Source organism: Pseudoliparis swirei, chromosome 13 (genome assembly GCF_029220125.1).
Source record: "Pseudoliparis swirei isolate HS2019 ecotype Mariana Trench chromosome 13, NWPU_hadal_v1, whole genome shotgun sequence".
NCBI classification, from domain to species: domain Eukaryota; kingdom Metazoa; phylum Chordata; class Actinopteri; order Perciformes; family Liparidae; genus Pseudoliparis; species Pseudoliparis swirei.
Window position 1 is genome coordinate 14,001,330 of NC_079400.1, and position 144,179 is coordinate 14,145,508.

The 144,179-nt window shown below is 43.1% G+C and overlaps 6 protein-coding genes and 1 long non-coding RNA gene across 13 annotated transcripts in view; 3 read left to right on the forward strand and 4 right to left on the reverse strand.

Annotated features, from left to right (window-relative positions):
- Positions 1-3,398: 3,398 nt before the first annotated feature.
- On the reverse strand, positions 3,399-7,387 carry LOC130203726 (cytochrome P450 26A1). Its single transcript, XM_056430114.1, has 7 exons — positions 7,061-7,387; positions 6,523-6,747; positions 5,773-6,054; positions 5,326-5,475; positions 5,096-5,230; positions 4,359-4,505; positions 3,399-4,266 (listed from the first exon to the last, which is right to left on the reverse strand). The coding sequence occupies exons 1-7, from the start codon at positions 7,247-7,249 to the stop codon at positions 3,934-3,936; spliced, it is 1,461 nt and encodes a 486-aa protein (XP_056286089.1). The 5' UTR covers positions 7,250-7,387; the 3' UTR covers positions 3,399-3,933.
- A 5,305-nt stretch (positions 7,388-12,692) lies between these two features.
- Positions 12,693-68,419, reverse strand: exoc6 (exocyst complex component 6). 5 transcript variants are annotated; one of them, XM_056430110.1, is made up of 25 exons: positions 68,277-68,419; positions 55,604-55,775; positions 52,480-52,527; positions 52,190-52,280; positions 51,220-51,265; positions 49,139-49,192; positions 48,354-48,504; positions 48,109-48,273; positions 46,850-46,918; positions 46,491-46,574; positions 45,300-45,346; positions 44,902-45,022; positions 41,269-41,340; positions 41,059-41,156; positions 39,011-39,116; positions 38,088-38,197; positions 37,863-37,974; positions 37,648-37,782; positions 36,438-36,617; positions 35,782-35,811; positions 32,724-32,865; positions 31,928-32,001; positions 26,584-26,696; positions 16,048-16,160; positions 12,693-13,964 (listed from the first exon to the last, which is right to left on the reverse strand). In XM_056430110.1, the coding sequence occupies exons 1-25, from the start codon at positions 68,402-68,404 to the stop codon at positions 13,960-13,962; spliced, it is 2,466 nt and encodes an 821-aa protein (XP_056286085.1). In that variant the 5' UTR covers positions 68,405-68,419; the 3' UTR covers positions 12,693-13,959. The 5 variants fall into 5 exon arrangements, with proteins under 5 accessions (XP_056286085.1, XP_056286084.1, XP_056286086.1 ...); XM_056430109.1 differs by having other exon boundaries at positions 12,693-16,160; XM_056430111.1 differs by lacking the exon at positions 68,277-68,419 and adding an exon at positions 66,742-66,859 and having other exon boundaries at positions 12,693-16,160.
- LOC130203727 (uncharacterized) lies at positions 64,931-68,769 on the forward strand. The gene is made up of 2 exons (XR_008833527.1): positions 64,931-66,060; positions 68,504-68,769. It is a non-coding gene; the product is annotated as an uncharacterized LOC130203727 (long non-coding RNA).
- A 32,718-nt stretch (positions 68,770-101,487) lies between these two features.
- On the reverse strand, positions 101,488-107,994 carry hhex (hematopoietically expressed homeobox). Its single transcript, XM_056429610.1, has 4 exons — positions 107,292-107,994; positions 103,959-104,137; positions 102,379-102,429; positions 101,488-102,153 (listed from the first exon to the last, which is right to left on the reverse strand). Exons 1-4 carry the CDS (start codon positions 107,674-107,676, stop codon positions 101,809-101,811), a joined length of 960 nt encoding a protein of 319 aa, XP_056285585.1. The 5' UTR covers positions 107,677-107,994; the 3' UTR covers positions 101,488-101,808.
- Positions 107,995-111,074: 3,080 nt separating this feature from the next.
- trub1 (TruB pseudouridine (psi) synthase family member 1) lies at positions 111,075-119,554 on the reverse strand. Its single transcript, XM_056429694.1, has 8 exons — positions 119,376-119,554; positions 119,200-119,298; positions 118,613-118,668; positions 117,985-118,066; positions 117,834-117,906; positions 112,536-112,675; positions 112,361-112,417; positions 111,075-111,983 (listed from the first exon to the last, which is right to left on the reverse strand). Exons 1-8 carry the CDS (start codon positions 119,521-119,523, stop codon positions 111,715-111,717), a joined length of 924 nt encoding a protein of 307 aa, XP_056285669.1. The 5' UTR covers positions 119,524-119,554; the 3' UTR covers positions 111,075-111,714.
- Positions 119,555-119,847: 293 nt separating this feature from the next.
- lrrc45 (leucine rich repeat containing 45) lies at positions 119,848-135,472 on the forward strand. 2 transcript variants are annotated; one of them, XM_056430281.1, is made up of 18 exons: positions 119,848-119,916; positions 123,095-123,390; positions 124,455-124,516; positions 124,610-124,680; positions 125,650-125,828; positions 126,208-126,341; positions 127,584-127,691; positions 128,199-128,257; positions 128,385-128,462; positions 129,413-129,548; positions 130,913-130,990; positions 131,072-131,183; positions 131,270-131,340; positions 131,458-131,550; positions 132,725-132,817; positions 133,200-133,373; positions 134,157-134,304; positions 134,460-135,472. In XM_056430281.1, exons 2-18 carry the CDS (start codon positions 123,162-123,164, stop codon positions 134,657-134,659), a joined length of 2,025 nt encoding a protein of 674 aa, XP_056286256.1. In that variant the 5' UTR covers positions 119,848-119,916; positions 123,095-123,161; the 3' UTR covers positions 134,660-135,472. The 2 variants fall into 2 exon arrangements, with proteins under 2 accessions (XP_056286256.1, XP_056286255.1); XM_056430280.1 differs by having other exon boundaries at positions 126,208-126,336; positions 127,579-127,691.
- A 6,823-nt stretch (positions 135,473-142,295) lies between these two features.
- rac3b (Rac family small GTPase 3b) overlaps positions 142,296-144,179 on the forward strand; it is a 9,446-nt gene continuing 7,562 nt past the window's right edge. For both annotated transcript variants that reach the window (XR_008833498.1, XM_056429520.1), the window contains exon 1: positions 142,296-142,916. Coding sequence is in view for 1 of the 2 variants with exons in the window: in XM_056429520.1 (XP_056285495.1) it covers positions 142,882-142,916 (35 nt within the window). In the remaining variant the exon portion in view is untranslated. The remainder of the gene's footprint in view (positions 142,917-144,179) is intronic.

Here is a 144,179-nt window from a genome sequence, read left to right on the forward strand (position 1 = left end):
CACAACAAAATGTTACAGCGACAACACTAGAGAGCATTCAGTGTGGAGGCCGTGTACCTCCACCAATGAAGAAAGCAGGTTCCCACTGAGTCTCCATTTCATTACTGTGACTCTGTGATTTATCACCAGTAGATGCGGTCGGACTACGAGGGATGTTTGTGCATGACAAGTGAGCTTCATCAGCCTTTAGGAAATGTAAAGTGCACCAACATTTATTTAGAAACCGCTTTAAGTGGATGGACAGTGTTCATTCAGTGAGTTTATGATGCCTTATCTTCATCGTGTATAATTATAGGGACGTTTTCATGATGATGTTCATGAACCTAAGGAGGAGCCGGCCATTCGAGTCTGAGAATGAGTTTGTGTATTTGAACTGTCCAACTGTCATTAAACTACCCTTTTGCAGGTTTGGGCTAAATGATTGGTTGCTATGACAACAGTTCCAGATGTGTTCTGAACTAGGAAAGTGTGTGTTTCCCTCTCCGTTGCCACATAATGAAGAGTGGAATTTCAGTCTCAAATCATCCCCACTCTGATGTGAGTGACTCTGTTGCTCATGGGCCCAGTCACTGTGGATACGTCTGTTCATGCAGCAGAGCAGTAACACACTCTCGTGATATTTAGTAGTGAAAATCAGGATTTGGGGCTGTACTTATTGCAGGGTTCATACACATGTTGACCAATGGGTGTCCAGGATTTTTCCAGGACTTTAAACCAAATTTCCATGACCAACATTTTTTTTAAATCTCGGTGCATACGTGAAAAAGTGAGAAAATGTCGTATTTAACCCTCCTGTTACCTTCAGGGTCAATTTGACCCCATTCAATGTTTAATGTCGGTGTTCCTTGGGGTCAATTTGACCCCAGGCTGTTTTTCACTGTGTCAAACATATAAGAAATATCAACTTTTTTACATATTTAAAGGGCTATTTAGGTAGTCAACAAACAAACATAATGTACCTCACACTTAAACTTGGGAAACAATATTAAGTCTAATAATTTTCTGGAGGTTTTAATTGCTGGGGTCAAATTGACCCCGAGGGTGTTAGTAAATGTAAAGGTAACAGGAGGGTTAAACTAACAATGAGAAATCCAAAGCATACAGTATATAACCTTAAATGACACAAATGAATGAGACAATAGTTTAGATTAAAAGAATAAACATTCAGTTACGGTGCGTTCACTTGTAGTATGCCGGCTTATATTTATATCTTTTCATATCTTTCTTTTAAAAGCATATGAATTATTTTAAACTCAGCGTACATGATCATTTGAATGTAACATATTTCCATGACTTTTCCAAAACTTTGGGGATTTTTTTTTCTTCCATGACCTTTCCAGGCCTGGAAATAACCATTTTCTATAAATTGCATGACTTTTCCAGGTTTTCCATGACCATACGAACCCTGATATAGTTTCTTTGCATTTTCAATTAACACAATTTAATTCAATTCAATTCAGTTTATTTTGTATAGCCCATTATCACCAATTACAAATTTGCCTCAGAAATGAATCCCACACACCTCATTGGATCCTTATCACCACCCAGATCCTCTTATCAGCAGCCCATCTCGCTGCAGGCTACACACCCTTTCTCTAAACACTCAGATTCACACTTCTTCATTGACACTCTGCAACATCAGCATTCAACCCTTTAACTGTTTGCCGGGTCCTAAATGTGGGAGTGTTATCTGCGAGCCTGCAGTAAACATGTGCCCATGCTACTGGCCTACTTCCACGGCTCAACTGAAGGTCTATACGGGTTCAGTGCCCTGAAACTGAACTGATCGGCGTGAACTCTGTTTCACCCTCTTGTCATCTCATCTGCCAGGGTCATCAGGCCTCTGCTTTGCTTTCCTTCCTTCTATGGATTCCAGATTTCTCTCCTATTTTTCTTTTCTCTGCACAACTTATTGATTCTGTAAGGATAATGGAATGTGGACCACCCACCCTCTTTCTACAGAGGAGCATACATGAACTGTCATCAGCACAGGTTACCTTTTCAAATAAGCCGTAGAGAGCTGCTCTTTACCGCATCACTATGTCCCGGTTATGAATTAGTGTGCTATAATCACGCTGTCACTGCAGGTCCACATGAGCACTTCAGCAAAGCTACTTATACACTTTACTTAAACTCAGAAGTGTCAGGTTTTCAAGAATTAAATAAGACCAGTCCAGCAGCTTTTTTCAATACATATTATCTTAAATAGACATGATTGTGGTCTTTCTACGAGTTAGATGAGAATATTTATACATCACATGTCCGTGTGTTTGGAAGTAGTTAGCTTAGCTTAGCATAACAACTGGGACCGGGTTTAAACTTCGAGACTGACTCTGTCCCAAGTGAAAAAAATACAAAAAAAGACCCCTCCAACACCTGTAATAATCAATAATCAGAATGTTGCACTGTGTTTTAATCCGTGCAGAAGAAGGAATATAGGCAGCAGAGTCCTTTGTGAACAGGTTCCTGGTAACCAGCCACAGCTGTAAATCCGTAAATGTCCCAAATGGGACTAATAAAGGATTATCTTATCTAATCTTATCTGGAACAGAAGTGCTGGTGAGAGGATACACGTTTGAGAAGAACGAGTTCCACATGTCACGTTGACATTTTACAAGAAGGACTCCTCCTATTAGCACCTCCGTGACTCTGAGTCACAATGGACGGTCTAGAAAAGAACATAGATGCAAATTAATGATCTTTTTTCATTTAGTCCATGGATACTTCTTCCTTGTCAACTCGTGGGGCCTAAATCACCCATAATGCAACCCGACCGCCGGTGGTTAGATTTCGGTATGTTACGCCATTATCAGCTAACGGAACCGTGAGAGGAGCGGACCGGAGGTTTAGTGAGCGCTCTGCTTTCTAACCGTGTTCAGTGAGCTTTCCAGATGGACGGCTAGGCTAGCTCTTTCCCACTGCTTCTTTATGCTAAACTAGGCTAGCTCTATCCCACTACTTCCTTATGCTAAACTAGGCTAGCTCTATCCCACTGCTTCTTTATGCTAAACTAGGCTAGCTCTATCCCACTGCTTCCTTATGCTAAGCTAGGCTAGCTCTATCCCACTGCTTCCTTATGCTAAGCTAGCTCTCTCCCACCGCTTCCAGTCTTTATTATTAGCAAGGCTAGCTCTATCCCACTGCTTTCTTATGGTAAGCTAGGCTAGCTCTCTCCCACTGCTTCGTCTTTATGATAAACCAGACTAGCTCTCTCCCACTGCTTCCAGTCTTTATGCTAAAATAGACTAGCTCTCTCCTACTGCTTCATCTTTATGGTAAACTAGGCTAACCTCACTCCAGCTCTGTACCCGATACACAGACAATATTCATTTCCATCTTTTGTCCGCTCACTCACATACACATTAGTTTATTTTAAATTAAATAACAAAAACACAAGATTCTCCGGATAACAGTTTTATTAAATAAAAAGCCCATACAATATAACATAAGTCACTTAAATAAGTAGGGGTAAGATACAAAAGGTATATAAGCAGACTCTACATTACATATGTACATAATCCTATAGATACACCTTTGAGCTGATTAAAGTGTTCTATGTCTGTGAATAGTGCCTCTCATTTAGTTTGTTCAAACAAACATTCATATATATATATATAAATTTATACAAATTCATTGTATTAACATCATAATATAAACTGTAAAATACATTCTTAGGTCATCTACAATATATACAAGTTATGCCAAGTCGAAAAATCCACATTGACCAAGTCCAGAACATCTGAATTATGAACATACTTTCTGTACTGCAGCCTTTGATCGGTTTTAAAGTTCCCAAAACTTCCCATTGACTACATTTTACTGGAGTTCCCTCGTGGAGTTGGAGGCAAAATACAGTTGATTTGAGAAGCTTTGGGAAACCTCACAATTTGACTCTACACTGCTTCTAGGAAACACAGGAGCTCTGTTTCATTTCTATACATAGCTGGTAAACTTGGTTGGCAGATTATCCACAGGATAGACAGTAGGTCCTGTTTTCATGGTGGGGGGCCCGTTTAGAAGAGTCCAGTGACACTTTGTGACCACCTCCACCAGGAAGATCTTCAGCAGGACCTTTGCAAACTCTTTGCCCACACACATCCTGGAGCCCCCTCCGAACGGGATGTATTGGAACCTGGAGGAGTCGGACAGAGGTTTGGTCATGAAGCGCTCCGGCTGGAAGTCTTCCTTGTTAAGGAAGATATCTGCCACATCGTGGGTGTCACAGATGCTGTATATGACGTTCCAGCCTTTGGGAATTTGGTAACCCTGAATAGGTGAGAGGGAAATGATGAGTCAGCACGTACAGCTTTTCAGTTGAGTCTCAATCTGCCGCTTCACGGAGATCTTTGGTGACTTACATTGAGTTCAAAGGTTTTGAGGGCCACTCTGAAGCCTCCGGGGACCGGAGGGTTGATCCTCAGAGTCTCCTTAATCACACAGCCCGTGTATTTCAACTGCTCCAATGCCTCGATGTTCAGATTGTGGAGTTCCATCCCCTGCTCCTCCTAAAAGACATGGTGCATGTGAGGAGAAGCTGAGGACCAGTTCTACAGGGACTCATCAGACCCTGATCAAGGTTTAACATGCCTCGCACTAATGAATGAGAAAGCTTCACTGTGGATTACCATCTCTATGGCAAGCATAGGCTATCCTCACCCTACTGTTTCATTCTAATAGAGGAATTGTATGACAGTGGGGTTGTATGGGCAGGTTCTTTTCCACTAATCATAATCCTCTCTCCAGCTTTCTCCACAGGAGGTTTATATAGCGGCTCATGGTCTTCACCAGCGGCTAAGAGTTTGTTCAGTTCGACAACAGAGAAAACTCCATTTGCTGATGAAGACCATGAGGTGGGGTTGAAACTTCGTGAAAAAAGGTAGACGTTGACCTTTTTCGGGTCAATTCCTCATTGCAAGGTCAAGAATGCCGTGCGGAGCAATGGATATGCTCTTTGCACCTTTAATCAATGTTGCTTCCTATGATATTATCAATAAATGAAATGCACAGTTGCACTAGACTGTCTGTTGCTATGACTATTCACTGCAGCAGCCATTATTAAAAAAAGGTATTGGAACAATTAGCACCGTGTAATTACCTTGTCCATTAGTTCCTTCCTCAGTCGACCCACGACTTCAGGGTTCAGGCCCAGGAACATGATCAGAGAGGTGGCCGTGCTGGCTGTGGTCTCATGGCCCCCGAACAACAGCTCTGTGGCGGACTCCTTCATGGCCTGCAACCAGACATGTAGACACAGAATTAGTTCAGGTCCCAAGTTAAAACAATGGCTTACACAAAGGGTGGAGGATGCTCTTTAGGTGTTTTTACCTGCATGCTGAAGGGTTCCCCGTTCTTCCTGCTGCTGTCGATGAGCTGCTGCAGAGCGTCTCGGTGTTTGGACTCCTTGTCCGGCTCCAGCAACTTCTTCTTGATGTTCTCCTCTATCTTGGAGTGGATGAAGTTCCTCGCCTTCAGACCCTGGAGGAAGCGAAGGCAGGAGGAGAGGAGGAATCAGCCCGCTGCTTCCATTTCCTCGATACTGATTCACTTGCTTTAATTAATTCTCCACAGTGAATATCACGTTAGCTGATGTCAGCATGCCAATAAAAATGGTTGTAAAATTCCTTTAACTTTTCATTAATTACTACAATAAACTACCCCTAACCATACCTAATAGTCTTACATCTATTTCTCATGGATTCTGAAATGTGATCCACGACTTTAAGACTAAAAGAGTCTTTAAAGGAGACTTTATCTGTGTGCGTCGTCTCTTACCCGGTACAGGCCGCTGAAGGGCACGTCGATGGGCAGGGAGAACAGATTCTTGATCATTTCCTCGAACGCCTCCACCAGCTGCTGCTCGTCGGTCTTGATCTGCTCCGGCTCGAAGCCCAGCAGGATCCTCATGGAGATGCGGAACATCAGCCTCTTCATCTCCGGGTAGACCAGGACGCAGGAGTCCTTGGCCACCCACTCCTTCACCGCGGCCGCCACCTCCTCCTGGATGACGGGGATGTAGAGATCCAGAGCCTCGGTGGAGAAAGCGCGCATGATGGCCTGGAGATGGGCGGGAGCGTGAGTCAGATAACGGGACGGGCTTCCTCAAAGCGGACCGGTACCGGACAACAGAACTTATTATGTGGCCTCAGTGTCCTGATAAAAGCCCTGGAAGAGGATTTATCTCGGAGCAAAGGAAAAAGTTTAACCCCTTCAAGTGCAAATCTTCTTATTTAAAGTGTATATTTTTGTAATCAGGTGAGATTTGTCTCGATTTTAGCGCAGTTTTTTATTATTATTAATTATGTTAGAGAAAATCCTTTGCGAAAACGGCACACACCTATTTTGTTTCACTTCAGTAATTTAGAATCAGACCCAGTATTGATCAGACGTGCCTATTTAAACATAAATTAAGCAAGAGGAAGATAATCCAGTCGATGTGCTCCTCAATATGACATCACACTCACACATGAACATTAAAGTAGAAAACCGAAAATCAAAAGGATCCATGAATACAACCCGACTCACCTTCTTCTTGATCTTGTGTTGGGCTCCGTGCACGTTGGACAGCGTGTCCGAGCCCAGGATGGTGCGCACGGACGCGGGCCACTGCACGGACACGAGCCGGTGCTCCCCGAGCAGAATCTGCCGCACGTTGTCCGCTCCGGTGACGCGCACCGTGGGGTTGCCGAAGAGGTGCGTGCGGTAGATGTAGCCGTACTTCTGGCGCTTCATGCGCAGGAACTTCCTCCTCTGCAGAGGGGGAGCGACACCGTGAGCAACACGGACCACCAGGACATCATTTATAGATGTATAACATTAAATAAAATCAACCAAATTAACCAAAATAAAAAAATCTGAATATATAGTAGTTGTAAATAGCACATTGTAATGCTGCAATTAACGCGGTTGGTGCCATAAATGCTGGTTGTTTACCGATATAAAAACAGATATATTTGTTTTTGTTTTTTAAAAGTTAAACACAAGTTGGTTACATTTCCTCAGTGTCCCGGAGCATCCTCGCCCACGTGGGGGGAGCGACAGGCACCGAGTCCCCGCGCGTTACCTGGAGGATGAGCTGCAGCGTCTCTCCGATGAAGGGCAGGCCCATGGAGCCGGGGGGCAGCGGCCGGGGGCAGCTCGGGTCTCGGCCTCGGATCAGGTACACCTCCCACAGCTTGAGCGACACCAGGAACAGCAGCACGGGCAGCACGAGGGTGCACAGGAAGGTGGCCAGCAGCGTGTTCAGGGCCATGGCGCAGCGGCTTTTTATTACGATTATTATTATTATTAGAATATTGTTTTTAAGGGCTGGAGAGTTCGCGCTGCGGCTGTGCTGAGAGGCTTCCGTCGGCCACGGTGACTCCCGGGCTGCTCGGCCGGCTCTTTTATAGGCTGCCGGTTACCTTCTCCTCCCTCAGATAAATTAGTTCACTCAAAGTTCATCTTTAATTGTGGCTCGCCGCGCAGCCCCGCCCCCGGCCGCCACTGGCTCGGCTCGCCATTTGTTCCACGGGGGCCACATCCTTAATCCTACCTCCTGTTGCACGCGGACAATCCGCGCAGGATTTTCAACTGAGAGAGAGAAGAAGAAAAAGAAGAAAAAATAAAAAGGTGACGATTCCCTTCCGAGACAATGGAGCGCGTCCCGAGAGCCTTTGTTGGCCGCGCGGCGGCTCGTTTGCACACAGCCGGCTTAAGCCGCTGCGGGGCCCGCGGGGCCCGCGGGGCGGCGAGCGGCTCCTCATCGGCACGGCTTCTTTTTGTGTTTTTTGGGGGGAAGAAGAATGTCTTAATCCTTCTCCCCGTGAGGCTCACTGCCGCCATTCAACGACAACTGTGTTTTATTTTGTTTAGTTCACTTCGCGCGCGCACACACATACAGGCGCGCGCACACTTTCACTTTGAATTCCTCGTATGAGGGTGCATGCGGACTTCCCCGCGTGGGGGTCATTATTCATACCGCCCGGTTGCCTTCACCGTGCGTCTGTAAAAAAAAAAAAAAACGCGGCTATGTCACTGCGGCTGCTATCGGTGCGCGTGCACGCGAAACCTCTCCCTAGTCTCTACAGGGAGACTTTGACCGGGCTCGCGCTCCTCCCGCGGATGTGTGTTGTCATCAAAATGATATCTCTGCGCGGGTTCAAATTTGGGTCAGTAGAGACGGGCGGCGGCACGCAAGCGCGGGCGCACGCACGCGCGTGCAGGCAAGGTTATCCCCGGGCTACGCCGCATGAAAAGTAGAGAGAGAGAGAGAGACTGTTGTTTGTTTGCTTTACGACCTGCCATAAGGAAAGGACGTGTGTGCGGATGCGCGTGCGTGTTGCAGGGCCGATGGCTCTATCAGAATGACATGTTATTTTTGTTGCACAGTCAGTTCTGGCTGCAGCCTGCAGTCCCCCCCCCCCCCCCCCCCGCCCTGAGGTTCACCCGGCGGGAGGAAGGGGCTGCATCGTCATCATTACAGTCCCACACACAAAAGCCTGGACACATGATCTGATCTCCATTATTATTATAATTATTATGGCCTGGATGTAAACTCCCAGACGTTGGTCTGCAGACACCAGGGACCTGGTCTCTGGGGGGTTCTGGGGTCACACTAGAGTCCAGTTTCTAGACTCTGTAGGCTTTGACTTGTTTTAAAGCAACAATATCAACATTAATTGCAGGATCCATGAGTCATGTCTGTTTATTATGTTTGAGTGTGGCGCATACCTCAGGTTGACCACAGGGGGCAGTTTGGAGCAGGGTGGCAGGTAGTTTATATCTGGGGCGCAGGTGCATCTGACACAGGTAATGTGCCGCGTGGCCGAGCAGGTAGATCAGTCCCTCCATGAATAGATGCACATGTCATCACTCATACCAGAGTGTATTCCTTTTTGGGGAATTCGAAAATATAGAGATGAACCTCCACGGGGCCCAAACTGTCCCCGGATCACTTCCTTTCACTTTGCAATGGCTCCAATTTTCTTGGACATAACCTATCCCCGGTCCTGCATCCACCGTGTCAGACCTTGTGGTCCTTTAGTGGAACGTAATCAAGTAACTCCATTAAATTGGCGCATGGGGGCCCCGGGGCCCGCTCTGCCCAGGTGAGCTATCCACTCTTGTAGACCTTTTGTTTTTATGGTTCTTGATTCCTAGAACGCTTCATGGAAGGAGTTCTGCAGTCTGGAGCCAGATTTGCTCCACAACCATTTGAACGCGACGTGGCCCCCGACATGAAGCCCCCCCCCCCCCCCCCTCAGAGCGACATGTTCAGGGTGAATGGGTTTCCAGCTGGAGCTGTCCACTTGTTCACATCTCAATGTGAACGTGTGAAACAGGATTCTGCTGGTCAGGTGTGATAAAGCAGGGGGGGGGGGGGGAGTCTAAAACCTCAACCGTGACGCTCCAAAAACTGTTTCATGGATCATGGAGGTCTGGATCGTACCAACTATTCATACTCTGTCATATTCATTGAATGTTTATGTAACTCTGTAATGATTCCTTCTGGTCACATGGCATCTATTGTTCATCTGGTCACATGGCATCTATTGTTCTGTCCATCCTGGAGAGGGATCCTCCTCTGTTGCTCTCCTGAAGGGTTCTTCACTTTTGTCCCCTGAAAGGTTTTTTTCTATTTCTTGAGAATTGTTCCTGATCCGATGTGAGGTCAAAGGTCAAAGGTCATGGATGTCGTATTTGGACAGACTGTAAAGGAGTTTGTAATTTTGGGGCTATATGAAATAAACTGAATTGAATGAACTCGGCTGCTCCGCCCTCGATCATAGATCTACACCCTCCTGCGGTCACATGGTTCATACTGAATGAGGCCTAAAGGTCACCAATGTGTCCTCAGGTCTAACACCACACTTACAGTCTCAAAATGAATGATGAACCTTTTTCTGAGGAACTTTCCTCGAACACTATAACTATTATAAATAGTTTACTCATCCTGTTCCCCAGACGATGAACCATCACATTCTAACGGCACCAGCCCAGTCCTCCAGGGAGGGCGTCATGGAGGCTGCTGGTCCTTCATCAGTGTTTCTGTAAATAATGAGGGTTGATGAAAAGTACACGCGTTATATTTCCTTCTATTCTCCATATCATATATTTGTAACTTTGAACTGATATAGTCAGAGTGAGTCGTGGTCTGATGGTCTTCATGAGGTCAGAGGTCAGGCTCACGAGGCTCAGGTGAACTTAAAGAAGTATAAATATCACCATGTGTCAACATAGCAGTATCATGTTGTAGTTTAAACATTAGTCTCCAGAGCACAGTAATTTATATAATGTATAAAAACAGTAACTTATTATTATTATTATTAAATAAAGTACCGAGCAGCTGTAAGTTACTTTCTGCTCTAGAACTCCAGATGATGAATCCACCACGACATCTGTTATTGTGTTTACTGTTATAACACACACACACACTCTCTCTCTCTCTCACACACTCACACACACACACACAGGCTGACCTGCGTGTAACCCTGACATCTCAGTGAACTCTCACACTCAACCAAGTTCACTGTCCATCAAACAGAGAGGGAGCGAGAGGGAGGGAGGGAGGGGGAGAAAGAGTGAGGGAGAAAGAGAGAGAGAGGGAGGGAGAGAGGGAGAGAGAAAGCGAAAAGGAGGGAGGGAGTATAAGAGAGAGAGCGAGAGGGAGGGAGAGGGAGGAAACAGAGATAAAGAGAGGAAGATATGAGAGCAAAAACAACAGGAAGAGAAGAGGGAGAATGCAGAGAGAGGGAGAGAGGAAACAGAGATAAAGAGGGAGAGAGAGAAAACAACAGGAAAAAAAGAGAGCGCAGAGAGCAAGAGAGAAACAGACTTTGATCTTTGACCTGCTTTATTAAAACATGTGTACCAAGCACTAGTTACAGCAGTGACAGTTACAGGTGGTGAGGGGGAGGGGCCAGTGACCCCATAGTTAACCCTCTAACCCCCCCCCCCCTCCAGTGGCAGCTAGAGGGCTCTTCTAGGTGGAGAATGGACCAATCACTGGAGACCAATGTTCTTTAAGAGCGGCGTGAGTTAGATTTCAGAGAACAGAACTGGCCTCGATGTGTTCACCAAGGACCTCACAGCACTCTGAACCAGAGTCTGTCTCACAACGTGCTCCTGACGGTACGGCCAAGACACAAAGAGAGACACTGTGACACGCCAACAAGAACACCACGGAGAGGAGGAGGAGGAGGAGGAGGAGGAGGAGGAGGAAGAGATCGGCACATTGGTGTTTTATAGATGCTCAGTGGCTTTTAGAAGATAAAACAGACGGAGACACTGGCGTTATCATCCTGGTACCTGTGTCAGACCATGTGAAGCTCCTCCTCCTCCTCCTATGTTGGAGTGAATGTGAAGCTGTTTACTGCCTTGTTAAAGTGTTTGATCCCCGTTCTAAAATATTTGTCACTCCTGCTGACTTCAGGAAGGATCTGCTCTTTAAAATCTCCTGAACATGACATCATGGTTTTTAAATCAAGGCTCCTCCTGTGACATCACGTCACACGTTACAATTTGTATTATTAGTGGACAATTCAAAAAGCATAAAATAAATGATTTATACGTGTCGGCTTTATGCGGATATGTAAAAGGTTATACATTTAAATCAGTAGGTCATTGAGTGACGTGTCCTCCAGTTCATCAGCGCTGCATCAACAGCACACACAGATCATGTTTAGTACAATATTAAGTTTGTGGGTTTTCTCTAAAATTTCCGATAATCTGAAACTTTAAACTCTCTATATAATCATATATATCAACATATAAAACTTTCCACACTATTGGCTTGTGACCCTTTGAAACTAAATGTCGTGGTCGCCCCTCATCACCACTTCAACGTTGTTTGGAGAAGTACAAATATTTATTGAAGAGAGAAACATTGTGCAGTCCTAACCTCAGATTATTAAATCCTGATCATTTGAAAACTGACAAATCATTACTAATGCCAAACTGCATGTTCTTCATCTCATGAGCACCGGTTTGCTTCTTAGTTTTAATAACATCTCCACATGACGTCTCCATTTCTATCACATCCTCAGATCAGAAGTTACCTTGAGGCACGTTTCAGGAGAAACTCCTCTCTCCTGGGACCCCGTCAGGGTGGCACCATGGACCGGTTACACTTGGATGCCTCACTCGGAACTTTGTGGTGACTTTGAGAATGAAGAGAGACGAGGAAGAGGATAACAAGGGTCACGATGTTGGAGAAGAAGAGTGACAGGAGACCTGAGAGTAGTAACAGTAACCCTCTGGGGGAACAATCACATGTGTGTGTGTGTGTGTGTTGGCTGCTCTAGCCTCATTACATCGGCTGCGGCGGGGATCTTGGCATCGGAGCGCTGACCCGGGCCACAGTTCACCGTTTCCAGTGAGTGTGTGTGTGCTGGGTGCAAGACGACAAGAACAACCTCCGCAGAACAAGTGACGCTAAACTCATAGTCATAGACATAAACTCATGTTTACAATGTTTACTGAGGGAATACATCAAGAGAGAAGTAGTCATTATAGACTCTATACAACCAGAGGAGTCGCCCCCTGGTGGTCAGGAGAGAGAATGCAGCCTCCACACATGAAGTATAGACTTCGATACAACCAGAGGAGTCGCCCCCTGCTGGTCAGTAGAGAGAATGCACATTTTAAGACACTTTCCCTGCTAGCTTCACGTTTCAGACGAACAGACATCAGTGTTGCTTCAAAATAAACATGCATTATTGTTGAATAAACCTTTATTACAGCACACAAATTAAAAACAACATATTCAGGAAAACACCATCTCAGTCAGGGTGTCTCACAATGACAAAGGTAAAGCAAGGATTCCTTTGGATATCAAAATGTACCCTCTCTCCACTTGTGTGGAAGGCCAGAACATCAACCTCCCGTCTTGAAGTGCATTGAAACAATCATTGGCAGAGCAGCTTGGATGTGTGGCATTACATCAGGAGCCTGTTGCAAAGAGTTCTGTGAGCGCTGTCACAAGGTCATGTGACACATTATATATGAATGAAAATACATTCAAACATTTACTTCAAATGTAGAGAGCCAGGCCTGTATTCAGAATCATAAAGTGTATTGTCCCATATGTGACGTCTATAAACAACTAATCAGCCAAGATGATGGAGTCCATGATGTGGGCTAGGGGCAAAATGTTGATGCGTAAAATATCGACATCTTTTATTTGTTTGCCAACATGTAGCACTGGAAGAGTTCATCATGTCCAGTGACTGAGACGGTATGTGTGGTAAAAGAGAGCGTGGTGATGTGAAAATGTGCATTTTACCATGAGAGGCATCGCAATAACCTCAAGGCTATTGTTTGTGAGGCCTGGCCCAGATATTGTTGGTTGGCTTGTCATTTGAGGATTTAGGGTAAAATGAGATGAACCCCAGACTGGAGGAGTGTGCACAGAGACCCGCTGACTCACACTGAACTGGGATCTTTATTTTTGGATAACCTCCAGCAGCATTTAGTTGAACTCACTTTAAAAAATCACTCTTGTAATATTACACCGGCTCTAAACTAGAACATAATCTGAACCATACGAGTGAGCGGAGAGGAGGTACCAACAAAAAAAAACCCACTGAGCCTCTCACACACCACCATGTTCACCAATCAAGCAACACACTCTTATTAATTACATATTTACCGAGGTGTTCCCGGAGGTGCGTATCACAGTGTCAACCTCCAGTTTGTTGCAGGTAGACTGCTGCAATATTTTCTTTACAAAATATGCAGTATATACATTGGCATTTACAAGCAAACTTCTTAAAAAGGCAACACAAATGAAAACAAATCAAGTTTCAGTGCAAAACTGCCTGCTGAAAAAGGAGCACAGCCCCAAATCATAAACGGAATAGAAACGGTCTCATTATAAAACGTTTGTCATCAATAGTCATGTGCCGGTTTGAGATAACATCAACCTTCAAGCCACCAATCCATTATTGCTGTGCTTTGTGAATATTCATGGGGGTATTCATTTCACCCTGAGGAACAAAAACAAAGAATTTAGAATGCAATGTATTGTAACTGTTAAATATATATATATGAGTATATATCATCACCAATAACATCATTTCCCAAACGGGCCTTGTTTTCTTGTAAGCAGGAAGTAAGTAGTTTGAGTTGTATCAACGTCACATAAATAGTTTCCTCACCCAACAACGGACGTGGTTAACAGAGGGGGGGGGGGGGGGGGGGCGTGCACTGATGTCACCGTCACCGTCCACCAATGATGTGCCGGTTGGTCTGAGGGAGCTTGGACACCATTAACATGAGACCTGGAGGTCGGCATTGCGGCGGGTGTGCGCGTACTGACCGCATGAGCCTGCTAACGTTAGCTAGGTATGTAGCTAATGACGTCGTTAGCAATCTGTTAACTTAAGCCGAATTGATTAAGTTACATTTTTGTAGTTTTTTTTCCCTGTTCCGGCTAACGGTAATGTTAGCTTGCTAACGACATTAGCATAGCGAGCTAACTTTAGCAATTTTACAGCGTTTTTTTTGCTGCTCAACATCACGTTGCCTAACTTGAAATTACAGTTATATCACACTATTAAGGTTGTATTGTTTAACTTCAACATATACAACAATATATTACATATATGCTCATTGGGCTACTATATATATATATTAAAATGTAAGCACCTTAAACTACTAGCAGATACCTGGAGCGTAACAGACTCAGGCGGTGGACGTGGCCTCGTATGCACTACACTTGGTGTCTGCATAGGAAGCTGAAAATGATGCAGCGAGGACAAAAGGAAGATAATTGGGCTTCAATAAGGTAATCAGAGCCTCTGAAGCTAGCTCGAGCTCGTCTAACGGGTCTCATTTCTGACTTAATCCTTTCCAAAAGCCTCTAAGTTGTCGTTTACAGCCGGATGAGACCTCTTTCCCATGACATTGTGTTTTACTTGCATTTACTCCACAGCGTTAGCATCGGGTCAGTTTCCTGTGACCGTGATGACATCACATGCACACCCTCCAATGAGATGGCCTCATGCAGCGGTCACTACGACAAACAAAACCTCCGTAAGCTCCTTGGAGGCCGTGGCTGCCCAACACCCAGCTGTGTCCACCAGTGACCTACAGTCCAGTACCACAGCCTGCATTGACCAATGGCGTGTGCGTTGTGGTGACGCGTTTGGTCAGTTGCCGTGTCGCGTCGCTCAAGACGGACAAAATCATCTAAAAAGCCGTCTTTGACATTCTTGCGTGCAGAGAATATTATTATATACTATTCAGACCACAATCAGGGTGTCAAAGGCCTTAGAGACCCTCCAGGTTCAGCACTGGGAGGGTCCGCCTCACGGGCTCAGTCTGAATGCTGGACGCGAGGCAGAGCTGCCATGAGGTCAGCGCAGCGTCGCTCTGGTTTCATGAACATCAGTCTCCTGAGACGTCATCATTCACTTCTCCACTCCTCCGGGAGCTCGGCTGCACTGAGTGTCAGGAGCAACAGTTAAAGTATTGGGACAATGAGTCTTTGATAATCGATTGCTCCATTATTACTTTGACACATCGATTATTAAATAAAAAAAGAATAAAGCTAAATTGTTCATTTTTTAAATATATATACCATTTGTCTTCTTGTACAACGCTCAACTTCAATTAAAAAAGCTGTGATGGAGCTGTGATGGAGACGTTGACCTTTGACCTCATTGTCCCAGTCTCTTCCTGCGCCGCATGTTCACTCCTCTGCGTCACTCTTCTCTCACTAATGTACAAAACTTAGCTTGTCTCATCATCGCCATTAAAAATACTTTACGCTCGTCACTGTGAAGAGTAACGAGCTCAGCGTATGTGTGTTATTTACATCGTCTTCAGTGTGTGTGTGTTCCCTGCACGCCTTGTACAGTGAGTGTATTGCTGTGCCTTCATGTGCGTGTGTTTGTGTGTGTGTGTAAGCGGCCTGTCTGTCCCTTTTTTGTGTCCATGTGTTTGTGTGTAAATTCCCCGCATGTCATCTTCATGTCATGTGTGTGAACATCTTCTTCCTCTGTGAGCATCTTGGCAGTTCAGTGTGTGTGTGTGTGCGTGTGTGTGTGTGTGTTTAGGAGGACATGCCGTTGACCAGGCTCCTCAGCTGCTTCACCACGGTCTCTATCAGTTTCTGTTTGTCTCGGTCGTTCTTCCTGAACTGAGAGAAGATGTTGTTCTTCTTACTGGTGTCCTTCATCCTGGGGTGGGGGGAGAGAGAGAGGGGGGGGAGGGAGAGAGAGAGAGAGTTCTTAGAGACAGGTGGGATGTATTCTCTCAGTGCTCTCCTCACTGGGTGAAGGAGCAGTTTGCAGTGACACTTCAGTCACAGAGGAACTGTCAAGTCCAGCTCCTGTTCACCGTTTCCAAAGGACATGAAGACAACTCAAATTACTGACTTAATCTTTCTTTTATTTTTCTTTAGTTCGTTGATTGCTCTGCCAGTGAATTAGGTTGTAACCTTTAAGACAGAACATGAATTACATTTTAAATTACACATTTTAATTAAACATTTTATACTTTTCATTTTCCAAACTCAAAATGAAATATTCTTTTAACACAAAATCTGCATTTTTAAACACCATGAAATTAAACAAATCATTTCACCATTGCCGTCTTTGGGTTGAACCGTGGAGTGACCTGAAGCGTCCTCTCTCTGCTGCTTGTCTTTGCAAAATGCATCAGAGCATCCCCACAGGTGCTCCTAATAAGCAACACTGATTGCTGCTGCTGCTCCTGCTGCACTCTGGGAAATGTAGTCTCACACAACTAGGCCATCAGATTCAGCTCAACACCTCCCACTTGAGCTCCTGGTTTTTCAAATCCAGAGAGGTCACACAAACCCTTTAACCCTCTGCTTGTTCTTCAGTTGGAAGCAGAATGACAAGGCGTCTGACATCTCTATGAAGAATCGTGGCTGGGATTTTGGTTTGAAGCCTCTTGGTTCTTTCCTTGCCGTTCGCCTCCCAGGTTTTCTTCCTCATCCGGAGAAGAGTTCCTGCCACTCCCTCGTGGTTTGCTGTGTGGGATTCTTGTGCCAGCAGTGTGGACACCCATGCTTCAAATGGTAAAACTGGCACTGCCGTCTTCTCTTCGGTGAACGTCTGAATTCTGCCCCCACAAACTAGTAGTCCAGAGTTCACACCTTTGTATCCTACCAGTCCGCTTAGAGTTGTGTCTGAAAACTGTACCTTCTTGAGCTGAAAGGAAGAGGTCTTTGAGTGCCTCTTTATGTTCTTCAACAGTCAGAACAGCTTGCTTTGGTGATTCTAACTCCCACTTTGACTGTTTAGGGGCCCGGCACTTCCTCTTCAGCCACTGCTTGGCAGCTAGACAAACCCAGGCCACGACTCACCAGTTTGGACAGGCTCCCGAATCTTTTTACCTCCACAAGATCTTTAACCCAGCCAGTGGGCTTCCTTCTTAGAAGAAGCGTTGGGTTCACTCTTTGGACTTTCCTGAGTGCCTTGTAGGTCTTCTCTCGGCTGTCTCCTTGCTTGAACTCTTGTTAATGCACATGAGAATGCCTTCCTCTGAAGCTTGTTTACACTCTCCCTGGCATGAGCTGCAACCTCTCCAGCTATTTTTATAGGCCACTTCTCCACTGGCCATTTCAGGAACTCTGGTCCATTTTGCCATGTGGAGTTTTCCTTCAAATCTTCAGGAGCGCCCCCTCTTGTTATGATGTCAGCTATGTTTAGATCTCCACAGATCCAATACCAGTCCTGCACTAGTCCAGCCTTCTGGATTTCACCCACTCTATTTGCAAAGAAGGTTTTGTATCCATAACTGACTCTTTGAATGGCTCCCAAGACCGTTTGACTGTCAATTAGATGGAACCATCTCTCGATCTTCATTCGAGCATGCTTTTCCACATACTTCCTGATCCTGGCTGCGAAGACAGCACCACAGATCTCATCTTTTACAGCTTCTCCCTTCTGATCCAGGGGTGTCAGCTTGGCTTTTGATTCAACGAATCGAACTTCAGTGCCTTGACCTGTCTCCCATCTTAAGTACATCACAGCTCTATAGGTTTTGTCACTCCCATCAGAGAATGTGATGCCCCAAGGTCTCCCTTTCCAGCCAGCTGGTGTGAGGCTCCTGTGGAATCTCACCTCTCCAAGCTGCACATATTCTTCAAAAAGCGTTATGGCTTCTTCTCTGAGCCTTCCTGAGAGAGGTTTGTCCCAGGTTTCTTGGGTTAGTCTCCCACCCCCTCCTTCTTGGAATGCTTTCCTAACAAGAATTGCTCCCTTTTGTTTGGCAGGTGTAACTAAGCCGATTGGGTCATAGAGAGCCCTCCTAGTCAGTGGATTAGGTGTCTCAGTTCTCACCTCCTCCTTGAGAAGATCTTTTCCGACTCATCTTCTTCTTCCTTTTGGAAAAGTTAACTGAGGTTAACATGCAGAGCTTGTCTTCATCCATTTGGTAGCCGATACCCAAGGCTGTTGTCTTCGTCCCTCATTTGATTTGGAAGAATTAAGGTTTTACCTCGTGTCTCAGATAGACCCTCTGTCTCCATTCTTTGCTTCCCACTTTGCCCAGACCGGACCCATGGTTTGAGGAAGAAACCTCCCGCTTTCAAGATCTCTTCAACATTTTCTGTGATTTTGTCCAGTGTCTTTAGGTCATTTTGGGAGGTCAAGATGTCATCTACATAACTGTCCTCTTCCATGACTGCGCTCATCCTCCAAGTGAAGAAAGTTGGGCAGGCGTGCTGTTTCCCTCATAGCCAACTGAGCAATGCAACCAGCGGGTCTGTCTCCAATGTTGACTCTGGTAATTGCATATTCTTTTATATCTTCATCTGGGCTGTCCCTCCAGAGGAACCTGTGTAGATGCATCTCACGCTCCTCCAGCCATAAAGAGTTGTACATCTTTTTGATGTCTCCTAGAGATGCATACGTCCCTTCTCTGAACCTTAGCAGGACAGCTCTGATAGGGTTGAGAACGTCTGGTCCCTTCAGAAGAAGATCATTCATACTCATGCCTTTGTATTTCTGGCTACTATTCCACACAATACGAACTGGTGTTGTCACAGAATGAGGGTTTGGCGCCACCAGGTGGCTGACATACCACACTGGTCCGTTCCACTCGTCCATGATCTCGTTGGTGAGTCTTATGGCTGCCCCTCGTTTGACCATGTCATGGATCTGGGTAGCATATGCGATTTTCCTGTCCGGTTCTCTACTTAGTTGCTTTTCCATTCTTAAGAAACAAGCCTTGACTGCACCTTTGTTGTTTGGGAGAGAATATGGATCTACCGTCCAAGGATACTTTGCGTCCCAATGTGGATCTGGTGTGTGAGCATCCCCCTCCTTGTAGGTGAGGCCTCCTTTAATGATTTCCAGCTCCCTCTCCTCTGCAGGGGTCATTTCTTTTCCTCCCGGTGGACAGTTGCCACATCGGCATCCTCCACATCTCGGCTCACATGCAGCTCCAATGCTGTCCCAGTGCCACCACTCAAGGAACTCACGGTTACTGGCACCTGTAAATTTGGTCTGAGCCACATCCTTCTGTAGTAGCTGGACTGTGTCAGTGGTTGGACTTGTGATTTCTTGATATTTGACAGCAGCTGCCCTCATGGAGCGAGTGAAGTGTGTTTTGGACTCATATGCTGCAACCTCCACTTCCTCAAATAAGTCGGGATGTGCTCCACCCACTGTCTTCCCCAATGGACTCTCCCACAAGACGAGGTCTCCGATGATTTTTACCCTCTGGGGAGCGAGTCTTCCCTCTCGGTGGCTAATGAGAAGTTCAACCTCTTCTGGCCTTTCCAATTCATTAAGTTCGACTTCTGGGAAGAATCTTTTCAACTTCTCAGGTTCAATTCCTTGATGCACCTTGGCAATTTCATCCAAGCCATAGCAGACCATTTCATGAGCTCTCTGGGTTCCTTTCGGTGTCTTGACTCTGACTTTGAGGAGATACCTTTGTGTGTTCACTTCCATGGGCATACCACCAACCCCATGCACAACTAAAGTTATCTTTTCATGTCTTAACCTCAGTCTTTTAGCAGCCTTATGGGTAATGTAATTTGTATCCGAAGCAAGGTCAATTAGAGTCCCAATCTTCTGGCCTGCATTTGCAACATCATAATGACCGGAAGTTCAGAGAGCCCATTCATCTGCAGTAGCTCAGACTCGAGTGTCACCGCGGTTTTGTTGGTGTTGTTGAAAGCCTTTCTGCATCGAACTGCCATTTCTGGGGAAAGTTCAGACAAGATCTCCTCTTGTTCCTCCGTGAGTTTGCTCCCACCTTTGCCGTCCTTTCCGCTCTTTCTCTCTTCCCCTCTTTTGACTTCTTTTGGGCAGAGGAAAAAATGGTGGTCTGGGGTGCCACCTTCCCTTCTACAGTCCTTATTTCTGCATAGGAAGGTGTCTCTGCAGTACCCATCTTCATCATGGCATCCAAGACATTTTCTGCAGGCTCCCAGCCTTCTCAATGCAGCTTTCTTTTCAGGTAGAGCAAGTCTTTTGAACTTTCTACAGAAGAAGACTTTGTCTTTGTGCCCACTATCACCACAGACATCACATAGCTCATCAAACTCTTCTTTCTTTGTGGTTCTTGTTGAGGCAATCTTTCTGTCATACCTCTTGTCAAAACGATCTGATTTCTCCACCTTGTCTACAGTTCTGAACTGTTCGAGTCTCTCCAGTATTTCTTCTTGACTTTTCAGGAAATTCAAGGGTATGACAAAGTGGTTGTCTGATGTAACATTGTTTTTGGGTTCAACCATGAATATCACCCAGTCTCTTTTAATAAAGTCAGGCAGCTTGCTTTCAATGGTTTTAATTACCAGTGGGTTCTTTATGGCTCCAGAGTTTCCTACCTCTGTGAGATCTGCTAGGGCCTTCTCCACTGTCTGTATGAGGTCAATGACCTTTCTTGGCTGGCTCCCTCTCACATGTGGCATCTTATCCAGCTCTTCAAGGATCTCCACTATGATGGCTGACTTGTTGCCATATCTGTTCTCCAGGACTCTGAACATGTCATTGGCCGTGGTGTAGGTTGAAAGTCTTAGGTCTTTTGAGATTGTGTCATCTACACTTTACAAGAGTTGAATTTTCCTAACTTCAATCGATCCGGGATGGCTCCCCCTGCTTTTGCAGGCTTTCCCAGTCTTTCCTCCATCTGTGATATTCTCTCTTGCTTCCATTGAAGACAGGTAGAGAGGTTGGCTTGATCCGAATTATTGGTGTGGGTGTTCCCGGTTGGGGTAGTGGTTTCACTCTTGTGCCTTGCTCCTTGATCGTCCGTGCAATGGCAAATTCAGCTTTCCTTAACTCAAGCCTGTAGTAGGATGCTCTTACGTCCTTGACTCTTCCATCTAATTCATCCTTTAATTCTACAGGGATCCATCTCTCCCATGTTGATATTGCTGAGATGGCCTCTTTCATTCTCTTGTCCAAGAGCGCGAGGTGCATGTCATAGCCCTCTAAATTGGCACTTTCCACAGGTACATCAGCCGCTTTCCCATTGGCTCTTTCTGCTTCCAGGATTGCAACAGGAAGTTCACTGCTTCGAAACCTTGACCACAGGTTTGTTTGAACAATGCCTCTCATCTCCGCCAACTTTGTTTCACCTTCATTTACAGATCTATCAATGTCGGCTTCTTGCTGTTCATCAAGACCTGCTTCCTCATCCTCAGTCTTAATGTCAGCCTCCAGTCCAGTCCTGTAGTCATCATTGGCGTCGAGCATCTTTCTGAAACAGTCTGAAAGCTTTGTGAATCCCTCCTCCAACTCCACTTGAAGCATGCTGCTTGCTCCTATTGAAATAAGGTTGGCTTGTCTGGTGAAGCTGCTTTTTGCAGTGGTCCTCTCCTTCAGCTGCTGGACCGACTTCCCCAGGACATCTTCCGCCATCTTGTCTTCCTTTGTGTCAACAGCTTATTTCTGGATCTGAAGCCGTTTATCTTCAGGGCCAGGCCGCTTCGGTGGTTACAACTGTCAAGTTTCCAAAGGACATGAAGACAACTCAAATTACTGACTTAATCTTTCTTTTATTTTTCTTTAGTTCGTTGATTGCTCTGTCAGTGAATTAGGTTGTAACCTTTAAGACAGAACATGAATTACATTTTAAATTACACATTTTTATTAAACATTTTATACTTTTCATTTTCCAAACTCAAAATGAAATATTCTAACACAAAATCAGCATTTTTAAACACCATGAAATTAAACAAATCATTTCACCATTGCCGTCTTTGGGTTGAACCGTGGAGTGACCTGAAGCGTCCTCTCTCTGCTGCTTGTCTTTGCAAAATGCATCAGAGCAACCCCACAGGTGCTCCTAATAAGCAACACTGATTGCTGCTGCTGCTCCTGCTGCTGCTGCACTCTGGGAAATGTAGTCTCACACAACTAGGCCCTCAGATTCAGCTCAACAGGAACCACCCAACTCTTTCTAGATTCATATGTTTAAAACTAACTCTAGGCCCTGTTTCAGAAAGCAGGTTCAACAAACTCTGAGCCTGAACTCTGAGTTGACTAAACCTGAGATCCAAAACGGCTGCAGGTTTTTCCCCCAATTAAGATGCACACATTACTTTGGATAAGCAGGAAATGACTTAAAGCCAAAAACACTCCACCGTGATTCCCAATAGGGAGCAGCTCTATATGAAAGAGATATAGCTCTAAATGAAAGAGATATAGCTCTAAATGAAAGAGATATAGCTCTATATGAAAGAGATATAGCTCTAAATGAAAGAGATATAGCTCTATATGAAAGAGATATAGCTCTATATGAGAGATATAGCTCTAAATGAAAGAGATATAGCTCTAAATGAAAGAGATATAGCTCTATATGAAAGAGATATAGCTCTAAATGAAAGAGATATAGCTCTAAATGAAAGAGATATAGCTCTATATGAAAGAGATATAGCTCTATATGAAAGAGATATAGCTCTAAATGAAAGAGATATAGCTCTAAATGAAAGAGATATAGCTCTATATGAAAGAGATATAGCTCTAAATGAAAGAGATATAGCTCTAAATGAAAGAGATATAGCTCTATATGAAAGAGATATAGCTCGTCTTATCCGGAAATTATTTACAATGCAGGCAAAAACCAGCGGTATGGTATCTAAGCTCTATCAGTTTTTGGTGACACCTATTGAGAGGGTCTGGGAACGTGATTGCCCAGACCTGGTCACTGATTTTGACTGGCATGATGTATGGTCTAACATCTCAGAAGTATCACGCAATCCAGACAATCAGCAAATTCACTACAATTTCATTCATAGGACGTATCTCACCCCTGTGAAAATGCATCACATGAAAATAATTACCAGTCCTTTATGCACTTTCTGCCCACTAAACACTCAAGGTACATATCTTCACATGTTCTGGGATTGCTCCCCTGTTTGTCAGTTTTGGAACAATATTGCATCCAAGTTATCTGTCTTGATTAATGTTACTGTGCCTGTCACTCTCAGTGTTTTGATTCTAAATGTTTTTGATTCAGACTTTCAGCTCTCTAAAATCCAAATGCGTGTTGCATTTGCTGGACTTACAGCTGCTAAGAGAATGATTGCAACCCGTTGGAAACCACCTCATGACTTGTCTGTTCGAACATGGATGCTTTCCTTTTTGGATATTGTATATATGGAGATCTCTACAGCTCGCATAACTGGAGCATCAGAAAATACTTTGGACACTTGGGTCAACATTGCTGACTCTGAAAAATATGCTGTAGATGTGTGCTATCGCCCCGTACTTCTAATTGAACATGTCCTATGTCCTTGGTCCCTATCAATGTTATTTGTCTGTCTGTCTGTCTCTTGTGTTGTGTGTATATTTATGTCCCCCCCCCCCTCTTTCCTCTCTGCTTTATGGTTCTGAGAGACTCCTTTGGTCTCAGCATATTGTTTGTAATTTGAAAGGGCACCATGTGTTGGTGTTCCGCCATCCTGTGTGATTATGCTAAATAAAAACATTTGATCGCAAAAAAAATAAAATAAAGACATAGCTCTACACGATAGAGATATATATAGCTTTACATGACAGATATATAGCTCTACAAGATAGAGATACAGCTCTATATGATAGAGATATAGCTCTATATGATAGAGATATAGCTCTATAAGATAAATATAGCTCTAGATGGTAGAGTTATAGCTCTTATTGATAGAGTTTTAGCTCTATATAATAGAGATATAGCTCTATATTGGATTGGATTCAATCTATTGTCATTGCACAGAGTACAGGTACACAGGCAACGAAATGTATTCTCTGCATTTAACCCATCCTTAGTTATTAAGGAGCAGTGGGCTGCAGTGATGCGCCCGGGAAGAGCAACTGGGGGTTCAGTGCCTTGCTCAAGGACACTTCGACTTGCAACTAATGGGGAGAGCGGGGATCGAACCGACGACCTTGGGGTTGCAGGATGACCCCCTTACCCCACTGAGCTACAGCCACCCCATAAAAGTGATATAGCTCTACATAATAGAGATATAGCTCTACATAATAGAGATATAGCTCTATATGATACAGGAGAACATGCATGGAGAAGACAGACACCTACCCCCGGTAGACTCTGAGCAGCAGCAGCAGGAAGAGAGAGAAGGAGATTACACCAACACACATACAGAGGAATTCATCGGGTTCTCTCAAATGATGAGCAAGAATCAATGTAGTGAAGGCTCGTTAAATTGGAAGACGCTGGTACATGTTCCATCAACGTCATTTCTCTTTGACGCCACACCAAGTGGACGATAGAGTCATGTCAAGCACTCTAAATCTTTCCGTACTAGTGTCTGATGGGTAATAACCTCCCACAGCTTAACATCCATAATAACAACGGCTCCAGGGAAGCTCTTTGGGGAAGTGGATCCAGACACTCGTGTTTTTTTAAAGCATATTTTCAATTTGTACATTAAAATGTGGATATAAAATAAATTGACCAAACATCCCATTCTTAGAGATAATTTCTGGACTTTTCCAAGTCATCTTCAGTGATGATGGATCTGGTATGACGTACACCAGCGTGCTCCTCTCTGTAGAAGTCTGATGTAGAAGGCTCTAACTTATCTATGAAATCATCTTCGCATGTTTAGAATTTAGGAAAGAAAAGAGTAGTTTGCTTAGATCACCGGCCACTAACCCGTATTGGTTTATCCCGCCATACTTTTAGTTTATCCAGTCTTATCCCGCCATACTTCTTTTATCCCGCCATACTTTTAGTTTATCCAGTCTTATCCCGCCATACTTTTAGTTAATCCCGCCTTATCCCGCCATACTTTGCAGCCTTTAGTTATCAAGCTCCTCTTTTATGGAACCAGCTTCCAATTTCAGTCCGGGAGGCAGACACAGTCACCTCATGTCAGAGTAGACTTAAGACCTTCCTCTTTGACAGAGCTTATAGTTAGGGCTGAATCAGGTTCACCTGGTCCAGCCCCTTGATATGCTGCTATAGGCTTATAGCTGCCGGGGGACGTTTAGGATGCACTGAGTACCTATCTCCTCTTGTGTCTCTCCTTATGGATGCATTTTTATCTCTCTATTGCACATTATTAACTCTGCTTCCTCCCCGGAGTCCTTTTGACTTCACGTCTCATGGTGTCATCGGACCCTATGAGACGGCATAGATCCTATCTGCTGATGGATCATCGAGGTCTGGGTCGTGGAATTCCTGCTCCTGACTACGCCACTGCCCTGTTGAGACTCCGCCCACTGTTGAGACTCCGCCCACTCCTCCTCTCTACCGCCATCTGCCTGATGGATCGTGGAGGCCTCCATTGTGGAATATGCCTACTATGAACTATTCATACACTAGTCATATTCATTGAATGTATTTAAACTCTAAATCTGTCCTTCTGTACACATGACATCTATTGTTCTGTCCATCCTGGAGAGGGATCCTCCTCTGTTGCTCTCCTGAAGGTTTCTTCCCTTTTTCCCCCCTGAAGGGTTATTTGGGAGTTTTTCCTGATCCGATGTGAGGTTTTGGGGCAGGGATGTCTATGTGTACAGATTGTAAAGCACTCCGAGACAAATTTGTAATTTGTGAAATTGGGCTATACAAATAAACTGAATTGAATTGAATACTTTTAGTTAATCCCGCCTTATCCCGCCATACTTTTAGTTTATCCAGTCTTATCCCACCATACTTAGTTTATCCCGCCTTTTCCCGCCATACTTTTAGTTCATCCCGCCTCATCCTGCCATACTTTTAGTTCATCCCGCCTCATCCTGCCATACTTTTAGCCCCTTTACTGGTAATATTGAGTGCCTTTAAGGATGGTCATCACACCCAGTGTGAGCTGCCGACATAAATGTACAGTAATAATGCAGCACTGCGTTTAAAGAGATGATGCTAGCAAAGTAAATACATTTTTAAAGCTCCCATTCATGGTTTGACCCATTCTACGACTCCAACAGTTGATTCTCAGGTCTTAAAGCTTCATCGTCATCCAACACATTATCCACGAGATTTGGCTTTTTCCACGACTGGACAATTGTTGTTTTCCCGGTCTTCCCGGACATATGGACTCTGTTGACTTGTTCAGTCCAACATCCCAGCACTAGTACTCAGTTTAAAGACATTTGACCCAGTTTGTCTTCACTTTCTCTGTCTGCTTTTTAAGAAGTGATGTCATGTCCTCATATCAGATGCACTCACTTCTCCAGCAGAGCCAGGGCGGTGGCTGGGTTCACTCTCAGGTACTTGGAGGTGGGCTGGCCGTAGTCGGCCAGGTAAATAGACCAGTCCCACACCATGAACAGGTCCAGGAGCTAGAGGACACACAGAGACATACTCAGATTGAAGAAGGGTTTGCTAAAACAAGATGCTGCATCATTGCACAATCAGTTGCAATCAAAATTATTCAACCCCCATTGCACATTAGGTTTATTGGCAAAATATACAATTTCTCAGCTGTTTGCAATAAACAAATTACACAAGAACAGTTGAAATAGTTCAATAAAACTAATAACTAGTGTCACCTGTACACAAAGGTACAAGCATCTCAACATGTATTAATATATATATATATATATGTATTAATGAACTCGTGTAATTTGTGAAGCTCTCAATAAAGGTTGTTCTGCATTTCCCCCTGAACCCCACCTGTCGTACCACTGCGCCCCACAGTTTGAGAACCATTGGCCTAAACACGGATAAATCTCCTCGCCCTCTTTTCAGGTGCCAGTCGACAGCGTTGCATGTAGGGAGGACGAGAAACCAACATGTGGTTTTGACGAAATGAAAGATCTCAGAGACGGTTTGAGGTTAAGGTTCAACTGTCCTGGCTCAGAGCCTCCGACCGCCACTGGATATTTGAGGAAGAGAAGTTGGAAAATGCCGAGCTGGCGTAAGACCTGAGCCCTCCAGAGGCCGCCTTAAAAAGGTAAAGCTCCACTTGTGAGGGCGACTGGGAGTACTGGAAATGTATTTGCAATACGTCCATGACCGTCTGTCTTTGATTGAGCAGAACACAGCGGCCAGTGACAGGCCTCTCGCAGCCTTCGTCAGGGTAAAAGTCTTCATCATGACCCAGCAGAGCAGAGGCTGTGTGGTCAGATGACGTGAAGGCACTAAACACTGGTGCATTCTGGGTCACTGCGTCCCTCTTAGATGTAGAGAGAAAACAGAAGAGTGAGAGAGGAAGGGGCGAGGGAGAGTAGAGGGGGGGTTCTGCTGCTTAACATGATGAGTGTTAAGTGTGATGGGGAACATTCAAAATGACCCCCCTCCCCATGACCCCAGGTTAACCTGATGGAGCTGACGCCCCCCCCTCCCCCCCACACACAGTGTATGCTAATGTCATAGGGTGAAACAGCTGGGTGTGTGGGTCGTGTTGAAAGAGCAGTGAAAGAACAGCTTAGTGATAATGGCATTATTCAGCTGACAGAGACTCCAACACAGAGAGAGAGAGAGAGAGAGAAAGAGAGAGAGACACTTAGCAACAATGCCATTCTTCTCACCTGGAGCCAAGTGATGCGCAGACATCTCCATCTACAACACAACTAACATGATCTGGTACCAGGAACACTAACTTGGTTTTTATCTTTTTTGATAAAACACGCACGGTTGTTTATCCATGGCGTGTGTGTGTGTGTGTGTGTGTGTGTGTGCTTAAAGGTCCAGACAGGAGCAGCCTGCCTCACACACCTACAGTATGTGTTGAAGGTCCTTTTCTTTGATTCTTTAGCGTGTGAGCTAACATGTTCTGTCCTCCCTGATAACAGTAATAATAATAATAATAATAAGGATAATCATAAATTCATTTTAAATTGCAGTCAGATAAATATGAATTTGGACACAGACAATGCTGATGAAACATAGAATATGGTGTAAAAGTGATTCTGTGCATGTGTGTTTTATTCGAATTGTGCAGTAAATCTTGTGTGATGTTATAAACATGCAGCCCGAGGAGGCTAATCACTTGTTGTGTTCACTTTGAAACCGTTTCTCAAAATGCAACCCCACCCGGGAGAAACCCATCACACTGCAGCCTGTCACGTCTGACGGATGACCCTGACCGCATCGCAGACCACAACAACCAGAGGCATGGAGGAGGACTCTGCTGGCGAGCCGAGTCATATTACCATAAGAGTGGCTTCTGGGAAATATTCAGCTTTTGGCGTGGAGAGATAGGCCGTGCGTGTGTGTGTGTGTGTGTGTGTGAGATAGTCAATGGTCACCCATGCAGGACCCTCTAGCAGCTCTCCACAGGCTGGTTCCTCCCCGGTGTCTGAGGAGAGGAACCACAAGTCCTTCAGCTGCTGTCAGGCTGCACAACACACTGAGTAGATCAGTAACACACTAAACACACTCAGCACTTCATCCTGGACACTTTAACCTGCTGACAACTCACTTTGGTCACTACCTTGTGTATGTATTTAGTTTCCTCTGTATATCTAGTATTTTAGGATTTAGTATTGTTTTTGTGTTTTATTTTTATCTTTTATTCCTGCTCTAATGTACACCCGCTGCTGTGATCCTGACATTTCCCCACTGTGGGACTAATAAAGGAATATCTAATCTAATCTATTGTTTGATATAAAAAGAGTTGGAATGGAGGAGCAGAAGATTCTCTCTAACTTCAGGTGTTCACTCATGAAGAATCAACTCATTACATTTCTTTTCCAACGTGTTCAATGTGCCAGAAAACAGAGTTCAGAACCTACATGAGAGCTGACTGGTGAAGACCGTTTAAATGACTGTTTCTATCTGTGGAGTCGGCTGGCTTTCTTTTCACGTCTAACTCGGTGAATTGAAGGTTCATCTTCACACAACTAGAGTTGGTGATTGTTGGAGGTCCAGAGACTAGCCGCCACGGTGTGAAGGTTTTTCATTGTGTTCCTGTGGCGTTTGAGTGAAGTGAGTTGAGATGACCAGCGAGCTGAAGTGTGTTTGAGCTCGACCGGCCAGGTGGACGTTAGGATGTTCAGAAATATTTATATCTGTTGGCCAATAAGTAAAAAATACCTGCAGTGCAGAAAAAACAGCATCTCCATTATGAAGACTGTTAATAAAAACTAGAAAACAACTAAATAAACTATCGTCTTATTTAAATGAACAAGTTTCAAGTCTTTTCACATGCGTCATTACATGGAGCATTAAACCACTGAGCTGTAGAATATTCTTTCATCTTCCGTGTATAACATCCACATCGTGGCACTAACATATTTTCCAGCCTTTCTGCATCTTGGTGTGTTCACGGCGCCCTAAACATTCGACTCGGCTCCATCACTCTTCACTCTTCATGGTCCCTGGATAACAATCTCAAAAGCAGTCAGAGCTCCACAATCCAAAGCCGAGAGATGGAGAAAGTGAAGCGATGACCTCTGGGTAACCTCGGCCTCCTAAAGCCTTCACCTAGGGCGAGGATTAGCACGTCAACCAGGGAACATGGGCGCATCACGTCTAATGAGATGCATCACAGGAAACTAAGCTCCACTTAAAAACAGGTACACGGAGCTCAGGCCTTTTACATTTTAGAACGGGCACTCGTGGGGGAAGGGGGGAGGGAAAGAGAGAGAGAGAGAGAGAGAGAGCGAGAGAGAGAAGGGGAGGGGGAGAGAGAGAGAGGCAGGGGCAGGGAGAGAGAGGGAGAGGGGGAGTTTTTATATTTTATAATTAAAAACAAAACTGCCATCATTTTCGAATAATTTCCCCTAAAGTTTCCTGAGGAAGAATCATATATATATATATGGTACAATTTAAACAGAAACACAGCCAATGTTCTATTTTTTAAGTACCAGGTTATTCAGTCCCATTAGAACTTGTCGTAAACTTTACATTTAATTAATGCAGGAACGTGTGCGTGCCTGTATTGCCTTTATGACATTTTACTAACTGTGAGGCCATTGAAACATGATTTTTTGACACCTTTCTGTGGAGAAATAAAATGTCTTTTAATAAAAATACAATGACATTAAGCATTTATTCCCCAGAGTAAGAAGATGACATAAATCCCCTTTCACCGTATTAAAAGCTCTTTCTACAGCCGCCTTCTCCATATCTCATCTCTCCAGATCCAGCCTCAGTGGTCTCAGCCCCGGTTTGTAGTTCAAATAAGTTATAACTCGGCTGACCCGCTGAGACTCCTTTACATTAATGCCGTTGCAGATATTCAGAACGGAAAGACAAAGCAAGATGTTTTGGGGAGTTTTATTTAGTTTCTATGTTTTTTTACGACGAGTTAACAAGGCAATTCTGCCTTAAACTTGAATTCAGACGGTGGACGGTCCTATTTTTTTGCTTAGATGTAAGAATGTAAATGTACATTTTGGGAGTTTGCAAGAGGGCTGGTAACAAAGTCGCTGGGAGAAATCAACGTTCTCAATCCATAAATCCTGTAATTCACCATAATAACCATGAAACGTGGCCCGTTTCCCCTTCAGGTGTTCAGTGTCGTCTCAGTGGTGCTGTGACCTGGACGGGATGCAGAGCCCAGCCTCCACCTCAGGCTTAGATTAACAGATCAGGCACAGACACAAGTTAATGAGAGCCGGCAACACTTTACATACCACGGCTGTTCACAACAGAGCGGGAGGCTTTGTGCTCGTGTGTTTGGGAATAGGAATGTCTTCCTGCGCGGGTGAACTCTGGGACAGGTGAAAGTTGAAAAGGTAACACAGAGACAGGAGTATGGAGAAGAAGCAGCCGGGGAATCACAGTGTTGTTGGAGAGCTGAGAGACAGCTGAGAAACTACTACGGACTGAACTACTCCCCTTGAAACTAAATATTCATTATTGGTCTGTTCTGGTTTTCTATATTTCTTGTGTCAACCACTTGGCTCTAAACAGTTTTAGGCAGAATTGAGCGTCTGCTTAGCCCCGCCCCCCTCGAGCTGTCAGAGCTCCCATGGAGCCCACACGGTCACTAGCTGCAGTTTCTGAATAGAGATGTGATTTCAGACGATCGGTGTTTGATGAATAAACACAAGACGTCAAACGTTAGCAGTGAAAACAAGTAAACTAATGAAGATAGAAGCTAAAGCTACAGTCCACAGTGTTAGAGGGAACCGCCACATCACCTGGCGACAGGAACAGAAGACATGAACACACACGGGTCGGTCTGCATTCACTGACAGCTACACAACAAAAGAAGCTAGCTAGAATGCTACATCATGCTAATGAAAACGTATTGCGTTACAGTCCATGAAGCAGAGCCTGGATGACTACTCTGTTATTGGTTAGTTGGTATTTGAGGGGCGGGACTTAGTGAAGTATGCGTCAATGGAGGAAAGCCCCGAAATATGAAATACTATGAATAATCAGTTGAACAACCGGGCATCATTTTAAAGCTATTAGCTCTCTCAACTTCACCGAAGTGGTCTTTAAAACCCCAAAACTAAAATGTTGGAGACGTCCACAGCTGGTCTCAAGAGAGACAACCTTCAGATTGACAGTTCAAAGCTCACCCAGGCACAACGCTTTGGAGCAATACATTAATCTGTGCGTCACGTGTGCTGGTTCAGATTGATTTCTTCTGCAGAGCTCAGTGAGTGTTTACCTGTCGCAGGTCGATGAAGGCCAGCTGGAGGGTGTCTCCTTGGAAGCCGGGGACCGGCTCCGAACTGGCAAACACTGAGAGAGGAAACAGGAACCAAGACAATCAAATACATCATCACAATACAGCCAACATAGAGTAGAGACAAAACTCTACCTCCTTATGCTGCGTTCACACCAAAACTCACGTGAGTTTACTCGCTTGACTATTTGTGGCTTTTCGCTTCATTCGCGCCTTAGAGGGGGCGGGGCTTATCTCTGTGGATTTACTCCATGGAAACAGTTATCTCCTTCATCCACCATGAAGAACTAACCACTAGTTCTGCTTCATACTTGTTGAGGACATCACACAAACGTCTGAACAGCTAACGCTCTCGTGTTTGGGTTCATAACATTAATATCATATATATATGTATACATGACATCACCCGTAGGCTCACACAGCTCGGTGACTTTCACCTCTAGTCTGAATGTCTTTTCCAGCTCCATTAGAGCAGTTAGATTCACCAACGGAGGAGCAGCTCAACGCTGATTGGCTTTTGCACCTTGAGAAGAAAGAGGTGGATTTTTCGCGATGCGCAATTTGCGTCAAATTCGCGTCTATCGCAAACATTTGCGTCTGTGCCTTGACTTTGCTTATTGGGTCTAGTCGCACGGAAGGTTCGCAGCGCTTATGGTGTGATACAGCTTCAGTGCTGGATGTACATTATAAACACAATGGACCCAGCTGATACCTCAGGGCTATTAGAGGTTTACAGCGTGCTTGATCAATACAAATAACCATCGCATGTCTTACTTACATTCACACTGAATGACGTCCAAGTTGAACTGCTGCACGGCCCCCATGCTGATCTGCTTGAGTTCTGTGTCCAGCAGCATCTGCATCAGCGATGTGGACAGATGCTTGCAGGCCGACATACAGGCCGTCTGGGCCACTTTGCCCTGTAGACAGAGGGACAGGGGGAAGGAGGCAGGAGAAGGAAGGAGGAGAGGATGCACAAGGAGGAAAGGTGTAGGAGGGATTAGGATGGGGATGAGAAGGACAGAGGATGAGCACGCCGATCTGGGTAAAGACCACTTGACTTCCAGCGAGCGGTGACGGCGTCATACACGGCCAACGTGTTGCCAACGAGGCGAGTCGGTGTGGAACCACGACCAACACAGGCTGCTGCTCACATACCGAGAGGCCTCTGAGCCTCAGCTAGAGCAGCACCAGACTGAAGGACAGCCTACCTCCTCTGCACCAAGTATCCTCACGATTTACATATCAGTGCAGACAGGAAGGTGCAGGAAGGATTTCTATCGACGTCTTGCGTTACGTCGATACAAATTGACCGAAGCAAGAAACGATGCATGTAAAAACATAAAGGAAAGAATGGAGACGCAGCCAGTAGGCGCTCGTGGGACACATGCTGTAATGGATGCCATGGTGACTTGGTCAGAACTCTGGACCCACTAATGTGTGCCGATGTGGAGGAAGAGAGGAGTTGATGCATCGAACAGAATCAAGACATAGAACGGGCGATTCGGTTTTCCATTTTCGATTTCTAGAACATCTGGTTGGAGTTACCCCAAAGCCCCAGAATAAGTCGTGGTATCGTGGTATCTTTGAATGTGAGATAGTTGACGCTGAAATGTCTGATGCAATGAAGTGAATGGGATTTTGTTAATGGTGCAATGTAAAAAGACATGAAAATCTTTCAGCCGATAGACGTCAACACACGGTTAACGGTGGGAATTCCCACTAAACGACTTTGGTTTGGTTTAGGCAACATGCCTTCAACGGGAAGTCAAATCGTCACTGGGTCAAACAATCCGTCTATGAAAGGAATGAGAACATATACAGCGCTATTGACACAAAAAACTAAAAGCACAGCCCGACACATGCAGGTCAGGCACAACATCAACTCAAGCAACAACTTCACACACTAACACGCCACACACACCTCCACAGCAACATGTGTACAACTCAAAGTTCACAAGAGTCGTCAGTGTTTCCAGAACTTGAGGGTGTCCTTTCTGGATTTCACTCCTTTTGTGAGCGGCCATGTTTAACTCATTATCCCTAAAATGTCTGCCTCCCCTCAAGCGCCTGAAACACTGACAATAACTTTGAATGGATCTTTAAATAACAGGAACACAACAGCTACTCAAGATACCCATGCAAACACTCTCAAACCGATAGGGATGATGTGGGGACCCCAATGTCAAGGGAAACGCACAGCCGACTACCACCCAGATTAGTGATTCCTGTTATTTAAAGATATGAGAGCGGAAAAAACAAATCACTGACGGCAACGTGCAAAATGGTTCTTTGAACCCCCAGAGAGCCACATGGACTCGATATAAGAAATGTAAGTGGTTAGCTTTAGAAAACGGGAGAATAATCTACAGCGTTCCTTTGTTTGAGCTCCACAGCGTCCCTTTGAACGTCCTCCATGCTGACACACAGCGGTGGTACACGGTGTGCTCACTACACTCACATCTCAGCCTACTGACTGGAAGGTGGTTCAAGCTCAACATGGAATGGCCGACAGAGCGTTCACTCACAGACGTGCCCGGAAGAGAAATGCCCTCCAGTTTAGAGAACTCAGTTTTAAGTCACTTGTTTTTTTTGACATCCAAAAACTGAGCCGTTTGAAAATGGTCTTGGGGGTTTTAGAGTAGACGTGGGAAATCGAGCCTCAGGTAAACAATGAAATGAGCTTGGAGGTGGGCCGTGTAGCAGTAAAGGTAGGCAGAGCCAATCACACGGCTGTTACCGTTGAACTTTATACACGCTACTCTGTCTGACGACGATTGAAGATGGGGATTTAATGGACGTGCTGCAACCCAGAAGTTACATTTGATTGGTGGCATTATGGAACGCGGTCCAATCTCTGGTGTTATTTGTTCAGTTGGAGAAAAATCTGGGAATGAGAAAAGCTCAAATTCTTGGTGCCTTGAAATCAGTCGCTTTTTGAATAGTTGCGCCGTGATAAGGTACGAAAGCGAAGCGGCCCGCCTCTTCTCAAAAGGGACCACATTACCCAGAATCACTCAAGTTAGACTCTTTGGCCTGAGGCCATGCATTCTCACACCTCATGAAGAGTACAAACCAAAAGATGGTTGAGTTACAAGCACGCAAATGGGCCAATGCAGACAAACAGAGAAAGGTACGCAATAATGATCACGGACTTTGACGCCCGAGGCTCCTCAGGGCATGGAAGTCGTTCTGGGGATGAAGTGACACCGACAACCTTCTCAGAGAGCATGACAAGCGGTTTAAAGCTCAGAGAAAGACGTGGAGCTTTGAGCTGAGATTACTTTGACACATCTTTCTGTTCTGAAGTCATGAAACCAAATAACCATACGAACAAGACACACTGCAGAAGTCCAATTATCCACTGAATCTATGTCTGAATGTGAAAAAAAAGATTGACTTTGTATTTCAAGAGGCATTGACTTTAAAATAAATCATCTGTCTTGGCTAGGGTTAGGTACCAAAAACCGGTGCCACTATGCCAGCGTTTAGGCACCGGTATCGTTTTAAAAGGACCGGTTTAGCACCAGTATCGGGAAGCAAAAACAAACGATACCATCCCTAGTCTTGGCCAGTAGAATCCAGCAGCCATTAGAGGAGCTTCGCCCGTTGCTTTACTGTCACGTGTGGTGGTTGCTGTGCTTGGGTCCTCTCTCACTCAAAGTCCATCTGGACGACGATACGCAAATGTACAGATTACTCTTCAACGTGAGGGTGAGGAAAGGTGCCAGAAGAACCAACAAGCCTGGAGTGGTCAAACATAAGCATGCTTTTCATCTCCCCTCTGCCCGTAGAACGACAGCACAGTGTTGTAACAGCAAGGCAGTGATACTCACCGACATCGAAGCATGTTCATTGTTGTTATTCTGAGTAGAGACACCCCCAAAGCAACCAAAAATGGCAGAGGGGAAGGGAAAGAGGGAAAGGACAGGAAAAGAAACGTGGCAACAATAAATGGACAGGAGGAGGTCAATTCATCGGCAGATATCTGGCATGCAAGTCAAATGAATCAAGGAATAAGTTACAGTACTGTTATACGAATAAGTGACAGTACTGTTTATCACCAGCGGTGGGGATCAGGGGATGGGATGAAAATAAGCTAGAACTCAGTCAGGACATGATAGGAGAGAAGAGCAAGTGACCCACTGGAAGTGGAACAGAACAAGCTGAGTCAGCTCATCTGGGGCAAAACACCATGACTCATCAAGTCGTGCACACTTTGCGTCTCGTTGGAAACAATGTTAGCACTTGCAAGATCAGGACCAGCGTGGTTACCATGCAGATGGAAAGATCCCCAACGAAACACACACTCACTTCAACTTTAATAGGGATGTGATGAACATGTTGGGGTTTAGGGAAAAGGGAAATAAGTTAGAAAAAAAGTAATTATCACATCCCTATTATCAACAAAAACCAAAGTGTGGAGGAACACGCTGTCCCCCAGCTCCAAGACAAAGGGTGGCGGGTTTAGTGGATGCTGGATCAGACTCACCGGGAGATGAGTGAAGACCTGGAAAGTGGAGCGCAGGAAGTTGATCAGGTCCATGAGGTATCCAGAGGCGCGGCCGTCAGACTCAGCCATGCCCCACTCGTAGTCCGCCAGCTGGATGAACTCATCGATCTTCTGGTTGAGCTTGGTATAGATCTCTCCCTCTGCAGCGTGACGGGCATCCTGGGGAATATAGTTCAATATAGTTAGAAAGACTTCAGAGGACTAAATACCTTTTGAAAGAGTTTTACGCCCTAGTCGTTGAGGAATAGACACCAATGAGCATGTAGCAAATCTAAGGCTAGCAGTAATGTTAGCCGGTAAGTTACTGTTAGCCAATAGCTGAGTAAGCTTGATTTTACTGTTATACTTTTTCACTTCTGCCAGACTAGTTTAAAGTTGATCATAAACTGTTGTGATGTCTTAGCATTTCAATCACTGTATCACTGTCAGTCTCAATGGGAAGGAGAAATAAGGAAATATCTCTCATTAATTTTCGGACCGTGTATTCTTCTTTTAGTACTCGGGGGCCAGATGTATAAATGATGTGCGCACACAAAAACCATGGACACACCATTCTCCACACATTAAAACTGGTATTTAGAAAAGAAGAACGTCCTGTAGTGCGCATACTAGCTGAGAGGACGTGGTGGACATCATGGAAGTTCCTCACGACTAACTTCCCTGACATTTAAACAGAAGGTCAAACTAAGAAATGAGCACAATTTAATATATATATATAATATTATATTTAATATATATATATATATATATATATAAAATTGTGCTCATTTCTTTTCAGGTGGTTGGTCTCATCAGCCGTCACAATTTTTATTTTTTTATTTTGTTTCTTTGCTTCTATATTAGCTCCATTGGAAATCATTAATCACGATTTTTCAATGAAACCAAATTGTTTTGAAATGCTGCTGGAATCAATATTTCCCTGGTGTCCCCTGCAGTTGCCTGGTTGTGAACACCGTCTCATGAACCTGATGTCTGGTCTGATATGTGATGAAATGCCAGCACGGACTATCGTCTTACAAAAGTCATGGTGTGTCATCACACCAGATTAATCTCAACGTGTATGGTTGACTCATCGTGCTAGCTAGCGTTAGCCCTTTTTTATTTTTGGAGCGCTTATAATAAAAATGCAGAAACACGACACATTGCGACAAAGTGTACGATCGACGCAGAGAAGAGCCATCGCATGTACCTTGAAGGTGGACAGGCCGTAGAGCCTGGTGGTGTGCACCATTTCGGGGGAGACGTTGGTGATGTTGGTGATGAACTCCTCCAGATACTTGCAGGCCTGCTCCAGGTGGGTGGTGTTGATGATGATCTGCACCAGCTGCAGGAACAAGGGTGCAAGTTCAGACTACGTGGCTGCTTGGTGTCGGTGGTGGTGAGCAGCAGCGGCGTTGGCCCCACCTCCGTCAGCCCTATGTGGGGCTTCTTGATGAGGTTCTGCAGGCAGCTGCTGAGCGTCCTTGTCAGAAGCAGGTTGGTGGATTTCCGCAACATGTCATCAATCTCTGTAAAACTGGAGACAACAAAGAAGATCTCGAGAGTCCAGCTGGATCAGAGTCACATACACAACACAGAGGCAGACCGTCAGGAGGATCAGGACCGTGGTAAAAGTTCTGTGGGACCAACCTCCGGTGGAGCGACTCGGAGAACTTGAGGCTGGCGTAAATTAACTCTTTGACCTGTGTGTAGATCTGAGGGACCGACTGCGACATGGGCAGCTTCTTCGGAAAGTCCTGCTGCTCACACACACACACACACACACACACACAGACAGACAGACAGACACAAAAAAAACGTATTAATGACTCATATCAAATATAAGAACCCAGATCAAGTCAATTCCGTCCTTTGCGTCCATGGTTTTGGTTCTATGAGCAGACATGTCATGTGTGTAGTTGAAGGAAGAGTTTTGTGTGTTATCATTGGGGATCTTGTAGGTCATATGGGGAAAATGTATTAATTGCCGAGGTTCCAGGCTTTGACCTTTAACGCCAGATGTCTGCGTGTCTGTTTTGGCTCATTTTCGGCAATAAGGAGCAGAGAACCACGACGCCCATCTGGAGAACAGAGCACACACACGAGCAGCGCTTCAAGGTGTGTGGTAAGTGGCGTTCCTCCTTCATCTGACAAGGTTTCATCATTAACGACATCCAGTTTCCTATTGGTCTGCGGGTTAAGTCATAAATAGGCGCTCGTGCCCTCTGACTCTCGTCATGTGATCGGGGAAATGTGCCTTCTGCTACTCTGCTATACAGAGGATACTTTAACTGTATACTTGTAGCATCTGTAGACTGATGACGCACTTAGTATTTAACTAATTCAATTTGTCATTTTTTTACATTTAATGAATGTCGGCGCTGATCCGCAAAAATTAACTAAAGGTGTTTTATTTGTATAAGCAAAACGATGCTGGGGAAGTCATGTGATCATTGCATGGGGTATAACATAGGTAACAGTGAATCTGTGCATCTATGCATGAACAATGGAGTAAACCAGAAGCCTCTCCTTGATGTGCAGGTGTGAGAGTCAGCGGGAGCCGAGCTTCCTACCTTCTCTATCTCGGCGTCGTGGAAGGGGAAGCGGCTGACGACCAGGAGGTACTCCTCCTCCGTCTCCACGGGGATGGGGCTGTAGTTGTCCAACTCAAAGATCTCCCTGTGGGGGAAACAACAGCATTAAGTGTTGAGTGTGAAATCTCTCTTTGTTTCACTATTGGGTACTCAGAGTACTAATGCATTTAATTTATTTTTTTAAATTTTTTATTATAAGACAAAAGACAATACATAGACTTAACACATAGAGGACCACAAAACAGTGCGGACGGAAAAACATCATAAAGTCAGAGTATTGGAGAATGGTGTGTGCGTGTGTGTGTGGGTTTGTGTGTGTGTGTGTGCATGTAGGTGTGTCTGAGCCTTTTTGAAATCAAAGAAACCAAATACATAGATGAGGGCGGATTTCTATGCATGCGTGTGTATGCATGTACATGGAATTTAATTGGTTTTCAGGCAAGGGAAAAATAAATCCACTGTATTTAAAGTACAGTTGTTATACATCATCCAAAGATGAAAATATAATGAACTAATTGCAGTAAATAAACTCTCAAACAGATGTTTATGATACTTACACATGTTGTCCTTCCCAAACGAAGGGTCAGCTCTGTCTGCTGCTGCTAGTGCTGCTTGACTTTCTATCGGGTTATTTTGGTCGATACCTTTAAGGTATCGACCAAAATAACCCGATAAGTACCCAATAAGTACCTATTAGGGCTGCAACTACCGATTATTTTAATAATTGATTAATCTGTCGATTATTTTTTTAGATTAATCGATGAATCGAATAAAAACAACAACATTATTTTCCAACCTTTATTCAAAAACAGAACTTTACTCGCGTGAGTTTACTCATCCAACTATGTGTGAATCATCAAGCCTGAAAGGGGGCGGGGCTTATCTATATCTCGATTTTATCAATTCGTTGTTGCAGCCCTGGTATCTATACACAGCACTAATACTTATTGACACAATTTGTGTTGATGAACATAATGTTATCCTTTTCTTCAGCTTGTTTTTTACCACAGACATTATTTCAGGGATCTCATCAAAAGCCACCGAAGGAACCTCCTCATTCCTCCCTGGACCAGCAGCTACACAACAGCTGAACACTTCACTCCACAGATGGAGAGCTCTTGTACTGATGATTGTTAGATTGTAATAGTTTATTTTTATTCTGTAGTCTTATGCTTTAAATTATTTATTATTTTAAACGATATTATAAAAGGAAATATTAGGGAGAATATTATTATGAATGTATTATGAAGCATAAGGGAAAGACTGTTTTCTCTATGCAAATGTTAAATGTAAATGGCAAGAGGTATGTCGCATGAGGATGAATGTTAGTTAGTATTTCAGAAATGTCGAAGCCGGTTGAAGCCCGTGACATTACTTTAATCCAGAAGGTAATCTACTAGACTTTTATTGTGAAGGAACTGTTTAGTCAGCTGACCGGAAGTGACGCCTCGTCGCAGCGTCGTGACGTTTGACCTCTCCGTGTTGTTGATGTATTAGCTCAGCCAACCGGAATGCCTTGCCGATCTGAATATGAAAGAACTAACCTGTGAGGACAGGGATTGGCTGTTGGCGACTAATATAAGAGTCTGTACAGGTGAGGGTCCGGGCTCTCGTCCGGTCCCTGAGTCACGCAGAAACTGTTCTCCGGTGTTTACAGGGGGAGGAGCCTGTGGGGTATCAGGTCAGACGGACCCGCGATCTCGAGTCTTGATTGTTTGTTAAACTTCTTGCCATTAAATAGTGTTAAACTTAATTCACCGCATCCGGAGCCTGATTTCCATCATCTGCGAAGTGCCCAGTATCTGAACCTTTATATGATGAATGAATGGAAACTACATCCTGATCCTGTCATTGATCTGTTTGAGTGTGACCTCAGCCTGCGGTGACGACTGAGATAATTCAATACTCCTTGTAGCAGAAACAAATTTCATTGGCCAACGCTCAAAGTCACACACACGTCTCTGCTGTGCAGCAGTTAACTTCACAGCAGACCTCAACAAACAGTCGCACGCATAGACGAAGCCCACCTGAACACCAGCGCCCACTTCTTCAGCAGAGTCTCGTTGTACTGGTCTCTGACCTCGAACAGCAGGTCGAACAGCCGGTTGACAGGGAAACCGTAACCCTTGGTACACAGACGTCACACATGCAGGAGATCAAGTGAGTTAATGTCTGTTGTTCTGCACCCTGAAGGGTCCTGAGATGATTTAAAAGATGATCTACAGCTCTGAATCCACCTGCAGGGTATCAGCGAAGATGACGATGAGGTTCTTCAGCTCCAGGACCAGGTCTGGGTCGTCACAGTAAGACTGGGGGAAACAACGACGACATCATAGTTATAAGCAAACAGCTCTCGAACCGTCACTAGGTCCTTCCGAGGGATTTCTAACGCAGCCGCCAGTCACTGCTGCTGTCACCACGAGGCAGTGATGATCACATATGGATCATACCGGTGTTGATGCATCGCATCAAACGCGTTCAAACATATCTCAGTGTATTCTGCTTAGCTAATATTTGTGACCCCGGCTGCCATGTTGAAAAGGATTAAGCCAAAAACAAGCATTTTTTTTACCCCATTTAAAAATATTTGATATTAAAAGAATGATGCTTATTCTTAGCAGAATCAGTGACTTCTCTTAAATCAGTTAAAACACATTTTTATAGAAACAGCTTTTAACCCTTGTGTTGCCTTAGGGTCATTTTGACCCGAATCAATATTACACCCTCCCCCCGCCTTAGGATTAATTTGACCCCATTCAATGTTTAATGTCGGTGTTCTTTCGGTAGTCAACAAACAAACATAAAGTGCCTCACACTTAAACTTGGAAAACAATATTAATTCTAATAATTTTCTGGAGGTTTTAATTGCTGGCGTCAAATTTAACCCAAAGGGTAAAATATGTTAGTAAATATAAAGGTAACAGGAGGGTGAAACATTGAATCGGGTCAAAATGACCCAAAGGTGGGGGGAGGGTGTAATATTGATTCGGGTCAAAATGACCCTAAGGCAACACAAGGGTTAAGTGATTCGTTGGTTCCCCTAATGTAGTTTGTCTGTTGTTCTTTGTAAACTCCGTTTTTAAAGGTGCTATATAAATAAAGTTATTCTTATTATCATTATTCGATGCACTGTTCACGGTGCATACAACACCCATTAAATATTCATTATTATGTAGGGTGAGTCACACCAAAATTGACAGGCGTAGCGGGAGTAACTAAGGGGGAGGGACTTAGCCAAAGGGTCAGTCAGCAGCAACAAGCGCTCTTAAGTTTTTTTCTGGAAGGCCGAGTGATTTATGACTCTGAAGGAAGCACAGTGGATCCCGACAAACACAGGAGTGTGTAAATCAACCGAGCGAATGAACACAGCCTGAGATTTGACGTAAAGCGGCGGCCGCCTACCTCTTTGTTTACTCAGACAGACAGACACACACACACACACATACATACACACACACACACACACACACCAACAAGCAGCTGGAGACGTGGCTACGCAGCAGCAAATCACAGCAGTGTCAGGAATGTAGTCCTATGAGCATGTTCAACGTTCTGATCCATGCTCCATGTCAACATGACACGTCTCAGTCCTTATTATTCGTTGTATTAAAGATAGATAGATAGATAGATATATACTTTATTAATCCCCAAGGGGAAATTTGTCGTGACAGTAGCAGCAACACACAAGAATAAAAACAAAACACAAAATATAAGAAACAGGGATGAAAGATATAGAAGTATACAAGTAAAATAAAAGTAAAATACAAAACAAAATATATATGTAAATATACAACACACATGCATACACAACACACAACAACACTGACAAATCAAATACAAAAATATTAAATATAGACAGAGTGCAAAAAGCAAAGTGTGTGTATGAGTGCAGAGCAAATGAAATGAAATGTGTGTGTATGTGTGTAGTGCAAACAAATGAGATGTGTGAAGTGCAGATCAACATAGTGTAAGTATTCAGTTATTGTTGTAGTTATTGCACTATGATCTGGCAAGAGGTGAACTGTTATAGAGCCTCATAGCCGCCGGCAGGAATGTTCTCCTGTATCTGTCCTTGTGGCAGCGGAGCGTGAGGAGACGTCTGGAGAAAGTACTAATACGTGGTAACCGATGTGTTGGGAGGGATTTGTGTATTGAAATGTGTGAGTACTAACACTATGGAGAGAGGTTGGATTCATCCCCATGAAACCGTGTCCTCTTCTCCCCAATACATGAGAAGAGGTCCGGCTCACAGGCAGACTTTCTCCCTGTGGGCTGGCCTTGCAGCAGAGGACCCCCGGGGGGGGAGGTCGTCTCACCCCACGCTGTGTGGGCCATTCTCCGGCCTGTTAGCATAATCTTCTGGGTCATTTACAAGTGACTGGAGCCCAGCGGTCAGGAATATGCCTTCTTAATCTGCTGTTATTGTTGCAATCTGTCTCTCATTAAGGCCCCAATGACCTCTTCTTTGGCAGCATGCGTATGTGTGTTTTGACCTTTTCTCTTGAGAGTGACATCATTAGGCTGTTTGTGGGCGCACTGACCTTCAGTGTTCTGTGTGTGTGCACGTGTGTGTGTCTATATATACAGGACTGTCTCAGAAAATTAGAATATTGTGATAAAGTTCTTTATTTTCTGTAATGCAATTAAAAAAACAAAAATGTCATGCATTCTGGATTCATTACAAATCAACTGAAATATTGCAAGCCTTTTATTTTTTTAAATATTGCTGATTATGGTTTACAGCTTAAGAAAACTCTAAAATCCTATCTCATAAAATTTTAATATTTCCTCAGACCAAGTAAAAAAAAGATTTATAACAGCTGAGTGTTTGTCAAGGCTCAGGAAACCCTTGCAGGTGTTTCGAGTTAATTAGACAATTCAAGTGATTTGTTTAATACCATACTAGTATACTTTTTCATGATATTCTAATATTTAGAGATAGGATATTTGAGTTTTCTTAAGCTGTAAGCCATAATCAGCAATATTAAAAGAATAAAAGGCTTGCAATATTTCAGTTGATTTGTAATGAATCCAGAATGCATGACATTTTGTTTTTAAATTGCATTACAGAAAATAAAGAACTTTATCACAATATTCTAATTTTCTGAGACAGTCCTGTATATACATACATACACACACACACACACACATATATATATATACAGGACTGTCTCAGAAAATTAGAATATTGTGATGAAGTTCTTTATTTTCTGTAATGCAATTAAAAAAAACACAAATGTCATGCATTCTGGATTCATTACAAATCAACTGAAATATTGCAAGCCTTTTATTCTGATTTATTGCTGATTATGGCTTACAGCTTAAGAAAACTCAAATATCCTATCTCTAAATATTAGAATATCATGAAAAAGTATACTAGTAGGGTATTAAACAAATCACTTGAATTGTCTAATTAACTCGAAACACCTGCAAGGGTTTCCTGAGCCTTGACAAACACTCAGCTGTTATAAATCTTTTTTTTTTACTTGGTCTGAGGAAATATTAAAATTTTATGAGATAGGATTTTAGAGTTTTCTTAAGCTGTAAGCCATAATCAGCAATATTTAAAAAAATAAAAGGCTTGCAATATTTCAGTTGATTTGTAATGAATCCAGAATGCATGACATTTTTGTTTTTTTACTTGCATTACAGAAAATAAAGAACTTTATCACAATATTCTAATTTTCTGAGACAGTCCTGTATATAGGCCAGAGAACGAAGGTTGTTCCAGGATAAATAGATCCACAGCAGGCTCTATTATCTCTAAACAGTCTCTCTTCTCATCCACAGTACGCTCCCTGCTGTGTGTGTGTGTGTGTGTGTGTGTGTGTGTGTGTGTGTGTGTGTGTGTGTGTGTGTGTGTGGCTCACCGAGTGTGTGCGCAGCACAGCGATGATCTTGGACAGGGCCATGTTCCACAGTTCATCAGTGAACGCTCTGGTCACCAGACCCTGTGTGGCGTGGAGGATGTGGTCCTCCACCACAAAGAACCTGACACACACACACACTTCTCAATACATTTATTTAGGGGTTAACAATTCCAGGAATATTCAAAGTGGAAACTTTCCATGAAAATTACCTGGAATAAAATGGAGATATACAAGTTATTTGAAGCTAGGAACTGACCTTTTATATTGAGTTTGCAAGTTAACGAATTAAAAAAGATACTTTGACAATTTGAGCCCACAAGGTGCCGTGTACAAACCTAGGACTTCTGAATAAACAACATTCATGTGACAAAGAAGTGAAACTGGGAGGAACATCTTACCCGACTATCTGATTGAAGTATCTTCTGTAGCCTTCCACCGTCTCGTGCTGCACAGACACAGAAAGACATGTTTGCACATCATATGTGTGTGTGTGTGTGTATATACACACATATATATATATACAAATATAAATACATATACAAACTTATTTATATATATATATATATCATATGTTTGTGTGTGTATATACAGGACTGTCTCAGAAAATTAGAATATTGTGATGAAGTTCTTTATTTTCTGTAATGCAATTAAAAAAACAAAAATGTCATGCATTCTGGATTCATTACAAATCAACTGAAATATTGCAAGCCTTTTATTCTTTTAATATTGCTGATTATGGCTTACAGCTTAAGAAAACTCAAATATCCTATCTCTAAATATTAGAATATCATGAAAAGTATACTAGTAGGGTATTAAACAAATCACTTGAATTGTCTAATTAACTCAAACACCTGCAAGGGTTTCCTGAGCCTTGACAAACACTCAGCTGTTATAAATCTTTTTTTTTACTTGGTCTGAGGAAATATTAAAATTTTATGAGATAGGATTTTAGAGTTTTCTTAAGCTGTAAGCCATAATCAGCAATATTAAAAGAATAAAAGGCTTGCAATATTTCAGTTGATTTGTAATGAATCCAGAATGCATGACATTTTTGTTTTTTTAATTGCATTACAGAAAATAAAGAACTTTATCACAATATTCTAATTTTCTGAGACAGTCCTGTATATATATATATATATAAATAAATATATATTCGCAAATAGATTGCATTTAGTGACAATTTCATATATATATATATTTATATATGTATGAAATTGTCACAAAATGCAGTCTATTGGCGAATTGAAAACAATTTTAACAATGCCCAGACACATATACTTCTTTAGCGGACTCTCTAACTCCCAACTTTAACACTTAACTATATTTCCTTTTTACTTAAAGCCACTATGTGTAGAAACGTGACAACATTTCCTCTCAAATTATTTATAGCGTAGCAAGCAGAGCTCCCACCAGAGCTTTGCAAGCCGAAGAGTCTTTCTTTTCCAAATAAATTGTTTTCTAAATGCTTTTAAACTAAAAAATATGTTAAACTCTTTTCAGGAACAACGAGAGTGCGGTCCAAAGGGGGACGGAGTGTGTGTTAGCTGGGATCCACACATTGAATGAGGTTCTCTGAGCGTGTTGCTCACCATGTTGGCCTGTGGCTGCAGCACCAGCCGGGCCTGTTTCTTCCTCTGCTTCCTGTAGTAGTTCTCAAAGGTCTCTCGGTCTCCCTGCAGACACAGAGAAATAAAACAGGCTACAACAACCTCTTCAAAAGCGGCATCTACATTCACAATACAAATGCGGATCACTTTCCTAAACCTTTATTCTTATGATCAATAAGATGTCCAATTTTTTAAAACTTCTCTCCGGCGGTACCGTAACAGAGAAGTGTAGTATTCAGTGTGACTGGGTCGTGGATCATTATGACCAGGACCTGTGGTGATGTCACATGACAACAGAGCTCCTACACAGTGGTCAGTGAGGGAGACGGAAGGACACCTACCAGCACAGTGTAGATGTGTAAACACCTGTAGACGGGGGAGAAGTCCACCAGGTCCTGGGCTGTGAGAATCTGTCAGACGAGAAGACGTAGTTCTTTAGCATTTCCTTTGAAGACTCTTTGGGACGAGCAGCCAAAACAAATCCCTTTCTCACGAGGACTCCAACACCCATATACAGTATGTATACAGGACTGTCTCAGAAAATTAGAATATTGTGATAAAGTTCTTTATTTTCTGTAATGCAATTAAAAAAACAAAAATGTCATGCATTCTGGATTCATTACAAATCAACTGAAATATTGCAAGCCTTTTATTCTTTTAATATTGCTGATTATGGCTTACAGCTTAAGAAAACTCTAAAATCCTATCTCATAAAATTTTAATATTTCCTCAGACCAAGTAAAAAAAGATTTATAACAGCAAAACAAAATCAAACATTTGAAAATGTGTTTCCAGGTGTTTCGAGTTAATTAGACGATTCAAGTGATTTGTTTAATACCCTACTAGTATACTTTTTCATGATATTCTAATATTTAAGGATATTTGAGTTTTCTTAAGCTGTAAGCCATAATCAGCAATATTAAAAGAATAAAAGGCTTGCAATATTTCAGTTGATTTGTAATGAATCCAGAATGCATGACATTTTTGTTTTTTTAATTGCATTACAGAAAATAAAGAACTTTATCACAATATTCTAATTTTCTGAGACAGTCCTGTATATACACACATATATATATATACACATATATATATATATCACACACACACATATATATACACATCTATATATATATACACACACAAAATTAAATAATATATATATATGAATATGTTTATATATATATATATATACACACACACATAAATAAATAGTATATATATATATATATGTAAATAAATATCATATATAAATAAATACATGTCATGTTTATATATATATAAATAAATATATATACATAAATAAATATCATATTTATATCAAAATTAATATATAAAGATATATAATATATATGAGTACAAATCATATATATATATATAAATGAAAATCATCTATAAATAAATATATATATATAAATAAATATCATATATACATACATACATACATACACACTACATACACACAATAGTGAGAAAGCAATGACATTTAAACACCCAAAAAACTCCCCCATTTACATTTACCAGCCGTCACATAAGAAAGAACCCCGTTTGGGGAAAGATGAGACCACATTCTATCCAACCTGACCACAAAGCGCTTCCTCACCTCTTCGTCAGCTTCCTCCTCGTCTCCCGTCTCGTCGTCCATCAGCAGGCGGCCGTTGTGAGAGTGAGAGTGTGTGCGTCCGTTGAGGGAGTACACGGGCTTGGTGTAGTGGCCCATGTTGGCCTGCTTGGCTACTGCACTGTTAAAGGTCCTGTGCTGCTGTGCCTGGAGACACACACACACCAAGTTGATAAATACACATTCAAATCTATCGTGGGCATGCTCCGCATCACAAGCCCTCGTACCTGTCTCATGGCGGTGTGTCCGACCTTGTCGGAGTGCTTTCGGATGCTCTCCAGGAAGTCCTTGAGGTCGGACATGGAGATGTCCTTGATGTCCTCTCTCAGTCTGGGCAGGTTCTCAGCCATGATCTGACAGAACCGGTACTGGCTTACCCTGCCCGGAGACAGAACCAGCCCAGTGGCGTCCACATTCAAGAGTTCAGTCTCATCCAACCAGCATCGTCTCATTTGACATCAACCAAATCCAACAATGAGACCATCGACCAATCAGTGTCAGTGTTTCCCCCACCATTCTATCAGGTTGGCGGCCCGCCCCCCTGAAATCTCCGCCTGCCACCCTGTAATTTTCTCCGTCTCGCGCGCCGCAGAGCTCCGATGCGCGCACGTGTCTGCGCCCCGATGCGCGCAGACACGTGCGCGCACACAGGTGAGCACACTCCCACTAGCCGGCAGAAAGCGTTGAATATGTCGCGTGAAAAACAAACCGCTATATCTGCAGTCTTTAAACGTGCGAACCCCCCCCCCCACCCCAAATTCTAGCCCCAAATGGACGTGTAGCAGTTCTACTTTATCGGGAGCTGCACTCTCCACGTCCGCTGGTACATCCTGTTATCGGAGAGTTCGGCGTACGTGTTGTCGTACGTGGGAAGTAGAACTTTGACACATTCATGCTCTCGGGGAGCCGAGCTGCACACTCCTCAGAGCCATCTTTGAAGCCTACACGACGGATGTACTGTGAAGGTTCTCAGTGGAGTGTTCCACCGTGAACCCTGGTGGTAGAAACCTACCTGGGGATGAAAACCTTCTCCAGCTGCTCCATGGTTTTCAAAGCAGCGTAGTACCTGTGGAGACAAACGGTGCAGCTTCAGTTCACAGCGATGCCCCGGTACTCAGGACCATTAACGGGGAGGTTCCCTTCCACTCGCTTTCTTTCTGGCCGTCATAAAACAATGTTTTAATGGGGAGATACATTCCTGATGAGCTTGTATGCGATGGGGGACAACATCTACAGTTCAGTGCAACAATATTATATGAACTTTCTCGAAGGCTAATTTCAGAATCAAGTGCGTATCCTCTGAAGCTCAGCAAGGAGACGATGGGAAGCACACAAAGGGAATCTCAACTAAAACGCCTTCAGCTTTGGTCGGCTGAGACTGATGAAGCCTCCGTTCATCTCCACGGAAACGTGATGCTCATCAGGACTACGGAATTTGTTTTGCATGACGTACGTCTGACGCCCAGAGTGTCTACTGGAGAGACTGCTGCACACAAAGTAGTGCCGCGTCTTCAGAGAGCCTCCAGATGGAGTCTGACTGACGCGTGGAGGGAGAAAGAAGTGAGATGAAGTCCTCATCTCCACTGCAGACCAGAGACGAGGTTAGCTACTACTAGCCAACACGCTGACGTCCGCTGCATTGTGGGTAATGTAGGCATGGGTCTCTGGTTCTGCTGCTTTCAATTTGATCTTTTTAACATGACAACGTTCAGAGAAGAACTGAAGGTCATTTCATGTATTGTGACCCGCAAATTAAAATACGGTCCTTTAGATGCTCTGCTGTTCGGCCAACTGCTCACATCTTAGGCCTGGCCTCTGAAATCAGAGGCGCATGTATGTGTAATACAGTGTGACACTTCATTCTTAGAGCCCATTCGGCTACCTGTGCTCTACTGCGCTCCTTCGCCGTGCACACACACATCACCCGGGTTCAGCCCCAGGTCAGTGTGCCGAGCTCCCATCATTAGGCTGATAGGCAGTCGGTGAAGGGATCTAATTGGTCGGCCAGCGAGTGTAAACGGTGTTGTATCCGAGGTGAACAGAAGACAAGCCTCATGAGCCGCACAGCGGAGGGTTTGTCTCCAGGAAGGAGGACACAAAGACAGGAGGCGGGACAGAATGTGACCCGCCACGTACAGCACACACAATAATGTGCATTTTTGGTATATAAAATCAGTTATTTATTGTAAAGTGTATAGGCTATGTCATTAGTGCCCCACACACACACGTCCCACTAGGTGGCTGGCGTTGGTCTAATTGCCTGGGATTGGCTGAGGGCCGTGACCGCGCTGCAGCGAGGGGGCCTCGTCGTGGACGAGGGCCCACTGAGGGTCAATTGTCCTGCCAGTGAATGGCCTCTTCCTTTCGGGACACAGTAATAAACAAGAAAGGGTCATTATTTGGCTGTCCGGCGTGAACTCCCCACCCCTCTACATACGGATCGGCGTGTAAATAAGACCCAACATGAAATGGGGTGGAAATAAAGTTCAGTGAAAGCAACAATTAATAAACAACAGAAACATGGATACACACTCGTCCATGTATGTGTAAACACTTCCATTCATCTGGAAGTGAGTTATGAGACCTGCAGAGGGAAGGACTCCGTGGGTGGAGAGGAGGCGGGCTCTGTGTTCATAACGCTGATGCTCAGATGTCACGGACAGTGTTTTAATGTGAAGGTGTCGGCACTGTCGGCCATGTTGCCCTGAGAAGTGTTCTGCTGCTGCTGTTCCTCCTCAATGCAAGTTCAAAGAACGCACGACAGGGACACACCAATGCTTTTGTTTGGCATGTTGTTCTTGTGTTGCAAATAGTTTAAAACTGAGTTGTTTATTGACAGTAAATTGCTCTAGAATCCTTAAATCCATGAACAAATATTAATATTTACATCATGGAATGAGCCGTTTGAGATTGATTTATGTGTCTGTATAACTCCATGAGGGATGGCTGATGTAAATGGAGGGGGGGGGGGTCAACCCTAGTAGGTGGGGCCAGTCCGATGGTTAGACTTTCAGAATCTGGCCTCCTTGTCAGTTGTTTTCCTGATCCCGGGTGGTACGTCAGTCGCATGGTGATGAGGTGTGAGATCCCTACCTTTTGGACTCCAGCTGCTCCTTTAGCTTGTTGTACATTTCTAGCACTGCAAAAGAAAGAAAGAGAAGATGGGAAAAGGGACCGGGGGGTTTGTAAATAAAACATACAAAACTAAATACTCAACTAAATAATAATAATAATATCCTCAGGCCAAACCACAGAATACGTCAGGTCCCGGTGGACTGGAGCTGCAGGCCACTCAGGCTGTGACCAGGGCTCGTTGCATCCACCCTGCAGCCGATGGCTCCTTCACGGCTCAACTACATTCATAAAGCACCCTCATACTTATGAAGGTTACTTTACCTCATCTTCAATTGGGTGGCAAGAAGTGCCTCTCTGAGTACTTCTATTACCTCTGCATTAAATACATATAACAGGGTTCATACACATGTTGACCAATGGGTGTCCAGGACCTTTCCATGACTTTAAACCAAATGCATATGACCAAACAGTTTGTATAATCTTGGTGTATATTCAATTCAATTTTGTTATTTTGTATAGCCCAATATTACAAATTTGCCTCAGACATCCCTGTCCCAGGACCCTCACATCGGATCAGGAAAAACTCACAAAAAATAGAAAAAAATCTTTCACAGGGTATACAAGAGTATAACCTTAAATAACACAAACTAAAGAGAGACAATAGTTTGATTAAAAGAATAAATATTTATATAAATATGTTTTGTAAATTACATTTTCTTCAAGGACTTTTCCAGGGCTGGAAAGAACCATTTTAACATTCGAGGACTTTCCCAGGTTTTCCATGACCGTACCAACCCTGATACATTACAGACGCTCCGGCTGACCTCAGCGTGGATACGTTTCTAACATGGCCGTTGCCTAGAGGGCAGCGGGTCTAATCTCACTCAAGACACCCAGGAGTAGACGTGTGTTGACCTGATCACATTCAAGTACACGTGTGGCGCCCCCGGTGGCCCGCCGAGGCAGCGCCTCGTCAAACAGCAGCTACCTGGTATGCAGAGATGGAGCTTCTCCACCGTGGTGGCCATGTTCCTCTGCTGGACCCGACAGCGGATCACCTCCTCCGTCTGAGCCGTCACCTGAGGGACGGAGCGGCGCACAATGGGAGAGGAAACAATGAGCCGAGAGGCCACCGCCGTCAAGCCGCTGGGTTAAAGAACGGTCACGCCGCCACACAAAACCGCCTCCGCCCGCTGACGAGCAGGCGTCTGCCCAGAGGACACAATGCAGGGCGGCCCTTTGTGTCCCGTGCACACTCATGCATACGCGTGGACTCACCTCCCTCCCGGCCTCCTGCAGTCTCCGATTAGTGTCCGTCACTTGACCCTTTCAAAACAAACAGACGTCAGTTTGAACTGTACAGCCTCCAGGACGCTCGTGCTGTACTGCGTTTCTCTACTGCACATTTATTATGGTCAACAAACACCACGTTTCTGATTCCTGTGCTCCGCTGTCCAAAAACAACGAGCGACATGCTTCTTCATTCCTCTGAACACACACGAGTATATTCTTGACTCGACCCCGTAGAGCACCACATTTGTATTAATACGCCACTGAAAATAGTCCCCGGCACTACTTTCCCCTGTCTGAGTCACTTGTGCTAACCAATGTGTTACATAAGAAATAGATTATGGATTCAATTTTAAGATTGAGGTGTTAAGGAGGAAACAATGAGCTGAGAGCCACAGACAGAGACGAACCCGCTGTAGATTGGAAATAAAAAGGAAAAACAGCTTTTTTTTAAAGCCGTTTTGGGAACTTTTGCAGGTTGAAGACATAACACACACAAGATTAGATTTTGAGACCTGTAAGATTCTATGTTCTTGGAAGTTTACATCGATAAATGAACGTTTCTGTGACTGAACGATCACTTCTGTTTATGTTTCTGTTTCTCAATAAGTGTTCAAAAGTTTAATCTAGAATTGGTCTAAGATTATTTCTTACCTTTTTTAATTCTATTTTTTAATGTAGGTGATGTATTTTCTGACGTGATGATGAATATGATATATATATATATATATTATATATATATATATAAAATGTATATAAATGACATGTTGGATTTTTGGTGGTCTGGCTTCTGTATTACTGTTTCTGATATGTTCTTTATTCAATTGTTGATGTTTTTGGGGATGAGCATCATAGAGCCTGTTCTCTGATGCTGCTCTTCATGTGTAACTATGGGATGTGATGTTCAAAACATTCAGACCGGACGAAGATTCAGAAAAGATCGAGGTGCAGTTCTTCAGAATGTTTCTTCTTCTAAAACACGCAAACAAAACTGTTCTAAAAAGTTGACGGTGGAAGGCTCTTCCAGAAGGTTTGAATGACGTGTCCTCCCTCTCCCCGGCCGTCTGCTCACCCTCTCTGTGCCCTCTCCTTTCCCTCGCTGCAGCTGCTCAGCCTTGTAACCAGCTCATTGTCCATGAGGGGGCAAGGACAAAGGCAGCCAAATCCAGATTAACCGGGCAGCGAGGACCTGAACCCGTCGCCGGTGCACGGGGCCTTTCACGGCGGGTAATGGCTTGTGACGGGCTCTTTCTCACAGATTCAGTGACAAGCTTCTGGACGAGGATTTTTGAACTCTCGGCTCTTGTCACACGGCTGAGAGCCATGACCCAATTGACCAGTCGGCTCTCGGATGACGGGCATTTCAACAGCGAGGGAGGGAGGGTGCCAGCGGAATGAGGGCCGACTGTGGGTCAGTGGTGAGCTGGTCCGTCTCAATCAGGGGGTTGGCGGTTCAATCCCCGGACTAGTTGCCGTGTCCTTGAGCAAGACACTTAACCTCGAGTTGCTCCCTGCAGCTGTGACTACGGCGTATGGATGTACATGACTGTACGTCACTTTGGATAAAAGCGTCCGCTAAATGACATGTCATGTAATTGCTGCTTCTATTTTCTATTTTGTATGAAGCTACGGTGCATCACCACTAAGAAAAGCAAAAGAGACATATTGAGAAACTTAAACCAGCGCTGTGATCCAAAACAACATCAAGTTGCACTGGGCACCAGCAGGGACTAGGGTCGGGCGCCAATATCCGATTCCTTACGACCTTTGCCGACCGGACCAAAACGCAACGCACATTTTGGTGCCTGAGCTAATTGAAATTCCCCCCCAAAATGTATTAATTATTATCTGGTGTATCCGCCCTGTCATGGTTAGGCATTATAACCATGTTTAAGCTCGCTCGTTGCTCGCGCTCGTAGGCTCGCTCGTTGCTCGCGCTAGCAACGAGCGAGCCTACGAGCGCGACAGTCTGATATCCGTTGTTTGTCAGTGCTCCATGAGAACGGCTTTTACAGTGAATATGGCCGAAGAGGTTTTTAATGTCGTCATTGTTATGTAATGTCAAGTTAGTGATTTTTATTTTATTTTTATTTTTAATCGGTTCAGGCACCGTTTAGGCACCGGTATCGTTTTAAAAGTACCGGTTTAGCACCGGCATCGAAAAGAAAAAAAACGATACCCGTCCCTATAGCAGGGAGTAGAACCTATGACCTTTCCACCGTGGGACAGCTACCATTGCCCAACACTGAGGAGGGCCGATTAAAATGCCAGTAGAGTTAATATCAATTCCTGAAAACTTTATAATTTTACGAAAAGTTGTGAAGGGTCGAGGGCAGAACCTGACGCGCGCTTCATTCACGTAACCATCAAGAACTCTGATCTTCTACGATCCTAAAATGATTCACAACTCCCATAAAAAGAGTTTTAACCTCTTCCGAGCTCTTGCTGCTGATCTCACACACGACGACTCATTTATTGAAGCTTCATTGAGACGTTCACTGAAGAAGCACATGAAAAAATACAATTTTACATTGGTATTTTGTGCGCAATGTAGTTTAGAAATTGGCAAGTTTCTGAGAAATAAAACGGCATAATTTATGCAGCAGGAAGCAAGTTTTATTTAGTTTGCGTCGCTTGGACTCGTTATTCTTGGACTCACTGAGGATTCCAACGTTCTCAAAGCGTTTTAGTAAAAACCTGAATAAATAATCTGCACTCTGCTGTCATTTCATTCCAGTTAGCCTTAAATACATGTTACACTGAATCCAATAAAAGGACGTATTGGATTTATTGATTTGTTTTTACCGTGGTATGGAATTGGGCATCGAGATTTGAGGAATTTCCCCATCGTTGAAATCGACTCCTACATTTCTGATATCGTTTCATATCCCTCGTTCCAACTAATTATAATATATGTATGAAGCAATCATGGACCACTACATATCTCACTCAAAATGTGCCTGAAACATGATTCAATTGAAGTAATAAACATGACGAGCTCTTCAGTGATGCAATGTGTTCTCTCTAAAATGCACCCGATGAAAGAAGCACATATCTCATTTGAATCCTTAACAATCTAGTTCTACTACACTTTGAGATTCACGTCTCTTACCATCAGCTTCTCGGCATCGGCGCGGACTTTGAGGAGCTCCGTGATGGCGTCCACGAAGCCCTGGTGGTGGAAATTGCACATCTTCTCAATCTCGCGGTCGTGGTTCCTGATCCGGGCATCCAGCTTCTCCATGAAGCGCTTGTGGGCGTTGGGCTGGTCATCGTAAATAGACCTGGGGAGGGGCGAGAGGGAGTTGAGAAATGAAACATTCATAGAAGGAGGTCCCTGAACATCCTGCACAAGTATTTACAATATGTTCACGGCTCATTTTGATGAATAATGAGCATTTGTAGAAGCCATTGCACTAATTTGTGCAGTGCCGTATATTATTATATATATTGTTGATCATGCTGACAGGTTGTTGATCTTGATGATGACGATGAAAGTTGCGGCAATGATGTCAGGGGGCGTTGGCTGTATGTGTATGTCACCTGAGTACAGCCAGGTGTGTTTGGGCTAGAGAGCAGAAGGGATTATTATTTTTCAACCGTATTTAAGAGCGTATGTATTGCTGAACAGTATTTAAGAGCATTAGACAAAGCGAGGAATTTATGTTTAGTATGAGTTCATGTTTCTGTTGCTGTTCTGCAAATAAAGGAAAATATAAGTGACACTACGAAAATCAGAATACGCGTTGATTTTAACGAGCGCTCCGACAGCATTCAATACAAAACCCCCAAGATGACTCATCCAATGAAAGTTGCTCATACAAGATAAGCATTAGAAATCAATGGCCACCAATCAATGTGACAGTGACAAACACACGGAGGACCATCCCCATGCAGCTCCCCTCCGCTGAACAGGGCGTCTCCATCTCAGTTCCCAGAACCAATCAGCAGACAGATGAAGTTAGCAACTAGCCGCTGACTCAACGTAGCATTGAGCCGTTAGCAGAGCCAGACGAGAGCGACTTTATTTATTTATTCATTCGGAGCCCCATCGGCCGTTGCCAAGGCCACGTCTACTCCTCCTGGGGTTCACACTGAATGTTGGACTTCTACCACACACACACACACACACACACACACACACACACACACACACACACACACACACACACACACACACACACACACACACACACACACACACACACACACACACACACACACACACACACACACACACACACACACACACACACACACACACACACACACACACACACACCAGGTTTGTAACACGGGAAACTGATTTGGAGTCAAAGTCAAAGCATCCCTACGCCCCTGATTATGATCATTGTTTTAAAGTGCATTTATCACAACTTCATGGTTATTAAAAAATGAATCACACGCCACAAGCGGCTGTCTGGGGCTTTGTCAGAAGTTTGATACCGAGCACAGAAAGAGAAGTCAAGCCTCTCTATGTACGACTCCATATATGGTCGGGGTAATGCATTCGTATGGGGCTCCAAACACGTCACAACACATAAACCATCTCCTGAAGACAATCTTTACTCAACAACCTGAACCCAAGAGGTGTACGGTCAGAACCACATGAATTGGGAAACGGCTTCCTGCATCCCAAATTATACTTTAATAACAGTCCAAACCTTATTTTTCTCTGTATGGTGAGGACCAAAATGTGGAACATGGTATAATTTTGAAGCACACACAGTGAAAGATTCATATCAGTCGATATATTCCTTTTTTAAATGATTGAATTCTTATTTTACATGTATTGTATTATTATGATAGGAATAAATTACACGGTAATAACTGTCTGCTTAAGTTAGGACTTCATCCACAGCGTATTTTGACTTATGTGTGTTCTTATCTTACAGACACAGCTGTTCATTTATTAATTAATCGGTGTATCTCTATGCTCCGTCTGGTATATATTCATAATTCATACCGTAGGGTTGCTGTAGCTTATCTTCCTTTCAGCCCCTAGTTTCAGTCCTCTGTCCTGGCTGAAACTGATTTTGTTCCCCTCCCTAAATCAGGATTTCACACAGAGCAACGTGTGACGGAGAACACATTTATTGTTAATTAAAACAAAGTATCGGTGACGACAGAGAGCAGGAGGCCTGTGAGTTCATCTCCAGTACGATGTTGCTTTGCGGTGCCGTGTGTGACCGGTCGCACTGACGTCCACGACGTCCATATGTGTGTGTGTGTGTGTGTGTGTGTGTGTGTGTATGTGTGTGTGTGCACGTGCTGAACAACAGCACTACAACAACACTGAGAACCAACATCCCCGTGCTAGTGCTGGAGGCCGAGGTGGCCAGTTGTTTGCACATTATTGTAAAAGAACCCTGCAATGAATCACTGCCGGTCATCCGACAACCACACACACACACACACACACACACACACACACACGCACACGCACTCACAGATGGCCGTGTGTACATATGCATCTGAGTCTGTGTGAGAAGCCGAGAGCTGCAGTGTTTACTGATCATGTGTCATTGTGCGTTGGTCGGAATGTGTGTAGTTGTGCAGAAGCAGGTACCAGTGGGATGGACCGGGCCTACAACCACAGACATACACCTATAAACACAGGGGGCTTCAACTCAAAACATAACACGATTATCCCAGTCAAACAGCTTTCAAGTGAAGACGGACTATTTTCTGACGCTTGGTCAAACAAGAAACACACAACGTGTGGTTGTGATATTTTACATGTCCTTTGAAAATGACAATATCGTTCTCAATTTAACCGTGCATGGTTTTTAGCATGTTCCAAAAAAACAAAGAGCTTCACTTCCTGGATGATACCGAACCACTGTGGATTGTCACTGAACAGAATACCTCCATGTGGGTCTCAAAACGAACTGATGGGCCTTAAAGTTGAACCTGCTCCTGATATCCGAAGTGATGGATGAGCCCAGAGCTTCACGACAACCTCCAGCTGGAGTAACGGCTCCATCTAGTGGCGAGGAAGTGACTCGGCTACATTCACAAATAAATGATACATAATACACAGTTTATTCGAATGATTTGGGTTATTTTCTGTGAACATTGCAGACATTAAATCATGGATGAACGGACATTTATTTTCATTCCACCAGGAAAAAACATTGAGAATGATGGATCATTTGTAGAATGAATTCAATGGATTAAGGTAAATGGGATTAATGGGATTAATGTAAATGGGATTAATGGGATTAAGGTAAATGGGATTAATGGGATTACGGTAGAGGCTGTGATTGGCAGATTACAGAGAGAAAGCCGAAGGAAGTTTCAGTTTGGGTTATATTGCTAAAATTAATATATTTCATATTTGTATATTTGGGTGACGCAGCAGAGTGAGCACACAGTGTATAATTTAGCATCTCCTGCTAGCCGTGTCCATGTGGGTTGTGGCTTAACTGAGGAGTTTCCATTGATCCATTCGTTCTGCATCATAAATGATTTATTATATGAATTAGTCGTTTACTTTTAAGTCCTGGCGCTCGGTCCACGTCGGACTCGTCTGCACACAATGGCGCAGTAACTCGCCACGTGGCACAATTCCTATTGCATGCATTTGATCTTTTATCATGGACTCTGATGTGGTCAAATGTGTTTCCGTTGTGTTCCTGTAATTCACCGCACCATTAGTTTCATTCCCAAGGACAGTTCCCACCTTGAATGTAATTGTACTTTAGGCGAGTCAATACCATAAACTGCTTCCACCACATTGCTGTGGCCAGCGGTACGCACACAGACAATAAACGCTGCCGTCTCTGTGGAGCTCTGCAGGCGCCAGTCGGAGACATTTTGTTAAACAAATCAGATGCTTTGCCTCACAAAATGTTCATCCTATACTCCACATTGCAGAAGAGTTTGACGTTGGCTCTATTGCCAGAGCACAAGTCAAACTAAAGTCATTACATCTTTTTAATAGTCCATATTTCTATGTTTTAGAGGAGCGTTCTCTCATTACCTGTTCATAAAAGGGTTTCAACAAATAATTAATTGAATTATTGATTCATCACTTTTTTTTATGACAAAAAAATTGAATTTAATGTATATAATTATTTTTTAATTGCATAAATGTATGTCCCAGTGTTCTAAATAAATGACTCACTACCATAGAACTCCTGAAGAAATTGAATCTAAGAACTTTATGATGTCATGAACAGCAGAGCCCAGTAATCACCAGCCTCCAGACGAGGTTCCTCTTTCCTGTATTCATAATTAAAAACAGGTGTAGATCCCCGTTTCCCCGCTTCCTCTCAGGGCAGGAAGCTGGCCACTGGGTCACGAGCGCTGCGCTTCATGATACCTTTCGACCAATGAAAGAGGAACGATCACACAGTCATTTTCAGACTGTCCCAAATGTTAGTGTAGATTTGTTGGTGTTTTTTTTCTTAGTCTTAAAGTCTTAAACCAGCCTCCAGTCTCGTCATAGTGCCGGTGACCTGCACACACAGATCGATAACGTTTCAAGTCAACTGGTCGGCTTTTCCTTCCACAAGATCTGTGGTCTGTGAATATTACGTTCTCAACTGCATGCATTGAAGTCATGAACATGTAGTTCTTGAAATTGAGAAGGGCGATGGAAGAAGAGCGTGACATCAAAATGTGAGTCTTTCAGGTAAAACTTGAGACACGTGTACAGGTAGGGATGGGCGATCCGGAGAAAATCAAATATAATATTTGATGACTAAATACTTTGATCATGATATTGCAACAATATTCTATAGGGTTGACTATTGTGCTTTCACAAAATATAAAGTGTTGATAATCAGTAATGTGGATATAATAATTAGGAGCGGGGGGGATTCTCTCTTGAACCATTATGACTCGAACCATCAATAATAGGAAATGTAAAACTCAATTCTCAATGTTGTGATCGCCTGTGACTCTGGGCTGTCCGTATATTACCGCTGCCCCTGAACACACGTGACACAGGAGTCCCTTGTTTATGTCCTACGTCTGGCTAAATACTAGCGGTGAGAAGTCTATATTAGGGCTGCAACAACAAATCGATAAAATCGATAAAAACCGATTATTAAAATAGTTGGCAACGAATTTCATTATCGATTCGTTGTGTCGCGCGATTATTACGGCGCTCAATAAGTCACGGAGTATAATAAAAGTTGAGTTGAGCGCAGAGCGGCGCAGGAGAAACCGGAGCGGAGGGAGAGGAGAGACGGAACGCTGCGTTGTGAGAGCCAATCAGCGCTGTTGATGAATCTAATTGGCTGCTGCTGCTCACGTGGCGCTGGATGCGGAAGTCATTCATGTCGTAGGAGACATTCACGGAGCTAAGTGCGCCTACGGGCTATGTTATGAACCCAGACACCAGGGCGCTAGATGTCACGACGTGTGTGGCATTTTCACAAGAAGTATAACGTAGAAAAGTGGTTATTTTTCAGTGGCGGATGGCGGAAAATATTTTTCCACGAAGAAAGGCAACGGAGATAAGCCACGCCCCCTCACCATTTAACCCATAAATAGCCAACTCAGGAGTGTAAACCGCTGTCAGTCTGTTTGTGACAGGGTTCGTCCACATGCTGACCAGTGAACAGGGTTCATACACATGACCAATGAACAGGGTTCATCCACATGCTGACCAGTGGGTCTACAGGACCTTTCCATGACTTTAAACCAAATTTCTATGATTAAATATTCTGTGAAAACTCTGTCTATACGTGACAAAGTGAGAATATGTAGTATTTAAACTAACAATGGGAATTCCAAACCATACCGTATATATACCGTGTAAATTAACATTTGAATAAAACAAATTTGCATTACTTTTCCAAATATTTTGAGATTTTATTTTTTTCAATTACTTCTCTAGGCCTGCTAATAGCCATTTAAAAATTCCATGACTTTTCCAGGTTTTCCATGACCGTACGAACCCTGTTTTGAATAAAGGGTTGAAAATTAAAGTTTTTTCATCCGATTAATCGAAAAAATAATCAACCGATTAATCGATTATCAAAATAATCGTTAGTTGCAGCCCTAGACTAGATATGGAGGGACTAGATATGGAGGGACTAGATATGGAGAGACTAGATGTGTAAAGACTAGATATGGAGGGACTAGATATGGATAGACTAGATGTGTAGAGACTAGATATAGAGAGACTAGATATGTAGAGACTAGATATGGAGAGACTAGATGTGTGAAGACTAGATATGTAAAGACTAGATATGGAGGGACTAGATATGGAGAGACTAGATGTGTAAAGACTAGATATGTAGAGACTAGATATGTAGAGACTAGATGTGTAGAGACTAGATATGTAGAGACTAGATATGGAGAGACTAGATGTGTAGAGACTAGATATGTAGAGACTAGATATGGAGACTAGATATGGAGAGACTAGATATGTAGAGACTCAATATGGAGAGATGTGTAGAGACTAGATATGGAGAGACTAGATATGGAGGGACTAGATATGGAGAGACTAGATGTGTAGAGACTAGATATGGAGAGACTAGATATGTAGAGACTAGATGTGTATTGACTAGATATGTAGAGACTAGATATGGAGACTAGATATGTAGAGACTCAATATGGAGAGATGTGTAGAGACTAGATATGGAGAGACTAGATATGGAGGGACTAGATATGGAGAGACTAGATGTGTAGAGACTAGATATGGAGAGACTAGATATGTAGACTAGATGTGTATTGACTAGATATGTAGAGACTAGATATGGAGACTAGATATGTAGAGACTCAATATGGAGAGATGTGTAGAGACTAGATATGGAGAGACTAGATATGGAGAGACTCAATATGGAGAGACTAGATGTGTAGAGACTAGATATGGAGAGACTAGATGTGGAGAGACTAGATATGTAGAGACTAGATATGGAGAGACTAGATGTGTAGAGACTAGATATGGAGAGACTAGATGTGGAGAGACTAGATGTTTAAAGACTAGATATGGAGAGACTAGATGTGTAGAGACTAGATATGGAGAGACTAGATATGTAGAGACTAGATATGGAGAGACTAGATATGGAGAGACTAGATGTGTAGAGACTAGATATGGAGAGACTAGATATGGAGACTAGATGTGGAGAGACTAGATGTGTAAAGACTAGATATGGAGAGACTAGATATGGAGAGACTAGATATGGAGAGACTAGATGTGTAGAGACTAGATATGGAGAGACTAGATATGGAGAGACTAGATGTGTAGAGACTAGATATGGAGAGACTAGATGTGGAGAGACTAGATGTTTAAAGACTAGATATGGAGAGACTAGATGTGTAGAGACTAGATATGGAGAGACTAGATATGTAGAGACTAGATATGGAGAGACTAGATATGTAGAGACTAGATATGGAGAGACTAGATGTGTAGAGACTAGATATGTAGAGACTAGATATGGAGAGACTAGATGTGGAGAGACTAGATGTTTAAAGACTAGATATGGAGAGACTAGATGTGTAGAGACTAGATATGGAGAGACTAGATATGTAGAGACTAGATATGGAGAGACTAGATATGTAGAGACTAGATATGGAGAGACTAGATGTGTAGAGACTAGATATGGAGAGACTAGATATGGAGAGACTAGATGTGGAGAGACTAGATGTGTAAAGACTAGATATGGAGAGACTAGATATGGAGAGACTAGATATGGAGAGACTAGATGTGTAGAGACTAGATATGGAGAGACTAGATGTGGAGAGACTAGATGTGTAAAGACTAGATATGGAGAGACTAGATATGGAGAGACTAGATGTGGAGAGACTAGATGTGTAAAGACTAGATATGGAGAGACTAGATATGGAGAGACTAGATATGGAGAGACTAGATGCGACGAAGCGATACCATTCTGAAGCCAGGAAACGCCGCCTTCTTTTCCCCGGGTTCAGAGTTCCCACGTGACGGACCCTTCACGGATAAACTTATTCAGAGATCCATAGCGCAGCGGAGACTATTGTTCAACATGGCATCCACCAGCGGACCAGCATCAGAAGATAAGGAAGATTAATATAGTTTTAAATGCAAGTGTTGGGTTTCAAAATACTCGATTAGCCAACGATTCTAATGTAAAACTTTTTTTTTTAATTCCAAAAAACTTTACACATCAGTTTTGTTAAAATGATAATGACGTTAAAACATTATCAAATAAACAGTATGTATATGTACATGTATTTCTGTTAGTATTGCCAATACCACTACTGCTTCTATTATAATTATTATTATATTACATCCACTGTTGCTGCTATTTTTGGTCGCAATCGTTTCATCATGCCTACGACTAATTATTCATACATTCTGTCATATTCATTGAATTTGTTGTAACCAGGGAACGAAATGTACAAATTTTTAGGGGGCAGTTTTTTCCCTCACTGACTGACATCCAGGTGCATTTAAAAAGAAATGATACTTATTTAGGCTTACAGTATATGAGCAATTGTCATAAAAATGGCAATAATAAGAGTATTAGGCAGTAGTCTCTGTCATATTCATTGATTGTGTTGTTACTTTGTTTTAATTTGTGTATAATGATTCATTCTGTACACATAACATCTATTGCACCTGTCCATCCTGGAGAGGGATCCTCCTCTGTTGCTCTCCTGAAGGTTTCTTCCCTTTTTCCCCCTGAAGGGTTATTTGGGAGTTTCTCCTGATCCGATGTGAGGTTTTGGGACAGGGATGTCTATATGTACAGATTGTAAAGCACTCAGACAAATTTGTAATTTGTGAAAATGGGCTATACAAATAAACTGAATTGAATGGAATTGTATAGTCTACAGATTCAAAGTGCTTTCTTAATTTTTTTAAAACGAAAATCAGACAATCATATTCAATTTTATTTGTATTTTTTAGTGGTTATTTATTGTTAATACATTTTTTAAACAACTATTAACAATTATAACTTATCTTATTTTTTTTACAATTCAAAATTATATTTATTGATTTTTGTTGTGTACCAACCTAGTACAGGCAATGCAGATAGGTCACACACAATAAAGAACAAAAGCAAAACGCTATTAAATTATTGAAATTATTAGAGGAAATTATGGGGGCAAATGTATATTTCTAAGGGGCAATTTTGCCCTTTGCCCATGTGTATTTCCGACTGGTTGTAACTCTGTTCATCTGGTCACATGACATCTATTGTTCATCTGGTCACATGACATCTATTGTTCATCTGGTCACATGGCATCTATTGTTCATCTGGTCACATGGCATCTATTGTTCATCTGGTCACATGGCATCTATTGTTCATCTGGTCACATGACATCTATTGTTCATCTGGTCACATGGCATCTATTGTTCATCTGGTCACATGGCATCTATTGTTCATCTAGTCACATGACATCTATTGTTCATCTGGTCACATGGCATCTATTGTTCATCTGGTCACATGGCATCTATTGTTCATCTAGTCACATGGCATCTATTGTTCATCTGGTCACATGACATCTATTGTTCATCTGGTCACATGGCATCTATTGTTCATCTGGTCACATGACATATATTCTTCTGTCCCTCCAGGAGAGGGATCTTCCTCTGATGTACTCCCGAGGGTTTCTTCCTATTTTGACATTGTGCACGATTTTTGGGAGTTTTTCCTGATCCAATGTGACATCACAGGACAAAGGATGTCGTATGTGCAGCCCTCTCAGGCAAATGTGTCATTTATGAATTTGGGCTATACAAAATAAACTGAGTTGACTTAATAGAGCTTGGCTGAGCATTATGAGCATGGTGCTGCCCATGGATGGGGTGCTACAATAAAAAACATAGGGTGTTTTGTCAGTGTTCACAAAAACGTTTTCTTTCCCAGCCTGAAATATACCATGCCCCCACAGCCCTGGCAGCGAAGCATCTTCTCCATTTTAATATACAATAAAAAAATTAACAAGATACCAACTGCACCAACTGACCACAACTGCACAGACTGCGGCTCCAACAAAGCAGCGACTGCATCACTGTGTGCAATGTGTGTGCATCCGTCTTTATAAATTAACCATGGGTGAAGCATGATGTCCACTTGTGCAACACTAAACTAAATGGTTACGGTTGCTTTCATCCAGAGAGCGCTTTATGAATCACCTCTCAGTTTATCCATTCAGTTTAAACGTTACCGAGGCCAAATATAAAGCTTGAGGACGTTAAACTTGCACTCCAGGTGTGTTAATAAAATGGCACAGCTTTAGGAAGATGAATGAACATCAATGATGAGTGGCAGCAATCATTACCATCCGCATGTTAACAGAGGTCGAGCCCCAGACACAGGCGTGTATCAGCTCTTTGGTAATCATGCATTAGTCTGGACCCGGAAGGAGCCATGCACAGCTGGGCCACCCTCACTGTATACAGGAGAGAAGGGGAACGGACACTGGAGCAGACATCATGGATCACAGATCAAATGTGACATTGAGGGAACTCATCAATGTGATAATTAAGCACTAACGTCATGTTGTATCGATCTAGACCTTCTCGGGTCATCCGTTAACAAGGCAGCGGTAATGAGCTCGTACACGGAAACGCGTTGACGTCATGTTACCTCCAGGGCACATATTCACTGCTTCACTCAGGTATGCTGCGCGACAACCATGGCCCGCGGGCACGACGACGAGACAGGTGTGCGCGCGAGCGGTGCAGCCGTTCAGCTCAACGCTAGCTTGTCAAACTAACACCTGTAGTTAATTATTGACTTAGAAGTTAGCTCGGCAGCTAACGTTAGCATCACCAGTGCGGCTGCCGGACGAGTGTGAGACACCCCGCGCCATGTCCCCGCTACCGGGCTCACCGTGAACCACGTCACTACACCGGGTGACTCACCCAACCACCGTACCGTTATATCGGAATGTCACCGGCATACACGTGTCCAATTTATTAACAACGAATTGGGCAACTGAGCTTAACATCGGCTACATATGGATAACATATATGTGGTGTGCCACAGCCACACCCACAGCTGGTGTTTACGTATTGACAGGTCACCAGCCAACCTGGAACACGCGCGCGCGTGCACACGACACGGTTTTGCCATAGCCGTGTTCAAGTGACCGTTTTCCCGTTGGCGAACACGTCAGCGAGACTCTTGCTTCGTTTCAACAGCCTCTGTTGGCTGAACTAGCTCATGTTAGCCGCTGCCAGTGGCTCTGGGCAGCCGAGCTAGCTCCCGAACAAAAGGTCTTAAAACGCACGCGATGCGGCAACGCGCACGGACCGTGTGACCGGGCAGGTGGTGTTAAGAAGCCGCGCGTGCTTACCGGAGAGTCGGACCAACACAAGCCGTGTCAGTGCTCTCAATTTCCTGTAGAATCCGCTCGTGCTCCGTTATACACTCCAGGGTTTCATTCTCCGCCATGATTGTTATGTGTGTATTCGGCTATCGCTGCAGCGGCGGCGCAGTGTGAGGGCTGGCCGCTGGGGGGCGCTCTACAGCAGCGTTGCGTCCACACACGGTTGAGTTGTAGAGTGTATACAAATGTATTTGAGCGTGTATGCAAATAACATGTAGAGTAGGAAGGTCAGAGATGTAACCTTTATTCTACATACACTGTGATACTCTATTTCAGACTGTATATAAAGATACACACTGTAAATAAAGATGTATTTATATACAGCCTTTATATGCAGACTGTATATAAAGATACAGACTGTATATACAGACTATATAAAGATGTACTTATATACAGCCTTTATATATACTGTATATAAAGATACATAGTGTATATACAGACTATATACAGCTATATTTATATTCAGTCTTTCGATACAGACTGTATATGAAGACATTTGTATATGTATAGAAAGATATAAAGAGTCTGTATATAAAGATGTCTTTATAAACAGTTTATATACAGACTGTATACAAAATACATCTTTATATACTGTATATAAAGACTATATAAATATGTCTTTATAAACAGTCTATATACAAACTGTATAAAAATACACATTTATATACTGTATATAAAGACTGTATATAAAGATGTATTTATATACAGCCTTTATATAGTATACATATACAGACTATCTATAAAGATGTCTTGATAAACATCCTTTATATATAGACTATATATAACAAAGTATATACTGTATATAAAGATGTTTATATATAGTAATTCATATACAGTCTTTAAATACAGACAATATAAATACATCTTTTCAACAGACTGTATAAAGATGTATTTATATACAGACTATATAAAGATGTATTTATATACAGACTGTATAAATATGTATTTTGGTTCTTACAGTCCTTACGAATGTATCACAGCTTAGAAAGAAACATTATAATTGAATTGGCTATTATGTTTGCCATAAGAACAAAACAATTTCACGGGATAAAGTCCTTAAAATCACATTTAGTTTAATTGATTGAGAATGGATACCCACTGAAATAATTTTGTAAATTCAGCTTTCGTAAGAAAATAAATAATAATAATGGTAAAAAAGAGCTTTACTGCCTTTTATGGGGTTGACATTCAATTCTAAATGCCCAAAAAATAAAAAAAATATTATTATTAAATAGTCACCTGTAGATTAAAAATCATTGGATGAAATAATACGTAAGTACTTGAGCACTCGTTTTTATTAAGAGCACATTGCACTAAAAGATCAATTACACCTTTGGCAGTATAACACATACACACTATATGTTTCTTGGTTGATGGCTCTTACTGTGAATATTAAGAACAATCAGCATTTTAAATCATTTATCTTGTAGGTTGTACCTCCCTGGTATCTAACAGATGAAATAAAATAAATAAAAAACGTTCTGAATATTGCACATGTTTACCTTAAGGATGTTCCTAAAGGCAGCTCCACCGATTCTAACTCTGCAAAGACATTCCCAAAAGCCGCCTCTTCTTCTTTGTCCTCCTCTTCACTGGGAGGGTCGGCGGCGTGGAGCCCGGCAGCGGCCATCACTGTCTGCAGACCTCAGTGTGATGACTTAATATCTGAATGTGTGAAAAAGAAGGGAACCAAGGACTGTGTGTGTGTGTGTGTGTGTGTGTGTTTCAGAGATTGCGAGGCACCTGTAGTCAGCAGAAAAAGAGGGAGCAACAGGAAGAAGAAACCTTGTGATTCTCTGGACTTTGAAGCCAACAAAGTGACCTCCAGCTGCTCCTCGTGTACATGTTGTCTCGTGACTAAAATGTGAAGGAAGCCAACGAGGAAGTGCTTCCTCCTTCCTCACCCCGCAGACACACAACGCCACGCAGACACACTCCACACCATATGTTGAGTTTTGGATCTATGCGATGAGTAAATAAACTAAAGTGAGTGTGGACGGTGGTATACTGAGATTCTAATGATTGTAAAAAACATAACTAATAATATGTGTATGTCTGGTTCAGCTCAAATAAGTGGAAATTAAACTTTACACACACACTGCAGTGTGTGTGATGTCTGCTTCACATCTCAGCTGTCAGAGTTTTAGCTGAAGCGCATAAATAATAGCATGATGTGCCTTTTCAAAGCGTTGAGTTGCTTATGGATATTGTAACTTTATATATGGAGACAACTCCTCTGATGTATGGCCTCATTCTGCCTCCGGTCTCAGCGATATAGTTTATATACGCTACAGTGGTGGAACATATATACAGTTTAATCTTTAACTCAGTAAAGAGGCCTGCATTCAAACTTTTAATGTTATTCTGAAAGTCCTTGATAAACAAAGATATTGTGTCAATAATACACATATGTTATATTGTGCACAGACTCTCTCTTCTTTATTATCATTGTTATTGAGACTGTGTGTGTGTGTGTGTGTGTGTGTGTGTGTGTGTGTGTGTGTGTGTGTGTGTGTGTGTGTGTGTGTGTGTGTGTGTGTGTGTGTGTGTGTGTGTGTGTGTGTGTGTGTGTGTGTGTGTGTGCATGTGTCGTTATAAACAGGACAATACTTCCTCATGTTCTACTTTCAGGAAGATGAATTAAGAACTGTGTGTCAGTGGGCGTCTTGAGGGGTGTGGAGCATCACAGTGGAACCACATGAGGTTACCACATCGTCGGCTACACTTTCTACTTCCTGACATTCTTCTCCCAACGGAGCGGCTCGCTGTGAGTGTGTGTGTGTGTGTGTGTGTGTGTGTGAGTGTGTGTTCAACAACACACTCCTTATGAGAGCCTGACTATGAGTTTCCTTATTGCTCCAAGAACAAGAAGTGGGTCATACACTCTCACACACACACACACAAGGACACACACTTCACGCACGCACACGCACGTACACAAAAGCACAAAAACACACGCACACACACACATGCACAAAAACACATACACTTCACACACAAATACACTTCACACACGCACACACACTTCACAAACTTCACACACACTTCATACACACACTTCGCACACACACTTCACGCACGCACATGTACACACTCACACACATTCCTCACACACGCACGCACACACATGCATAAACACACAAACTTCACACACACACATACAGACGCACTCCATACACACATGCACGCACACACACACTTCATACACACACACACACAAATAAACCTCACACATGCACGCACACACACACTTCACACACGCACAAACACACACTTCACACACTCATACATTCAGTTTTCAGTTTCAATTCAGTTTATTTGCAAAGCCCATTTTCACAAATTACATATTTGTTTCGGAGTGCTTTACAATCTGTACACATAGACATCCCTGCCCCAAAACCTCACATCAGATCAGGAAAAACTCCCAAATAACCCTTCAGGGGGGAAAAAGGGAAGAAACCTTCAGGAGAGCAACAGAGGAGGATCCCTCTCCAGGATGGACAGGTGTAATAGATGTAATGTGTACAGAAGGAATCATTATACACAAATTAAAACACAGTAACAACACAATCAATGAATATGACAGAGTGTATGAATAGTTCATAGTAGGCATATTCCACGATGGAGACCTCCACGATCCATCAGGCAGATGGAGGTAGAGAGGAGGAGTGGGCGGAGTCTCAACAGTGGGCGGAGTCTCAACAGGGCAATGGCATAGTTGGTAGTAGGCATATTCCACGATCCAGACCTCGATGATCCATCAGGCAGATAGGATCTATGAAGTCAAAGTCAAAAGGACTCCGGGGAGGAAGCAGAGTTAATAATGTGCAATAAAGAGATAAAAATGCATCCATAAGGAGAGACACAAGAGGAGATAGGTGCTCAGTGCATCCTAAACGTCCCCCAGCAGCTATAAGCCTATAGCAGCATATCAAGGGGCTGGACCAGGTGAACCTGATTCAGCCTTAACTATAAGCTCTGTCAAAGAGGAAAGTCTTCAGTCGACTCTTAAACGAGGTGACTGTGTCTGCCTCCCGGACTGAAGGTGGAAGCTGGTTCCATAAAAGAGGACATACATACACACTTCACAAGCACACACACACAAAGACACAGCAGTAAACATGTTAGAGTATTGTGAACAGATGCTACACATCGGGGGAAAGAGGCAGGATTGTGAACATATAAGATGATACATTGAGGGGAAAAAAATACAGAAACGTCCATTACCTCTAATTCACACACACACACACACACACACACACACACACACACACACGTCCCGGCCATGTTATTGACCTCCAGCGCGTGATGATCATGTGTGTGTGTCTTCTGAAATAGGAGACATGGACAACAGCAGCCGGCTCAGCTGTAAATGTCCTCCGCCCATTCTTCTGTCCGAGTCTTCCTCTCCGTGCTCCGCCAGCTTCCTGCCAGCTTCCTGCCAGCTTCCTGTGTCTGTCCGGAGCACGGGCTGCTGCAGGAGCGCTGACCTCCATTGTAAGTTACCCTCCTCACAAACACCGCTGAAGGACATCCTGGATAGTCCACCCCGAAGCCGTGGAAGTGGTCCAGATGTGTTGGGGCCAGAGGCCGTGTGTGAAGCTCCATTTAACATGTTTGATACAAACCACATCCATCTGTCTCCGGTGTGTTTACGCTGAGCAGCAAAGACTAGAAAAGGATAATACCAGAACGATCCTTAGATCGGCTGAATCTGCTGTTGGCTCGACTTTACAGAGTTTTATAGAGCTTATTATAGTTTTATAGAGCTTTATATAGTTTTATAGAGCTTTATATAGCTTTATAAAGCTTTGTATAGCTTTATATAGCTTTTAGAACTGTATGGAGCTTTATAGAGCTTTATATAGTTTTACAGAGCTTTATAGAGCTTAATAGAGCATAAAGCTTTGATTAGCTTTATATTGCTTTATAGAAGTTTATAGAGCTCTATAGAACTTTATGGAGCTTTATAGAACTTTATAGAGCGTTATGTGACTTTATAGAGCTTTATAGAGTTGTATATAGCTTTATAGAACTTTATATTATAGAGATGTATGTGACTTTATAAAGCTTTATAGGACTTTAGAGAGCTATAGCTTTATATAGCTGTATATGACTTTATAGATTTTTATAGAGCTTTATAGAGCTTCACAAATTACAAATGTGCCTTAATGAGCATTACAATCTGTACACATCCCTGACCTTTGACCTCACTTCGGATCAGGAAAAATGTTTCACAGGGAAAAAAGGGAATAACCCTTTCCGGTCCTGGTTCACTCTCACCGCTCTCAATGCGTGGTTTCGGGACACAGCTTGCAGCTGTTCTCTGAGACAGAGCTCCACAAACCCCCGGCAGCGGTAGCTGCAGTGTTATTGTTTGTGAGATATGATGATTTGTGCTCTTACAAACATTCTGACCTAAACTGTGGAAACTGGCAGTGGAGAAAGTAACGTCTGTCGTGTTTCTGTGTCTCTGGAACATTTATCCATCACATCTGCGGTCGTCAGTAAAGATGAACATTTACAAATAACGATTTCAAAATGGTGTAAACATTTGTGGGAATGACACATGGCTGCGTATGCCTTCTAACCCTATTCTACTTTATCTTTACAAAGTAATGCACGGCGCCCTGCTGTATGTTTGGTAATGTTACTGTGTGTGTTGGTGCATCAGCAGCTACTCAGGTCGTAGTAAGACATGGCTCAGGCCTGTCAATGCGTTTTATACTTAGAACTCATTGTTCCACCGGCCTCAGAGGACAGCAGTAACCAATACTGACCAGCAGAGGGAGCCAGAGAGAGCTTTTCTCTCACGAGCCTCATCGGATGTGATTTGCAGATTGGTTCCACCAAACTACAACTTTTAGTTTCCTTTTAAAATACTTTTAATGTCACATTTAAATTGAAATACGTTTGGTAAAAAACTAGTTTTTAAATATCACACATGCTGTTATGCCAAGATCCCATTGATTGCCCACTTGTTATGCTTATTCTTATCAAGAAGAACTATCAGCATTGTTGGTATAAAAATATTTGATTAAAGATTAAAAAAATGTTGCGTGATGAAAGTACAATCCAGGTAATTCATACAACTTTCCAAAACAATCTGCTATATATGGAATAAATAATAGCATTATACTGTAGGGATGAGAATTGATAAGATTTTAACGATTCCGATGCCTTATCGATTCCTGCTTATCGATTCGATTCCTTATTGATTCGATTCCTTATCGATTCTTATTGGGCAAGGGGTGAAAAAAAGAGCACAAACGGGTTTATTTACATTAATGTTCTTTTATATAATTTTCTATAATGCTGCACACACCATATACAGTATGTATACATACACATTTTAAAAAATTTAAATAACCAAAAAGATTTATACATATTCCTCTTGAACTTAAAATAAAACTTACATAACTTAAATAAAATATATTCTGTTTAATTTAAACATGTTCCTAGAAATTACAGTGCTCCTTCCTTTTTTTTAAAGGGTATATGAACTGAGCTGCCAAAAATGAAACTAGCAGTGGCAAATACCAAGTGTGCAACCATCAATTGTATGGATCATCAACAATTCTTGTGCAGAAAAATAAGCATGTCTGCTTTCTCCGGGAGGATACGCGATCTCTCAGGACTTATTGTGTCTCCAGCCATGAAGAACACTCTCTCAGATGGGGTGGAGGATGAACACAAAGATATGAGGAGGTGTACAAGACGTGCTGTAGCCTGTGACCCAGACAGACGACCAGCCTCTGAACCGGTCTGACTCTGAACCTCATCAGATAAATTGGATGGCAATGGAGATTATTTATATAGTGAAAGCTGGTTTACACAATGAAACAAATGGCACTAACAAAATCGCTGAATTTGCTGAGCTGACATAAAGCCACATTAAGAGGGGAGGCAAACACGACCTCTGCCTCAATGTAGGGGGCTGACAATGGAAGATTCTATAGCTAAGCTAGCGTAGCTATATGCTAAATTTAATAATGGATTAAAAATCGATATGCTCAGTTTAATAATGGATTAACACGATAACGCGAACGTTTGCTGATAACACACGCCCTCCGATAATTAACACCGTTACGATCAAACATTTCTCAAAACTGGACTTTCAATCCAAACTACGGCCCGCGGGCCATACGGCCCGCCTCCACATTTGGACCGGCCCCCTGAACAATACCAGAGACGCGTTCCGATTTATTATTTTTTTCACCTGGCCCGCTGCCGTTGAGATTGCAGTGAGACGTGGAGAAAATGTGAAGTGGTGCTCTTCGCAACAAAACATCTTTGATGGGACGTGTCGCGTCTCGGCCAATCAGTGTTCAGATGTCGACAGCGTTTGGGAAGTTAGGTTAGCTTGAATGTTAGTCTGCTACATCTGCTGCTGTCACGCTGCACGGTGTAGCGATACTAACAAAGTACCCGTACGTTAAAAACAATGTGATTTAGCATATTTTTAGTATCGATACTTCATTAAAAGAGCGATCAGAGCTCACGCAATGCTCCGCTCCGTTAAATGCTGTCTGCACGCGCAGCTCACATAGCGAGTGGCGCGCGCAGCGCTCAGCCGTAATGCGCGCACACAGGTGAGCACACTCTCACCTCACACTAGCACTTTTTGTCGTGTGAAATAGAGCCAAACTTTAGAACGCTTCTGCCTAGTTGCCATGTTTGCTGCAGTCTGAAGAAGAAACTAAAAAAGTTCGCGCATGCGCAACGCCACAGAGGACCGTTGGCAGAACCGTTAAAGAATTTGGCTGACGATTCCAAACAATCGGTTCACTGGGAACCGGTTCTAAAACAGAACCGGTTCTCGATTCCCATCCCTATTATACTGTAGACTATATTTAATTGTATTCTTTTTACTCACTGGAGTGTGTGCCTAGTTGTTCATGTCAAACATGTAAAAAAGAACAAATTCATTGATAAAAAAAGAACAATCTGAAAGTGTTTAAGGCCTTAGAAGGTAGTGGTGGAGGTAAATGACGGACTTATAGATCATAAATTGTTGTAATTTACCATACTTACAGATTGTCTGCTACATTGATCATTTCTGATCACAAAAGATCCTCACACATGTTTACATGTCAAAAATTGAAGCCACACAAATGTTTAGGGTATGTACAGTATACGGCAATTTTATGAATAGGCAAAAATATCATATGTATTGGCTACTCCTAAAAAGGGATGATCGTGAAGTGGCCATGTCTGTAAAGGCTTACCAATGGAACCCACTTTCATTCTCATATCTTGAGGTCAGAGGTCAAGGGACCATTGTGAAAGTGGCCATGCCTGTTTTTCCCTAAAGGCAAAATGAAGCCTAACTTGCGAGGGTTCGAGCTCGTGTGGAAGCTCTGCTGTTGGATCAGAGGAACTAATTATAGGTATAGTTCTTCGTAAGAAATAAATGATAATTTGCCGTCGTCGGTTCCCACCACAACTACCTGCATCAAAACAGGAAGTAAGTGGCGTAGCACAGTCCCACGGGGAGCAGCTGGTGTTGAAAAGAGGTGGACATCCTTTTAACAATTGTGACTAGGGCTGTCAATCGATTTTTAAAAAAAAACTAATTAATCGCACATTTTGAAATTCATTAATCGCGATTAATCGCAATTAAAAGTTAAAAGTTCATTCTTTTTAAAGACCAAACTTCACACAGAGCTGTGTTTTCAAAGAGGCTCCTACCTATAAAGTGCCAGCGAGGTATTTAATATTGTGGATGATAAATTGTTTCTTCAGTGAAACATCAGATTCGTAAAAAAAAAGAAGTATATTGAGACCCCATTGGTCCTGTCATCTTTAACACTGAACAACAGCAGAACCAGTGGCCTTGGTAACTGACTGACATTCACATATGTCCCGTTAACCCTCTGGAGGCTGGGCTCATTTTATACATTTTACAAAAAAAATTAAATTCACCTTTTAACCCTTGTGTTGCCTTTAGGTTTTTTTGACCAATCAATATACACCCGCTTTAGGATTAATTTGACCCCCCATAATGTTTAATGTCGTGTTCTTTTCGGTCTAAAACAAACAAACATAAAAGTACCTCACTTAAACTTGGAAAAATAATATTAATAATTTTAATTTTTTTTTTTGTTTTACGCTAAAAATTGAACCCAAGGTAAAAATAAAATATAAATATAAAGGTAACAGGAGGGGAGGGTGAATGAATCGGGTCAAAATGAACCAAAAGGCGCGCTGGCGCGGGCGTGTGCCGCCGAGGTGGCTCCGAGGTAGCTTCTTTAGCTTTTGTTTAGCTTTAGTTTTTTTTTTTTTTTTTTACATTTTTTTTTCACAAACACATCGGCACTAACAGCATACGACCACTAGCAACTTTTTGACATTAAACTTTTTGAAGTTTTTTTTTTTTTCCACTTTTTTTATCCGATCCATGGCGGCAGCCGAGATCGTAATGAGAATCTGGGATCAACAACACGGGAGGAGCGGAAAACGGGAGAACGGAAAAAACAGAGAACAAAACGAGCTCAAGTTCACCGCCTACTGAACCCTCAAGCCAGCCCTTTCCAGCTCTGCCTTCTGTCTCTGGAAAATAAGATGGATGATGTTAGGGCAGATCAGATTCCAACGGACATGAGGGACTGTAATATCTTTGTCTGATTTGAACATGGCTGACCCCGCTGGGTGCGGATCGAAGTCATATGCCCCGAGTCCTTCTCTCTGTTTTGTGCAAGAGACAAAGGAAAGAGTCTGGTAAATCTAGGTGGAGGGGGTGCTTCATGACTAACAAAAGTGGTGCGACCCCCCCAGGACATTAAGACTCTTTCCTCCTGCCTGGAACCTCTGGAAATCTCATGTCTCATCATGTCCCCATTCTACCTTCCCGGGAGTTCATCACGTCATCACCACCGCCTACATATGCAGCGGACACCGGACACCGACGTATCGGACTCGACCTATGTGATGTGTTATGTCGATCATCAGAACAAGTATCCCGCTGGTGGTGGCTGGGACTTTAATAGGGCTAACCTAAAAAAAAGTCATGCACTTTCACCACCAGCACATGTGTAGGTGCTACCAAAGAACGTTGGCCATCCAACTACGCTATATATACTGAAGGCTGGCTCTGGCTCTCTCTCCGTCACTCGAAATCACTCGAAAACCGCCATCATTTTCTGCTCGGGATGCGCAAAAATCGCGCTGGCGGTAGTGACGCGCGTGAAGCGGTGGTCGTGACAATCGCTGAGCTACGGGCTGGGCGCTCGTGTCGTAAATTGAGACATCATCCAATCCAGTCAGTTCCAGTCCAGCGAGTTCTTAAGTGCAATGAGCCCCGAGCCCAAGGAACGCTAAATCCACATTAATCGTTAGGGTCCCCACGGTAAAAGTTAGGGTCTTTCCTAACCAAAAGCCGCTGATTGATCCATCTGCGTGAAGCTGTGCTGTATACGGCTGCATGGTATCCCGGGAGTCGCCAAGACATGTAAGAGAGGAGGCAGGACTGAGGAGGAGGACTGGAGGAGGGCGTGGCGGCAGCCAGGAGGGAGCAGAGCAGAGATGAAGATACTTGGGGACAGGCGACACCAGCGGTGGTACCACGGCAGACCCAGCGCAATGAGAGCACTAGAGCCCAGACCAGCCGAGTGCCTGCAGCGCAACCGACCTGAACTCATTTATTTTTATGCATTTTGCACGGGTTTGAACAACAACACAACAACACACGTGCCTTTCTTACCAAGGTGAGCGTTGAGAGAGGCTCCAGAGCTCACTGACAATGAACACACCTGTGGGCTGTGCCAGCACAGTGGTCCAGATGGCATATCTGGACGAGTACTGAAGACTGTGCAACCTAGCTAGCTGTTGTTCACCCCACAAAATTCAACCTCTCCTGGCTGAGTCTCCCCGCCTGCTTCAAGAGAAGATCCACTATTGTCCCTGTGCCCAAGAATGCTTCTCTCCAGTGTATGAATGACTACCGACCGTGGCCCCTCACCTCGGTGGGTCATGAAATGCTGAAAGCTGATGAAGGACTACTGCCTCCCTGGATTATACTGAAGAGACCTAGTGCCACGCTAGCTCCAGTGTTCACCACAATATTCAACCTCTCCTCTGAGTGTCCGGTGTCCCCGCCTGCTTCAAGATCCACTATTGTCTATTGTCCAAGAAATGCTTCAGCATGTATGAATGACTACCGACGGTGGCCCTCACCTCGGTGGTCATGAAATATGCTTTGAGCTGCTGGCTCCCTTCCTCCATGGACCCGCTGCAGTTTGCTTATCGCCCAAGATCCACAGATGATGCTGTCTCCCAGGTACTGCACACCACACACTCTCATCTGGACAGCCAGAAGGGGGGCTATGTTCAGCTTTCAACATAGTCCCCCTCAGACTGGCGGCAAGCTGAGTGGTCAGGGTGGGGCAGACACCTCTCCATCCCTCATCCCCCAGGGTTGCGTCCTCAGCCCCCCACTGTGCCCCTGCACAGGTTCAGCTCCACACCATCATCAAGTTTGTGGATGACACAGTGGGTGGTGGCTGATCTCCATTTACCCAGGCGAGACCTACCTGGAGGAAGGTGTTGACTGGTCACCTGGTGCCAGGGACAACAGCTCATCATGAATGTCACCAAACTAAGGAGCTGATTGTGGACTTTAGGAGGGTACAAACAACAGAGGACGTACTCACTGGGGGGATGGAGGGGAGGTCTGAGAGGGTGAGAGGGTGAAATAAGTCCACATCACACTCTGGTGAGAAAGGGCAGGCAGCCCTCTACCACAGCAGGCAGCTGAGGAAAAAATTCCCAGGAGGATCCTTCAGTCTTCTGCTGTAGAGAGTGAGAGAGCTCCTGACGCAACTGCTCCGCTCTCACAGGAAGAAGGCTAGAGAGAGTGCGTTCACTGACTGACTTGACTACTCACCTACCCTCCTGCAGGACTTGACTTGTGCAGGTGGAGAACCAGAACGGCACCTCCGTAGTCACGCTGCAAGAACAGAGACTGAGGGAGAGTTCCTTGAACTCCGACCTCACAGGACCCCCATAGACCCCACACAACTGCCCTCTTAGGCACACACACACACACACACACACACACACACTTACTGTAAATATTGTGTTGTTTTTTATTGTAAATAGTGTGTACTTGTTGCCCTTGCACATTCCTGCTGAGCATTGCCACTTTCATTTCACCACACACTGTGTGTATGTAAACATCTTGAATCTTGAATCTTGAATCTTCTTGAGGGTGTAATATTGATTCGGGTCAAAATGACCCTAAGGCAACACAAGGGTTAAAGGCGTTTGCATATGACACATACCCCCATGTGTTCTACATCAAACATTCCAGAACAATCTCAGCTCTATTCAATGAGGCTCAGTTGTCCTGGTGCCGTGTTCTCTGCTCTCTGACTGACAGGCTGCTATAGAGCCTCACCTGTGAGGTGGGAGGTCCTTTGTGATTTACTGAGTGTTCATTGGTTGTTTTTTTCCCAAAATGTTGACAGACAAACGGATTGACCAATCACGGTGAAGGTTTCGTGTGACGAGTTCTTTCCGCGCCGCGTCCCCCGACACGTCGCCCCTCCGTTCCTCTGTGTATCAGAGGGGGAGACGGGAGGAAGGAGGAGCAGGAGGAAACCCGACTGATTCATCCACGAGTTTAACTGATTTCTGCTCCTTATTTTCGCGGAGAAATAATTGTTTTAAAAACGGAAACAGTGTTTAACCGTACTGCCGCGGCTTGACACTTCAACGAACACCGGAAGTAAACAAAGTTGCGTTAATTGCGTTAAAATATTTTAGTGCGTTAACGCGGCCAAATTAATCGCATAGATTAACGCGTTAACGCTGACAGCCCTAATTGTGACTGTTGGAGCAAACCCGACAGATGCTCTTACACTTGGCTGGTGGTTTTAGTTTTGATTAATAATTCCCCAAAACCAAGATAAGAGCTGTGTAAAAGGCACAACACAATGATGATTGTGTTAGCTTACTCTTCATTAGCAATACTATAGCATTAGCATACACACACATCCAGTTATGCTAATGTCCTTAAAACATAGAGTTATTACATTCATTACGATTTAATTGACCTTGTGCCTCTTCGGGGGATTAATAAAACCTTTACCGTCTTTGTTTCGGATTTATTGGCCGTAACCGTAACATTAAACTGCGCACAATGCTACTTCCTTTTTAACTCCACGAGCCGCCTTCAAAATAAGAGCATCTTCTCTCAAAACAGGAAACGAGACACATCTTGGTCAAGGCATGAACCAAAAACAACAGAATATATTTACACAAAGTTTTCTAATTCAAAACACACATGGGGTTACTTACAACTGGACAAACTGTTGTTTGCGTGAGCGTGGCTCGTTGGGAAAGGAGCTGCAGCTCTCCGGCTGTGGGTCGGACCAGCGGCTCTGACAAAGTAGTTCCAGGTGGACGTCCGTCTCGTGAAGAGCCCTTGTCTGCAGGACAAAAGGCTCTGATGGGCCTTGGAGTGTCTCTCACCGTGTTGAGTTTATTCAGCCACGTTCACCACTTACACTGCACAGCGCTGCTCAGCAGACGTTAACCTCTCCGAGGCTCGTCAGCGGTCTCTGCTGTCTCCGTCAAGTGGCCGGGCACCAGGAGGAATGTGAGCGTATGTACACAAATATACTTCATCAATCCCTCTGCTTCTCCTTCACATGCTGCAAAAAAGGAAAACAAGGTCGCCCACCAAAAGGAAGTCTTTTCTTCTTCTTTTTTAAACCTTTATTTAACCAGGTGAAACACAGTGAGATTAAAATCTCTTTTTCCAGGGTGACCTGGACAAGACAGGCAGCAGCATAAGAAACACGAGGTTACAAACAAACAATATAGAACAAAACGAGTTCAAAGAAACTCAAAGTTAAGAGACGGTGACATGACGGAGTTAATTTAACAAATATTGACGTACAAAATTCCCTGAACCCCGAGGTTTCATAGAGCGATGGGGTTCCCAGACTGTGTGAAGTGTTCGTAGGCCATCGCGGAGCAGATCGTGGTTCTGCTGTTTAATGTGTGTCAGGGAATGATGACCATTTGACCTGGTGCAGAAGAAGAACCAGACCAATCCGGGAGCTATCCGTGGTGGTTCAGAGGTCTTCAGGGGGGATCAGAGGGGTTCATGGGGGTTTAGAGGTCTTCAGAGGGGTTCAGAGGTCTTCAGAGGTCTTCTGAGGGGTTCAGAGAGGTTCAGAGGGCTTGAAAAGGGTTCAGAGGGGTCTGGATCACAGTCCCTGGCCGATCTGGGATTATTTGCAGTCTCTCTGTCTGCACCGCGGTGGACTCTTCACCTCTGTTTTTTCTGAATGAAGAGGTCAAGATCATCCTGCCATGCAGATTCATCAAGCACGAAGGAGAGGAAGTCAAACAAAGATAATGGTCCCCCCCCCCCCCCCTTTGGGCTCCAGACCGGGTCTAAAAGATTCTTCATGAGATCCATGTCCAGAGGTTCTTCTTGTCTTAGTGAGCCTGTTCTGAGTGGACAGGTTGAAACTGATAGATGTCACATACATGACGTGTTTTCCACACACTGTAACATGCATGTCACCATTTAGAAGCCCTGCATTGAACATGTGACTCAGGACTATGGAGTATTATTGTGTAAGTATAATTAGCTAAACAAGTTTTCTTTGTTTTTGTAAATGGCTGATGAAACCATTCAATAACCTAACATGTGTTATTATTATGGCATTTGAGTGAATGTGTTTTTAAGACTTGTGGGGACACTGCTAACATAATAAAAGAGAATAATTAAAATCAAAGAAATTTTTTGGAGGAATGCAAAGTCATATCGTGTAGTTTGACATGATGAAAAGTTACCATGTTCCCCCAATAAAGTTTATTAAGACCCAACTATATATGCTTAGGGAAAAGTTACGCCCCTGTAGAGAGCAATCTGTCTCTTCAGAGGGTGTGTTGTCTTCTCTTTCATTTGGAATGGGGAAGTGAAAGAGACGCAGAGATATACAAACAAACACACACACACACATGCAGGGTGTTCAGTTCAGCAGTACGCCCCGACAGACACGTGTGTGTGTGCTCTTAGATAGCTTGTTGTTGTTTTTTAACAAGAGAACATGTGCTGTCACTGATAGGCAAATTCACTGACTTCAGACAAGACTCAACACACACAGATACACATAGACGCACACAGACACACACAGACACACACAGACAGCCTGAGGGAGGGGGAGGGGGTAAATAGAGAGCCTGAGAGAAAATATATATATAACCTGAACCCTCAAAGCGATGCAGAAAAGTTACATCATGTTGTTACTTCGAGACTAGATTACTGCAACTCCTTATTATCAGGCTGCTCTATAAGTCTCTTAACCCTTGTGTTGCCTTAGGGTCATTTTGACCCGAATCAATATTACACCCTCCCCCCGCCTTTGGGTCATTTTGACCCGATTCAATGTTTCACCCTCCTGTTACCTTTATATTTACTAACATATTTTACCCTTTGGGTTCAATTTGACGCCAGCAATTAAAACCTCCAGAAAATTATTAGAATTAATATTGTTTTCCAAGTTTAAGTGTGAGGCACTTTATGTTTGTTTGTTGACTACCGAAAGAACACAGACATTAAACATTGAATGGGGTCAAATTAATCCTAAAGCGGGGGGAGGGTGTAATATTGATTCGGGTCAAAATGACCCTAAGGCAACACAAGGGTTAAGTCAACTCCTTATTATCAGGCTGCTCTATAAGTCTCTTAAATCAACTCCTTATTATCAGGCTGCTCTATAAGTCTCTTAAATCAACTCCTTATTATTAGGCTGCTCTAATAAGTCTCTTAAGTCAACTCCTTATTATCAGCCTGCTCTAATAAGTCTCTTAAATCAACTCCTTATTATCAGGCTGCTCTAATAAGTCTCTTAAGTCAACTCCTTATTATTAGGCTGCTCTAATAAGTCTCTTAAGTCAACTCCTTATTAACAGGCTGCTCTATAAGTCTCTTAAGTCAACTCCTTATTATCAGGCTGCTCTATAAGTCTCTTAAGTCAACTCCTTATTATCAGGCTGCTCTATAAGTCTCTAAAATCAACTCCTTATTATTAGGCTGCTCTAATAAGTCTCTTAAATCAACTCCTTATTATCAGGCTGCTCTAATAAGTCTCTTAAGTCAACTCCTTATTATCAGGCTGCTCTAATAAGTCTCTTAAATCAACTCCTTATTATCAGGCTGCTCTATAAGTCTCTTAAATCAACTCCTTATTATTAGGCTGCTCTAATAAGTCTCTTAAGTCAACTCCTTATTATCAGGCTGCTCTAATAAGTCTCTTAAGTCAACTCCTTATTATCAGGCTGCTCTAATAAGTCTCTTAAGTCAACTCCTTATTAGGCTGCTCTATGAGTCTCTTAAGTCAACTCCTTATTATCAGGCTGCTCTTATAAGTCTCTTAAGTCAACTCCTTATTATCAGGCTGCTCTAATAAGTCTCTTAAGTCAACTCCTTATTATCAGGCTGCTCTAATAAGTCTCTTAGGTCCCTCCAGTTGATCCAGAATGCTGCAGCTCGTGGACTCAATAAAACTAAGAAAAGAGATCACATGACTCCTGTATTACCTGCTCTGCTCTGGCTCCCTGTAAAATCAAGAATCACTTTTAAAATTCTTCTCCTCACCTACAAAGCCTTGATTGGTGATGCTCCATCATATCTTAAGGAGCTTGTAGTACCATATTGCCCCACTAGAGAGCTTGTAGTACCATATTGCCCCACTCGAGAGCGTGTAGTACCATGTTGCCCCACTAGAGTGTTTCTTCCCTTTTTTCCCTGTGAAGGTTTGTTTGGGAATTTTTCCTGATCCGATGTGAGGTTCTGGGACAGGGATGTTTATATTTACAGATTGTAAAGCACTCTGAGACAAATTTGTGATTTGTGAAAATGGGCTATAAAAATAAACTGAATTGAGTTGAATTTAATTTAATAGAGAGCTTGCAGTACCATATTATCCCACTAGAGTGCTTGTAGTACCATGTTGCCCCACTTAGAGAGTTGCCTCACTAAATGCAGGGCTTGGTTCAGCAGCACCTTAAAGTTCTCTGTTGTCTCATTAGAAGATGTCAGATGTGCACATAGAGGTGAGAACATTGACTCTTAGCTCTCCACCTTCACTATATGTATTATATATTTATAACATTGTTGTTAGTGAAAACACTCTTACAATAAAACCCTTACTTTACTATAAGATACGTTGTTATGTTAATGGCTCCATGCTATCCAGAGAAACAGTCCTTTTAAATGAAACACAAGATGTGGATCATTGTTACCTTCCGTGTGCTTTGATCTGAGCCGTCTGGACTCTGATCGGCTCCTGATGTCAAGACAACACAGTCCATGGCTGGATTTTCCATTTAAAATCTACTCTTCAGTCAAAGACAAATGTGTCACCGTACTTCCTCTCTATCCCTTCAGTTCTTTGGTTTCTCTCCACCTCCTTCTCTTTTCCTTCGCTCACTGCCATGCAGTCCTCCACAGAGTGGGACTGGGAGGAAGTGATAAAACAGCATATCCTGTTGGCCTCATTGTCTCAGATAACCCTTTTCAAGGATAACAAGAATGCAACAGGGTCCGTGGGGAGCTTGTTTTTTGACTCACTAGACTGACTGTAAACGCATCAACTTTAGTTCTTTTTTTTTTAAAGAAACAACAAAAAGTGATCAAATAAATGATACCCGCTCTGAAAATCTGGTGACAGTTTGTAAAATGTGAATCTTGTGAATCATCATTTGAAACAAATGAGTAAAGAAATTGTTGAAAGCGTCAGAAACTGTGTAAACTATGACATTAAATTCTAAGTACATTTGTTTTTACCACCGACAAAGACGGATCACTGTTAAACGGGCACATCGAAATATGACGAGAAATATGATATACTTACAGGCTTTTATGGGGTTTCCATGCGGCCGGCCTCTACAACACACATGTAACTTTTATTACAACAACTCTCGACACTCCCTGTCATATTGTTAATTATGTTATATTTTTAATTGTTCATAAAGGCTACTGAAGTGAGCATCGTGATAATTCACCATGTCATGACATCACGAGCATATCTACTGCCTCCACACGGCTCTCACCACGGCAACGGCTGAGCCGGAGGCTACTAGCTAACAATGCTAACAGAGCTAACAGTGCTAACAACTGCAAACGGGCCAACAGAGGCGACAGTGTTCTGGTGTCTGTCGGGATGGGGTCATCAGTCCGTACCCAAAGGAGAGGCTCTGATGACAACTGAACTTTAAAAATAAAGATCATGGTTTGAGTTTGAATAAGTATGCCTGCCACGTAACTTAAGCTACTGACTTTACGTCACGTGACTCGGCGCTGTAGTTTTACGTGACATAACTTCATCAGTAAAATATAACTTCATTTTTGGTTTCACGCCTCCGGTTCCGCCGAGTGGAAGCGAGAAGGAAGATTATTAAATTCTGCATTATCTCTAATGGCCACCAGGGGGCGACTCAAAAATAAGTCTATGAGAAAATGACTTATCTAATGATTTATACCCTATATAAAACTTGTTAATATGGGTTTATGGTCTCAATGTAGTTTGAATACACAAAATACTGAGAACACACGTATCAGTGAGCTAAATGCTAATCATGTATTATCATTGGGTACTAATTATATTGCGTTGCTGCGTATGTTTTGTGTTATAATTCATTAATTCATTGCTATATGCTATCGTTAGCTTTAACCTTCCCTCTCTCCGTCTCACATCCTCCTTCACTGAGGACATTGCCCAGCCCCCCCCCCCCCCCCCCAGCATTCCTTCATCTATTAATGTCCTTTCCTGTCTCTGTGGCCATCACTGTTTTCACAGTCCTTCGCCGGAAACCAAACAAATTAACACCGCATTGTTCTGGCCGGTCACATTATAGCTGGAAACATCAGCGCAACAATAGTTTCCTGAAACCACACATTAATAAGCAAAGGCCAGCGGCGATGCCTGAGTGTGTGCGTGTGTGTGTGTGTGTGTGTGTGTGGAGGCCGGCTACAGAACTTGAAGCGCGATGCTTTGCTTCTTCCTTTGAATTCCACACCCTGTCTTTAGCTTTTCATTCCCTGCGGCTAGTCACACCTCCTTGGAATATGTATTGTTTTTAACTTTGTGCTGCTGAAGGCCAAAGAACAGGCTAGTTAGCCTGGTTCCAAACCCCTAATGAACCTGCAATCTAATAGAGAATCCAGTTTAAACTGGTCTAGTTTAAACCGGATTTGGATCTGGTTGGTTAGTAGTGGAGCAGGAGGATGTTTGTGTATTGGGACTAAGTGTCATGGTTGGTTGCTATATGGCTGGAAGGCTCGGCACAACAGCCAATCAGCAGCCAATCATCAGCCAATCAACAGCCAATCAGCAGCCAATCATCAGCCAATCAACAGCCAATCAACAGCCAATCAACAGCCAATCAACAGCCTCCCCGAATACTGATCCAACCATTGAGAGATGCAACGGGTTGTGGAAGCGAGCCAGTCTCTGCATGTGTTTGTTGACCTAGTTGATAACATTTGGTGCAGAGCCTTTCACGAGAACCTGAATCAATACAGAACGAGGCCCCTCCTCTTCTTAGCTAAGTGTGTTGAGTTGTACGAGAACCCCCAGAATGCCACAGGGTGTTTCGTACATTGGTGGAAAGACCGTGAGGCCAGCGACTGGACATGCAGTCCATATACACGTGTAAAGTCCTGTATAACAAGCATCACTTTATTAATGAGGCAAGCAGTGGAAGAGAGTCTAAAGCAGTGGTCACCAACCTTTTTGAGCCCAAGATCCCTGACCTCCGCCTTCATGACCGGCAAGATCTATTTGAGGCGTTGAGAGAAAACGACTGTCCAGACTGGACTTACAACTTTTTATTTGGCCTAATTGTCATTTTGGTCCAGCGTTCAAATTGATGTGACCAAGAACACAGAATTTAAGTGTAATATAACAAGTAAGATATTTGTTCACCGCACACAATATGAACAAGAATAAACACATTTGCAATGAGCAGCTGGATGAACTACCAATATAAATGTTGTATTTATTTACATGTTGTTGCCTCTGTATCTGTACTCTAGCAATGACAATAAATTGAATCCAATCCAATTACAACACAACACTGACAACATGATCAGTCAGTGCAACTCATGTAAGTTCAGCTCTGTGATCACAATGCCATCAAGTCATGTCAAGTCAAGTCAAGTCAAGTCTTTTATTGTCAGATACACAGAATGACACAGGGTCAGACTGGGCACTGAAATTCTTAGGACAAGGCACCACACAACAACTACCATAGCCTAACATAATATAACATAACATAACATGACATACACACTGTACAAGAACTCTGAACATAGTACTAACATATATACATATAATACACATAATAACTAGACTACAGACAAATGGGAGTAGCAGGAAGTGAAAGCAGGTTGTGCAATATAAAGTGTAAGTGTAAGTACAAGGCTGAAGTGACAGTGTATGTAAAGTGACGAGTGTAAAGTGTCGAGTGCAAAAGTGTCGATCGTGTGTCAGTGTCCATTTAGCAGCCTGATGGCTCTCGGGAAGAAACTGTTCTCCAGTCTCTGTGTGCGAGACCGGATACTACGGTACCGCCTTCCAGAAGGCAGCGGGGTGAACAGGCTGAAGGCTGGATGATGGCAGTCCTTTAGGATCCTGCCAGTCTTCCTGAGGCATCGTGTGCGGTATGTGTCCTGCAGGGCTGGGAGCTCCCTACCGATGATGAACTCCGCAGTCCTGACCACACTGCGTAGGGCCTTGCGGTCCTTGGCTGTGCAGCTCCCATACCACACTGTGATGCACCCAGTCAGGATGCTTTCTATTGTGCATCTGTAGAAATTGGTGAGGATGACTGAATCCATGCCAAACTTCTTCAGTCTCCCCAGGAAGAAGAGTCAGTGTTATGGCTGTGAGCTTGTAGTTTGTTCATAATCACAGACAGTCTGAGGCTGTCTGTGAGCTGTCTGTCAGTAATCCAGCTCCTGGTCTTTGATTTGGTGATTTTCTCAACTCCACTGACGAGTTTTTCGGGGCAAATTTGGTATTCATGAAAGATTTCTTATCTGGGACTGGTTCTGAATTCAGACTGTTGGTGAATACATTCACATAAACTCAACAGACGTCCTCAGATTTAAATAATTATCATAATAATAAATATGAGAACCACCATTTGTGACTCCTGCATCTGTCCCTTTTCAAATAATAGAATAAATGCAATTGCAATCACTTTCAAGTAAACCAGATTGCTCTATCTGTCATGCGCAGTCCAGGTTGTCGCAACGAGAGAGGACCCAAACGCCGACATTATTGCACAAAAACAATCTTTACTCCAAGAAACCAGAACAGGAATCACAGAAGGAAACAATCAGACCACGGGCCGGGAGGGACTGCCATTCTTGGTGGCTCGTTCTGTCATGGCGCAGTCAGGTTGTCCACGAGCGAGAGGACGCCGCCGACATTAACAATCAGGGCCAGGGCAGACAATCACAGGGAGACAGACGACACAAGGACTTCCAAACAAGACACAAAACTAACACAAACTCCAGATCATGACACTATCAGACAAGAACAAAAAGTTCAATGTTGAGCTTTTGTTTTGAAGGACAACAGCAGAAAAGCCGAACTCACCGAGGTAAAACCTGGCAAGTCGCCAAGAATCTCGTCAGTCGCGCATGCGCAGGCGTAACCTGTTAATGCCTTAACCTAAACATTTACACGAAGGAACAGGCATTTCAACATTTATTTATTGATGACTTAGTTTTATGTCTTTGTACTTTGAGCTTTTGTAATATGTGAAGTTATCAATAAAGGTGTTTCTGCATTTCCCCCTGCGCCCCATCTGTAGTGGTACGTTCCCCTCTTTCAGGGAGCACAGCTGAGAACACGGCTGTGTAAGCGAACCCGTTTTCAGGCGTTCATGAATCAGGCGGAGATGTTTTCTGACGTCGATCTTCCAGTCAGGAAGAAAACATTTCAGAAGACACTTCAGAAAATGTTCCAAAACATGGAACAATGTGTTTCTGAATTTATTTTCATTTTATTTTGGAGATCGACAGGGAACGTCTCCGAGATCGACCGGTCGATCGCGATCGATGGGTTGGCGACCAGTGGAAGGGTGCACACTGTCTGTAGACCATCACCATTTAAAAAAAACTATTATTAACTTCAGTACATCCAATCCAATATAAAAGGAACAAACACAATTTGAATAAAATAATTATTCATAAAAATAGACCGTATAATAGTTATATTTCTTATATTTTTCTGCCGCACTTTGAGCTGTTCTTTATTTATATTGTGAGTGATTATCACTAAAGAGTTGTGCATCTCTCTAGGCTATTTAACTTTTTTTGTATTTTAGATTCCGGGCAGATTAATCTTTTGTTAGTAATACTTACAGTTGAGTTTGTGCTATAGAAAAAAATAAAAAAATATTTCACGAAGACACTTTAAAGCTTCGGAATGAAAACACAAATGAAAGCGTTGCTTCTTCCGTTGTTAACAAAATATCCACGTGTCACAACACTTGACTACGTGTTTATCCGTTGCCGTGCACCTCCAACCCTGAAGCACTACGCCGTGTGCAAAACCTTTTCTCTCCTCGTCAAAGCCCAAAAGAATAACAAAGACAGAAGGCAAAAAGGAAGAAGCAGTCATGACAGGCCTGACCCACCAGGCCCATGACATCCAGGTCTCTTGACCAATGGGAGAGCAGAAGGAGGGTCTTCACACAAGAGCAGGAAGAAAAGGAAACGAGCGAAACGTGATTCAGCTGCTTATCAAGGCCCCGATGTCAGTAAGAGGAGTAGCACCCTGAAACATCATCTCCCATTGACCTGGGATTATTACCATATCATTAAAACACACCCACACACACCCACACACCCACACCCACACACACACACACACAGCCTGCCCAACACATTGCTGTGGACTGAGGCCCTTTTACAAGGGGGCCTGCTGTTGACACAGGCAGTAAAAATCAATGGTGTGGGACGGGAACAACAGCCCCAGCATGTCATAAAGGGACCGGCAGCCGATCGATAGAAGCTTATAACTGGATCATTTAGGTCTGTTTGTCTCTACGAGGCGACGATAAGAGCGACATTACAACACTGTAAAAAACTAGCTGCGCTTATACAGCACACATACCGCTGCACACACATGCACATTACCCAGATATACACCCACAATGCACTTCAAACACATGTGAATTGCTCTGTGAACGTATGCGAGTCAAAAAGTGAAAATATTTTGGGCAGATTTTGGACAGACTGTGTGCAGTGTGTGCCACAGGAAGTTAGCATTTTATGTTATGCTAACCTCCTGAGCTAACAACAGATTGATGAATATAACACAGCTGTATTTAGCTAACGTCTGTGGTATGGGGTTTGTATTATTTCATGTAGCCTGTTATCATTACACGGTTAAATAATATGAATTCATATCACAAAAAGTGTAAAGACCTTAATTGCTGATCAAATACGAAACATAGTATACGCTCTACATTTGGTCTGTGCATGTGTTTAACACCAGCCTTTTTAAAGTGTAACTGCTGTAATCAGTGCCGGTCATGGAAGAGTGTCACTGTACAACAATGACGGGCCCGGCTGATAAGACTTCTGATCTATTTCCTCTCACATTCCAAACCTCCACTCAGACTTTACAATACTGGCTCTCTGTGTGCAGAGAGATCGATGCTCCTGTGACTTACTTTGCAAATAACAGCTTATCAAAGCGATGGCAACGGCTATGTCGCACACTATATCGAACTATATGTGCTGAGATTGTTTCACACTGGACACTAACAGCTGTCTCCCAGGTGAAAGCGCTCACTAAATGTGGGGCTACTTGTGGTTCCTAAAGTCCTAGAAAGTAGGATGGAGCCAGAGCCTTCAGGTATCAAGCTCCTCTTTTATGGAAGCAGCTCCACCTTCAGTCCTGGAGGCAGACACAGTCACCTCATGTAGACTGAAGACTTTCCTCTTGATGTCTTATAGTTAGAGCTGAATCAGGTTCACCTGGTCCAGCCCCTAGAGATGCTGCTATAGGCTGATAGGCTGCTGGGGACGTTTAGGATACACTGAGCACCTCTCTCCTCTTTTCTCTCTCCTTATGGATGGATTTTCATCTCTCCATCACACATTATTAACTCTGCTTCCTCCCTGAAGTCTTTGTGACTTCACATCTCATAGGGTCCATTTGACCTGGCTGGGTCTGATGATTAATGTGTTAAAGCTGCATTCTCTCTCCTGACCACCAGGGGGTGACTCGTCTGGTTGTATAAAAGTATATGCTTCATGTGTTAAAGCTGCATTCTCTCTCCTGACCACCAGGGGGCGACTCGTCTGGTTGTATAAAAGTCTATGCTTCATATGTTAAAGCTGTATTCTCTCTCCTGACCACCAGGGGGCGACTCGTCTGGTTGTATAAAAGTCTATGCTTCATGTGTTAAAGCTGCATTCTCTATCCTGACCACCAGGGGGCGACTCGTCTGGTTGTATAGAAGTCAATGCTTCATGTGTTACAGCTGCCCTCTCTGAATATGAAACACATAAAGTATGTAGGGGCTCCTTTAAGCTAATTAAGCCTGACTTTTATTTTATTACCTTATCACAACGGAACATCTCAAAACTATCCCCCCCCCCCCTCTCTCCCCCCGGCCGTCCCTTTAGGAGATATCCTTTTACATTGTCCCTATACAGATGTCTCTTGTGGCCTCATAGCGGCTTAATTCAGTCGGATGTTTGCAACATTTGGCCAGAACTATTTATTATGGCGTGTGTGCTCTGCCCGGCGGCTTGTTTGAGCAGCTAATCGCTCAGATGGACTCTATCTAAATTGGATGGTGAGGCAGAAAATTCGGAACTCTTTTAACTAGCATGTTAATACTTTTAAAACCTCCCTATCTTCCATTTGGATATGGCCTAATTGAAAAGCAAATAGTACACTTGAGTGCACCCATGAATCGGTGAGTGATATCTCCTTAGCTGCCGGAGGAATGAATCTCTCCTGCCGGGCCCCTCGGCCCCCGCTCCTGTTTTCCATTGCTTCAAATGGCCTCCCTCGCACATTATCTATTGGATTATTGTTTTGGGGATTAATGTCTCGATGTGGCTCCTTTTCACTCACACAGTAAGTGGTTTCTGGGACAACTCTGGGCCTCAGTGTTGACTCACCAGATGGGACGCTGAACAAAGAGGCTGATACACTCCGAGGGGAACGAGGAGAGCGGCTCCACCAGAGGAGGATTAGACAGGAAACAGAAAAGCGGAAAATAAGAAGGTCAGAATAATAAAATAATGGGACTTTATGAATTGAGAATGAATGTGTCTTATTACATGAACATTAGCGTTAGGTGCCTGACTTTCTTACTCGCCTTACTTTTTGCAGTATTTTAATAAAATATGTTACATGACATTTCATTGAGCTGAAGCTTTCATCCAAAGGGACTTACAGTCATGTTACATTCATACACCGTAGACGCAGCTACAGGGAGACCCTCAGGGTTAAATGTCTTGCTCAAGGACACATCGACTAGGGCGGGGATTGAACCACCAACCCCCTGTTTGAAAAACAGACCTGCTGACCTCTGACCCACAGTCGACCCCCCCAGGTTGTGACTGAAGTCATGACGTAGCATTTTATCAATGATCTCTTCATGAATCAGTGATGGACACTTATTCCAACCAGCAGAGTGTCCTCTAGTATCTTTGCTCCAGCCTCATGGTGGTCTTGTGAGGCCGGTGCCCCCCCCCCCCCGTGGCCCTCCTTGAAGTGTGTGCACAGGGTATAGCGAGAGCTTCGCCACGGGGCTGCAGCCCTGCTGACGTGCACATTACGGCTTTCTTTGCAGCACACACTGGTTTCACTTCTTGGTTTTGAACTCTGGTGTCTGCAGCGTCTCTCTCCAGTCTGTCCACTCAGCTACCGGAGGACAGCGTCCCTCGTGGAGGGTTCCACCATCGGTACTCAAGACCGTCAGATTACGGCCCCGGGTCTGTCGACTTTGTGCCATCTCCCCACCAAAAAGGCCCTCACGTTTTCATCGAGGGTTATTTTGATATTCGCTGGAGAATTCAATTGAAGATCACATTGTCTTGTCATTGTTAGGAATCCTTCAGCTAGGATCAGTTTGCTATGAATTCAAATGGAAATCATTTGTCAGCTTAACATTCATTCTGTGAATACCTCCAGCAGATTATAACAAAACAAGCTTTCAAGAATAGTAATGCTGTTTGCACTAAATTCCGTAATAAACAATACTGTAATAATAATGATACCGTAATAATAATAATACCGTAATAAAAATAATAATAATACCATAGTAATAATAATAATACCGTAGTAATAATAATAATACTACCGTAATAATCATAATAATAATGATACCGCAATGATAATAATATCATCGTAATAATAATACCGTTGTAATAACACCGTAATAATAATATTAATACCGTAATAATAATAATATCGTAATAATAATACCATAATAATAATAATGTCATAATAATACCGTACATACAGTATATACCATATTTATATTAGTGTAAACATAGTGACTTCAGGAGTGACTTGCATCATGATGAAGACACTTCAGGATGAAGGCTGTACAGGAGGATTTATTTCTCCTTTACAACTATTCTTTCTACTGATCACCAGGGGGTGACTCCTCTGGTTGTATAGAAGTGTATGCTTCATGTCTAAAAATGTGCATTCTCTCTACAGACCATCAGGGGGTGACTCCTCTGGTTGTGTAGAAGTCTATATGACTCTACTCTCTTGATGTATTCCCTAGGGGTTGCGTTAGGGGCGGGGCTTATTTTGATTGACAGGTCACTGCTGCTCCCAGAACTGTATTTTGCATCATACGCATTCCAAGTTTGGTAACTTTTGTTTATTTGTTGCAAAGAACCCAACATGGCGATGGTCATTTCAACTTCAGCCAGTCTACGTTTGCTCTCTTCTAGAAACTCTTCCTCCCGGAGCAGAAGGAGTGCTTGATGAAAGCAGTTGTGATGCACCATGAAGTACCGACGCCTGTTATCCTGAGATAAAGAAACATAATGAGACGTTTAATCTATAGAAAACAATGATTGTTTTCTTGAGATAATATTGAAATTGAACAATCAACTAAGGGTAACTGGCTTTAAAAGAGTAAATATGACTTCTTTTGTCACGTGGAGATAACTCAAAGTGATGATGATGAAGAAGCTGTTATGTGGAGATAATTAGATAATGAAGATGTGGTCTGGGGGAGCGGTGAGGAACACAGGGCAAGACAAACAGTGTAATGAGCTCTCATCAGCACAGGAAGGATTATTTAAGAGATGGATATTTAGAATGATGTACAGGCATGTAATAATACAGATATTTGGGGCAACATAAACTGACATTGTTTAATTAAAGACCAAAGACACATTACACCTCTTACCTAACTGTATGGTGCCATGATGCAAAGATGTGTCCCAAGACTCCCAAGATTATGTTTATATGATATATTTTGACTGTTTATTATTTTACTTCTCTCCTCTTTTTTAATGTATTCTTATAAATCATGAGTTTTTCTATTTTATTTATAAAGCAACTTAAGTTGCATTTTCACATGAAATGTGCTACATTATATTAGAATTAAATTAGAATTATTATTAATATTTAGTATTATAAATCAATGCATATACAGGCATGCATACGTCATACAGACTTGGACACGTGCATCCACATTATGCACACAGCCCGTTTCCTTCATGCCGTTTTAAATCATTGCTCTTATACAGCACATTGGTTAAAAAAGTCAAACCAAGAATATATATTCAAATTATTTATCTATATTCAGAATATGTATCTATATTCAGAACATGTATCTATATTCAGATTATGTATCTATATTCAGAATATTTATCTATATTCAGAATATTTATCTATATTCAACTTTAGTTAGCCTATGAAGAGCAAAACAAATTAAACATTGACGTGAACATTAAAAATATATACTGGGCCAAGAGAAAAATTTAATATAAAGAAGCTTTAATAAAGTACACTTTATAGTTCAGATCAGATCAAGGTCTGATTATTTATTATGACAGTATGATGATACAGAGTACAATATAAGTTCATACAATAGGCCATCAGGTTTGAAAAATCAATCATACTAGAATAACTGCGGAATTAAACTGAATAAGGAAAGTATTATACTCCTGTATTATGTAAATAATCATATTAACCATGTATTTTATGACTTATGTAAATAATCATATTAACCATGTATTTTATGACTTATGTAAATAATCATATTAACCATGTATTTTATGACTGTATTATGTAAATATTCATATTAACCATGAATTTTATTCTGCTATATGATGATAAATCACACTACATAGTGATGTTCATTATAGTAATCATACTCCATATGTACTATACATCATCATTGTTTGTTGTTTTGCCACGTTATACGTCAGATAAACTTATATTATATTTTATTTTATTGTATATTTGTAAACATGTCTGCTGCTGCTTCACGAAGTTTCCCCCAGGGGATGAATGGAGTCAAATCTAATCATGAGGAATCCTGCTGCAGTGAAGCCACATGTCAGAAGTGCTGCGGTGAAGCCACATGTCAGAAGAGCTGCGGTGAAGCCACATGTCAGAAGTGCTGCGGTGAAGTCACATGTCAGAAGTGCTGCGGTGAAGCCACATGTCAGAAGTGCTGCGGTGAAGCCACATGTCAGAAGTGCTGCGGTGAAGCCACATGTCAGAAGTGCTGCGGTGAAGCCACATGTCAGAAGTGCTGCGGTGAAGTCACATGTCAGAAGTGCTGCGGTGAAGCCACATGTCAGAAGTGCTGCAGTGAAGCCACATGTCAGAAGTGCTGCGGTGATGTAAACAAGTAAACTAATGAAGTAAATACTATTAATGATCACAACTAATTCATTGTTTAATTGTTTTCCCCAGAAGAATGGGGACTGCAGATCAGTGTTACATTTCTTCTTCCTACGTAATGCTCATTTATCATTGGAGAGGTGAATTTTTTTTCCAAAAACAGATGAATTCTGATGAAAAGTAGTGAACATGAGACACAGGTGGACCTAAATCCACCCCGGTGCGGCCCGCTGTCCTCGGTGTGTTAATGGGAGAGGAAGCTGCGGCTCTGCCACAAACACACATTAGTCATCATTACAGGTCTTCAAAAGCTGTTTGTGCTCGTGAGCCACGGCAGAGCACATGGGTTCTGTTTGTCCTTTCAACAGCGATCAGAGCACGGACAATTAACTCCTCGTTCCCCGAGAGACACATCGCTACATGAACTGCAGAGCGGTCACAGCTGGAGGTCTTGAAACATGATGGGGATTTGTTTTGCTTTTGGAGACAGAGAACTGGTCCCAACAACCATTCAATTAGTCAGGCGTGGTTTATGCTTAGGACAGTTAAGACCAGTTGAGACCAAATTAAGAATGACATTAAGTTCATGACTCGACACACACTTCTCACTTCTGTTCAGAACACAGAACACGGAACACTGAACACTAAACACTGAACACGGAACACTGAGTGAACACGGAACACTGAACAGAACGTTCTCTGATCCTGATACTTGCGTGTTCTAGATGTTCTTAATTGTGCTTTCTATTAATTGAGTGAAACTCGACAGCAGTGTTCCTTGCACATTACTACACATGTGAGTATGTTCTGTGTATGTTCTGTGTATGTTCTGTGTATGTTCTGTGCATGTTCTGTATATTCTGACGGTGTTCCTCCACCCGTGGCCAACGGCTGCTTCCTTGGTGATGAGATCTTCGACATCATTGCAACTCACTTTCCACTTCCTCCACTAACAGTAAACCTCTTTATTAATCCAGTCTCCACTGCTATTGTAAACTCTGTAAACGTTTCTCCTCACATTTTAATGAGCGTACATCTAAACAACATGGAGTCAACCATATATGTTGTATGTTGCCATTCTGATGTTTGTGTTTCTCAAGGCCTGGCTCTGTTTCCTCCCCTCCCCCTCTTCCTCAGTGTCTCTGTGGCTGCCGGCGACACGAGTATCGATGTAAACAGTGTTTTCTCTCATTAATTTATCAGTTCAGTGGAGGGGGGGGGGGGGGGTGAGGTCTCAGCGTGGGGAGATAATGGCTTCCATTTGGCCAAGGTCAACAGTCAACACATTCCACAGTCGTTCAAATATAACCACACATTAACTTGTTACCACCAGTACCACAAGGGAACACACACACACACACACACATACAGCGCTCATAGATTGTCAGTGGTGATACTGTCCTGCTGGTTTATGATGGTTTCATCCTATTAAAGAGGTGATTCAAAGTCTCTGATCCCGGCTCAGAATCAGAGGGGAACTTATGATAGCAGGATGACACCTGATAGTCCGGACACGTGTTCACAGCTTCAGAGTTTTGATTCGGGATTAGGTTAGGTTCACTTTCACTTCATTTATATAATAATAATAACACCCTGGGAGAGGCAACATGGTTTACGTTTTTTAAACATATTAGTGATTAGAACTTAGTTTTATTTTCATATTTCTCAGAGCAATAAAGCTTCATCTTTTTCTAAAAAATATACAAAATATATCAATGATCCACATTGTTGCCCTGGGTGACATGTTCCTTCACTATGAACACACACACACACACACACTGGATCAATCCACCGAAGAAAATAGTCCCCAACAAATGTTGCACTTCCTCCTGTTGAAGTAAACTACAGTGTTCGGCTGTTTCACATTATTAAACTGTTGTGTCTTTATAAACTGAACTGTATATATTTTGGAAGTGTCTGTAAAGATCTGTTGAGAATCACAGAGCAACACATTGCTGCTGCTTTTGTTTTCACATTTATCTTCCAGTCAGGAAGAGAGGAGGAACGTGAAGTCCACGCAGGTGTTCAGGGTATCGGTCCAGCTCCGAGTTTGTGTTACGAAGACGATGGAGAGTCGATTATGACCCGTATTCAAGGCAGACACACAATTAAACACATCCTATGGTACCGTGACCCGGCCGGGTGGGGTTGTGAGGTGTTGTGGTGGTTTTCCTAAACCTAACGAGGTGGTTTTGTTGTTTGTTTAAACAACGGTTCCACGAAGTGGGATAGATTGGGACAGTTGTGGTTGTGCCAAACAAATGAAATCAAGATAACAAAACTAGGCCTGGCTAACTACCTCTAGGAAAAGAAACAAACAAAATGGATTCACCTGCTTCTATAACAAAGTCCTTGTCAAAACTATACAGAGGGAGCACCAACCAATAGTCTAATGTTTCTACAAAGTACCTACGTGAGTGCACAAATGTACAAGGTACCTCAAACTTACCTACTGTCCTCAACCTCTCACCACAAACCTGCACACCTAGCAGTGTCAGTGTAAACATTACACGATCCAAAACATCCCCCTGGACTCCTCTGGCTTCTTTCTTTTAAAACAGGGCACACTCAGCCGATTGGCCAGCTGGCCTTCTGGAACCCAGGTGCAGTCGGATTGGCCTGTACAGGTGGTAATTGATGGCACCTGAAGGGAAAACAATGATGGAGGGGAGAACACACAACATTGACACGTAACAGGCGTGATGAGTGGCACCAAAAAAAAACCAGAAGATGTGTCACTCAGCACGAACCCACTAGATGGAATGTCCCCAAAAGTGCTGAAAATGTAACGTAATATAGCCTGAAGCGATGTAAACGTGACTGTGTGTGTGTATGCGTGTGTGTGTGTGTGTGTGTGTGTGTGTGTGTGTGTGTGTGTGTGTGTGTGTGTGTGTGTGTGTGTGTGTGTGTGTGTGTGTGTGTGTTAATTGACCAGATCAGAGAGGCCCTTTGGAATCAAACAGCTATCTCCTGAACATTTCACCCACCAACTGTGTGGGCTATTTCCCCAAATGTTGACTTTAGCTGCACAATTTGTGAACCATTACACAATCCAGGCCCAGATCAATGTGCATACTGTTGGTTTTGGAGAAGTCTCGTATGTGTGCGGCCGTTGAACCTCCAACGTGAAAGAACACAAACATACGCACAACACATACACGCAGCTTCCATCCTGAAGGGGAATATCGCAGTGGTATTTATTGGTAATATTCCCATATTCCGGCCTCCCGTCGGGTCCAGCTGTGATCCCGTGATGCATCCAGAGGTCTACGGTGAGCGTATTGTATAAACAATCAGCCGGTATCTCTGTGCGGGCCCTGCTGTCCTGAGGCTTCAATCATTAACCTAATCTACTTACTGAAAAACTCCCACCGTGTTTGCATGAGAACTCCATGATAAGCTATTTGAAGTTGAATGTGCTGATGGGACGACCATTGACATGCACTAAACTGTTTGCTAATCTGTGGCTGCCTTTGATTCCTGGGGGGGGGGGGGGTCCTCCGGCTCACGTCCTTTCACCTACATGGCCGGTCCCACAGGTTCTGTGAAGCTCTTTGTGGTTCTTCCTCAAGAGAACATGTTGTGGTTCCTCTTGTTCCCGGAGGAGTGAAACATGGAGGTGCCATCTGGAACTGAAAATGGTTCTTCAGAGTGATGCCACAGAAGAACTATTCATGGTTCCACAAAGAACCTTCAAAAATGTTTTTTTAAGGCACCATATCTGGTTCCACAAAGAACCTTTCAAACCAGGGTTCTCTAAAGAACCACTTCCTTCAAGAGTTTCTTTAAAGAACCTCAACAAAAAAATGTTTTCTTCATTTAAACAAATTAATACAAATGTTGTCCTTGTCTGATTGTTGGTATAGTTGGTTGTTATGCTGTTATGTTGTTTGTATTTATTCGTCGTTGTTTTTTGTTGTCTGCGGTAGCTTGTAAAAACTTAAAAGAAAATGATTGAAAGAAGAAAAAAATGGTTCTTTAAGGCACCATCTCTGGTTCCACAAAGAACCTTTCAAACCAGGGTTCTCTGAAAAACCATTTCCTTATAGAGTTCTTCAAAAAACCTATAAAGGTGTCTGAAATGAGAACATGGTTCTTCAGGTGATGGTTCTTCCTAGAACCACAAAGCCTTTTAAAGAACCATTTAAGAACCATTAAGTTCTGTGTTGTCCACTAAATGCATGTTAATGCAACAAATGTGTTCAGAAGCATCTCTTCATGGGGGTCAGAGGTCAAATCAAGAACAACGTTGACCTTCTTATGAGCTTCCTGTCCGAGCCCCACAATCCAATCCTCCTTCTCAGGTTATAGATTTGTCCTCAGACTAATTAAAGTAGACATAATGTCCACTGTTAGAGATTATAAAGCTATCCCATATCAGTGGGGCTGATAACTTTCCCTTCAAAAAATAATATCAGTTTAAAAGCTGATTACATGTCAGAAATATGAAGCCATCAGAAACTATAAGTCATAAACTCTGAAAGGGGCACCGTCTGTTATATGATTTTGATTTTCTAAATCCATTTTTTCCGATTTTCATACTTTTTATTTATTTTGCCTGCATGAGACACGTACACACAGATCTATTAAGCATTACACTTATTATCTGTTCATAGTACATATTTATAGTTACAAGCACATACATATTCATCATGCTTCATAACAATAAATATAACACATTAAGGATTTTAAAATTGCATATCAATTAGTACTTTATAATTGCTCATTCTTTTTAAAAGAATCATGATGATTTTCATTGATGTAATATTTTATACTGTTGTGATATAATCAGTTAAAATACATTCAAATGTGATTTCTAAATTACTTTAAGTGATCTTCGTTTGCTTTAAATGAATAAAAACTTTAACAAGAAGATGAAACGTAGACTTTATTTTAACTTTACTCAAAGCAAACAATGATCAGAGTATTTATCACATTATATTAATATAAGTGATTAGAGTGAATTATAGAAAATATGATCATGTTTACAACCAGTGATCAACTATTATGAAGCTTATCTTATAAAATACTTTATAATGTGTTGTGATTATTGTTATCAAGAATTGTGACTATTTGAGTGCTGACGACTATTATTATATGATAATGTGCTCTAGATATGGACGTCATATTATTACCTTCGCATTGAAAATGCGGAAGGTTATGTTTTGATCGCCGTGTATTTATTTACTTATTTATTTATTTATTTGTATGTGTGTTACTCGCATAACTAAAAAAGTATTTAACCGAATCGCATGAAATTTGGTGGGATGATTGGTTATTATCCGGGGACCATTTGATTAGATTTTGGGATCAATCGGGTCAAAGGTCAAGGTCATGAAAAGGTCAAAATCTTCTTTTACCATTGCGCAGTCAATTTTTATCCAATTGGCATGCAACTAATGCCAACATGTTCATAATTCAATGCCCAATCTTGTGATATGCAAAGGTATGCGCTCTACCGAGTGCCCGTTCTAGTTATTATTATTATGATTATGAATCATAGTAGCCTATAGCTTGTCATATTACGGTGTTAGGTCACTTTTTTTACAACTTCTCCCTCTTCCTCTTATTATTTAAATTTGAATTGTTATCAATTCAGGTCTATACACATTTATTATTGTTATGCTATAATGACTCAGGTTGTAGATGGTTACAGACATGACGTCATTAATTATTTTCCTTCTTGTTTTCCCCCTGTGCCGCTTTAAGAAATAATAAATAACAAATCACAGCCAATGACATCTCCATCCGACAGTGACACAAATTATTCATATATCACAAAAAAATTGTTTATTATAAGTCATCACCCGACAAAAAAATTCTTGCGATACTTTGATTATTTATTTGAATATCACATTTTTAAGGCAACGACTTATAGAACATACGAGAGCTCATCATCACACACACACACACACACACACGCACGCACGCACACACACACGTTTACAGTGACCGACATAACACACACATACAGCAGAGTGCTATTAATACATGTTCAGTGAGTCCCACTGAAATATTTCACCTGAATATTACAGGATGTAGTCTCTCCATCTGTCTGACGTCATGGCGTAACCCAAATTAAAAAAGGTGAGTGTCAAAGTGATCTCCATCATGGCGGGCCCGGTGTCACTGTGGACCCACGTGGCTCCTATGGGTGCCGCGTGAAGTCCTCGTCGTCGTCCTCGATGTCCAGCTCCTGGTCCGTGTCGTCCGACACCTCAGAGTCCAGCTCCGTGTGGGGGGGCTGCGGCTGCGTTTGCATTTGCGTTTGCGGCTGCGTCTGCGGCTGTGTCTGCATCTGCTGCTGCTGCGGGGACCCGGAGCGCATCACGCCGCGGCCCGCGACCTGCACCGGCTCGGAGGCCGGGAGTGTGTGTCTGTGCTCCGGGCTCCGGGTCCCGGAGGACTCGGTGGTCTCGCCTCCTTTGCTGCTCCTGCCGCCGGCGGCGCAGACCTCCTCCTCCGCCTCCCTCTTGCCCCCCGGGAGAGTTTCCTGATGGACGGAAAGGTTTTATGAATCATGGAGGCCGCTGGTTCTTCACCGCGGAGCAGAGGGAACTCGAGTAAAGGAACATAATAATAATAATAATAATAATAATAATAATAATAATAATAATAATAATAATCATCATCATCATCATCATCATCATAATAATAATCATCATCATAATCATCATAATCATCATCATAATAATAATCATGTGACTGAGAGCCTTACCTGTTTTAGTCGGCGCCACTTCGCCCGTCGGTTTTGAAACCAGGTTTTTACCTGAAAGACGAAATGGAAATATACCTTTACTTATATATATATGTATATATATATATATATATGTATATTAATATTTTAGACTTCAAGTCGTTAGTCGAAAACGATATGAAGCTGTTCAGATAGGGGATGGGAATATTTTTTCAATGTTTCCTAAATGTTATATTTTGTAATACTTAGATGTATTACAAAAGTAGAATGCACGCGCATCACCACCAGAACTATAGCCTTACAGGAAGTGCACCAGAAAGTGGTAATCAGAACCAGAATATATATATATATACAATAATATATACAATTTACAATAATAGTATATATGTATACATATATATATATATATATCAAACATATTCAGAAAATAATATACAGGACTGTCTCAGAAAATTAGAATATTGTGATGAAGTTCTTTATTTTCTGTAATGCAATTAAAAAAACAAAAATGTCATGCATTCTGGATTCATTACAAATCAACTGAAATATTGCAAGCCTTTTATTCTGATTTATTGCTGATTATGGCTTACAGCTTAAGAAAACTCAAATATCCTATCTCTAAATATTAGAATATCATGAAAAAGTATACTAGTAGGGTATTAAACAAATCACTTGAATTGTCTAATTAACTCGAAACACCTGCAAGGGTTTCCTGAGCCTTGACAAACACTCAGCTGTTATAAATCTTTTTTTTTACTTGGTCTGAGGAAATATTAAAATTTTATGAGATAGGATTTTAGAGTTTTCTTAAGCTGTAAGCCATAATCAGCAATATTAAAAGAATAAAAGGCTTGCAATATTTCAGTTGATTTGTAATGAATCCAGAATGCATGACATTTTTGTTTTTTTAATTGCATTACAGAAAATAAAGAACTTTATCACAATATTCTAATTTTCTGAGACAGTCCTGTATATATTTCAAAGCACTATAGATACAATAAATATATAATAAAATAAAAATACGATATGAATATGAAAAAACACGATACAAATAGGTTCAAGAAATAGAAATATATAGAAGAAATAATGCAGTAAGAATTATGAAAATGAGAAACACAATAAAAATACGAAACGTAATATAAACACATTTAGAAACAAATATAGAAGCAAATACAATACAAATATAAAGAATAAAATAAATACTACGAAAATATGCACAGTGTATCTGAAATTTTAAAAAAGAGCTGTAGTATTTTATAAATGGTTTTGTTTTATATAAATGTGCAATGTCCTTTAATTCATGCATATTTATTTCAAGTCACCAAAGTATCTAATTGAAAAATGTCTGATATAAATATAATATAAATATAATGTATTAATTATAATATTAATATTAATATAATAATATTAATATTAATAATATTAATAATTGAATTTCTTTCCAACTGTATGACGCTCTGTCTTCTCACGTTCTCCTGGGCCCAATACACCGAACCCCTAATTGGTTTCAGGATCTGTATTTCGGGTATCCCCCTCCCCCCACCCCCTCACAGGCCGCTGCATGGTGAAACGGGCTCGGAACCGGACTCGGGCGGGCTCACCTGTCTCTCGCTGAGCTGCAGCATCTTGGCTAGTCGCTTCCTCTCCGGGGGCGAGAGGTACTTCTGGGTCTCGAACTTCTTCTCCAGCTCGATGGTCTGGTCGTTGGAGAACCGGACCTGACCCCCTTTCCGCTTGTGCAGGGGCCGCTGCATGAAGGGGGTCCACAGCAGAGGTTTTCCTGTTGAAGGAGGAGGAGAGGCGGTTCATTCAGGTCCACATGTCACACGAGCGTCATCGCATCCTCCATGTTTGTTTATTCATGGCACAACATGGAACAGACTACCGTTTAATAACTTATATTAGCCCAAGTACATAAGAGCTATTATGATTATAATGATTATTATTATTGTCATTTCATCATGATCATTATTATTATTATTATTATTAATTTTATTAGTATATGTTGTCAATTATCACGCCAACCAAAATATTTAAAGATAAATTTATTTAAGCTGCAGTCGAAAGATAATGAGTCATTATGTATCGCTCTCTATTGATCAGACTCATGTGTGCGCCGTGTAATCAGTGTGTGTGTTTGTGTGTGTGTGTGTGTGTGTGTGTTTGTGTGTGTGTGTGTGTGTGTGTGTGTGTGTGTGCGTGTGTCTAGTCGGGTTTCCTCTCCTCTTAATGGCCTGGAACAAACAATAGTGCTGCGGCCGCCACGCTGCTGTGTTTCTGTTGTTTTGAGGAAGGTCGTGACAGAGTGAAAACTATGGCCAAATATCCGCTTCATGTGCTTCCTGCTCTGCGGCCGATGAGAGAGGCGCAGCCGGCAGCGGCGCATAAATCTGTTGCGGTCGAAACGTCTCGAGCTGCTCTTTCCTCCATAAGGAAGTTAGCTAATCAGTCCCCACGAGACCTGCTCCCGAAAGACCAACAAATACATGCATATATATATATACATTTATTTTATATATATACATTTATTGTTGTGTATACTTTTATTGCATTTATTATTTTTGTATATATATATATATACATTAATGTTATATATATTTACTTTTATTTTATTAATAACTTTTACTTATTTTATTTTATTGTATTTATATTTTTTTTATACGTATACATTTATTTTAGATATATATATAGTTGTATTTTATTTATTACTTTTACTTATATATAGTTTTATTTTATTTAGTACTTTGTTATACTTATATATGTATACTTTAATTGTATGTATTACTTTTACTTATATATAGTTATATTTTATTTATTTCTTTGTTATACTTATATATGTATACTTTAATTGTATTTATTACTCGTTTATACTTATATATACACTTGTATACATATATTTATATACTTTAATTTCATGTATTACTTTTCTATACTTGTATGTATATATATATACATATATATATAAATATGTATACATATATATATACATACACTTGTATTTAGTACTTTTGTTATACTTTTATATATAAAGGAAACATTTTATAGAATAAAAGCTGGTCACGGGGTTTCATAAACTGCAGTCCTTTATTAGTTGTAAGTGTATTCAGGGTAAAGAATGGTTCTACACGTTAGACTTCTACAGCTCTCTCCTGCTAATTGCTGCATTTCAATCCGTTGCCTAATGTAAGGAAACATGTACGGCATGCAGTCAAACTATTGAGTGAGACGAAAATGAAAAAGAAAATTAGACTTAATATATGTTCAAATAAAAACGCGTTGTCTTTTTAATTCATATCTTTTTAATCTGAAAAACAACCAACACACGTGCGGCCTACTGAACGACAGCACATCTTGTTGTAAATCTTTTCATGGGGTCAAACTGAAAACAAAACTGTAATAGATATATTTAGCGCATTTCCAGCTCTTGTAAAAGTCGCAGGAAAAAAACAAGAACTTTTATTCTTATTCCCTATTTAAAATGTCCCCTCCGTGCCACTGGATCTCCTTCTCTCCCGTAGTTCCCGCCCGCTCGGCCTCCCTATAGTTCCCGCCCGCTCGGCCTCCCCTCGCCGCCGCAAGGCAACCAGAAAGAAAGTCCGCCACATCCTCCCGGGGCCGCGCAGAGGAAGTGCCACAATACGCGCAGAGCGGATCCCGGGCTATCAGAGGCCGAGTGTTTCCTGAATGCGTCTGTATTGAGGATGTCGATAAAATAATCAGCAGCGCGCAGCGAGCTCCCGAGGAAGCGGCCGGCCGGCTGAGCCGGGGAACCATTCAACAGCTTCTGAGAGCAGATTTACTCTGATGGGCTTCCGCCAGGGGCGGAAAACAGGGGCCCGCTGCGCGCCTCTGAAGAGGAACCGAGGTCTACCCAACCGGTCTGATGCGGACTCAGAACCCCCCATCACCTCTCAAACAGTCCAACGTAAACACGTGAACACACCTCCGGCCTGCACGAGCCCTGATCCCCCGGTGGAGGGGTCACATGGTGCACCTTCACCCCGCAGGACATCTTCAGTTTATTTAGAATCAGTGTGAGAAGCAAGAACGAAACAATGTAATGGCCTTCTCCTTCTCCTCCTTCTCCTTCTCCTCCTTCTCCTCCTTCTCCTTCTCCTTGTTCTTGTTCTTGTTCTTCTTCTTGTTCTTGTTCTTCTTGTTCTTCTTGTTCTTCTTCTTCTTCTTCTTCTTCTTCTTCTTCTTCTTCTTCGAGGGGGGCTTTTGGTGCTCACGCGTACACGTGCACGCGCTCACAAAAGCCCGTGAAATAACAAAGTGATTTAGTGTTTTCTGTCAGCGGCCGGTTTGCTCCTCTTGAAGTTTCAGAACAATGGGAGTCAGGAAAAAGAGTCAAGGTTGCCCCCCCCCCCCCCTGACCGAATGGATAAGCCTGCTGCTATTGTTGCCCCCCCCCCCCTCCTCCTCAAAATACGTCTGTCACAATAACAACGTGACTCAACTGAACACAAACGTTTCTTTTTAGGACCGAAGACATGCGCACGCGTCCCGCGCGCCTCTCCCCCTCCCGCTGTGTGCAGGCGTCACGGACCCATGCAGGCTGTGTTCGTTCGCACAACCAAACGTGATACTTATGCAAAAAAAGAAAAGAAAAATGGTTTCGTTGGCACTGAAACAAAGCTTGTGAACACACACACACGCACATACACGCGTTGGCTTGCAGAAGGATAAAAACAAAAAGCTCCACGCGGTGCTACATCAGCCAAGTTCGACTTCTTTTATGAATAAACTAATTTCCTTCCTCACAGAATGAAGCAAACAACCCTCTCGTGTACAATAAGACATGACACATGCGCACTAAATATAAACTATTGTGTTCATGTCGCCTAAAGGAATACAGACAGACCCAAAGGGACAACTCCAAACAAACATGCGCGCTGCGTAAATGACTCCCATGAAGAAGACGTCCAACTCACCGAGAGGGTCGTGCCTCAGCAGCGCGTGCGCGTACTCCCCCATGGAGCGGTGGTGCTGGTGGTGGAACGGGTAGATGGAGCCGGCAAAAGCTCCCGCGGACGCGTAGGTGGCGGTGAGCGCGGCGGCGGCGTGGTGGTGGTGGGACAGCGCCGGGTGGATCGGCGTGGGCTCGTAGATCGGTGTCCGGTACGGCGAGATGAGGCTCGTGAAGGAGGAGTTGGCCGACGGGAGGGTCGGCGTGGGAACGACTGGCGTGGAGCAGCAGGAGGACGAAGAGGAAGAGGGCGAGGAGGTGGTGGCGGTCCTCCCCAGGATGTCCTCGATGTAGAAGGGCGTCGGGTGAGCCGCCTGGATGGGGGTCGGTGCGTAAAGCGGGACGCTCATGGTGCCGTTATAGCCGCCGTCGCGCGCGCTTGGAGCTGAGTTAACGGAAAGCTGCGGCCGTGTCTCCCCCCTCGGCGTCTCCCCCCTCGGTGTCTCCCCTCAGCCTTCCTCTTTATCCACGGTGTCTCCGATTAACTTCTTCACACTTTACCGGACATCCAGTTACGGTCAGCGCGCAGTGGAGAAGAGCTGCTGTCCTTCGGGGGGTCGCGGCGGTGGACTGCAGCTCGGCTCCGGGTCCAACTGTTGGGGCTGTTATCTGGCTGCAGGCGGAGAAGGGAGGAGATAAGCGGACGGCCGACTTCCTGCAGGTGGCTGGAGGTCCTTTCTGATTGGCTCTCTCGCGGCTCCGATGGAGCGCTCAGTGGTCAGATGACGGGAGTGAATAGAGATAAACGTCTCAGGAGAATCTGATCAGGCCAGCCGGTCAGCGACCCGCAGATTACGGTCGCTTGTGGGTTAGTATGAGACCAACTGATACTTTAATCTCTCTCATAGAGGTCATGAATAATCATATTTAGGAAAAACATGGAATTATGTCAGTATATATTCCCTGGAAGAATAAAACACATTAAAAACTATAAAGTAAGTTATGATGGATCGGTGAGAAAGGAAAAGAAAGGGATGAAAGAACGAGATGTGATCTCTCCATTTTAATCTTTAACGGTGAGACATGAAGATGGAGGAGATCGATCAGTTATTTCTTGTTTCCGATCGATTTCTGCATATTGTATGAGTGTTTTTGGTAGCATTGTTTCGCAGTGTGCATGCAGGACGCATGTCCGCCCCTCCTGCACGTAGAGCACCATCGAGACCCCCTGCGGCTCACTTTACAAGTGCAGGAGGATCACAAGTGATAGTGTTATTATTATCATTATGCTTATAGGAGCAGCAGCAGCTGGGGGGGGGGGGGGGGGGCAGTTTATTCTGTAACAATGCATCGTAGTCACGTGGTGCATCTAGATGCTCACTATTAGCCGTCAGATGAAGAAGAGGAAAGCGTGAAGTATCCCAACATGTATACACGTCAATCCAAATATTCTATAATAGAAAAGTATTCTAAATACATTATATTACTCATTATGTTGATGTTAATTTGATGTTTATTGTTTATTTGATCAATTAGAATAAAAGTTCCCCTGTAGCAACACAGACGTATAGTCTCTTTTTAGGAGCTGCATGCCCCAAGGACACGGACCAGCACCAGACTCTTCACTCTTCATTGGGCTGGTGATGAAGAAGAGAAGCGGAGCAGTCAGTACACATTAATGTCACATCATCCATAAATACAAAGATCAGGAACATCTGATATTTAGACTGTTCATCTTTACACTTTATTTTTAATTAAAGTCACTTCACGCAGAGACATTTACGTTCTCCCTATTCTTATGAGATTGACTCTTACTATTAACCCTAACCCTAACCCATTACTCAATAAAGACACACCTCAAACATGCACTTATAAATATATTTGTATATATATATATATATATTAGCGCCTATTTATTTCCAATATGTTACGCTGCATGTCTTCATTAGTGACACGGCTTGTTGGGCCACACGTTGGTGGGCAACAAGTTGCTTGTTGGGCCACACGTTGATCGGCAACACGTTGCTTGTTGTGCCACAAGTTGATGGGCAACAAGTTGCTTGTTGGGCAACACATTGATGGGCAACAAGTTACTTGTTGGGCCACATATTGCTTGTTGGGCCACACGTTGATGGGCGACATGTTGCTTGTTGTGCCACACATTGTTGGGCCACACATGGGCAACACATTGCTGGTTGGGCCACACATTGCTTGTTAGGCCACACGTTGATGGGCAACACTTTGCTTGTTATCGGCCACAGGTTGTTGGGCCACATATTGCTTGTTGGGCCACACATTGATGAGCAACACGTTGCTTGTTGGGCCACACGTTGATGAGCAACACGTTGTTGGGCCACACGTTGGTACAGCTCGGAGGGATATCTCTGCCGACGCACTCCAGGTGCGCTGCTCTCCTCGTCCCCTGATTCACTCACCAGTAGAATGTTTGGTACTTCCGGTGAAGTCACGTGACGCACTCAGCGCCAACGAGCGCGAAGGCGACTCGTTTTAACGGCTCTCAAAGTGCCCCGCTCACCCCCTCTCACACACGCACGCGCGCGCGTTTCCTGCCGTGTTAAACGAGGCTAAACGAACTTCTCCGTCTCGCGGTTACACCGCTGGGACCGAACCTCTCCTCGCGGGCTCCGGCTGCCGCGCGCGTGCTCTGCTCGTGTTGACTTTACTTTTATGATGATTATTTTATTGCCTGGTGATTTCATTAACGATACGGTCGCGAGTGTCGCTCCGCCGGGAGGAAGCCGCTTTGCTCCTGGTCGATACCTCCGCGCTGCTCTCCAAAGCGCGCGCTGCTAACTGCCAACTTTCTAACGGCTGTAATTTAGATAAAAGTGGAGCCCGGAGGGCAAACAGGGCCGCGGGCAGCCTTGAAGACATGAAAGGAGGCGGCCATCGGCTAATATTTGGACTGAGACAATCATTGCAGCGCATTGATCTGGAGCGGCTTAGCGCGGCGTCGGGCTCCTGTCCAGGGACAACGATTGATAACTCCTCGGCGCGGCCGGCCCGCTGCTGCTGCTGGGGGGGCGGGGGGGGGCAGCTGGCGCCATGGAGGGTCCCCCCCGACAGAGACCCCCCCACCCCCCCGGGTCACAGCCAAACATTAGCCAAGGAGGCATGGACGCCAGGAGACGTTGAGCGAACACCTTTGACTGTTTGGAGATATAACAAATAATCTAATATGACAAATATCTTTGTATATATATATATATATATACACTAAATCCGAATGATAGAGATGACTTGGTATCTAATGTTGACTTGATAACAGGACATACATGTTAAACTAATAAGATCACATACATCTACATTTTGACAAAGTATCACATACTTAATGTTCCAGTAACTCAAACTTCTCCAATTCAGACGTTTTAGATGCTTTGAGACCTGTGAGAAAATACGTGGACTTTATTTACGATTTGAGATACTCGGTCCACAGTAAATCACAACGAGTCTTCATTTGGGTCCATCATGTGCAGTATGGACCACAGCTGTATCAGTCAATTGGTTGCAATATCCAGCCTCGCCTCTAGAGGCCGCCAAAGCCCTTTACACTTTGCCCACTTTTTGTGCAGATATAACTTATTTTGGTCTGCTTAAAGTACAGAAAAAAATCCCAAACAAGAAATTAAAGCAAAATATGAAACAACGTAGTTAGAAAATCTCTCAACGCACCGACCAATCCATCGGCGTGGCAACGGGCGGAAAAAGAAAAAACATAATTTCTTCGTCACTAGAAACCACTCGGTTTGATGAGAGTGATGTTAGAAATTAAAGTATTGAACAAAGAGCTGTTTCACCTAAATGTTTATTTAATCTGCGAAAGCAGGACAGATTCAAACCAGACATGCTATACAAACACACCATGATGCAAGTACGCCAATCTTTAAGAAACAGCTCTCCATTTGCACTGGAAGAACAGCACCAACAGCACGGCGCTCACAGAGGAGCCTCCAGGAGAACTGAGGAGTACCTTCCACCTGCTTTGGGAGAGTGTCGTCCAGCAGGGCTACAGAAGGTGGACCAGGAAGTTGATGTTATCACAATGCTCCTTTTCACATTGGTCTATATAGATTTACTATTATGTCACTGGATACATTGAGTTTGTGTCTCTGCTGATCTCAAAGATCCACCACCAGCAAAACCTCTTCTACCGAGGTGGGCATCATCCAGCGATCCTCTCCAACTGTACAATAGTTGTGGTTTTTACATTTGGTGGAGATGATTTTTAAATTGTGAAAAGTATATAGCTCTACGTTACAAGGAGGCCCCTGTTGACAGCATGACCTGAACATCATCTTCCAGCACGGTGTCGTGTATCCTCGCTGCTCCGTCCAGGTCCTTCCCTCTTCCGGCGATCTCGTCGCTGGGGGAGCCCGAGCGAGGCGAGTCGTGGCGAACCAGGAAACGGACAGCACCCCCCCAGCTCTTCACTCCTTGGTCCCGTCAGGAGGCCCCTCCGCTGGGCCCCTCTGCACTGGGGCCCCCTCTGCTGGGCCCCCGTCCGCTGGTTCCCCCTCCGCTGGTTCCCCCTCCGCTGGGCCCCCCTCCGCTGGGCCCCCCTGCTCCGGGCAGGGCTGCAGGGAGCGCAGCACGTGCTCCAGGGTCCACTGCTCCTCGTGCAGGGTGTGCTCCTCCAGGGTGAACTGGCCCTGCTTGGTGCGGCTCAGCTCCTTCACGTGGGCGCAGGACGACAGCGCTGCGGCACACAGGTGAACACGTTACCTGGTTCACGCTCATGCTGACCAATAGATTTACAGGACTTTTCCATGACCTAACACTTTGGGAAATCTTGGGATTTTTTTGTTGAAATATTAGTATTTAAACTAACAATTAGGATTCCAAAGCATACAGTAAATTAACATATGAAAACAACAAATTTACATGACTTTTCCAAAACTTTGGGGATTTTATTTTTATGAATGACTGTTCCAGGCCTGGAAATAACCATTAAAAAAATGCCATCACTTTTCCAGGTTTTCCATGACCGTACGAACCCTGCATTACTCTTTTGGGAGGGGGAGGGGCATTAACCGCTCCGTCTCTGCGAGGAAATGAACGTAAAAGTCTCCTCACCTTTTCCCAGGTCATCCACCAAGCTCCGGATGTAAAACCCGCCGCCACACTCGACGTCTGTTATAGAAACAAAAAACAAACAAATAAAAACCCATTTATCCTGTGAAATAGAAACAGCAGGAAGTGACGCACAGTTTCAAACAAGCAGCGACGTGGATGTGCAGTGCGCGCTCACCCAAGGTGAAGAGAGGAGGCGTGAACTCCTGCAGGGTCAGGTTGTACACAGTGACTGGTCTGGCGGGTTTGGCCTCGACCTTGTGACCTTTCATCAACATGACGGACAGGCGCTGGCCGTCCTTCTTTAGCGCAGAGTAGCTGAAATGACACAGAGGCAATAAATCACACCGCGGCTGAAGATGGCCGGCTTCTCTCGTGGGGACAGAACGTCTCAAACCCAGAGACGCTGAGACGCAGGAGCGTTTAACTTCAGGCTGTTAGCCAGAGGCAGGAGAGCATCTTCACAAGGGAAGTGGCAGTTGAGCCATGCAGGTCTGAAGCAGCTGCTCTCAAGCACTGGGCCTTAGAGCGCCATCTAGTGGGGGTCCACAGGGTTATATATACAGGACTGTCTCAGAAAATTAGAATATTGTGATAAAGTTCTTTATTTTCTGTAATGCAATTAAAAAACAAAAATTCATTCTAAATCTTCTCATTACAAATCAACTGAAATATTGCAAGCCCTTTTTTCTTTTAATATTGCTGATTAAATATATATACAGGACTGTCTCAGAAAATTAGAATATTGTGATAAGTTCTTTTTTTTTCTGTAATAATTAAAAAAAAAAAAAATGTCATGCATCTGGATTTTTTACAAAATAACTGAAAATATATTGCATTTTTTTTATTCTTTTAATATTGCTGATTATGGCTTGAAAAAAAAAAAAACTCAAAATCCTATCTAATATTTCCTCAGACCAAGTAAAAAAAAAGATTTATAACAGCTGAGTGTTTGTCAAGGCTCAGGAAACCCTTGCAGGTGTTTCGAGTTAATTAGACAATTCAAGTGATTTGTTTAATACCCTACTAGTATACTTTTTCATGATATTCTAATATTTAGATATAGGATATTTGAGTTTTCTTGGCTGTAAGCATAATCAGCAATAATTAAAGAATAAAAACTTTTTCTATTGTTCAGATGTAATGAATGAATCCAGATGCGTTGACATTTTTGTTTATTTAATTGCATTACAAAAACTTAGAACTTCATCACAATAATATAATATTCTGATATACTAAAGCTGTAAGCCATAATCAGCAATATTAAAAAGAAAAAGGCTTGCAATATTTCAGTTGATGTGTATAATATCCAGAATGTATGATTTGTTTTTTTGTTGCATTAATTGCATTACAAAAAATAAAGAACTTCATACAATTATTCTTATTTCTGAGTCATATATATATATATATATATACATTTATATACTAAATATAAATATATATTTATTTATATTAGGGCTGTGAAACGATTAAAATTTCTAATCGGGTTAATCACAGGTTTTTGTGGATTAATCATGATTAATCACATATTACCGATACTCTCGATATATTTTGTGAGAACATAGAGATTTATGACAAAAGACGAATATATACATTTATACATTCTTCTATACAATGGTGCTGCAACTCAGCAGTTATTTAGCAGTTTTCTTCCATATGGAACATTAATACATCTTCATCCTAAACAGAATGTTTAACCCTCCTGTTACCTTTCGGGTCAATTTGACCCCATTCAATGTTTAATGTCGGTGTTCTTTGGGGTCAATTTTACCCCAGGCTGTTTTTCACTGTGTCAAACATATAAGAAATATCAACTTTTTTATTTATTTAAAGGGCTATTTAGGTAGTCAACAAACAAACATAAAGTACCTCACACTTAAACTTGGGAAGCAATATTAATTCTAATAATTTTCTGGAGGTTTTAATTGCTGGGGTCAAATTGACCCGCTGAGGTAAAATATGTTAGTAAATGTAAAGGTAACAGGAGGGTTAAACAGAACATTTTCTCTTGTTTGTCAACCATTAACTCCACCATGATACAATCTAAAGGCCTCTAGTCTTCCTTTAGCAGCTGCTGAGGCAAACTGACTGTGTGGGTTTTCTTCATGAACTGGGCCGTGATGAAAGGAACGGCGGGGACACCGGGGACTGCTAACAGCTGAAACCTCACCGGCCCGGACACGGACAGGTGGACAGATTGACAAGTGACTTTTTTTTTGGGGTCCCGCGGCGGCTTGGAGAGTCTGTGGCGCGAGCGAGAGAGGATATCGATAATGTTAAACGCACGTTAAGAGACAGAAATGACATGCTGCTGTGGAGATACGATCAACAACAGACGTTTAGTTTAATAAAGAACAAAGACATGCTATAGAGAACATGTCAGGGGCGGGCCGATCTTTTTAATGTCATGCGATCTACCCACACTACGCCGCAATCGACTGGCAGGTCGCGGTCGACGTGTTGAGACCCTGATCTACAGGAAGTAAAAGTCGTAACAAGGTTTCCGTGGGTGAACCTGCGGAAGGATCATTACCGATGAGCGGCACGACCGTCTGCATGAGGCGAACGCGACATAGTTCAGATTGAAGTGGTGTATTGGAAGCTCATTTTGCAAGTGACTTTTTTTTTCCGACACACCAACAACACAGACGGATTGCAAGCTTTTTTATGTTAAAAATGCGTTTAAAAAAAACAACTAGTTAAACCTGTAATTGAATTAACGCGTTATTTTTCACAGCACTAATTTATATATAAATATATATTCATTTCTAAATATATATTTATATCAAAAAATGGATTTTGTATATATATATATACATATTTATATATATATACACAAAATCGGAATGATGGATGACTTTGTATCTAATGTTGACACATATTTCCTCCTCACTTTCAATACTCAAGTTACGCCAGATAATCATTTCCTGCAGGTTTAAACCCTTCTGGCTACACCCAATTTAGCACTGAACATGGTGTTGAGTGTTTCATAATTAGTGACGTGAACCTGTAAAAGAATAAGCGGATGTTTAATTGTTGCGTCAGGAAGCTCACGTTGCCTGAGAGGAAGTGGCTGGAGGGCTTCGCTGTCTTGCGATGCTAACGCTTCCAGTACGTGTGCTATAGGGAGACACATGGACGCTGTTGGAAACACCAATAAGGGTCACCGTTACCAGAATGACTCCCGTTAAAAACAATACTGAGGTGTGGAGTACTTTCTACTTGAATATCTTCAGCAGCGACTAGGAAGAGAGAGCTCAGAGTTCAGTCCCACTCGATTGTCCTCCGGTGGGTCACCACGTACCGGGCGTGGAAACAAAACCTGCAGCTGGTTAGAGTCTTCATTCAATGACGGAATAAAAACAGTCAAAACTAGAATGGGCACTCGGTAGAGTGCATACCTTCGCATATCACAAGATTGGGCATTGAATTATGAACATTTTGGCATTAGTTGCATGCCAATTGGACAAAATGTATCATGCTATGGTAAAAAAAAGAGTTTGACCTTTCCATGACCTTGACCTTTGACCCGATTGATCCCAAAATCTAATCAAATGGTCCCCGGATAATAACCAATCATCCCACCAAATTTCATGTGATTCAAGAAAATTTTGACCTGTTCATGACCTTTGTCCTTGACCTTTGTCCCGATCGATCCCAAATCTAGTCAACTGGTCCCCGGATAATAAACAATCATCCCACCAAATTTCATGCGATTCGGTTCAATACTTTTGAGTTCTGCGAAGATTTTGACCTGTTCATGACCTTTGACCCGATCGATCCCAAAATCTAATCAACTGGTCCCCGGATAATAAACAATCATCCCACCAAATTTCATGCGATTCGGTTAAATACTTTTGAGTTCTTTGAGAAGATTTTGACCTGTTCATGACTTTTGACCTTTGACCCGATCGATCCCAAAATCTAATCAAATGGTCCCCGGATAATAACCAATCATCCCACCAAATTTCATGTGATTCAAGAACATTTTGACCTGTTCATGACCTTTGACCTTGACCTTTGACCCGATCGATCCCAAAATCTAGTCAACTCCCCGGATAATAAACAATCATCCCACCAAATTTCGATTCGGTTCAATACTTTTGAGTTCTGCGAAAGATATTGGCCTGTTCATGACCTTTGACCTTTGACGTATGACCCGATCGATCCCAAAATCTAATCAACTGGTCCCGGATAATAAACAATCATCCCACCAAATTTCATGCGATTCGTTAAATACTTTTTAGATTTATTTATAAATAACATACAAATAAATAAATAAATAAATACAAAACATCAAACATAATCTTCCGGCATTTTCAATGCGATAGCACTAGAATGGGCACTGGTAGAGCGCATATCATCACAAGATTGGGCATTGAATTATGAACATTTTGGCATTAGTTGCATGCCATGGACAAAAATGTATGTGCTAAAAAACAAGAGTTTGACCTTTCCATAACCTTGACCTTGACCTTTGACCCGATTGATCCCAAAATCTAATCAAATGGTCCCCGGATAATAACCAATCATCCCACCAAATTTCATGCGATTCAAGAACATTTTGACCTGTTCATGACCCTTGACCTTGACCCGATCGATCCCAAAATCTAGTCAATCAACTGCTCCCCGGATAATAAACAATCATCCCACCAAATTTCATGGGGTTCGTTTCAATACTTTTTGAGTTCTGCGAAAGATTTTGGCCTGATCATGATCTTTGACCTTGACCCGATCGATCCCAAAATCGAATCAACTGGTCCCCGGATAATAATCATCCCAATCATCCAAATTTCATGCGGTTCAATACTTTTGAGTTCTGCGAAAGATTTTGACCTGTTCATGACCTTTGACCTGTGACCCGATCGATCCCAAATCTAATCAACTGGTCCCCGGATAATAAACAATCATCCCACCAAATTTCATGCGATTCGGTTCAATACTTTGAGTTCTGCGAAAGATTTTGACCTGTTCATGACCTTTGACCTTTGACCCGATCGATCCCAAAATCTAATCAACTGGTCCCGGGATAATAAATAATAAACAATCATCCCAAATTTCATGCGATTCGGTTCAATACTTTTGAGTTCCCTGTTCATGACCTTTGACCTTTGACCCGATCGATCCCAAAATCTAATCAACTGGTCCCCGGATAATAAACAATCATCCCACCAAATTTCATGCGATTCGGTTCAATACTTTTGAGTTTCTAAATAACAACACAAATAAAAATATAAATAAATAAATGGCGATCAAAACATAACCTTCCGGCATTTTCAATGCGAAGGTAACAACAGTTTGTTCTACTTTTCTAAACCTGTGAATCACTGCAGCCAAGAAAGCACCGAGAGCACACACACACACACATGTATGTCGACATGTCATACATGAGCACATATCAGGCTGATGGTGCTGTGATATGAGAAGGTAGCACACGGCACCGTGACGACATCATCAGAGCGGAGGCTTCACTTACAGAGGGGGAACCTGCATGATGTCACCAGTGAACGCCTTCAGCTTCTCCTCCATGTCCAGCCGGGTGACGTGTCCTGAGGGCGGAGGATGAAGACATGAATCTCAGAGCAGAGCGCTGAACGAGCTGTGACCTCTGTGACCTCTGTGCTTACCGAAGTCTTCCTCCAGGACCACTTTGCCGCTGGCGTCCAGGGTGTCTGTTGCTTTCCCCAGTTCCCCCACGGCCACGTATTTCTGGAAACCAGACGGCGCCAATCACCTCGTTATGACCGCTGATCTGAACTGTTAATACTGATACGGCTCACTTCAAAACACCTCCATACGACTATAACGGGAGCGGGTGTCATTGGGTCCTCAGAGAAATACTCCCAAAACAAAATATTAATTGAGCACATACCCGTTACAAATATAGGGGAAAAAAACCATAAATCTGATCGATGGTCGACAGCATTTGGCCACATGTGGTCAAAATCACGTCAGACGGCGTCTCTCGCTCGGCACCTTATGCTGCATTGTTACTTTAAGCATTATTATTTCTGGCATACGATGTTCGAGCGTTTGTAAATTAGGCAAGAAAGATTCTTAAGTTTGGACCTGGCGAAGCTTGTAAGTGGAGATAATTTTAAAGACAAGACATTCTCACCAGGTGCCACTGTGATATAGTGGATCCCAATGAAGTTGTCTCCTTTTGTTTCAGAAGAAGTCTTTGACAATTTAGAAAATAAAGCTCTTTTAGCTTCATTTGTTTTTTACTGGTTACACAAGTGCCATTGAACTCACCTTGGAACCAGCCAACATGGTGCTGAGCATCTTTGTGCCATTCCCAACACCAACCACTGAAAGAGATGGAGACAGCGTGAGCAAAGGCCTGCTCGCTCCCCCTAGAGGTGGCCACGTTCATTACACCAAACACAGGCCTAACATCAGGGGGCGGGGCTAACCATTCTTCTTTTCGTTATTTATTGATCGACCGCTTTATGGTTCATTTAGTAAGCATGTCAGCATGTAGTGAAAAAAGACCATGACAGAGCAAGGCTCCACATGAAGAGTTGCCAGGTTCCACATTAAGGGTTGCCAGGTTGAGAAACGACAACAGTTAACATACAACTTTTTAGTATAAAAAAATAAGGACAACAAGCAGCCAAACGTGCACCGGAAATAAAAACATGTGTTACATTGTTTATGTTACAGCCAGAAGACAACTGCACATCTGGAGAGTCTCTCGCTCTCTCTCTCTCGCTTTCTTACCCACTCTCACCACTCTCTCTCTATCGCTCTCTCTCACTCACTCTACCCCCACTGTCTCACTCTCTTTTACCCCCCCCCCCCCCTCACTCTTCCCCACTATCCCCGCCCCTCTCTTTTACCCAGCACCCCACTGGCAGAACTGTCCAGCGTCCCTCCGTGCCCCATCTTCAGGCTCTGCTTCTTCCTCTTTCGCGGGTTGGGGTTTTTCACACCAGCTTCTGCACAACAACATTTCACTGTTAGCTTCAACAGATGACACGAGACCCATTTCCTGATCCGACCCCTGTCGCATTACCCTTGAGCAACACTTCCTTCAGTGTATTTAACACGTCTGCAGATGTCGGTCCTTTTTTTTTATATATCGCAAACAATCCATTTAACGACTGTAGTTTAGACACAGAACTGACTATCGGAGCCGCGGTGTTGTGGATGTTCCCGGCCATGCTTGTTTCATTCTTCTTCGGCCAAATTCAAAGTTCCTTCTTCTTCTTCTTCTGCTAGTGTTCTGTCACCAACTGCGTCTGCGCGAACCGTTTCGCCGTCTGCTGGTTCAATATGTTCATAACTATTTGAGCTCGAAACCAAAATAACACATTGTTGATGTCATATGACACGATAATAAATAATCATATACAAACCGTTAATTATTTTCACTGGTTAAAGTAAATTAAGAACTATTTTTGTTCGAGAAAATGGCTCACGTTTTTGGAACTGCGTTGACCATGATGCTTTGCGCCGACGTACACTTCCTGGTTACTTTGTCGCTGGGCTTCCTTTGCCTGTCAGCCGGGGCTGTCTACACCAACAAGAACCACCGTGGGCCACTGAGCTCTGAGGTAGGTTCTGTCTGAAGATATCATCGTTTTTATTTCAGGAAAAGTTCCGAAATTTCGTCGGTTAGCCGTTTGACGGCCCTGCGCGAGACTTCAACGCGCGTGAAGATACTCGGCAACAAGAGGCGAGACTCATTCAAAATGTGGCAAATCACAATCTAGTTAGCTTATCGCCAAGACGCACATCATGAAAATAATAATAACCTTACACACTTCTAAACTAATAGAAGCCGTGTTCTGATTCGGCTCACGTACTGTTCCAGGCAGCATTTATTTAATAGTTTTTCCTTTTCTTTTCTTTTCTTCCGCGCTAAGTAGCTAACATAACTAAGCTAAGGTAAAGTTCAAATGTCTCATTATATAATCTTGTTTTTAGTTTTAATGTTGCCGAAGAAGTGGTTGTTGTGGTGTCCTCGTGGAGGACAGAGCAGCTCCTTTCAGCTGCAGCAAATTTATATGTTTGTAATTTGCCAGATTTTTCCAATTGACGCCAACTGATGCTAGTGAAAGGGTGTGTGCACATCTATCAATTATTATAATTTTCTTTTTATTGTGTTTTTTACTGCACCATCTTTTACAGTGTCTTGTACTCTGCTCTTTTAACTGTTGACATGTTTTGGCCCCTGTTATTTCCAATTTGTTTTAATTGACTATTGTACTGCACTGTGTGACGCTTTGTGCAATATAAATAAACTTTACTTACTTACTAACCCGTCACCGTAACTGGGACACAGTCAGATCAGTCTTTACATGATCAAGCATCCTTGATCCTTGCATTGCATTCTTAATCAGAACCGGTCCTGTTGAACCCAGATATCAGGAAGCACCGTCTCTGCTACACACACGCCTTTCATGCAACGTGGCCTACTAAAGGGAGCCGAGTACTGACCTTTGACCCCTGGTCCTTCTGCAGTGCTCCTGCATCCACTTCCACTAAGGAGCGGCTCGTAGATCTCTGTTCGTGGTTGAAACACAAGTCTATCACAGAGATCCCCTGAAGTTCAGTTTTATTGTTGACAGGACCATTTGAATGGTATCATCAGTCTCCTGAAATATCTATTTGCATTTATATAACCACATTTATAATAAACGCTGTGTTAATAATAGGGCTACGACTACTAATTCATTCCTTATTATTAAATTAACTGTTGATTTAACAAATTCACCTATAAACCGTTGGTCTGGTTGAGGTCATTAAATGTCTTGTTAAACCCAAAGATATACAACCACATCAATTTTAAAAAGCCCCAGATCCTCATAATTCTCAAGCTGGCATTCTTTGCATGGCTGAAAATTAGAGATGCACCGATCAGGTTTTTGGTGCCGATCACCGAAATCAGTATCTGCCGATCCGATAATACCGATCACGGTGTCGATTGAAGCATTCTATTTATTGTGTAGCATTATTGCCTAGGTCTATGAGGAAATACATATATAAAGCAACTCAAACATTAAAGAAATTACAGATTTCTTTAAACATTTAGGACTTTTACTTTGAAAAATGTCCGAATTGATACATTAAAATTGTTTGATTGCTATTGTAGGGGATTTCAGATATGTATGGAACATATCTGCATCATTCATTTCCTGGAACTCTTGGGGAAATCTATTTACAGGACTTTTCTTAACATACAAAAGTCAGACTTATTTTTATAAACTCTTCCTTGGTACAGTAAAAATGTTTTAATGTTAGCATAATTTAAGCTAAATCTCAGAAACGATCTATAAAGATACAAAATAAGTTAATTGTTTACTTTTATATGTTAGTGTATGATTGGTCGACATCTTATTTTGAAAAACGGATGTTTCACGTGGTTCTTAACCGCTAACTTTGCAAAACCGGATGTTGTCACTTAAATCCTTCCGCTAACTTTTTCAAAACCCTCGCGCGCTCCCGTTCGAATGCGTTTACTGTCAACATCAGTCTATAGGGGCAGACATGTGAGCAGGGGCGGCCCTAGCACATTTGGCGCCCTAGGCGAGCTTCACTCGTGGCCCCCCCCCCCCCCCACCAAAAAAAAAGAAGAAAGATTTTGCACGGAAACGGAATTTCAACTTTCAAACGCTATTTTGCCCTGCAAGACTGAATTTCTTTCAAATAAACAGAACAACGATCGCAACAATGAACAAACATTAAATAAAGAACAAAATCCCTGAGAAAATGTCACGTCTGTGCTGAACTACGCTCCGGCTACGCCCCCCTGATCAACGGTGCACATTCACTCCCTCGTCGTGCCCAAAATAATGTGACCGCCTACGGCTGCCTGTAATCCAGCTAGATCTATAGCTCAGCATGATGAGTGTTTGACTGGACACCCGGAGATGCGTGATCGATTCCAAGACAAGACAGCTTTTTTTCATCACTTTTTTTTTTTACATTGAATTTACATGACGTGGTCTACACTTCACGTAGGGACACACAATGCATGAATATGTTCACAGACTCAAAGCGCCACCTACTGGCTCAACTGGACTTTGTCGAATCTTCCCCAAACTTCTCGTGCTCGTTACAAGTCACGGCCCGAGTCAAGTCCGACCGGCGTGCCTGCGTCCTCGGTCCTCGCTCATCTGCGCCGGTCGGGGGCGCCGGCGTCTCCCCGACCGGCGCAGATGAGCGAGGACCCGTTCGACGCTGCTTGCAGCTTTAATGTTTTTTTTGTTTTCTGTTCTGTTAATGGCTGGCATTGCCGTCAAAATATTGGTTGGAGATATAGATGGGGGCGCAAAAAAAAACTGCCCAACATTTTTTTGCGCCCCCCTCTGAATGGCGCCCTAGGCGGCCGCCTATACCGCCTGTAGGAAAAACCGCCCCTGCATGTGAGAGTCGGCTGAGTTGACCCAGAGATTCAACTCTGGGGACAGGGACGCCGCTCGGTGCGTGAGGATCCCCTCGTGGTCCTCTGCACTCTGCGGCCCTCGCCGGGCGCATCGTCTCCGTTACGGTGCGCGGCGATTGAAAGGTCTCTGATAGTTCTCGCAGATGTTACGTCATCTGATCGGCCGTTTTGAGAACGCCGATCAAAACCGATAATGGGAATATCGGCCGATATGGATCGGCGCCGATCAGATCGGTGCATCCCTACTGAAAATATTAATAAATATAATGAGAATAGCACATTTGCGGTCCATCAATAAATCCTCCAACCATTCCCATCTGCATATTGACCCTTTTGTTCTCCAGTCAACGCGGCAAGTCCCAGAGGAAAGAAGGACCGCGCTGTGCTTCTCTGATGCCAAGGTGACTCAGGATGGAGGACTTCAGGCGGACGTACCTGCGCCTGTGTAAGGAGGGGGGGGCGGAGCCTCAGGAGAGTGTCGTGGCTCAGCTCCAGGAGAACAGGGCCGGCCCGGCCTCCAGACTGGACCTGAGTGGACAGAATCTGTCTGCTGATACCTGCTCTGTGCTGGCCAGGGCCTTCCAAAAGGACACCGTCTTCACGGAGGTGTTGCTCAGTGACTGCATGCTCAGCGAGGAAGGTGTGTAGTAGATCGGAACAGCCTCCATACGACCTGTTGTGTTGTAAATTGCTCAGTAGGTCTCAATTAGCATGCAAATACATGCTTGATCAGGGTCGGAAATACACAAGGGCAAAGGGCAAAACTGCCCCTATGAAATATAATGTTGCCCCTGATATCACTCGGAGAGGTGCAACAAATGCCCCATAATTTATATAATTTACAAGCATTTTTTGTTCTTTGTTGTGTGAGTCCCATCTGTACTTCCTGTACTAGGTATGTACACACAAAAATCAATAAATATAATTTTTTATGATAAAAATAAAGAAGATTTAATTGTTAATAGTTGTTTAAAAAATGTTTTCAAACAATAAATAACCACAAAGAAATAAGAATAAATTAGAATATGATTGTCTGATTTATGCTTGAATCTGTAGACTACTGCCTAATAGTCTTATTATTGCCTAATAATCTTATTGCCATTTTTATGACAATTGCTATTCTCCTGTAAGCCTAAATAAATATTTTTATTATTTTTGAACAAAGGTTACATATTATTTCACAAGTTTCAAAAAGTGCCTCCAATTTATTTTTAAATGCTCGTGGATTTCAGTCAGTGGGGGCAAATATTGCCCCCTAAAAAATATGTTAATGTCCTCCCCTGTGCTTAATGCATCTTTAGATTTTTCCATATGCATATGGTAGTAGAATCCCCAATTAATTAATTGATAAGTCATAGTCCATTGGCTCCTACTGAAGACGGAACTCTTTAAATTATAACGTTTTTTTAAAGCCTCAGTTATATTTCTGTAGTTTTAACAAACACTACTCAAACGGGAGGCAACAATCCTTTTGCTGGGGACTATATTCCGCGGCGGATTTATCCACAAAACTGTAGGTGCACGACGGATTGAGTCAGAATAATATTCAATGTGTTCGTGGTAATGAAGGAACACGTCACCCAGGGCAACAGCGAGGCTCATTGATGTGTTTTTGGGGCAGTGGAGCTCTGTGACTGACGGGGTAATCCCCGTTGCTCTGGTGGCGTCGTGTAAAGCGGCGTTTACTTTGTGTCTGACTCTCAGGAGCCAAAGTGCTGCTGAGTGGACTGTTTGGCAACACCACCGTGAAAGTCCTGGATCTGAAGGTAACACCCGCAAGACTAGGCCGTCTGTTGTCTTCGACCCGGACGGTTTAATCTCATGAGAATAGGTGGTTGATGCATAAACACTGTTTCCAGGGGAACAACCTGCGGTCGACGGGGGCCGAGGTGTTGGGAAAGCTGTTGGCACGAAACAAGACTCTGCGGAGGTGAGAACAACGCTCTTCATTCAGAGCGCGATGTCGGCTGAAGGCTGCTGTGGGGTTATTTCACTGTGTTTCATAGAATATCAAATGATAGGATTTCGTTAAAAAATATTCCTAATTCGAGGTCCACCTCAGAGCTGTTGGCAGTGCTTTCATTCACGCATTGGTGTGCTGGGTTGTCATCACATCACCTCAGGATGGAGCATCTCCAAAGCCGGAGATTAAACTACGTCCAAGGTCAAGAAAGAACGTTCAGAACGTAACGAATGAAGTAAAAATTACAGATGTTTTCTTTTTGAATGATTTACTCATATTTCTTTTGGAAGATATTTGATCAAATGAAAAAAGAAAATAATACTAATTATTGTAATTATTATAATAATTATTATTATTATTATTCAGATTCAGATTCAACTTTATTGTCATTTCACCGAGCAAAGGCACTGGTGCAACGAAATGTAGATTTACATCTGACCAGAGAGTGCAAAGAAGCAGTATACCAAAAATAAAAAATGCAGTGCAGATATGGTCAACAGTGGAAATATACAAATATATATAAAGAGCATGTACAAATAGCATGTGCAATAATTAATAATAATAATAATAATTAATATTACTACCATTCGCAGTGGATCTACTTCAGCCAATCACATTTTAAGACGTGATCTGAAGTAACTTTTGGTGGAGTTTTCTGTTGAAGCCGTTGGCCATGTGCTTCAGAGACACCATGTCTTTTCATATAATATACTATCAAGCCATTATGAATTATGCTTAAAAACTCAAGAATGTCCGTTCTGCTTGTCACCAGTCCTAACATAACCATGTCTGGCCTTTGTTCAAGTAATACATGCGTTTGATGTCTTTTAATCAAAGTGGACTACAACAGAACCCTCTTCCTAGAAAGGCTTGTCGAACACACACACACACACACACACACGCACACTGCCTTCAACACACACTCGCTGTCTGCAGGCTGGTGCTGGAGTGGAACGCTCTGGGCGTGTGGGACGAAGCCTTCTCGCTCTTCTGTGAGGGTTTGTCCTCCAACGGCGCGCTGATGCACCTGGACCTGCGCAACAATCAGATCAACCACCATGGAGCGGCCGAGCTCGCTCTGGCACTCAAACGCAACACGGCGGTTCAGGCGCTGGGTGAGTCACGTGACCCCTCCCACTCGGTACGGGTCTATTGAACGTGTCTTAATTGACAGTGGCCCTACGCCCCGAGTGGTGGGAGGTCCAACAAAAACAAAATGACTCCTACACCAAGTTCCCGCTTGAAGTTTTTCTTCTCTTTTCTTTGTCACTTATGTTTCACTGTCAAATCATACTTAGTTATAGATATGATAGTACGGGGCATCATCTGTGATTGTTTCTGCATGCGATCAAACGGGTCATTAGTTGCCTCTAGTTCAGATGTTCTTTTATAAAAAATAAAAAAAGCATCGTTTGGATCGTATTCTGGTTTAGATTCACGGGTCAGATGGATCCCGTGTGTGTTCTGGACTGACCTGGCGGGCTGTGTTTACAGACCTCAGGTGGAACAACATCGGCCTGTTGGGCGGCCGGACTCTGCTGGATGCTCTGCAGAAGAACAGCAGCATCATGCAGCTGGAGATGGCCGGGAACAACATCCCCAGTGACACACTCAAAGCTCTTGGTAAGGTGTGTATGTGTGTATTTAAAAAAACAATCCCCAACGTTTTGGAAAAGTCATGTGTTATATTCATATGTTCATTTACGCTGAGTTATAAATGATTAATATGCTTCTAAAAGAATGATAATAAGCAGCCATACTCTCTTTCATACTCGCTCATTTTTCGCGCCGCAAGTGAACGCACCGTAACTGAAAACACATAAATGTTTTATTCTTTTAATCAAACTATTGTTTCTCATTCATTTGTGTCATTTTAGGTTATTTACTGTATGCTTTGGATTTCTCATTGTTTGTTTGAATACAAAATGTTCTCAATTTTTCATGTATGCGCCGAGATTTAAAAACATTTTTGGTCATGGAAATTTGGTTTAAAGTCCTAGAGACCATTGGTCACCATGTGGATGAACCCTGTTCATTGGTCATGTGGATGAACCTGTTCATTGGTCATGTGGATGAACCTGTTCATTGGTCATGTGGATGAACCTGTTCACTGGATGAACCCTGTTCATTGGTCATGTGGATGAACCCTGTTCATTGGTCATGTGGATGAACCTGTTCATTGGTCATGTGGATGAACCTGTTCATTGGTCATGTGGATGAACCCTGTTCATTGGTCATGTGGATGAACCTGTTCATTGGTCATGTGGATGAACCCTGTTCATTGGTCATGTGGATGAACCTGTTCATTGGTCATGTGGATGAACCTGTTCACTGGTCATGTGGATGAACCTGTTCACTGGTCATGTGGATGAACCTGTTCATTGGTCATGTGGATGAACCTGTTCATTGGTCATGTGGATGAACCCTGTTCATTGGTCATGTGGATGAACCTGTTAATTGGTCATTTGGATGAACCCTGTTCATTGGTCATGTGGATGAACCCTGTTCATTGGTCATGTGGATGAACCTGTTCATTGGTCATGTGGATGAACCCTGTTCATTGGTCATGTGGATGAACCCTGTTCATTGGTCATGTGGATGAAACTGTTAATTGGTCATTTGGATGAAATCTGTTCATTGGTCATGTGGATGAACCCTGTTCATTGGTCATGTGGATGAACCCTGTGCATAGTTACTGTGTTTGTTTTCTGCTCTGCAGTAGAACTCACACCTCAATACGTGCCCTCTGTGCTGGTTAATGTAACGCTCTGTTTTCCATTTGAAAGTGTCTACACCATCCTGATGTGTGCTGACTGGATGTGGGTCAGACGTTACCCCGTGGTAACCTGTTCTCTGCCCTTTCAGAGCAGACCACGGGGCACAACTCCGACCGGCAGTCCACCCTGAGAGGCAGCCGCAGCAGGACCCTGGTCCTCAGCAAGGAGATCCAGAACCTGAAGGAGGAGAAGGGCAGACAGGTAATCCTCACACTGGGGAACGACACACTTCTGAGGCAGAACAAGACACTGGAAGGTTGTTTGAAGGCTTTATACGAATCACAGAAAGACAGCCGTGAGAATCCAATAGATACAGAGGTGTGTAGGCCTCCTCTTTGCTCCAGATGAAAATATCTGAAACAGCGATTTAGATGTGTTCAGACATGGTCCTCCCAGGGAGAATTAATCTGACTTTGAGGATCCCTTAAGTCACCACATGAATGACATTTAAGATTTTAGGTGAAATATCTCGACAATAAAGGGCAGGGATTGCCATAAATTTGGTACGGATGTTCGTGGTCCCAAGAAGATTAATCCAAACTACTTTGAGGAACCCGCATGTTTTCAGTTTATCCATCACACGTTCATGGTCACCGGATGATAAACCCTCTGACTGATGATCACATCTCATCAAACGGCAGCTCTAAGTGTGACCGATTGAGGATGAAGTATGTGATGGAAGCTGTGGTTGTTCCTCCTCTCTTTTAGTTCCTCAGCCTGATGGAAACCATCGACCGGCAAAGGGAGGAGATGGGACGCTCCAACGGGTGAGTGGGGGCGTGGCGGTGTTCATCCATTGTCTTTTGTTAATGCACATAACAATGTCTTTGCACCGCACTCAAATATTCCCATTGTGCCGCCGTGACCTCGTTACCTCTTCCCCCGTCCGACCAGGTCCACCTCCAGTCAGATAGGACAACTCCAGGAAGCTCTGAATGAGAGGAAGTCCGCTGTCAACTCGCTCACCGCCAAGTAGGCTTTTCTTTTTCCTTTGTTCGATATTCCCAGCTCTGAAGAACAGCTCAGTCTGTTGTGTGAAATACAAGATGTTTCATTTCAGTGTATGGTTATGTGAACTATGAACTGTGAAGGCCTCCAGTAAGAACTACAGCCTCCTGAAGCCACGTGTTTAACCAGGCAGCAGCTGTTATGAGTCACAAGAGGTTCTATTCAATTCAGTTTATTTTGTATAGCCCATTCTCACAAATTACAAATTTGCCTCAGAGGGCTTTACAATCTGTACACATACGACATCCCTGACCTTTGACCTCACATCGGATCAGGAACAACTCCCAAACAACCTTTCACAGGGAAAAAAGGGAAGAACCCTTCAGGAGAGCAACAGAGGAGGATCCCTCTCCCCGGTTCTCTGCTCATTCGTTATGATGATTATGCAATGAGCTCCTAATCCAGTATATATACCCCACAAAACAATTAGCGGTGACTGGATGATGAGTTATTGAGTGCTGTCTGTCTTTCTTAATAATACTTATGGATCCAACATTTTTTAATGGCCTCGATGTACGCTAATAAAAATTTAAAAAAGGAGACAATCAGACTCGATGTTACTCTGAAGGATATAATCACGTTCATATAAATGACTGACGACACACTGTAAGAATATTCATTTATAGAGAAATGTCTGAAACAACTTTATATGCGATAAAGCACCTTCTTTTTTTTTAAATACAGATTTAAAATATTTACTATCAGCGCAAAATCTGATTCCATTTCAATGTTGTGTTCAATCACTTGCCTCAATGTCAAGGGCACAATGTCTCAATGTTTCCGATGCAGCTTATGAATGAGTAACGACCCCCCTGTTGGGGAGGTTCTAGTCCAGTGAAGATGAAGTAATGCGGCACAAATGCAGGAGTCCATGTTCATCTTCTCCTGCTCAACACGGCGTGACGTTGTGCCAGACTACAGATGATGGAGGCGGCGCTCGCGCTCTCCGAGCAGAAGAGCCACGACGTGGGAGAGCTGCTGACGCGAGTGAAGGTGGAGAAAGAGGAACAGAGGGAGCGACAGAGCAGGGAGAGGAGAAAAGAGCAAGAGGTAGGGCCGGGTGGGAGGAGAGAAAACGCTGCACCTCCATCCTCTAGAGCAGGGGAGCTCAATCCGTCGATCGCGATCTACCGGTCGATTGCGGCGTAGTATTGGTAGATCGCATGACATTAAAAAAAATTGGCCCGCCCCCCCTGAAATCTCCGCCCGCCACCCTGTAATTTTCTCAATAGCGTCAGATTACAGCAGGAGTAATGTAAGGTCCCTTTTCTTAAAGAACACGTCTTTGTTCTTTTATTAAACAAACTAAACAGCCGCCATTTCTGTCTCTACGTGTCGCGTTAACACTTCTCGGCTCTGCGTCTCCCCCTAGGTAGATCTTTTGGACTTGGTCATTTTATAAGTAGCTCGCATGCTGAAAAAGTGTGAGCACCCCTGCTCTAGAGTGTGACGGGGTCCAGGAAACAAGATTCAAACACATTGTTCACACGCCGTCATGAGAGTTCACGTAGTGAGGATCATGTGTGTGAATATAGGTCACATGGTCATCAGAGGAGACACATAGGGACACGCCCACTCATGATGATGGCCAATATTCGCTGTACATCACAGGTGTCAAACAACTTAAAAGACATATGATCACCTTTTCTTAAAGAAATGTAAGAAACATATCCTGTGCTTTTATTTTGAAGGTTTCAAATTAAATGGATTTGTGTTATAATATTAGAGAACATTTCTTATGTACAATATTTTTACACCCCAATAAACAATAATCAAATTCAAAGAGTTATTTAACACTATGTTGGGGAGTAGTTTATACGTTTACATGTTTCAGTCACGACCCTTTGAGGGCGGCCATGATGCTGATGTGTCTCACGGTGAAAATGAGTTTGACAGCCCTGCTTTACATCATAACTCAGCTGTTTATTAAGAGTCATATTTATCCTTCATGGTTTCCTCTATATATTCCAATGTTACAGCACAAGGAATAATCCGTCATGATGTAACCCGTGATGTGACATGTCTGATCTGTTTGGGAAACACAGGAGGATGGAATAAGACTGCTAGATGTTTGTGTTGATACCTTTTTGATATTTATGGTAAAATATTTAATTGATTTGAACTCTTCTTAGTAAATAATAAGCAAAACTAGAGATGGCAATTTACCAACAACCCGGAAACATCCATGTGAAAAACAGCATCATGTGTCCCCTCTAAGAGGAAACTGGCAGGAGATTGGATGAAAGGTCAGTGAGGGAGTATCGGTGACATCTCATTCTGAAAAACAAAGGATGGAAATAATGTTTCAATACGTCCTTTTCTCAAAATGTCATTGATTTAATATCTGTAATTAATTGAATGTGTTAGTTGTTCACGTATAGACTTGACATCCAGGATGTGTGTGTGTCCTGTAGGACGGGGCGCTGAGAGAAGGTAAGCTCCTCCGAGAGATCCAAAACCTGACGGGAACCAACGGCCAGCTCACGAACAAAGTCAGTCTGGCACTCATCATTGTTGATACACACACACACACACACAGGTTGACGTGAGCCTCACTGCTGTATGTGTTTAAGGTGGAGGAGATGGAGCGCAGGTGTAAGTCTCAGCAGCAGCAGATCTTTGAGCTGAAGCAGGAGCTGACCAACAGCACGGCGGAGCTCAAGCTGCAACTAGCGCAGGCAGAAGGTAACACACACACACACACACACACACACACACAGAGAACACACAAAGTCTTTTCCTCCATGAAACCCAACGTCACCCTCTAACAGACCGTCTGGAGATGGAGAAGCGGAGGTCTAAGCAAGCTCTGCAAGACATGGACAGTCTCCGCCAGAAGGAGGTGACCTTTTATACTTATACTCCATATATTCATGTTTATTGTTTATTTCTATTGGTTTAGGAATCACGAACACTACATTTAGACAAAAGAAGATAACATGTTGATGTTTCTCTCCAGGTGGAGCATGTGAATCGACATCTAGAAGAGAGCGAGAGGGCTCTGCAGGAGCGCGTCTTCAAACTGGAGGGCCAGCGGATACAACTGGAGGAGGTCAGAGTCGAGAGTCGAAAAGACAGAAACACCTATAAAGGTTCAGATACTGGGCAGATGATGGAAATCAGTCTCCGGATGCGGTGAATTAAGTTGAACAATATTTAATGGCAAGAAGTTAACAAACAATCAAGGCTCGCGATCGCGGGTCCGTCTGACCTGATACCCCACAGGCTCCTCCCCCTGCAAACACCGGAGAACAGTTTCTCCGTGACTCAGGGACCGGACGAGAGCCCGGACCCTCACCTGTACAGACTCTTATATTAGTCGCCAACAGCCAATCCCTGTCCTCACAGGTTAGTTCTTTCATATTCAGATCGGCAAGGCATTCCGGTTGGCTGAGCTAATACATCAACAACACGGAGAGGTCAAACGACACGACGCTGCGACGAGGCGTCACTTCCGGTCAGATGACTAAACAGTTCCTTCACAATAAAAGTCTAGTAGATTACCTTCTGGATTAAAGTAATGTCACGGGCTTCAACCGGCTTCGACATTTCTGAAATACTAACTAACATTCATCCTCATGCGACATACATCTTGCCATTTACATTTAACATTTGCATAGAGAAAACAGTCTTTCCCTTATGCTTCATAATACATTCATAATCATATTCTCCCTAATATTTCCTATTGTAATATCTTTCTATATGTATTAATTTAAAGCATAAGACTACAGAATCAAAATAAACTATTACAACTTAACAGTCTAAAAGACAGAAACACCCAATAACTGCTCATGAGATTACATTTATGAGCCAAAAGCCAGTTCTTTATGAGTTCTTGTTTACATGAAGCGGTCATGATATTGCGGCGGCGAATCGAGCACCGCCAAGAGCAGCGGGACGACTTAAATAGACACAGACGGAGGTCGGAGGACGAGGTCGTCCCTCTGGGTGAAGCGATGCTTTGTTTGATGGGGCTGCAGAGATGCTCGTCTGCTGCTCTTCATGTGACAGAGACGTGCTCACCATGAGCACCGCTGTCAACGGGAAGGAAAAGATACAGTGGAGTCTTTATTCTCCTTATTATTTTTATGACCCTAAACTATGAAAGAGAGCCGTATCAGAGGAGCCCAGGGTGAAGTGAGCATCCTCCCACTGCTGTGAGCCGGCAGCACGGCCCTGTGCTCTGGTTCCTGCTGCTCACGCCATCTGTCCACTGTCTGCCACAGGAGCTGAGTAAAGCGAGAGCGGCGTGTGTGACGGAGCGGGCCCAGGCGGAGGAGGAGCTGGCGAGGGTGCGAGCTCAAGTGCGCCTGGAGGAGGTGGGTTTCACTAACCGGGCCCCCCGATGGATGCGCTGCAGTGTCGAAGGCTTTTCACGACGCCCTAATAGTCCTTTTTGAACCCCTTACTCGTATATTACATGTTACATATAGATGAATTTTGTCCAAATTAAACTTAGTATTGAGGTTTGAGACCCAGTCCTTGTGATGACTAGATAGAAATCCTACTGAGACCTCCTAAGGCCGTGATGTAAGACTTCTGAAAGTTAATGAGGTATCACATTGCCTTACGACAGGCTTTTCTCCCCCTCCCCCACGTTGGATGTTTTCAATAACTCGAGGACTTCCAGAGAGTGGCTTAAAGTCCACGGCTCTGTTTCCCCGTCATCCTCACTTCCACCGTTGTGCTTCCTCCGAGCAGCAGGAGCAGGTGTCGTCCCTGGAGGAGAAGCTGCGCTCCGTGCGCTCCCTCCAGCAGGAGGTGCAGCTCCACTGCTCCCAGCAGAAGCAGAGCATCTCTGAGCTGCAGGCCAAGAACAGCCAGCAGAGCGTGGAGGCCAACGGACTGCGGCGCCGGACGGAGGAGCTGCAGCAGGTCAGCGCCTCTTCAGGCTCACCGGGTGGAGGCCTCCTTGTATTCCACACGGGACTCCTTCACACCAAAGACTCTCCTTTTGAACGTTGTGCTGTTGTTATGAATGATGTGCAGATCAGTCTGATGTGTGCATTAACCTCGTCATGTCCTTACACCTCTTGTCCTCTGGGGTCAAAAAGGACCCCGCCTCGTTTGACTGTTGTTGAAGCAGATAATCTAAATGTTCAACACATCCTGTTACACACCTTTAGTCTTCAGGCCGACATTTTCCCCATCTTTTTGGAATTTAGGGCCTATTGGCCCTGTTTTTTTAATTGGAAATGAAACAATTCTTTTATTTTGATTATTTTATTTAGACTATTTGACTTTACAGATGTCAAAGTTTAGTGAGGATTCTGTTTTTTAATCATTCCATTTTTTACGTGTCTGTGCATGTGTGTACAATATAGATTTATATATATATATATATACACAGGTAAGAGGGAATTACTGTAGTTTGGATTTTGGGGTGAACTATCACTTTATCACTTTAAGCCGACTGATTGTACTTTCTCGCTGTGGGAGTTGTTGTTCCCTCCTTTAGTTCTGATGTCCAGAGGCGTGCACTTTTATCAAAGTGAGATATTCTCTCACACAGCTGTTCATTGTGTGTAATGCCGAGTCATCGGAGGGAGTTCCACGTCCATCTTTAAGAGAGGGAGCTGTCAGCGCGCTCACGTTGTCTATGAGAAGATGAACGGGACTTTTATTTGCAGGCCGAACACGATTGTGATGTTGTTGCAGGAGCTGTCGGGGAAGGACCAGGAGAAGGTGGCGGAGGTGAGCCGGATGAGGGTGGAGCTGCAGGAGCAGATTGGACATCTACAGGCCGAGAGAACGGCACAGGGGGGGCTCAAGGAGAAGATCAGTGCTCTGGAGAGAGAGATGAAAGGTGTTCTTAACACAAACTCTTCTTTTGTTTTCCTCGTGCAAACACATTACATCTTCGTTTAGGTCATTTACTCCAGTTCAAATATGAACTATTTTCATAAATATGAACTATTTTCCTCTCCTGCCTTCTCTACCCTTCTCCCCGCTGCGCTGCAGCGCTCAGCAGTAACCACAGAGAGCTGCTGCTCGACAAAGAGAGCGAGATGTCGTCCATGCTGGAGAAGCTGCGGCTGAAAGAGGCCGAGATCCAGAGGATGAGGGAGGACGAAGCCCACCGAGCCAGCTACCTGCAGAGCGCCATCCTCACCTACGTGCAGGGCTCGCCTCTGGGACACTACGGCAGCCCCAAGAAATAACAGCTGCCGCCGCAGAGGACCGTCTATAGAATACAAGGACAACATCGTGATTGGCTGGGAGTGAAAGGGCAAATACCAAAAAAGCCATTAATTGTCCCCAGAGGATGAATATTAACTGAGATGTACTTTAATGCCTTTTAAAAAAATCTTTAGATGCATTTTGAACGTTAATGCTCTTGCAGGGACGCACGCCCCTTGTACATTACACTCTGACATTCCACTGACTAATGGACACGTCAGCCTCTAGGAGCAGCTAGCGGTCTAGGAGGCTTGTTTTTTACTTTGCCTTTTTTTGGCTGGTTTTGTTTTTTAAAGAAACGTCTGTTTAAAAAAAAAAAAATCTTATACTTGTCGGGAATGTAATAACATGATGGTCTCAAGATTCTCCTCAACACAGTACTCTAAACAACGAGAACAAAAGGGATATAAACACAACCAGGGAACTTAGTTCTCACACTGTCAAATGGCAAGATGTATGATCTGAGACTAAAGTGCTGTTGAAGGGGCATGTGCCCCCCCATCTCTGTCTTCCCTCTGTACATCAGCATTGCCAAAGGCTTCCCCTCTCTGTCTTCAGCTCTTTCTGCTGGTTGATTCACAAAATGTTGTCTTCTGTTTTTATGAATAATTATATGACGAAAGTCCTACATAAACTCTGGACGCCGTCTTTTACAATGCAAATCACTGTGTTATGAATTGATATGGTCTCAGATATCTGAGGGATGCTTTGTGTATTTTAAAAATATTTTGTTGAGTTTTCTTTTTAATATATCAGTGCTTATGCTTATTTCTAAAATAAATATTGTGATATTTTGTGTGTGGATAATATGGCAGTTGATCGGGGTTAGTCTATTAGTTACAGTATTCAGTGTGTTGGTGGAGTGGGGAGGTATGAGGTCACTGGTTCAGCCAAAGAGCCTTCACTGTCAAGATGGTCCCTGTGGAGGAAACCTCACCACCGTGCTGACCCTGGTCCATCCAGACCCTAGATGTTATGATTTGTCTTCGACCCCAATTGCACGACAACAGACAGTGTTACTGTTTAGCCGGGAAAGCACGGCGTAATTTATTTAAATACTCAAGGGAGCGAAAAGTTCAGAGAAAACGAAAGAAAAACTGCCTCCTTAGTTTGGCAGAGGGAAGCAAGCAAACAAAAAAACTCACTCTTTAAATAATCCACGGGAAAAATTACTCCACGATAATCCAGATGACACAAAGCTCTGACATAAAAAAAAACTCCAGGGTTGAATGAGCTCTCCTCCTGAGCGTCCAGAACGAAATCGCAGCGAGCTACTGGCAGTCCTTCTATTTACTCCCTGTATAACGAGCTACAGCTGCGACGTGAGCAGAGTGGCTTCAGGTGTGCGCTGGAGGTGGGGCCCCGGCTGGCTGAGTCCTAACACTAGAGATGCTGCTATAGGCTGATAGGCTGCTGGGGGACAGTTAGGATCAGGGTTGCCAGGTCTGTGTGACAAAACAAGCCCAATGGCCAATCAAAACCAGCCCAATGGCCAAAAAACCAGCCCAATATCAGAACTCAAAATATGCCCATAACTCCTTCATGATGCCCCCCTGAGATAGGAAAGTGACCCACTGCGAGCGGATGTGTCGGCGCGTACGTGCTGATCTGGAGTCAGTTTGGTAGGATTTGGGTATAAATAAATTATTTCATTTTAAATATGGATTTTTATTTAAAGATATTCATGTAATTTGCATGCAAAATAGGTCTACCCGAACCAGCGGACAAAAAATTCAACCCGCGGCAACACTTCAAAAGTAGCCCAATTCCGCGGGAAAACCGCGGACCTGGCAACACTGGTCTCCAGGGTTGCTGCGGTCGTCTCCAGGGTTGCCAGGTCTGTGTGACAAAACCAGCCCAATGGCCAATCAAAACCAACCCAAAAACCAGCCCAATATCAGAACTCAAAATATGCCCGTGCCAAACCATATACACTGCTTTTAAAGTGTGTGTATGTGGGCGTGTCCCATGTCCATGTGTGTACGTGCTGATCTGGAGTCAGTTTGGTAGGATTTGGGTATAAATAAATTATTTCATTTAAAATATGGATTTTTATTTAAAGATATTCATGGAATTTGCATGCAGAATAGGTCTACCCGAACCAGCGGACAACAAATTCAACCCGCGGCAAAACTTCAAAAGTAGCCCAATTCCGCGGGAGAATCGCGGACCTGGCAACACTGGTCGTCTCTCACTCAAAGGGGAACATACGGGTCTCTTTGCCTCGTGTCCAGGGGGGAACAGCGCCCCCAAAGACTTGTGGCCAAAGATATATCGCATCGGAACTGCCATAGAGAGGTCTTTGAAGCGAGCATTGTGACGTCACTCAACCCACCAGTTCTAACTGGTTCTGTGCTTTGAAGTCACCTGTGACGTCACGGAGCAGCGAACCAGACTATGTAATACGAGTGATTTCTAGCAGGCGGCACTGCTCCTTCTTTGGAAGGAGTGGGGCGGATCTGTGAGTCCCGTAGGAGGCAGTAGGAGAAAGTTCTAGGGATTTGCCTGCCCTCCCCTGAGTGTCGGCCATTGCCGCCACACGGGGGGGGGTTTGTAGGCAAATTTCCTAAACTTTCCCGGGTGTAGAATCGCCTACACCTTCTGCAGGTGTGGGGGGGGTTCGGTTTGAGTCACCTCGTGTGTCTCTGCCATAAGAATCCCTCACACCCCCCCCCTGGGAAGGGAGGTTTGGCCGATTCACAGAATGGCTTAATTCTAAAATGAAAATGAATAAATAATATAAAACAAATGAAATGAATAAAAAACGAATTAAATACAGTATATATATATATGCATATATATTATACTGTATATATATATACACATATATATATATATACACACACATATATACACACATATATGTATACACATATATATACACACACACACACATATATATACACACACATATATATATATATATACACACATATATGTATACATATATATATACACACACATATATATATATATATATATATATATATATACACTGTGTATACTTTCCGGATGCACTGTATGTGGAAAGTATTCACAGCGCTTCACTTTTTCCACATTTTGTTATGTTACAGCCTTATTCCAAAATGGATTAAATTCATAATTTTCCTCAACATTCTACACACAACAACCCATAATGACAAAGTGAAAACTGTTTTTTGCTAATTTTTGCAAATCTGTTAAAAATAAAGAACGAAAACATAACATGTACACAGAAGTATTCACAGCCTTTGCCATGACACTCAAAATTTAGCTCAGGTGCCTCCGCGTGGCCCGGTCCGAGCCTCCCTGATATGACTCCGCCCACGACACGGCGGCGACTTTGTGTCCGCGCACAGCATGTCCGCCGCGTCGTCCGCGTGCACGCGGGTCGAGCCACAGCTACACGCACACACACACTGAAATGGGGCGCGGCGGGAGCGCGCGGCGGGAGCGCGCAGCCGGACCGCAGCCGACGGAGCACCGAGGCGTGGAGGCACATCTGCATGTTCAGCCACTGCTGCATTAATTACGGCTGGAACACTGGCGGTGTGTCGCTGATCTAAGCCCCGCCCACACTTCCACTCGCATTACTCGCAATATCCAAAACCACTGACATCTTTCTGCCTGGCCGGGAGAAGGTTTCGTATATTTCTGTAGTGGAGGGCGGGTCGGGGGTTCCGGGCGGGTCACTGTCCCGACTCGGGACTCTTATTTTGACACATACTGTAGATTCTAAACAGCCCTGGACCAATGGAAACAGTGGGTTCTTTTCTCATTACGTGTTATATTTTTTATGGTATGAAAGGAAAACACAAACTGTAACTTAAAAAAAGGTCTTCAAGACAATTATTTTTTGGGGTTATGTCTTTAGAATGCCAACTTGTCTGTGAGTTTCACAAGACAAGTCAAATGTTATTTTAATGGATTCTTTGTTCTTTGCAGTCTATTGGATAGCACTGTAGATCATACAACTTTATGTAGAAAAAACAATAAAAAGAATGAAAAAAAAAAGTTTTTATATGCAATGGATTTTAAAAAAGCATGGGTTGATTCTGCCTACTCGCTGGTTTCTTGTCATTGTTTCGGACGGTAGAACAAAGTGTGGGATGTGGTTCGCTGATTAAAAGAAACACTTTTAAAAAATCATTCACTTTCCATCATTTGCATCGATCCCCTCAGTCGGCTTCGGCCACGGCGAGCTCTGTCTGCTCCTACCGACCTCTTACAGATGCATATTAAAATGCTTGTCCATTATCCGTGTGATAATATCAGTATAACATCTTTTAGCCGTCGTGACTGAAGGACAAGAGCGTTAACTTCCGCTGAGTCATTCCTATGACTTAGGAAGAAAAGGCATCTACTTATTCACTTGTAATAACAGCTTCCACTAAAGGGACTAATGTGCTGCACTTCATTTTTTGACACAACTGCTTCTCAGCTCCGGCGGCCATGATGCACCTTGTTGTCATGTTCGCTCTGCAGCGGTTGTTGTCTTCGTTGTTTAGTTTATTGTGAAAGGATTTGATTGACGACCTCTGATCTGTTCTGTGTAAAAGCTGCATCGTGGCCTCCGCACGGACCAGCAGGACCCTTCAGCTTCATCTGGGACGACACAGTGCAATGTGCATTGAAACATAAACTATGAATACATACGTATTCATAAAGCTATTGTACATGTACTATATACTTGTTTTAATTGTCACTAGCCGTGGATGTCCTAGAAAGTGTAATAAAGAAATCCAGGAATGTGTTCTCGGGCCTTCCGGTGGCTATAACTGTCACGGCACGGCGGGCCAGGCTTCCATCCCAGGCCGTCTGTGTGGAGTTCAATTCAGTTTATTTGTATAGCCCAATTTCACAAATTACTAATTTGCCTCAGAGGGCTTTACAATCTGTACACATAGACATCCCTGACCTTTGACCTCACATCGGATAAGGAAAAACTCCCAAACAACCCTTCAGGGGAAAAAAGGTAAGAACCCTTCAGGAGAGAACAGAGGAGGATCCCTCTCCAGGATGGACAGAACAATAGATGTCATGTGACCAGAAGGACAGATTAGACTTAAAACACATTCATAGATATGACAGAGTGGATGAATAGTTGGTAGTCGGCATATTCCACGATGGAGACCTCCACGATCCACCAGGCAGTGTTTGCACGTTCTCCCCATGGCGGCGTGGTTCCCTCCGGTTCTCTGGTTTCCTCCCTCTGCCCAGACATGCAGCTCAGGTGAATTGGACTCAGGTAGGAATGTGTGAGTGACTGTTAGTCCGCCTCTGTGTCTAAATATAAATACACCTCATTTATATACGTCACTGTGATAAACCCTGCAGGCCTCGGATCGGCTGCAGTTTGGATAAAGGAATGGAAGGAATATCTTCTCTGTGACGTGATCAATGAATCCCTCGTGGACCGGTCTGTGCAGGTTTATACACTTTGGTTTATAAAGCTGGAACATTTGTTTGTTTCTGATCTTTAACAGCAGCAGAACGTCTCCTTCCCCGTTTTGTAATATTATATATTATTGTATCATTAATATAATATATTATTGTATCATTAATATTGTTAATGTAATATTATATATTATTGTATCATTAATATTGTTAATGCAATATTATATATTATTGTATCATTAATATAATATATTATTGTATCATTAATATTGTAGCATTAATATTGTTAATGTAATATTATATATGATTCTATAAGTATACAATATTAGTTCCGTAATTTTATAGAATGATCACACATTTAGTATGTTAAATTAAAAATCCTCAAAGAACTAGTAACTTTTAGACAAAGGTAAAAATACAATATCCATCTCTGAATTATAATTATATATATATATATATATATATATATTAGGGCTGTCAATCGATTAAAAAAATTTAACTAATTAATCACACATTTTGAAATTCATTAATCGCGACTGACAGGTTGCTAATGAGCCTCACCTGTGAGGTGGGAGGTCCTTTGTGATTTACTGAGTGTTCATTAGTTGTTTTTTTCGCAAAATGTTGACAGACAAACGGAGACTGTAGTAATTACCCATTCAAACTAATATTATTCATAAAGACAAGCCAATGAGTTCCTGTTGATGTTGACCACATTACACACACAACAATATACATTAAATACGTCCCATTCAATACTAACCTTACGGTGCTAACAACACACAGTGTTACAATGCTAACCAACACAAGTAAAGTAAACTATAGAAGCATTTGACCAACATATACAACTGAGAACCGTTCATTAAGTAACTTCATTGACAAAATGCGGCGTACTTTGTCCGGAAAAGAGCCGCGAAAAGACGCTGCGTGAGGCTCAGGTGTACACACACCTGAGCCTCTGCGGGTCGTCTCCACGGTTGCTGCGGTCGTCTCCAGGGTTGCCAGGTCTGTGTGACAAAACCAGCCCAATGGCCAATCAAAACCAACCCAAAAACCAGCCCAATATCAGAACTCAAAATATGCCCGTGCCAAACCATATACACTGCTTTTAAAGTGTGTGTATGTGGGCGTGTCCCATGTCCATGTGTGTACGTGCTGATCTGGAGTCAGTTTGGTAGGATTTGGGTATAAATAAATTATTTCATTTAAAATATGGATTTTTATTTAAAGATATTCATGTAATTTGCATGCAAAATAGGTCTACCCGAACCAGCGGACAAAAATTCAACCCGCGGCAACACTTCAAAAGTAGCCCAATTCCGCGGGAAAACCGCGGACCTGGCAACACTGGGTAGGATACACTGAGCACCTCTTCTCTCTCTACTTATGGATGAATGTTCATCTCTCCATCACACATTATTAACTCTGCTAACTCTCCGGAGTCCTTGAGACTTCACGACTCATAGGGTCCATTGGACCTGGCTGGGTCTGATGCCATTGAATTATTACATTACATTACATGTCATTTAGCAGACGCTTTTATTCAAAGCGACTTACAATAAGTGCAATTATTATTGCTCTGCTAGTGCACCTATCTAAAATGAGACCATGGAATATCATCCCTGACTTCCATGAGTTCATTACAATGTTGTATGTGCGGGTTTCTAAATCCAGAACACACCTGTTCCAGATGTGAACAAGAGCACTGCCTCACAGGCACGGGAACAAATTAAATACATAAAGAGGAAAATAATATTGATACAAGTTTAATCAAATGAAACATGAGAAATAGACAAATGCAGTTTCAGTAGTTAGTGCAGCGATAAATGGCCCTTGATTTAGGACACACCAGTGACAATGAATCAAAGTCACAGGGAATTAAACTCTTTAACGTCTCTTAAATTTAAGATCTACAGGACCCTGTAAGTTTATATTCTTCAAATATAGGTTTCAATAAAAAATTAAGATGAAGAAATATAAATTCCAAAATCTTGACTGTTAACATGAGACACTGAATCTGATGAGATGGCTTCAACATCTTGACTCATTGTGTCTCAGTCATAATTTCAACCTACCAATGCATATTTAGACACATGTATGTGATTCCTAACATTGTTTGGGTAATGAATGTATGTATTTTAATCATTATTATTAGGAGCATGACTTATATCTTACTAATATTATATACCCATCAGCCATTCAACGCTAGGAGTTGTTCAATGGGTGGTGTTAGTAGTAGCAGCAGTATCGGTGGTGGTAGTGGTAACGTCACGTTAGTCAGACCTAACTCGTACAATTGTAGATTAGTCGTGGTAGTATTTTAGTCTCGTACTAGTATTGTAGGCTAGTAGTAGTAGTATTGTATAATTATAAAGTTAGTAGTGCTGGTGGTTGTAATGTCACGTTAGCTAGCTAGCTAGCTCGTAGTAGGCCTAGTAGTAGTGTAGACTCGTCGTTGTAGTATTGAAGGCTACTAGTAGTAGTAGGAGTAGTAGAAGTATTGTCGGCTAGTAGTCGTAGTAACGTTAGTAGTGTTCTTGTAGACGAGTCGTAGTGTGCTCAGTTAAAGACTTTCGGCGCAGACGGAAGTAGAAAACGTGAATCCTCTCTTCCTCTGTTAGGATTCCGCCATATTCCGTGTACTGTCCCTTTAAAAGCACTCGGCGCTTTCCGGTGTGAGTCGGCGCTGCTCGTCATCAACCTCTTTCACTGCGGCTCCATCGCCGAGCGGACTGGCCCGCTGCTCTCCTCCGAGAACTCAGTGCCGACTGCCGGATCTATTAAACCACCGACGCCGGTTCCCTGAAAGCCTCCAGCTCCCGTCAAAATGCAGGCTATCAAATGCGTGGTGGTGGGCGACGGGTAAGAAGCACGCGCACACGAACACGCCGCCGTTACATCGTCTCGTGTGTGTGATTCCGCGTCCGCGGATGGATGGGTGATGGGAGGATGCTATGGAGGTAAAAGGGGCTGGGGCTCACCGATCCGGTCGGTCGCCCCGGTCCTTCTGCGGTCGGCTCCATAATGGTCGACGGAGACCCGCAGAGATCTGCTCCGTGCGTGCTCTCGGCTCGATCCCGCCGTGGCCCTCCGGTCCATTGTGCCGCTGGGAGCGGATGCGGGAACACCTACACGCCTCGTAGGCCACTGGAGGCAGGCTGAAGTGCTGATGCACGCTGAGGAATTTGTGGCCCTGTCAGTGGCCGACAGGCCCCGATGCTTTAATTCTGCACACAAGCGTGGCTTTCTTTCTGCACCCGGGACGTGGACCGCCGTGTGCAGCGGGCTCGTGCTCCTTGCTCCTTTCAAACCGCCACGCCATTCACAGATTAAGGCGTGAGAAATTAGCCATCAATGTCCTTTTTTTTTTGGCGGTGGGGGGAGACATGAAGGATAGGCCCGAGTCATCTTTGTTATGCTTAAAGTCGGAATGCTGTCCCTAAATATGATGGGCTTTGTGTTTTGGCTGCCGGTGTCAGCATTTTGACGTTAATCACAGATGATCTGTGCAGAAAGAGGTTGTTGTTGGAACTATATGACGTCACACTTCACTTAAAGCAGCGTCTCCCCGGATTGAAGCTCAGTGCACCCTTCATCGGGGAGGATCACTCTGAAAAACAACCCTGATGATGTCATCAACTTGGGCTCGGAGACTTAAGAATTCACAGCAAAAAGCCTGCGTTACAAACCAGTCGTGAAATGGGCGTTAACCAGGGGGGAGGGGCTTAAAGGTGTTTTTACTCTGCATTATTTTATTTTTTTAATGTGGGTTTTTTTCATCACTTTTTCATCTATATGTGGAGCGTGCCCACTCTGTTTGGTGAAGGTGTTTTTAGAAGTGCAGTTTATTTGTATTTGCCCCAAATGGCCAATATAGGTTTAAGTTATTGTTTTTTTTTAACAGACTATATTTGTGGAGGTAATAAAATGAATGATGGCTGAATTCCATTTAGCTACTTCAGTTTGAGGCTCCTGCTGGCTCACGTTCACACGTCGTAGTTTTATGAGCCATGTGCATGTTATTCGCAGCACCACATGTGTTTTTTCAACTGTTAAAGTGTCTGCTGTTAGAAAGGCCTGTGCTCCGTACATCGACTAGGAAGGAGTACATAGTCTCATAGATTC

Bases quoted from the DNA above. Each gene is read 5' to 3' on its own strand.
- LOC130203726 (XM_056430114.1), bottom strand. From the start codon at position 7,249: ATGGCCCTGAACACGCTGCTGGCCACCTTCCTGTGCACCCTCGTGCTG. The intron at 6,055-6,522 runs GTGAGTCGGGTT...GCCCATCTCCAG, and splicing joins AACACAAGATCAAGAAGAAG to GCCATCATGCGCGCTTTCTC. The intron at 5,231-5,325 runs GTAAAAACACCT...GTCTGGTTGCAG, and splicing joins GGGAACCCTTCAGCATGCAG to GCCATGAAGGAGTCCGCCAC.
- exoc6 (XM_056430109.1), bottom strand. From the start codon at position 68,404: ATGGCCGCTGCCGGGCTCCACGCCGCCGACCCTCCCAGTGAAGAGGAG. The intron at 49,193-51,219 runs GTAGGGATCTCA...TTGTCTCCACAG, and splicing joins GAGCAGCTGGAGTCCAAAAG to GTACTACGCTGCTTTGAAAA. The intron at 46,575-46,849 runs GTAGGTGTCCTT...CTGTGTCTGCAG, and splicing joins TACACATCTACACTGTGCTG to GGAGACCGAGAGACCTTTGA.
- hhex (XM_056429610.1), bottom strand. From the start codon at position 107,676: ATGAGCGTCCCGCTTTACGCACCGACCCCCATCCAGGCGGCTCACCCG. The intron at 102,430-103,958 runs GTGAGCCCGCCC...TTCGTCTTTCAG, and splicing joins TGCAGCTCAGCGAGAGACAG to GTAAAAACCTGGTTTCAAAA. The intron at 102,154-102,378 runs GTAAGGCTCTCA...TCCGTCCATCAG, and splicing joins AGTGGCGCCGACTAAAACAG to GAAACTCTCCCGGGGGGCAA.
- trub1 (XM_056429694.1), bottom strand. From the start codon at position 119,523: ATGGCCGGGAACATCCACAACACCGCGGCTCCGATAGTCAGTTCTGTG. The intron at 117,907-117,984 runs GTAAGCACAGAG...CTCCGCCCTCAG, and splicing joins GGTCCTGGAGGAAGACTTCG to GACACGTCACCCGGCTGGAC. The intron at 112,418-112,535 runs GTGAGCGCGCAC...TTTCTATAACAG, and splicing joins GCCTCCTCTCTTCACCTTGG to ACGTCGAGTGTGGCGGCGGG.
- lrrc45 (XM_056430281.1), top strand. From the start codon at position 123,162: ATGGAGGACTTCAGGCGGACGTACCTGCGCCTGTGTAAGGAGGGGGGG. The intron at 131,184-131,269 runs GTAACACACACA...ACCCTCTAACAG, and splicing joins GCAACTAGCGCAGGCAGAAG to ACCGTCTGGAGATGGAGAAG. The intron at 131,551-132,724 runs GTCAGAGTCGAG...TGTCTGCCACAG, and splicing joins AGCGGATACAACTGGAGGAG to GAGCTGAGTAAAGCGAGAGC.